The following is a 121,896-nucleotide window of genomic DNA, read 5'->3' on the forward strand; positions in this document are numbered from 1 at the left end:
AGAGGAGCCTGTCTTGCTGCAGTCCCTCGGGTCACAAAGAGTTGGATATGACTTAGCAACTGAACAACAACAACCGCTTTTACAGATGGTAAAAATGAGGCTCAGGGCACTTTTTAAATTCACAGACAATGTGCTTTCTGAGGTTAAGCAGCTGGTGGAACAGGGTTTTGATAGCAGGCAGACTTCAGAGCCAGAATGCTCAAACTCCAAGCTATACTTCATAGTGTACATTAATTTGTATAATAAAATCTCTCTGTAAAGCCCTTTTCTATAACCTAGATTGGGTCAGGCCATGGGCCAGATCATGTTTCCACAGTTAGGGCTCTGTAGTCGCACAGTCGGACACGACTGAAGCAACTTAGCAGCAGCAGCAGCCGCAGCAGTGCAAGTTTTGAAGATAGAAAGCAAAACCTATAAAGCAAAGCTTCATGCATCACTCCCTCTAAAAGCATCACATTTGTTTTTTCTGAATACCTTTGACCACCAGATTGCAGTCATGCACTCATAGCCCAGCATGGGTCCCAGTTTTCTGCGGCAGATAGGAGACCTGGTTATTATCATCATGGCTGCAAGCCCCTATCACCACTGGCCACTCTGAGAATTTACTCCTCCCTCCCTTGAGAAAACACAGGCAAAAAACACCCAGCCCTGTGGTTATAAATCCCATGAAAAGTGACACTTGCACCCCTAAGCCTAAAAGAATGGGTATAATGTGCCAAATATTTTGGCTCTAAATTGGAGCTTATTTTTATGGCCTCTGTGACCACGTGGCTCAAGTATGAGACAAAGGAAGGTCCATCACCTTTGTGTCACCAAAAAAAATAATAATAATAGGTGAGATTACGGCTGTACTTCCTCTACACAGGATATATTCATCCCAGAGTGTGCTGCTGAATCAGGACACGAGGAATGGAAAGGTGGCCGTCTGTCATCCACAGGGAGTCACCCTGTGGGGTAAAGTGACACACTAACATAGCAAAGGGAGAAATCGGAGAAAAGAGAGAGCAAGCAAGGAGATAGCTTGGCAAGCCTAATTCAAAATTCAAAAAGAGTGAAAATGTCTTTTTAGGTTAAACAGAGCAGGCTATTGTGTGATATTCACTCCTCAACTCATACCGACCTCCATTTACTAGTCCACAAGGAAGCACCCTCACCCCTCTCATGCTCTAACTTCCTTCGTTTATCTTGGTGCTCTTCTGGTCTGCTGACGAAGATAAAGCTTGCCAGGGGCCCAGGGGATAGAGGGGCTTCAGTGACATGCTGAGGAGCTGGTCCTCCTCCTGGAGCAGAGAGAAGGCGAGAGGGTCACGAGAGGTTCAAGGTGCCAGGAGGCTGGTCAAGCGCCTTTGCCAACAGCTCAGGTGTGAAGGGATAAAGTCACACCCAAGAAACAGGACAGGAATACAAAAGGGGGGGCTGTGGCGAGTCCTTTGAAAGAAACAGAAACTGAAGACTGGTTAGACACAGGATGAAGGGGAAGGTAGCGTCAAATGCGGCAGCAAGGTTCCAGTTGGTTCAGGGGAAGGAGCATGGGAGGTGGGGATTGTGGGCAGAATGCTCCCACTAAAACCAACAGAAGGGCTGACTGTAGAACTGGGATAAACTCATGGATAAAGAAGATGTGGTGGACTACTACTCGGTCATGAAAAAGAATGAGATAATGCCATCTGCAGCAACATGGAGGCAGCTAGAGATTATTATACTAAGTGAAGTCAGAGAGAGACAAATATCATATGATATCACTTATATGTGGAATCTCAGATATGACACAATCGAACCTATCTATGAAACAGAAGCAGATTCACAAACATAGAGGTTGCCAGGGGGAGGGGTTTGGGGACTGATGTGGTGGGAGGTTGGGGTCAGCAGATGCTAACTATCGTATATAGAATGGATAAACAACAAGGCCTTACTGTATAGCACAGGGAACTATATTTAGTATTCCATGATAAACCATAATGGAAAAGAATATTTTAAAAAAGAGTGTATATGGATGTATAACTGAATCGCTTTGCTGTACTGCAGAAATTAACTGCTGCTGCTGCTAAGTCGCTTCAGTCGTGTCTGACTGTGTAACCCCATAGACGGAAGCCCACCAGGCTCGCCCGTCCCTGGGATTCTCCAGGCAAGAACACTGGAGTGGGTTGCCATTTCCTTCTCCAATGCATGAAAGTGAAAAGTGAAAGTGAAGTCGCTCAGTCGTGTCCAACCCTCAGCGACCCCATGGACTGCAGCCTACCAGGCTCCTCTGTCCATGGGATTTTCCAGGCAAGAGTACTGGAGTGGGGTGCCACTGCCTTCTCCACAGAAATTAACACAACACTGTAAATCAACTATACTTCATTAAAGAAAACAGAACCGAGACAAACTCCCAGCGAATGTGGAGTGTCTGCAGATTCCTGGAGAACGTGCCCAGGGAGTCCTTAGCAACCACTCCCAGGGCCTAAGATCCTGGGCGGGGCAGGAGATAAGGTCGCAGGCCTTTTGAACCCTGAACACAGAGGAGTATAGAGCATGGTGGGAAAGATGTCTGCATAAAATCCCTTCTCCAAATCCTGTTCCTGCCGTTTCCCCAATCTGCCCCCCTCAGCCTCCCTGCTGTGAAAGCTCAGTGCCAGTTGCCTAGAGAATAAAGTCTCAGTTCTCCAGATGTATGGTTCTCTCCCTCTTTCTCTACCCACTGAACTACTCCAAGGCCAATTTCAGGTAGACATGTTCTGAGCAGTTGCCCTTCACTCTTCATTCTCTCTTCTTCACCTTTATCCATGTTGATTGAACCACTGTTTAGTGCCATTTAGCTTTAAATGGTGTTTGACAAAATGGGATAACAGAGATGAGAGGAGGCGGGACAAGAGAAGGAAGGGTATGAACCCCGAGTTGAAAGCATAACAAAATAAAATCCACTGACATTTAACTCTGTTCTTACCCACTTGATCTCCTAGGATTCCTATAACAACCCTGTAAGGAATGTAACTGGAGAAGGCAATGGGACCCCACTCCAGTACTCTTGCCTGGAAAATCCCATGGACGGAGGAGCCTAGTACACTGCAGTCCGTGGGGTCTCGAAGAGTCAGACACGACTGAGCGACTTCACTTTCACTTTTCACTTTCATGCATTGGAGAAGGAAATGGCAACCCACTCCAGTGTTCTTGCCTGGAGAATCCCAGGGATGGGGGAGCCTGGTGGGCTGCCGTATCTGGGGTCGCACAGAGTCGGACACGACTGAAGCAACTTAGCAGCAGCAGCAGCAGCAGGAAGGTGACACAGGCGTTCCTCATTAACCTCACATATAGATAAGAAAACTGAAGGGCAGTGAAGCTAAATGATTTGTCCAAAGCCTGCCACTGGGAACACCAAGTGTTGAACCCATTCATTCAGATGCTTATTCGCATATTTATGTATTTACTTCTTTACTCATTCATGTGCCAGGTACTGAGGCACTGTTCTAAGCACTGGCAAAGAGGGTGGAAAACACAGTGGTTGATTATACAAAGCCTTATTCTAGTTGGAGAGACAGAAAATAAATAAGTAATATGATGTTACTAAGTGACAGTACTATGAAAAAGCATTAAGGAGGGTAAGAGACACAGGGAGAGGTGGGGTCCTCTTTTAAATGGAGTGGTCAGAGGGACTTCCAGGGTCAGGGTCCAGTGGTTAAGAATCCACATTCCAGTGCAAGGGAGCACAGGTTGGATCCCTGGCTGGGGAACTAAGATCCCACATGCTATGCTGCCAAAACATTAATTTTTAAAAATATCTTTAATGAAGTAGTCAGAGATTCTATAGCCTGAGCCCTGGAGTACTGAGTACTCTCACCTCTGCTCCATACTGCAGACTCTTGTAGCTGAAGCAAGTCGATGGTCATGTAATGCTCTATAAGCCTCTCCTTTTGCAAATGTTGCCCAGGGCTTAGCATGTGCACATTTGAGTGCCAGAACCCCTCCAGCCCAAGATCCCCCCACCCCCTAGACATCCAGACTATAATGCAGTTCTCTTTAAAAGCCCGCAAAGTTGGACTGCCTTTTTTGGCTTCACATATAGACTATAACCTCCTTAGAAGCAAGAAGAACTTGCACATAGTTTATAATAAGTATATGCTGATTAATCAGTTGATTGATTGATAACATAAAAGCAATTGAAAGAAGTGGGAGACTGCTCCCCTTATTCAACAGTCATATAGTTGCCAGTCAATTCACTGGAGAGATTTTCAAATCGATAAGGTCTCTCCGAGAAAGCCCAGCCTCTCACCATTCCCTAAATCACAGGAGCTCCCCTCCTACACAAACCCATCAGGTGGCCAGGGTCAAACACTAAAAAACCAGATCAGTCCAGGTTACCAAACTAAGGTAGTGGGGTCAATTGGTGACATTTCTGCCAAGAGTGGAGGGTAGCAGAGGGGTGTGAAGAAGAGAACAGAGAAATGGAGACAGAGAATTAGTCCCAAATTATTGAAATCAATCCAACAAGCTATTGTGCGGGAAATGGACTTAGGTAAGTGACAAAGACAAAATGATTCAGGTACTTTGAGCTGCCTAATTTTCACAAACATAGCTCAGTCCTGTGTTTATTTTAAAACCTTTTTATTGACAGCACCATCGAACATCTTTTGCTTTTAAAGGTATGCACCTGTGCATATATCCCTGGGGGACTTCACATGCAATTAGCAATGAGTTATTGAAACTTTATATCTTAGAGTTTTAATAATTCCCCCAAATGTGACAATTATACTTCAGCAAAATCGCCTGTGAGGACAGAAGGAAGACTTCAAGCAACAAAACTCCACAATACTGTAACATAATTTAGACCTCTAGGAAGGAGTCATTCTCCCCTGAAAATCAACATTCTTTCCGGATTATTCCCATCAGAATTCAGAGCAGGTTCAGTGTCTTGGCTTCGTACCAAAAGGAGACCACTGATCCACCTAGCAATATGCAAGAAAGTTCCATGTAAACAAAAAAAGTCCAGAAAGAAATACCTGAAAAATTCCATTAAAAAATGACACATCTTCATTAGCTAAATTCCAGATTCCTAAGAACATTCAGATGACAGTGAAGACTAGAGGCTGATGCGAGTTTCATTTGAGCAGCCAGTTTCCAGATTCAACAACTTCATTTCTATTTTATTCCTGTGGCTAATCACATGCAAATACACTCAGAAGCACAAATAGGTGACAATTTATCAGCGACAGGGCTATACAATAGGCGTGCTTGCTCAGTCTTAAATAAAAACCCAAACTAGGTCATGTTTCATCATTGCTTTTAAACCAGTCTTTTTTCACAATCTTTAATTGCAAGAGTGTGAAGATACATTAAATCTGGGATAAGTCAGGAAATGTATTTTGTCCTCTTGGGGAAAAAATGGATATAATTTGGCAAAGGAGTAAATGAGTCATGAACAACAAAACAAATTTTTTTAACGCCTGAATTTGTCATTAGCCCTAAGATGAGCTGTTTGTCAGGGACCAATAATAAAAAATATCAGGTTTAAAATCAGTGGAAAATTAAGCACATTAACTCCAAGAATCAATCATGCTGATGTGCTCTTCTCATTTAGCAGTGAGTCCATCAAATTGAGGATAGTCAAAAGTTGAAGAGATCATCACAGAATAGTGAGAGCATTTCATTCACTGTTACATGGTCTGAACTGTACAATCAGGTTGGTAAAGGCTTTATTTTTGCCAACTTGTATTTTTCTTTAAATATCCAAATTCCTATGTAAAGATAACTGTATTTTTACAGTTTGGTCTCATCTTTTAAAATTATTTTTTTAAAGAGTAAATTCTGCAGAGTGATTATATTAAAAGGATTGTTGGACCCTGGAAGGTCTTTCACCCACAATATCCCTCAAGAACCCTTAGGTTAAGTCAAAGACTCAGAACTAGGGGCTATTCTGCTTCCTGGGGGACCTGTGACAGTGTCTGGGAACATTGTTGGTTGTCACAACTCGGTAGGGTGGGGTGCGGGGGAAGTTACTGATATCTAGTGGGTAGAGGTCAAGGGATGCTGCAAAAAGTCCTACAAGGCACCAGACAGCCCCACGCAACACAGAGTTATCCAGTTCAGAAGGTCAAGACTGGCACAGCTTAATAGGGACTTCCCTGGGAGGTCCAGTGGTTAAGACTCTGCATTCCCAATGCAGGGAGCACGGTTGGATCCCTGGTCCGAAAACTAAGATCCAGCATTAAAAAAAAAAAACAAACCTCTTACTACCTCAAAAGGCAGCTGCCTTATTATAATCCAAATCTACCTCAGTGATCTCTTTGACATTCAAAGTACCCCTTCCAACTGAACTTTTCAGTTCCTGATGTACCTCCACTAGAGACTGGCCACTCCGTTGCCAAAAAGAGAAGAAAGAAAGAAAACAAACAAAAAGTAGCTAAGTATGGAGAACATTCTAAATTCTTCCTCAATGTCTCCTTATTTTAGTGAACAAAAAATTAAAGGGATAATTTCTTTTTCTGTCAACAATGGATCCTGATAGCCCAATGAACATTCATAGTTGCCAAATACGAGAAAAAAATCAACCTCTATTTTCAAAAACATAGTTGAAATTTGGGAAATAAAAGCAGACATGGTATTTCCTATGACTGGTGCTGAAATAATGTGGAAAGGACTCTTTCCATAGAAATAGGAGGAAATGGTTAAGTGTTACCTCGTGTCCCCAGGTTAGTGGGCCTGATGGCTGGTTCTGATCTGACACCCAAAGGATTCCTTAGACGCTTAAAAAGTTATTTTCAGTTCCTAGGGACAAAGAGGGAATTTTTCTGGAACTAACCTAAACAAACAGCAAAGCTAAACTGGGTAGCAGGATTTTTCTAATCTCAGAAAAAAACAGTGTTGTTTAAATCCACTGTTCATCAGGCACCATGGCCAATATGCAAAGGGAAAAAGAAAACTCTTGCATTGCATTGGGAGAATTTAAATGTAGGCTAAAAGGGAGAGTAAAACCCAAGTGAAAATACCATAGAGCAAGCATCAGATGCCTGAGGCGGCAAATGCTAACACTTAACCCAATACAAAAATATTGCACTTAATTAGCTTGTTTGGACATTATTAAACACACCAAGCCAAACTATATTCCCTAATTTGGTATGTTCATAAGTGTCCATCAAGATAATTTCCTGAGGTTAGATTTAATTATGTTGGAATTAAGAGCCTTTTCCTTTGCAGACAAATACTTTAGAGATTAATTAAAGAATATTATTTGGATGTAAATGAATATGCATTCCTTTATCCAGCTGCACAAAAACGATAAAATGATATTTTCCTCTTTTTCATGAAGGCAGAAGGATACAAAATCAAATTAGACCTTCAAATCTGGAAGTGAAAGACAGATTTCTTCTTTGACTCCAATCAATATATTTCAACCAACATTTACACAAGAGAATTTGATCCGCATATTACTGTGGTGAGTTTCACAGACAGAGAATCCTCATTTTGTGTGAGGACATGCCATACTTTCAACATTAAAAATAAAAATGTCTTATATTTCTCTCGTTTTAGCTTTAAGTCTATATACGCTACGTGCATGTGTACATGCTGTGTCACTTCAATCGTGTCCAACTCATTGCAACCCTATCAACTGCAGCCTGCCAGGCTGCTCCATATAATACCATTAAGTATATATGCTGAATAAACTTCTGGGATAAAAACATATTTAGGCATTTTTATATGCATTTTTATATTTATGTAATTCATGACCAATTTAAACTCAGATAATGAATTTAACAGGAATAAAAAATTTCCTGTGCTACTGACCACAGTTGCTTCTTTACTTCAGCTTTAGAATTTAAAACTAAGACACAGCTTTTTAATGGTGTTTGTGCTGAAAAATGTGGGGGCCTTTTCTGGTCCCAACCCATAACTTCTTACGAGAACTGTGCAGATTCCAGACCATGCAGACTCAATGCTTACAGTCTAAGGGATGATCTTTCTCAGTCAATTTTGCAACCCTAGAATCAAAGATTCTAGTTGTCTAGTAAGGCACCTCCCATTTGCTTATACCTATTTTGAGACTGTTGTGATTAAAACATTGCTGCCTAAACAATTTGTTAAACACGTGACAGATGTTTCTCCAATACTAATATAGGTTCATTTTGCAAGCAAATCAGATTGTAATAAATGTATCTGAAGCTTGGTAATATGGGTCAGAGAAAGTAAGATGTAACCTCCGTGAAACACATTAAAGGCAGCAATTTAAGACATGCTTGTTTCTCCCTTGGACATACACTTCTTAATAAAATTATTAGTTGAAAACTATAATAAATATCTTTAAATATATCTAAGTAAAGGAAAGTCAATCTAGCTTATTTGGGGGAGCGAGAATGCATACTCAATGTCATACATTCTTCTATCCTGAGAAAGCTCATTTTCTCCTGGTAAATGCTACATAGATCAATGTGATCATATAAAAGAAAACACAAGGGAAATTTGGGTAAATAAGCAAATCATTAACAAGCAATAAATGATATCAGTCCCAACTGGACTGACTCTAAAAGACAGTATTTAAGTACTGTGTCATACTTAAAGAAGTAGAGATATTCCCATACTTCCAAGTGAAAAACACAAGCATCTTGTATTCTTAAACATTTGAAGCAACCTATAGTTGTAGTTTATTTTCTTGGGCTCCAAAATCACTGCAGGTGGTGGATAAAATTAAAAGATACTTGATCCTTGGAAGAAAAGCTATGACACACCTGGACAGCATATTAAAAGGCAGAGATATTACTGTGCTGACAAAGGTCCATCTAGTCAAAGCTATGGTTTTTCCAGTAGTCATGTATGGATGTGAGAGTTGGACCATGAAGAAAGCTGAGTGCCAAATAACTGATGCTTTTGAACTGTGGTGTTGGAGAAGACTCTTGAGAGTCCTTTGGACTGCAAGGAGATCAAACCAGTCAATCCTAAAAGAAATCAGTCCCGAATATTCATTGGAAGGACTGATGTGAAGCTGAAGCTCCAATACTTTGGCCACCTGATGCGAAGAACTGACTCATTGGAAAAGACCTTGATGTTGGGAAAGATTGAAGGCAGGAAGATTAGGGGATGACAGAGGATGAGATGGTTGGATGGCATCACTGACTCGATGGACATAAGTTTGAGCAGGCTCCGGGAGTTGGTGATGGACAGGGAGGCCTGGCGTGCTGCAGTCCATGGGGTCACAAAGAGTCGGACACAACTGAGAGACTTAACTCAACTGAACTGAATAGTTGTAGTTCACAGCAGAAAGTCTTTTTCTCACCACTTCCTGAAATGAAGAAATCATCAAAATGCATTTTCTTCCTGCCTTTCCACATCCTCAGTAAACTCAACATCCTCTAATGTTCTGAGAATATTTTCTATCTTACCAGGTATTCATTTTACATTCATTAAAAAATGAGTCAAAGAAAAAAAAAAAACTTCTGCCATGATAGGATTACCTAACTTTTCTCTTTTATGGTCACCCAGTGGAATGGAAAAGAATATAGCTGTTATGGTTCTTGAGTTTTTTTGACGTACTTGGCTATGAGCTCACCTGAGAGTCAGCTAGAAGTTCTAGTCAATTTAAAACAAAAAGCTACTTTGAATCCTGCGTCCACGATCAGAGTCCCAGCTTTCAATGTCCCTGATGTGTACACTAGCGCATTTGCTTCGGAAAATAAATGTTCAAACAAAACTGTTGAAGAGCAGCATGAAACACCCAGGATAATGTAAAGGAGTTCTCAGTCACATAACAATTAACAGACCAGTTCAACTAGCATCTCAAACCACCAGCTGCTTACGGAACACAGAGCGTGCTCACTGGTCAGTGCCTACAGCCCACAAAGTTCTTCCCACAAGCCAAGCGAGTGGTTCCAAAGTGCCTCGTCTATATAGTCTTACTGATGTGGGCACCAGATTAAAAATGTGTGCTGTTGACATAACGTGAGTCCTCCTGAGGTTTGCCAAGAGCTTGTCCGTGGTCAGTCAGACAACCTTCCAAAGATACTTCAATAGCCACTTCGGTGGTCTGTCGTCTACGGAGGACATCACCCTGGGACATGTCTAGAGGGGGACAGCCATTGTGCTCCGCACAGCCATTGACATGGGCCAGTGGCAGGGCCCCAGGGGGACAGCACAGCTTCTTGGCACAGCTCTTGGCGATGCAAGGGGAGCTGCAGAGCAGCTGCAAGTCCTTCTGCTCCAGGGGCTCCTTCAGGTCTGCCTTCTCAAACTGGATGGTCACACTGTGAATTCCGGCGTTGTGGAAGATTTCTCGAATTTTTCTGCTGGCATCCTGATCTCCCCCATCCTGCTGACACTTGATGTGCAGAGTGGCAATGATCTTCCCACTTATAAGCTCCCAGATGTGGACTTCATGGAGACTGCTAATTCCAGGCACAGCAGAGAGCTTACTCACTAGAATAAGGAAGAGAAAACAATAGCCAAGGTGAGGGCTGTAATTGGAACATGGAACCACCGTGGGACAGGTAGGGTCCCTGTATGCCTTCTCACCAGAATGATGTCATTATTAAGAATAAAGAAAGGAAAACAGCTGTACCTATACGAGCACATTTTCCCATAATCTTCTTCTTCCTCTCTGAGTTCCTCTAACATACAGGGTTAGCCCATAAAAGGCAATTGAAGAAAATAAGATTCACAACAGCCCTCCCAAAATGCCCAGGTTGTTGAGTGTACAAGGCATTAAGTGCTCTGATGGATTGGCATAGGAATATAAAATAGGATGCCTTTTTTTAAAGGGGATTTGGCAATATAGAACAAAAACTTTTAGCAGCAATTCTAATACTAGGAAATTAACCAAAAGGAAACAACCAAATATTTACATATGAGAATACTTTGGGCAATACTTTTTGTGTTAATGAAAAAAAATGGAAACAACAAGGAAACAGTCAATTATGTGACAGGTGATGACATAGCTGTGAAAAAGCAAACTGCATATTTAAGGCTATGAGGAAAGGTATATAAGGTATTTTTAAATGAAAAAGCCAATAGCTGGACTGTATATGTGGCATGATCTTTTCCCCTTTTTTTAATTAAATGGTGTATATACACATACAAAAATTCTTAGGCAGATAAAGTCTTGTTTCAGTGAATGACTGACACAAAAATACTGAGTGTTAATTTCTGGGTGGTAGGATTATGAGAGATTTCTATTTCCTTATTTAGGCTCTTCTGTATTTTTCATACTTTCTAGCATTTATAAACATGGTATTGAACAGTGAATCCAAGCAACCTATAGCCAGATAATCTGAATTCCAGTTTAGTCATTTACTACCTGCAGGACCTGCATGACCTTACCCAGTCCCTCTGTGCCTCAGTTTCCCTACCTGGAAATTAAGATAATCACAGTACCTCATAGGATTATTTTAAGATTAATATGAGTTAATACAAGCAAAGCATCTGGACAATATTACCTAGCATGTAATCAGTGCCATTAAAGTGTTGCTATTGTTATTACAGTCTAATTTTAATATTAATATCTGCTTTATATATATACATATGTATGTGTATGTGTGTGAAAGTCACTCAGTCATGTCCAACTCTTTGCAACCCCATAGACTATGTGGTCCATGGAACTCTGCAGGCCAGAATACTGGAGTGGGTAGCCTTTCCCTTCTCCAGGGATATATACATATATATAACTTTGTTAAAAGGCAATAAAAGGATATATATCACAAATTGCCATTGGGTTGGCCAAAAGTTCATTCAGGTTTTTCCAAGATGTTATGGAAGAACCCCAAAGAACTTTTTGGTCAACCCAGTATGTGTTTATTTTGCTCTCTCCATGAGGAAACAAGCCCCTGGAGAGAGCCTCCTTCACCTCTGTCCTCCCCAGCCTGCAGCACTGCACAAAGATTAGGTATGCAGAACAGTCACACTGTAAATCACGCCTCTGGAGGGAAAGCCTAGCCACGGCAATACAGTGTATTAAGACCCATCAAATCTAATTTCAGCTAGCTGTCATGAAATAAGGTCTTCCAATTTTCAGCCACATAGTGGGCCTAGGCTTTAGTTCATGTTCATGGTCTCACCGATGAAGTAATGATAGAAAAATAGCAAAGATTCATTAAAAAAAAAGTGTTTTCCTATAAAAAACATTCTTTCCATTTAAAAACACTAGAACTAAAGCTGTAAATTCAGTTTCTCACCAATATCTGGACAGCTCCCATTTAGACATTCTAGAAGGTCTCTAAAAATGTTACTCTCAGATGCACATAAACTGCAGTGAGAGCTTGCCCTTCTGTTTGAGCAGAGCAAAGAAACAGATTTCACTACTGAATGAGTGGATTGAAACATGGTCCATTTGCCTGTGTTTTAAGACACACGGTGACTTGCATGCCCACAAAAATCAATTAACTAGAAAGCAGGATATAGAATATGAAGGAATGACTCATATTTTCAGAATAGGGGGAATACAAATCAAGTCCTGGGCAGAGTGGCCTTATCTGAGTTAGAATAAATCCTTGACATGAAGTCAATAAATATCCCAGGAATATTAATAGGGACTGCCCAAGGAACACATTCTCAAAAACTCGCGGTAAAGTCAGAGAATGACGGGCTAAAAAGGACCTCTGGTTCTCGGAGCTGCGAGTCATCTTAGTAGCTGTAGTCGTCTACGAAACATAGAAGGATGTCTCAATTGCTTGGTGATTTAAAGTATTTCAAGATACATAAATCAAACACTGCTCTGAAATAATGCTGGCGCTTTGGCCTGAAGAACATTCAGTGGGCAGCGGTTTGAGATCTGAATGGCATGACTTACTCAGCTCTTCCATGTTGACACCTTTGGGGACCATCTGCAGCAGAATGGCAGCAGTCTCCTTGATGAGTGGGAAGGCAGATGATAAAATGATGATGACCATGACGACAGTCAGGCTGGGGTCAATGTAGCACTGCCAGTTACACGGGTCCTCGCGTTTCAGGGGAAGCACATAGAATATGATGGCCGTGATCACCACCACCACTGACCCCAGGGCATCCCCCATCACATGCAAAAGTACCCCTGTGGGGAAGAAAGAAAGACCAATCAAGCCCAGATCCAGGTCTGGGAGCCGCATGACACTCAGTGACTTGGCTTCCCAGCTCCATGAATACCTGTTGCTACTTTTTTTCTGTTCTGTTAGAACAGCAGGCTGGATTAGAAAGCAAAAACAATGACCATTGCATCACAGAAAAACAAAACCCCAGACCACCATCCCATGACCCAGAGAACCCGGAATAGCCTAAGAAGATTCTGAGCTGCAAACGCCTGCAGGAAGATGGACTGGGCTAGTTCAAACTGCCACATTCCCTTCCCGAAATATATTTGCCTACTTTTCACTTAGCCTGTGGTTACTTAAACTGCATTTGGTGTAAGAGATCCTCTGGAATGTTCCCACTAAAGAACTCTTTGTCTCAATAAAATAACATTTAAATTCTACAGATAATAGCAAAAATTGAGGTTGCCTTTACTTAAGGGAACCACTTTGAAAAGCTTTAATTATGATATAGAAAACATGTCATCCCAGCAAAGAAGATCTAAATGTCCAGTCATTTGTTGGACATAGACTAAATAAACTGTGCTTAGTCATTCAGTCCTATCTGACTCTTTGCGATCCCATGAACTATAGCCTGCCAGGCACCTCTGTCCATGGGAATTCTCCAGACAAGAATACCAGAGTAGGTTGCCATACTCTCCTCCAGAGGATCTTCCCAACCCAGGGATTGAGCCCAGGTCTCCCACATTGCAGGTGGATTCTTTACTGTCTGAGCCATCGAGGAAGCCCAGACTAAATTGGGATTTAGTGAATTAGGTGAAGATTTGTCAGAAGGATTATACAGTATAAACATAACATTTTTTGTTTTTGTGTCTTTTTTTTAACTTTCTGTACATCAGAATCTCTCTCTTCAAAGTATGGTTCGCAGCTCCAGTATCACCTAGAAGCTCGTGAGACATACAGAATCTCAGGCCCCACTTCCAATCTTTTGAGTCCAATTCTGCATTTTAATAAGATTCCCCAGGTGATTCAAATGCAGATAAAAATTTCAAAGCGCTTCTCTAGAAGAAAGCATATGAACTAAGAAAGATCTGCTCTGTCTCTCCAGGTATCCCAGATTCACTCAATAGAATTAATAATGATCTAAAATACTAACAAACTCACTCATGGCTGCGACTGAATCGTTCCACTTAGAAGAGGCTAACTCTTCCTCTTGGCAACTTCTGAGTAGCATCATGGTGTCAAATGGCATTTTGAAAACATACCAAATGTAAATTGTGGCAACTTCCCCCAACCAAAGAAGCACAAGAATAAAAGGAATCTCCACATCTCCTCCAGGCTGAGTATCTACTAGTGGCAATAGGATCCTGATTCAATAAATACATTAAACAGTCCGATTTTTAAATTCTGTGCCCACTCTGTCCACCCCACCCCCACAGGAGTGTCTTACTTCCCAGTCCTTGTCCTCAGCCACCAAGACAATCTCAAAATGTTCCCAAGAATTGGTCTCGAGAAGAAACTGAAGATCAAAGCTTTAACCTTCCCCAGGGCAGTACCAAACACTACCATAAAAATATGAAGACCAATTATTGCCTTTATGCACTCAACATCATTTTCACTGCCTGAGACTGTCCTTCTCTTTTTCACTCTTCATTTAGACTATAAGTAACATAAGGGTGAGGGTTGTACCCTAAATTTCCTTTGTTTATTTAGCACTGGAGGTATACCATCTAGACACTTAAAAAGTATTTTCTGGTTGATTAGTCAGAACTCCCACAATACAAAGTAACTTCTGCCTCTTAGTAAGAATAACTGTAATGACAGCCAAGATATATGCGCCAGACATTGTTGTATGTTACATGTATTGATATTTATACACTGAGTGCTTTTGAGGACTCTCTGAAGTGGTTAGTCTCTCCGTTTTACAAATGAGGAAACTGAAGCACAGAGTAGCTAAGTGACTTATCCAAGATCACACAGCTAAAACATGTTTGAGTGGGGAAATAAGTCTGCATAGTCTGACTAGAGAATCATTACATATCCTGCCCCATCTAAGTCCCAAATTCCAGTTTCAGGTTCTCCTTCTGAGAAGTCCCACTACTAGCTCCTAAGAAAAAAATGTTCAAACTTATTTTTCACATAATCCACAGTAAGGACCCTATTTTGCATCCTAGCCCAGGCATAAACGTACAGTGAAAGAAATATTTCTGGAAAAACCAAAAACCTGTCCTTATACAGGATTCATTACTATTTTTCTATTTCATTCAATTCTAGTTTATTTTCTAAATGATGATCATACTCTACTAAATTGATTTTATGACCCAAACTATCATGACCTGTTTGAAAAACTGCTTACAGCATCATGTCACTAAATTCCTGAGACTGGTCACTGCGGTGTGTTTTCTGGCCTCCCACGCAGAAATGGTCTTTATCTTCTGGGGACCACAGTCCACTGGCAGGATTCTGAGATAAGTAGGTCAGTAACTTCTAGAGGGAAGACTATTCCCTGTGATGGGAAATCTCAGGAAAGGGGTCTCAAGAGACGGTTCTCAAGCTTCAGGAAAGGGTTCTCAAGCCTCCAAAGAGGAGGCAGACTTCAAAAGGCAATGATGTCCCAGGCAGGGAAACAGCCGGAATGTGTTCCAAGCTCAGAACTGGAACGAGGCTGCAGATGAAGACTTGTGAGGCAACGTGAGAGACAGACCTGACGGTCTCTCTCTCTATGACTCACGGACCTTGTGAACATCAACCTCTTACAGCAGCAAGATTCTCACTGGTGAACTAGGGATGGTAATAACGTCAGCCTCTCTTCCCAAAGAGGCTAGCTCTGAAGAGGCCGTGAAACAACATCCGGAAACCCACTGAGAAGTAAGCGCACTGAACTGATGGGGAGGCAACTGGTTAAGGGAATCCTCCGTGCTGTTCCGACCAGCATGTATCTCTCGCAATAACACAGCGATGTTCACACTGCTATTATCTCCCTTACATAGATAAGGAAACTGAAACTCAAAGAGGATACTTTGCTTGCCCAAGGTCACCCAGCTAGTTAAAGGCAGAGACGGAACTCAAACCAGACCTCTCTGCTAAGCACATTCCTCACCCGCTCCACGAGTGACCTGGGCCCTGAAACCTGGGACCCTTTGTTGCAGTGCTTGCAACTGGACAAAGGCCTCCTCCAGCAACAAAATACAAAGAAACTATAAGGGACTAAAAATAGCTGGGTGTATGGGCAGTTGGGGCATATTATGAACAGTAAGGATTCCCTGGTGGCTCAGACGGTAAAGCGTCTGCCTGCAATGTGGGAGACCCGGGTCCGATCCCTGGGTCCGGAAGATCCCCTGGAGAAGGAAATGGCAACCTACTCCAGTACTCTTGCCTAGAAAATTCCATGGATGGAGGAGCCTGGTGGGCTACACTCCATGGGGTCTCAAAGAGTCAGACACGACTGAGCGACTTCACTCACTCAAGATACAAAAAGACCAAAAAGCCCAACTTCCACTTTTGAAGAGCCTGGAGCAAAAGCAGGGAACTGAGAATGCCCTCCACGCACACGTCACTACCAAAGGGGTGGGCAAACCACCTAAGTAAGCCAATTCTCCAACCCAATCCCGGCTGACCCCCACCTTCACCCCATATAGGGAAACAGCTAAACTGTTACCTGTTCTCACTCACCCGCAACCCCAAAAACGCAGGAGGGGTGGGTTCGATTCCTGGGTCCAGAAGATCCCCTGGAGGAGGAAATGGCAACCCACTCCAGTATTGTTGCCTGGAAAATTCCATGGACAGAGGGGCCTGGCAGACTATAGCTGTGGGGCCGCAAGAGTCAGACATGACTGAGCAACTAAACAACAGTAGATTATCGGAGTGCCTGCAGTTGCTGAGCACCCTTGACTTTCTTGTCTGGCCTCTAGTCAATTTTTATTGATTAAGGAGGCCAAGAACCCCAGTCGGTAACAGTGGGGAAGTCAGGGAGACTGTTAAAGGGTAAGGGTGAGGCAGTAAATGAGTGAACAGAAGGACAGAAATGTCTAGAAAGGAGCATTGGCACTAGAACAGCAAGTCCTTGAATGTCTGCAGTGTCAGGGCCTCATTCTGGATGCAATGAAGGTTTCAGAGCAGATTCTGCTGAGACCTCATCTGTGATTCAGAAAGATAGATCAGGCAGTAAGTACTGTCTGAGAGGCAAAGATTGCCACCAGGAGACACCCAGTCACCTGATTAGGTCACGGTGCTCACAGGTAGCTCTGCAAAAGCGAGGACCCTTAGCCCTGGCTTGCTGTCTTAAGATAAAAACAAAACCAAAACACTGGCATATAGCCTGGAAACTTGATATAAGTTAATGTGTGTCCCAGCATGTATCAGTGGTACTGAATTTATTGAATAACTGGAAACATAGTACCTTAGCACTGGGCATTATCAAGTGCTGAGGAAGGATGGGAGATCTTTCTTAATGGGTTAAAAAAAAAAACCCACAAGAATTAAAAAGAAACACCTCCTCAAGAGAGAGGGGATATATGTATACATAACAGCTGTTTCACGTTGTACAGCAGAAGTCAACACAACATTGTAAAGCAATTATACTCTAATTAAAAAGAAAATAAAAGAAATACTTCATCCCAGGAGATTTCTTTTCAAAAGATGTCAAGATTGTTATTCACCCATTTATATTTATACTGAAATAAAAAGGGTTAATTGTCTTTCTGATACCCTGTTGCAGTTTTTCTTAATGGATCATGTTTGAGCCTAACAAATAAAATCAACCACAACAAAGGGCACTTGTTTCTCTGATGAGAATTTTAAAGAAATGTGCTTCTGCTGTGCTTTGCAGCAGAAGATGGGGTGTGTTTTTTAGAAGGCATTTTTTATTCCATGGAAATAAGAAAATCAAGAAATGGCTTTTGCCATGCTATTCTCAGAAATCAAAACCAGAAAGTTACCTAAATGTCCATTAACCAAGAATGGATAACTACAAGGTGGAATATTCACACAGTGGAACATTATAATGAAAATGAATGATCTAGGACAACCTTCAACAATATGGATGAATCTCCTCAATGTAATGTTGAGTAGAAGAAGCTGGGCAAAAATTGTACCAACTATAAGATTCCATTCATATAAAGTACAAACGCAAGTACAATGAATCCATGCTGTTACAAGTCAGAATAGTGGTGACCTGGGAGGGTGGCTAGTGACTAGACAGGAGCATGCGGGGCGGGTGGAGGGGGGGAGCCCTGGGGTGATGGTATCTTCTATTTCTTGATCTGGGTGTTGTACATGGAAGTGTTCAGTTCACTAAAATCCACTGATTGCATATTTATGATATATGTACTTCTGAGTATGTATATTACACTTGAGTAAAATTTTTAAGTTAAAAAAAGAGAAATGGTTTTTGTTCACAAGACTTCACATCAGCTGTTTGTTCCCCTGAGTGTCTGGGAAGGACAGTCTTGCTTTCTAAAGCAGTGACTAAAATGTCAGAAATGTAACCATTCAGTGGACTGTGGACACTGGAGAAGCCAGCCATCCTGATGGAGTCCAGAGGCAGTGCAAGATGACAGAAAGAGCCAGAAACAGAAGCCCAAGATCCCAGCCCTGCCTCCACTGTTAGCTGGGGTGACTTAAGAAGTCACCAGAATCTCTGGTCCCTTTTGCTCATCTGTAAAGTGAAGGCCTTGGAGTCTAATTTCCCCAAGGCCTTTCCAGCTGTAACATGCTGTGGTCTTTCCCTGAATGAGGACACAGGATTCAAGGTAAGGCCAGCTTGCCCCTTGGCCTGAAATACAGACAGGCTCCTGTTAACATAGCCAGGCACTGAGCTCACCTGTCCCTGAAGCAGCTTAGGTTGGAACCCAGCAATTCCACTCACCACCTGAAGCACAATAGAATCCCGCTCTTCAGGTTGTTCTGAATGCTAAGTGACCTATTCATGAATGGTGCCTAAGAGCAAGCGTGCCCTCCATAAAAATGTTAGCTCCCAGATGTCTCAGACCTCCCAGACCTCCTTAAACAACAACCCCATGAAATGGGTACTACTGCTATCCTCATTTTAAAGATGAGGGGTTGGGAGGCTGAGACAGGTTCAAAAGTTGCCTCAAGTCATCTGGTTCTTAAGTGGCAGAGCCCAGACCCAAACCCAGGCAGCTTGAGCCCAACCCCAATCTTTTTGCCTCTGAATTCTTTACCTCTATGGGAGCTACCAGTGCATTTTGTCAGCCCCTGTGGACCGCAGGGCTCAGCTAGGTACGGCAAGGCACTTCACCACTGATGTTTTTCTACCCAGGAGTTCCAATAGCTGTGGAGCGAAAATGAGCAGGATCATCCAGTTTTCCCTTACATACGTTTCCCAAACGAGGTCACAATATCTACTGGGACCTACTCTTCATTCTTTGCTCCTTTCCACCTACCTGTTCTCTTTCTCAGTAACATAAGATGAGGATGAATAACCAGCAAGCTCACATATGTGGCATCTTAAAAAAGTTAAAAAACAAGCTCACAGATACAGAGAACAGATTGGTGGTTGACAGAGGTGGTGGCAGGGAGCGGTGGGTGCAAAATGGGTAGATGGAGTCAAAAGGTACAAGCTTATTATAAGATAAATAAGCCCTAGAGATGCAATGTACATCACGGTGATTATAATTCATAATACTGTAACCCATATTTGACAGTTGCTAAGAGAGTATATCTTAAAATTTCTCATCAAGAGAAAATAAAAACTTACTATGTATGACAATGGACATTAAGCATGCACTGCTATTAATCTGTTAATATTTATACAGTGGTGATCACTTCACAATATTATACAAAGATCGAATCATTATATTATATACCTGAAACTAATGTTATATGCCAACTATATCTCAATTAAAAAAGAATAAAAACAGAATGTGCTTTGAAATGGTAAAATGCTATGATGGTGAACTCCATTTTTAAAATTCACTAAATTATATATATATATATATATATATAAACTGAACCTTAAAAAAAAGGATAAATTAAAGGATTATGAGTTTTCATCATAGATTCTCTTTTCAAAAAGTGTCACCACCACACTATTTAGAAATTCCCCTATTGCAGTTAACTTTTTTTAAACAAATTCATTTAGAAATGTTTAGGAGCTCATGTGTTGCTGTTGTTCTTTTTTGCTTTTCTCTCTGGATTCATTCTGGATATCACTTTATAAAACAGATGTGAGATTCTCAGAACTGAAGATATCTTCTGTATTACTTGTTTTTCTTTGTAATATTTACCTCTAAGCCCCACTTCCACCTTCCTCAAATCAATTAAAGATAAAGGGCTGCATAATCTTTGTTCTGGCTTTCCTGGTAACTCACTATAAAGAAACTGCCTGTAATGCAGGAGACTCGGGTTTGATCCCTGGGTTGGGAAGATCTCCTGGAGAAGGGAATGGCAACCCACTCCAGTGTTCTTGCCTGGAGAATCCCATGGACAGAGGAGCCCGGTGGGCTATAATCCATGAGTTGCCAAGAGTCGAACACAATTGATCGACTAACACTTTGTCTTTCACTCTTTGCTGAAATTCTCCATCAGTTTGGGGATTGACCCTTCCTGAATCTCTCTGAAGAAAAACCTGTACTCAAGAAGTTGGAGAGGGGAAATACAGTATACCATGTTAGTGTCCAGTGAGAAAACTTTTGAAATCTCAGTGCTGACCTTCACCCTGAGTCTGTGACCTTGAGCTCATAGTAGGAGAGATGCTAGTGATGTGCCTTCCTTCTGTCTCCCCGAACCCCCACTTTGGACATGGAGGTGGAGATTCAAGTGAACCAACAGACAGACCCATCACAGGAGCATATTTCTGGCCAAAATAAGTGAAGCAATGAGGGTCACTGAGCAAGTTCACTTGGGGCATGACCTTGGATAGATCCCACCTACTCTCTTCCAAGCTTTATCAAAATGATACTCAATTCAAACAGGCTGCGCTTTATGTTCACAATATCCATGGGTGGGCAAAATGGAGCAGTAGCAAGCCAGAGATCTGGGGGGCCCTGGAGCAGGCAGCATGAGCATGAGCCTAAGTAGAACAAGGATAAATCATTAGCAACTCTGTCTCCCGAGAATCGAGAATCGATGCCACCATTAGGCAAGAGACTAAGGTCATAGTCTCTACATGTAACCGGCCAACTTTCTAACACACCTATGAAAAGGCAAACAAATGAAGAGTTCAGCGCAGTCCATATGTAACACTTAAAAGGATTTCAACTTAACCCCAAGTCATTCCTACCTCTGATATTCAGGGCTTCGGACTTTTTCTCCTTTTTCATCGTCTCTTCTGGCTCATTCTGGGTGTTCAAGGAATCACCTGCATTCAAAGAAGAAACCTCGTGTTGTGTATAAGTTCTACAAGCAAAAAGAACCAATGGACTCAAAACACAGTTTTGTTATTTTCAAATCCTACTACCTTCCCAGATTCCCGCCTCTCCAAACACGCAGTCCAATTTGGGCCTTGAAATGAGCCTTGTGATTTTAAAAAAAAAGGGGGAGGCGGACATGGGAACCCACCCTCATCCCCCCCAAACCTTTAACTCGCAAGAAGACTGAAGGATGCGCAAAGGGGGAGAGGGCAAACAAGGTGCACATAGCTACAATGGAGGGGGAGGGGTGCTATCTGTTGCCCAATAATAATAACTGATCTCCAAGGAAATCAATACTCTTATACAAGGAGACTCCTATACAAGAGGGAGGGGGAAAGAGGGGCCCAAGGATCCAGGAGGAAAAAGAGAAATTGTAGGAATATGTTCAGTTAGCGGCAGAGACCTAAAGCCGGCCTGCAGTGGAAATCGATTACTTTAAGCAGGCAGGTATAAAAGAGGGCGAGGAGGAAGGGACCGCGCGGGAGGAGGGAAGGGCAACGCGGGCCAGAGGATGCAACCGAAAGGCACCTGCTACGTTTGAGAACACGGTGGCCCCCTTCTCATCCTTCCTGTCCACCGAGGACGCGCGGAGGGTCACGGCCGAGTCGCGGCCGGGGGCGGGCAGGGCGCCGGCGTGCCAGCCACATTCGGCGCCTTGGGGATCCCCGAAAGCGCCGCGGCTGCCGACCCCGGCCGCGGGCTGCGGATGCTGCTGCTGCTGCAGTCGGCGGCGGCGGCCACAGCAGGCGAACCAGGCGGCGCAGTCCTGGAAGATGAGCAGCCCCACCACGTTGACCGCCAGCCCCAGGGCGCCCACGATGAGCACCAGTTCGGGGTCATCAATGCGCTCGGGCCGGGCCAAGCGCAGCACGGCCTCCACGAAGATGGTGAAGCAAAGCGCGGTGAGGAAGACTGCGTTGCTGAGCGCGCCCACCACCTCGGCGCGGGCGTAGCCGTAGGTGGCGCCCAGCCCCCCGCGGGGGCGCCGGGCGATGTAGCCGGCGCTCAGCCCCACGCACAGCGAGATCAGGTCCGAGAGCATGTTGAAGGAGTCGGACAGAAGCGCGATGGAGTTGCCCAGGTAGCCCGACACCAGCTCCGCCACGAAGAAGGCGACGGTGAGCACGAGCATGAAGAGCAGGCGGCACGTCTTGCCGGAGTAGCGGCCCATCCCGGCCCGGCCGGACGCCCCGCGCCGCCTCCGCCGCCACAGGTGGGGCGCGACGTCCTGCACTCCGCGGTGCCCCGGTCCCCGCCTCCCGGGCCGCCCTGCCGGCCGGCTCCCGGGGCTTCTTATAAGGCGGAGGCGGAGGCCGGCGGTCCCAGTCCTCGCACGTCCAGAGTCTAAAGGAGGGGCCGGGCGGGACCTTCCGCCGCCTCCCCGGCCGCTGCCCCTCCCTCGCTGCTCGGCCTCACTTGGCACGTGGCCACCGGCCAGTGTCTGTGCTCCTAAGAACGGAAGTGGACAGAGAGGGGGGCTGCCCAAAAGAGGGGGCGTGCCTGCACGGCACTCGTCACAGACACCCCCTAAGCAGCGGTGGGGTTCACCCGACGACCCGCTTCTGAAGTCCCTCGGGTCACCCGGGCCGTGACTGTTGACTCAGGGATAAGGACCTTGACTGCTGTGGGGTGTGTTCGCAGTGGTGGACGTGAGCACCTTCGCGTACGTGCCCAGACACCAATTCATTCCCCACTAACCCGGGAGCACTGACCTGTCCCCCACTGCCCTTCCCGTGCTTCCTGCCTTGCATTTCTGAAGTCTGAGCTGACTCGGGGCTCCCACTCCACTACCACGGTAGTAGAGCTATTTTATTCCACTCTTCTTGTTCACAGCCTTCTTAAAGGGCACGTTGTCGCTTCTGTCACCCCTTCATGGCCCAGCATCTTCCCTTGAGGATCTTGGCTCACAAGGCGGCCTTCCGGAGATAAGCCGCAGGCAGCCCTGGGGGAGAGGGCAGATTGGACTGTGCGTCCCGCCTCCCACCCAGCGCTCAGAAAGGCAGTTTCTTTGCAGTAGGTGCAGGTCCCTGGGCCACCAAAGAAGCCAGGGTCGGCCCCCTCTGTGTACTTGTCTCGTTCTCAGTTGAAGAGAGTATCTCTTCACCCCGGTGGGTCCCTCCCAACATGACCTGATACTCAAGAGTTCAGTGACTGACCTAATGAAGACTTATCCCAAATAGAGATCTTCTGTTGAGAACAGGCTGTAGTCCAAGTGAAGAAGCCCAGAAGAGGGTTTCTCAGGGAGAAACCAAGGATAGGCGTCCTGGAAAAAGGCTGTTTGCTCCTAGTCAGTTCAGGGAGTGGGGTGAGGGGAACCCTTGCAGGTTTCCTTTATTGGTTTGTTTCAGTGTTATACTTTTGTCTCATTCTGAAAAAGATCTGAGGGTGAAGTCAGATGATCGCTCTTCTCCCTCCCCCATTACCCAACTCCTGAACTTTAACCATTGATAAACACACACACAAACACACACACACACACACATGCGCACACACACATCTGGTTTGGGCTTGGAAATGAATAAAAATGTCTCACTCCAAAAAAGCCACAGAATCCATTCACGGAACATTCTAATCCTAATTCCCATTGTCTTAGCCTTGTAAATCATGATCTTGTCTTTTAATGGTCCCTGAGGGGCCTTAAAATGCATGCAAAAACCTCCTGAATCTGAGCATTCCACCTAATATCAGGTGAGCCTTGAAATTCTAAATTCGGGGAGACTATTATGCATTCCTTTCCCACTTCCAGGAAAATATCAGTACACTGAGAACTGAGGAAATTGATCTTTCAAAGTCTTCTCTAAAAATTAATATTAAAATGATCAAGAACGTAAAAGCAGTAAGGAGATACAGGCCAATGAAAGTTTTGAAGCTGAGTGGCCTCACACAAGTTCTTTAATTGTCCAGGCCAGTTTTAACTACTGTAAAGAGGGAATAATAACTGTATTCTCACAGGGTTATGAGGATTGAATGGGTTAGTAGGCATAAAGTGACCATAACAGTGATATTGTAACAGATTATAATAGCAAGCAGTCAATAAATGTTAGCTGCTGATTAAAAAAAAAAAAAAAAAGCAGACAGGAAGAAATAGAAGGTATGGAGTGAGGAAAAAGAAACCGGGCAAGAGGAGGGAAGAGTGAAGTAATTCAGAGGGCCACACTCAGTTCAGTTTCGTTTGGTTTCTCAGTCCTCTCCGACTCTTTGCGACCCCATGGACTGCAGTACACCAGGCTTCCCTGTCCATCACCAACTCCCAGAGCTTGCTCAAACGCCTGTCCATCAAGTCGGTGATGCCATCCAACCATCTTATCCTATGTTGTCCCCTTCTCCTCCTGCCTTCAATCTTGCCCAGCATCAGGGTCATTTTCAATGAGTCAGTTCTTCGCATCAGGTGGCCAAAGTATTGGCATTTCAGCTTCACCATCAATCCTTCCAATGAATGCTCAGGACTGATTTCTTTTAAGATTGACTGGTTTGATCTCCTTGCTGTCCAACGGACTCTCAAGAGTCTTGTCCAACACCACAATTCAAAAGCATTAATTCTTCGGTGCTCAGCTTTCTTTATAGTCCAACTGTCACATCCATACATGACTACTGGAAAAATCATAGCTTTGACTAGACGGACTTTTGTCAGCAAAGTAATGTCTCTGCTTTTTAATATGCTTTTTAATCTAGGTGTGTCATAGCTTTCCTTCCAAGCAAGCAAGTTTTTCTTCTGTCTTTTAATTTCATGGCTGCAGTCACCATTTGCAGTGATCTTGGAGCCCCCCAAAATAAAGCCTGTCACTGTTTCCATTGTTTCACCATATTTCCACATATTCCCCGTGAAGTGATGGAACCTGATACCATGATCTTAGTTTTTTGAATGTTGAGTTTTAAGCCAACTTTTTCACTCTCTTCTTTCACTTTCATCAAGAGGCTTTTAAGGTCTTCTTTGCTTTCTGCCATAAGGGTCATGTCATTTGCACATCTGAGGTTACTGATATTTTTCCCAACAATCTTGATTCCAGCTTGTGTTTCATCCAGCCCGCATTTCCCATGATGTATCCTCCAAGCCAAGCTTCAGCAATACATGAACCGTGAACTTGCAGATGTTCAAGCTGGTTTTAGAAAAGGCAAAGGAACCAGAGATCAAATTGCCAAAATCTGCTGGATCATGGAAAAAGCAAGAGAGTTCCAGAAAAATATCTATTCCTGCTTTATTGATTATGCCAAAGCCTTTGACTGTGTGGATCACAATAAACTGGAAAATTCTGAAAGAGATGGGAATACCAGACCACCTGACCTGCCTCTTGAGAAACCTATATGCAGGTCAGGAAGCAACAGTTAGAACCGGACATGGAACAACAGACTGATTCCAAATAGGAAAAGGAGTATGTCAAGGCTGTATATTGTCACCCTGCTTATTTAATTTATATGCAGAATACATCATAAGAAATTCTGGGCTGGAAGAAGCACAATCTGGAATCAAGATTGCTGGGAGAAATATCAATAACCTCAGATATGCAGATGACACCACCCTTATGGCAGAAAGTGAAGAGGAACTCAAAAGCCTCTTGAGGAAAGTGAAAGAGGAGAGTGAAAAAGTTGGCTTAAAGTTCAACATTCAGAAAACTAAGATCATAGCATCTGGTCCCATCATTTCATGGCAAATAGATGGGGAAACAGTGGAAACAGTGAGAGACTATATTTTGGGGGGCTGCAAAATCACTGCAGATGGTGACTGCAGCCATGAAATTAAAAGACGCTTACTCCTTGGAAGGAAAGTTATGACCAACCTAGAGAGCATATTCAAAAGCAGAGACATTACTTTGCCAACAAAGGTTTGTCTAGTCAAGGCTATGGTTTTTCCAGTAGTCATGTATGGATGTGAGAGTTGGACTGTGAAGAAAGCTGAGCACCGAAGAATTGATGCTTTTGAACTGTAGTGTTGGAGAAGACTCTTGAGAGTCCCTTGGACTGCAAGGAGATCCAACCAGTCCATTCTAAAGGATATCAGTCCTGGATGTTCTTTGGAAGGAATGATGCTAAAGCTGAAACTCCAATACTTTGGCCTCCAATGGGTCAACTCTCCTCATGCGAAGAGTTGACCCATTGGAAAAGACTCTGATGCTGGGAGGGAATGGGGTCAGGAGGAAAAGGGGACGACAGAGGATGAGATGGCTGGATGGCATCACTGACTCGATGGACATGAGTTTGTGTGAACTCCGGGAGTTGGTGATGGACAGGGAGGCCTGGTGTGCTGCAGTTCATGGGGTCGAAAAGAGTCGGACATGACTGAGTGACTGAACTGAACTGAACTCTGCATATAAGTTAAATAAGCAGGGTGACAATATACAGCCTTGATGTACTCCCTTCCCGATTTGGAACCAGTCTGTTGTTCCACGTCCAGTTCTAACTGCTGCTTCTTGACCTGCGTACAGATTTCTCAGGAGGCAGGTCAGGTGGTCTGGTATTCTCATCTCTTTAAGAACTTTCCACAGTTTGTTGTGATCCACATAGTCAAAGGCTTTGGCATAGTCAATAAAGCAGAAATAGATGTTTCTCTGGAACTCTCTTGCCTTTTAAATGATCCAGTGGATGTTGCCAATTTGATCTCTTATTCCTCTGCCTTTCCTAAATCTAGCTTGAACATCTGGAAGCTCACGGTTCACATACTATTGAAGCCTGGCTTGGAGAATTTTGAGCATATTCTCACATGAGAATATGAGCATATGAGAATTGAGAGTATATTTGCATAGGTATTAGTAATACAGCACATGTAACAGAATTACTAACTGAGGCAGACTCTAATTTGAGAAGAGTGATGCCCAAGTAGTGCAGACTATGAGTCCCCTGAGACATGTAATCTATGAGAGCAAGCCAAGCAGTCACCACAAAAGAAAGAGGCCTTTTGGAGATAACTTGACATTGCTAACACAGACCTCGCTGACTGCGCTTCTCTGCCATTCACAACTACAGGAAAAACCTTAGAGCAGAAGGACTATCTCACTTGTGCCTGTTGCCGAGTCATTCTCCTAACCGAAGGCAGATAAGAAGAATTATGTCATTGCCCCAGAGGGCAATCGATGGAACCTGAAAGCCAGCAACCAAGTAAGCATAGGTTGGAGCTGTAGTGCCCTGCCCAGGGCCTAGTTCCTGACTTGAAGAAAGGCTAAAGGCTAAGGGTATCAACCAAAAGCATTTAGGAAAATGTTTTGACTAAATAACCATAACTACATATATATACACATATGTATTTGTATATATACACATATAGTTGTGTGTACATGTATATAGTTGTGTTGTTGTTTAGTCACTAAGTCATGTACAACTCCTTGCAACCCCATGGACTGCAGCACTCCAGGATTCCCTGTTCACTAGCTCCTGGAGTTTGCTCAAACTCACTTACATTGAGTCAGTGATGCTATTCAACCATTTCATAGTTGTCTGCATGTATACATATATAAGAGGCTTCCCAGGTGAAGCTAGTGGTAAAGAACCTGCCTGCCAATGCAGGAGATGCCAGAGATGTAGGTTCAATCCGTGGGTCAGGAAGGTCGCCTGGAAGAAGGCACCAATTCACTCCAGTATTCTTGCCTGGAGAATTCCATGGACAGAGGAGCTTGGCGGGCTACAGTCCATGGGTCACAAAGAGTCAGACATGACTGAAGTGACTTAGCATGCATGCACTCACACATACATATACTAGTTGGTGTCTGTGTATATATACAAAAACATCTATATGTATATAGGTTATATATAATCTAAGTTAATTGCCAAAATTTTAGACTGTATCTTACAGTTATTATAAATTATGAGGTTTCAGTAGTTTTGTTCATTGAGTTCTGATTCTCTGCCCAACCCTGTGCTGAGCACTTTATAGTCATTATCTCACTTCATCTTTGGAGAAGGAAATGACAACCCACTCCGGTACTCTTGCCTGGAAAATCCCATGGATGGAGAAGCCTGTAGGCTACAGTCTATGGTAGGCTACAGTCTATGGAGTCGCAAAGAGTCGGACACAACTGAATAACTTCACTTTCACTTCTTCACTTCATTTTCATAAGAGCCCCATAAAATAAGTACAGGCAGACTTCAGAGATACTGCAGATTTGGTTCCAGACCACCTCAATGAAGTGAGTATCACATAAAGTGAATCACAGGAGCTTTGGGTTTCCCAGTGCATTTAAAAGTTATGTTTAAACTGTACTGTGGTCTGTAAAGTTTGCAATAGCATTATGTCTAAAAAAAATGTACATACTTTGATTAAAAATACTTTATTGCTTAAAAAAGTATAATCATCACCTGAGCCTTTACTGAGTCATGGTCGTAACGTAAAGATCATTGATCACAGATCACCAAAACAAATACAATAGTTATGAAAAAATTTGAAACACCTTGAGACTTTCCATAATGTGACACAAAGACAAAAAGTGAGCAAATGCCCTTGGAAAAATGGCACCAATAGACTTCCTTTAATGCAGGGTCGCTACAAACCTTTGATTTGTAAAATACACAGTATCTGTCTTCCAAGCACAATTAATCGAAGCACAATAAAATAAGGAATATTTTATGCAAACACATGTCTGCATTTACTTTGTAAGTCAGGAACATAAAGCCCTAAAGATTTTAAGATTTTTGTAACATCTTATGGTAAAACACAATAATTTATTAGCCAACCCAATAAATCGCCTAAAATCACACAATCTGTAAATGATAAAACAGAAATACTATCTAGGCATCAAACTCTTCAGTGTACTTTTACACTTTGCCCCCACATTATACTAATTTGATCATTCTTAACACTTCTTTTGTTCTAAACAAATGAAAGAACTTTTTTTAAAGTTCATCATCTACTGGTACAGGACTTGATGTGCTCAGATCAGATCAGTCACTCAGTTGTGTCCGACTCTTCGCGACCCCATGAACCCCAGCACCCCAGGCCTCCCTGTCCATCACCAACTCCCGGAGTTCACTCAGACTCATGTCCATCGAGTCAGTGATACCATCCAGCCATCTCATCCTCTGTCGTCCCCTTCTCCTCTTGCCCCCAATCCCTCCCAGCATCAGAGTCTTTTCCAATGAGTCAACTCTTCACATGAGGTGGCCAAAGTACTGGAGTTTCAGCTTTAGCATCATTCCTTCCAAAGAAATCCCAGGGCTGATATCCTTCAGAATGGACTGGTTGGATCTCCTTGCAGTCCAAGGGACTCTCAAGAGTCTTCTCCAACACCACAGTTCAAAAGCATCAATTCTTCAGCGCTCAGCCTTCTTCACAGTCCACCTCTCACATCCATACATGACCACTGGAAAAACCATAGCCTTGACTAGACGAACCTTTGTTGGCAAAGTAATGTCTCTGCTTTTGAATATGCTATCTAGGTTGGTCATAACTTTCCTTCCAAGGAGTAAGCGTCTTTTAATTTCATGGCTGCAGTCACCATCTGCAGTGATTTTGGAGCCCTGAAAAATAAAGTCTGACACTGTTTCCACTGTTTCCCCATCTATTTCCCATGAAGTGATGGGACCGGATGCCATGATCTTCATTTTCTGAATGTTGAGCTTTAAGCCAACTTTTCCACTTGATGTGCTACAATTCATAAAGTCTGATTATGACACCCGAAATTCTTTTACATTGGTGCCGGGAGCCAGCGTGAAGAACTCCGCCCATGGCAAAGGTCATGAGGAAGGAGGCTTGGCATACGCAAAACTGGGATCGAGCCTCAGGAGTCCCCCCTGGAAATTCTCGAGCATCTACCCCCAAAACCAGAGTCTGCCTACTTTACTGCTTTGTGCTCTCACCTACACCTCTGACTTTATGGGGGGCTGTCCCCTACCACCTCTCTCAGAGAAGGAGTTAACTTAGAGCTCCAGTTAATAAAGTTCCTGGGCGTGACAAGAGTGTTTTAGTTCACAAACTCCTTTGGAAGTTCTCTAGCCTGCCTGAACAGGTTCTTCCGGCCACATGTGATTGTTCACAGCCTCCCAACCATGAGAGGCATGAGATGTTCTAAACCTTCTAAATACAGATTCCTTTGAGCAGTTAGAAGATTATTAGTATAGTATAGTGGGTTGATTAGAAATTATATTGGTGAAGGGTTTTCATTTATTGGGCCAATGTTCGCCGCTAAGTTTCCATATCCCTTACCTACTGTGTTCCTGGGAGTGTATTGATTAATATAGTTGGTGTATATATAACATATTAATATATGTTGGTGAATGTAAGTAGTAGCTTTAATGTTTGTAACCTTGGACCCTTGAGTTAATTCTTTTCTTGTTATAGCCCACCACACCTTTGCCCTATAGGAATGCAACTTTATCTAATGCTTTCGGAGGGTGGCGCCTGACTTTAGAATAATCACCTTTAGAGAAAAATAAGTTTTCTGAAGAAAGGATCATAAAATGTTAATAGGCCTCCTGGCCAGAAGATGATGTAAATCACCTAAACTTTTGCATATGATAAGTTTGCAGGAAGAAAGCCTGGCTTTGATAAGGATCAAGGACTGCTGACCTTGCATGACTCTACCCCTTCCCCCATTATCCTCTATGCACAACTTAAGGTATAAAAACTACTTTGGAAAATAAAGTGCGGGCCTTGCTCACTGAAGCTTGGTCTCCCCATGTCATTCTTTCTCTCACCCTCTGGCTGAACTCCCATCTGGAGTGTGGAGGCTCGCCAAGCCTACTAATTTTGCCTGGGCTTCTAAGATCTGACCGGGGAGGCTTTAGTGTCTCCTCTCCTTCGGGAGAACGGGAGGACCCCTGAGGCCTACATAGGTGGCGTAAATTCCTTGTCTTGGAATTTTATTGGTTTTCCACATAAACCAAGTTATTCAGTCTCTTTTCTTCACTGAATTTCTTAGCTGAGCTATCCCTATTTAACCACTCTTTATATCTTTAATTCTATCATATCCTGATCGCCAACGCCGTCTCCCCTTCGAATTCCCTGGATCCACTGGGGCTGGACCTCAGTACCTTGGTGTTTAGCTCAGAAACTAAAAAGACTATTTTTTTTTAGAAATTTAAAAAGCAGCTGTTATTGTTTTCATTTTTCAGTTCTCCTTGACAAGAGAAGATGCTTCCTTCGGAGAAAAGAGCAGACATGTTGTCCAAGGCAGCAAATTCTTACTCAAAAGAAGAGGTGGCTCTTTTTCTGCACAGCACTGTCTTCAGACTGCAAATACATAATCAAAGGATGGCCCTTTCTCATCATCAGCCCAGCTCCAAACATGCTGAGCATATTACAAACATGACTTTTCAAAAGGAAATTGCTTCTCTAGGTAGCTGAGGAATCTTATGTACAAATCAGTTCTTCATTGATAAATTCATATAATACGTATATTTGTAACAGTTCGTAACTCAAAGGTATTTTTGTACGCAAAAGTATGTATTTCTCTTCCATGAAGATTTTTAGAATATATTAAAACTTAAAAGACACTTTAACTGAGGTGACTTTTTTTAAATAATAAAGGCATGAGACAAAAAAAGATAAAAATTAGGTAGTGGTCCACACCACTTTGGGCTGTTGATAGGGAGAAACTGTCAACATTTGCATTATAGCCCATGAGAAGGAGGCAGCTCTGATATGAATTTAGAGCTGTGCTATTAGCCTGTCCTGGAGAAGGAAATGGCAACCCACTCCAGTATTCTTGCCTGGAGAATGGACAGAGGTGTCTGGTGGGCTACAGTCCATGGGTTGTAGTTGGAAACGACTACACAATTGGACACACAAAAAGTTGGACATGACTCAGCGACTTAACACACACAAACACACACTGGCTCAAGAGTGAGCCAGGCAAGGATTTTGACCTTGGCAAATCAAAGCTGCTTATCACCTATGACTGTTATTATAGATGCAGGGATATTCTAATGGGCCTTCGCGAGCATGAGTTTTTAAGACTGTTTTTACTTATGCTTCAGTCTTATTGTGCAAAGAAAGTGGGAGAGAGAGAGTAGTTTGCTCTCAGAAACTGCAGGGAAATTGCACCAGAGGAAGAGAGAAAGATGCAAAAAAGAAAAGGAGATGCACATCTATCTAAATATACTTAGAGGGGATTAGATTAGATCAGACTGGGAACTGGGAACCAAAGATATCTTTCAGAGACAGGAAGGCAAGACACCGGATGGCTGATTGGCATCGAGGAATGCACCTCACCAGCCCCAGAGGGAACCAAAGGTGGGGAGCTATTCAAAGTCATCCTTAGAACGGACTTATGGTTGCCAAGGCTGAGGAGAGGGATAGATTGGGAGTTTGGGTTAGCAGATGCAAACTATTACATATGAGAAGGATAAATGACAAGGTCCTACTGGGTAGCAAAGGGAACTATATCCGATATCCTGTGACAAGCCATCGTGGAAAAGAATATGAAAAAGAATGTATGTATATGTATAACTAATCACTTTGCTGTACAGTAGAAATTAACACAATATTATAAATTAACTGTACTTCAATAAAATAAATTTTTAAAAAATTAAAAAATAGAAGTCTCGTGTTTTTTTTTTTTTAAAAAAGTCATCCTCTTAAAGCTGCTGTACCATCTGAAATAAAAGCAACTGGGGAATCCAGCAATTATCCTATATCTGTCCCATTGTCATGTGCTGGGGATGTGAAGAGCAAGCCCTTTCTTTGTTTCTTTAGTTCGCAGATCTTCAGATGGAGGAGAGGATACCTAAAAAGCCCCTGAGGAGCCTCACTTGCCCTCACCTTGAGTAAGAGCCTAAACGTGAAGTGGATGCCGCATGGGATGAGACGGTAAGGCTCTGGGGAGCAGTGAGTAATTTTGCGTATAGAACTGAGATGAGCTGTAGGTGGAGGGCAGACTATGCAGAGCATTTTTTTCCAAAGATGGCCACAACATTATCTCCCATTCAACATGTTTTCTCATAGGCAGACCTTGACGCTCCTTCCATTCAGAAGCAGGTCTGAGGGCTTGACACTCCTTCCATCTTCTCACTTGCTTGTATCCCATACAATCTGAGTCTGGGCCAGAAAAGGCATGGAGGCATCTACCTTGTTTGATGGGACACTCATGTTTGAAACCTGAGCCACCACAGACAATGTCTTGGGGCGATGCTCTGTGAGGAATCCAAGCCACACAGCGAGAGCCTGTGTCGGTGGTCCAGTAAGCAGTCCTTTCAGCCCAAGAGCCAGACATACGGTGATGCAGTCTCCGGTCATCACCTTGCCACCCTCAGCCTTAGAATCATCCCAGCTGAGGCCCCAGACAAGCTGTTCCCACTGTGTCCTTTCCCAGTTCCTGCCCAGAGAATCCTGAGTATAGTATCATCAGATGGTTGCTGTTTTACGCCACTGTTTGTAATGGTTTGTTACATAGTTAAGTAGAATGAGGAACCACCATGTAAAGATTGGCAGAGCTATACAAAATTCCTATACAATTTGGAGCTATTTGAGAGGAGAAAGTAGGAAGATTAGCATAAAATATTTAAGGTATTATTGGGCTTCCCTGGTGGCTCAGATGGTCAAGAATCTGCCTACAGGAGACCCAGGTTCAATCCCTGGGTTGGGAAGATCCCTGAGAGAAGGGAATGGCTACCGACTCCAGTATTCCTGCCTAGAGAACCCCATGGCCAGAGGAGCCTGGCGGGCTACAGTCCATGGGGTCTATTATTAGAAGCGATTCAAAGCAAAACGGTTATCATGGATGTGGGGGTTTGTCTGCTCCTGTGGGACCCATGGGGAACAGACAGAATTAGGACACCTATGACAGGAAAAAGGAGGATGAGGCACAGTGAAGGGGATCAAGGCAAGAACACAATAGTGCGAGGCCACACCCAACTTAGACTTTGGGCTCACTTGGAAAATGCTTTTCAAGTGAGATGGCCCAACTCAGAGAGGTGAGAGTTGAAGAGATTTGTTTGGAAAACAGCTGCTTTTGGCAGGCTCCTGAACACTGACTTCATTTCTCTCACTGTGATAAGGGGGAAAAAAACTACATTGGAAAAATAAATGCCTGACCCAGAAAACAAGGGCCAAATAAAAGGGGGAAAAGTCCAACAAAAACACCAGCCTTATGTGGAGTAGAGAAAGAAAAGGAGCAACTTTAAGAACTTGATTAAACCATGAAACCATGAACAGTTCAACTGAGCCTTTTGAGAGAAGAGCAGGAAGAGAGACGGGAAAACCCTGGAGGCCCCTTCAACACTTCAGAACAGAAGACAGAAGATCAGCCAAGGGCTGTGGGAAGGCAGACAGTCACTGGAGGGTCAGAAAGCAGGAACAGGGGCAACAGGGTGAGCTTGCAACATCCAGACAGCTTCAGCTAAGAAATCTACGGCCCTCAAGCAGAAGCCCACATGGGCTCGAGGAAGAAGCTTCCTTAGGAAGCAAGAGTCACAGGCCTCAGCAGCTCTGGAGACGGAGGTGGTGGCAGCAACCCCTGAGACATAGGACTGAGAGCACAGACAGAGCAGGAATAGGAGCTCGAGACGGAAACGGAATCCAGGGGGTTGCTTGCTTGCATTCTCCATTCCTTCCTTCCCCCTCTTTCTCCCTCCCTCTCTCTTTCTCTCTCTCTCTCACACAACCTGGAGCCTCAGAAGTCTTTAAAGCCTACTCTACAAGTAGGCAGGAATATTTTAAACATTGCTTCCTGGAAAAGGATGCAATGTGTTTTACAGATACAAAAATCTTGGTAGCATAATTAACCTCTTGTTGTGAGGTCTGCTGGCAGAGCCAGGTCTGCTGGCACATGCTGACCCACCTCTGAGAGAAGCAGAAACGGAGAGGACTCCATCTGTCAGTCGCCCCTCTCCTGACACTGTTGAGTCTCTGCTCTGATCCTTGTAAGTGGTAATGAGGGCCTGCCTTATATTAAGTGCTGAGTTCTGGGAACTGAAATTTACCTATATTAAGTGCTCTAGCTCTGGGTTAATACTATGTGCTTCTGTCAAGCTTTTTGAACTCTTTATTTTTTATTATTTTTTAAATTTTTTATTATTATTATTTTTTACTTTACAATATTGTATTGATTTTGCCATACATCAACATGCATCTGCTACGGGTGTACACATATTCCCCATCCTGAACCCCCTCCCACCTCCCTCCCCATACTCTCTCTCTGGGTCATCCCAGTGCACCAGCCCCAAGCTTCCTGTATCCTGCATCAAACCTGGACTGGCTATTCATTTCTTATATGATATTGTACATGTTTTAATGCCATTCTCCCAAATCATCCTCCCCCTCCTTCTCCCACAGAGTCCAAAAGACTGTTCTATATATCTGTGTCTCTTTTGCTGTCTCGCATACAGGGTTGTGTTACCATCTTTCTAAATTCCATATATATGCGTTAGTATACTGTATTGGTGTTTTTCTTTCTGGCTTACTTCACTCTGTATAATAGGCTCCAGTTTCATCCATCTTATTAGAACTGATTCAAATGTATTCTTTTTAATGGCCGAGTAATACTCCATTGTGTATATAAAAAGTGTGGCAGGACATTATTGACTTTGAGGCCAAACAATGAAGTGAAAGCCAAAATCCAGAAAGGAGAGTTGAAGCCAGAACCTGACTTAAGGATGTCTGCCCACCAAAGACAAAGGATCTCGCCTTGGATTTTAACAGCCGTGTGACAGGGTATGATGCAAGAGACAAAACTGAGATGCAGGCATGGAGAGATCAGAGATCCCCTCATAAAGCTCAATCCTTTGGTAAAAGGTTGAATCAAAACAAACAATAAAATAAACACACAAAAACTCACTGCCTCGAAGGAGACAGCAGAAAACTTGCATGTTTCACTCTTGGTTTTAGGTAGAGAGAAAAATATCCCCTGTGGAAAGTTGGAACTATACTCTGGCCTTCATGTGGGAATGTAGTCTAAATTCTCACTATAATTATCATCCTCAAGCAAAGAATTTTTTAACTGCTCACCAGTTTCTAATGGCTTCAGGGACCCAGTGAAAAGAAAAGTAAATCTTCTGCGGGAAAATGTATTTACAATCTTCCTCAAAAAATTCCCTCAAAGAAAATTCCACTGATCATGAGTTCACAATAAAACATCATGAAACTCACAAAACATGAAGAAGCAAACCATCTTGAGAGAGGCAGCAAAACTAATAAACAGCAGAATCGAGCATTCAAAAATTGCTGATTTTAAGAATATAAGATGCAGAAAATAAACTGAGCATATTTAATATATGGGAATAAGGGAAGGTACGAAAAGTAAAAATAAAGATCAAGGCACTGTAAATGAAGAATACATTACTTGAGATTAAAAACTCAATAGAAGGCAGCCCTATTCCTCCCAGCCAGAGAGTTATCTTGATGCTATCGTTTCACGTCACTCTGCAGTCTCTAATGAGCAATTCTTAACATTTGTGGGGCCTCAGTGTTCATTTAACTAATACACTTACTGAACTAATATACTTACTGTTCTAATCCATTTTAGTCATTGAGGAGATGGGTTTCGAAATTACCAAACACTGGACCCAAGGATTATACCCAAAGGAAAAAGTGGTTATTGTAGGAGGTGCAGGCCTTGAGAATACCAGCATCAGTACTCTCCTGATAACTCTCTATCTAGCCCATCAAGGGAAGCCCCCAGTGAAGGGCACATAAAATTGGAGAGTACTGGGGGGAGATGATTCCTCTGGTCTTACGTTTCCTTGAGGAGACTAACATATTGGCTCTGACTGACCCCTTCATTCCCTCTCCATGGGAGAAGCCACTCCTAGGGTAAGAAGGTCTCCTTTTATTGGTGGGTTTAGTGAAAGTCACTCAGTCATGTCCAACTCTTTGTGACCCCATGAACTATACAGTCCATGGAATACTCCAGGTCAGAATACTGGAGAGGGTAGCCTTTCCCTTATCCAGGGGATCTTCCCAACCCAGGGATCAAACCCAGGTCTCCCACATCGCAGGCAGATTCTTTACCAGCTGAGCCACCAGGGAAGCATTGGTGGGTTTAGCGGAAGGAACAGAAGCCTGGCTCAGCCCCTCCCAGGGTTTATCCTTTGAACAATATGCCCCTCGGAGTGTCCATCCTCTCTGCTCCTGGGCCCACCTCTATGCCTCCCACTGTTGAGCTGGGCCCTGAAGAAGATGATGGGTATATTTACTGCTGAGATAAGTATTAGGAAGCTATTGGGACATCAAAGGTCCACCTTCCAATTCAGCCTTTATCAAAAACAATTTTTATTGCCATCTGACTATCTTTGCTCCCTTAGCTCTCAGTTAGTTCTAGGCTCATGAGTGGACATTATTTATTGGTCCCATAAAGTCCCAACAATGTCATCAATCAACTGGTCAGGAGCTGTAGAGCTGGTTGCCAGCTCCTCTCTTTTCTCTCCTGTAAAATCTCAAGGTGGTTTCTTCAAGTTAAGAATTAGACAGAAAACAGGTGGTCTGTCCAGATAGTTCCGTCTTCAACCTGATTTCTTGGCTGCTCTTCTATCTGAGGAGTCAACCACTAGTTCTCATTGGCCTGAGTCAGGACTATCATTTTTTTTCTATTGTCTATTGGGCTGATACATTTCTTGAGTTGTCACAGCAGACAAAGAACAAGAGCCCAGATATACTTCATCAAAAATTACTTCATTCAAAATTCTCTGGAGACAACTTCTCAGATGTAGACAATAAATATCAGGACACAGACTGTGGAGTCTTCTTCTAAGACAAAGGAGTCTCTAGATACCATTGCCTCTTATAAAAAATGATGACAAGACTAGTATTTGTCATAATCATCAGAGGCAGCTATACACAATGTGATTTATATAAATCACAGTGACTATCGTCTCCACGAAAGAGCAAGAAGAAGGCAAAAGGTAATAAATATATTCTTTATATTCTGTAAGCATCCAACCAAAAGAAAAAAAAATAATAAGCTTACTTTTACTCCACTTTGTTGGGAAAGTAAACCTCTCAGTAAGGAAAATGGGACTATATAGACAGAACTGCAGGAAAATGTTTAAAAGGCAAATCATCCTGAGTTTTTTATACACACACACACACACACACGTAGATGGGTTTCCCAGGTGGCGCTAGTGATAAAGAACCTGCCTGCCAATGCAGGAGATGTAAGAGATGCTGGTTGGATCCCTGGGTTGGGAATATTCCCTGGAGAAAGGCATGGCAACCCACTCCAGTATTCCTGCCTGGAGAATCCCACGGACAAAGGAGCCTAGTGAGCTACAGTCCATGGGGTTTCAAAGAGTCAGACACAGCTGAGCACATAGCACATGGAATGGCCAGAAATGGTGATGGATCTATATGGATCATAAGTATGGATAACAGCAATCCATTGTGGGTGTTGGCCCAGGATGAGTTTGGCTGCCAGTTTATGGATGTGGAGCAGGCAAGGACTTGTCCACCAAGGAACTAACTGCTGCTAAGTCACTTCAGTCGTGTCCAACTCTGTGTGACCCCATAGACGGCAGCCTACCAGGCTCCCATTACTGGGATTCTCAAGGCAAGAACACTGGAGTGGGTTGCCATTTCCTTCTCCAATGCATGAAAGTGAAAAGTGAAAGTGAAGTCACTCAGTCGTGTCCAACCCTCAGCGACCCCATGGACTGCAGCCTACCAGGCTCCTCCATCCGTGGGATTTTCCAGGCAAGAGTACTGGAGTCGGGTGCCATTGCCTAATATGACCTTTATTCTTGTCTCTTTAGCCCTTGGACACTCACTATCAACCACCGCCACCAAGTGCCATGTTGAGGAATTTACACAGAATATACTTTCTTCACGATGTCCTGACGAGATAAATAATTACCCACTTCACAGAAGAAGAAACTGAGGTTTAGTAAGTTGAAGTAACTTTCTGGAGGTCATTCAGCTACTGGAATTAGGATTCTACCTATGGAGTATTGATTTATACTTTTGTTTTGGCACCAAGTCCTAACCACTGGACCACTAGGGCATTCCCTGATTCATACTTTTTGACATGCCATTTTGTGATTATTTCCAAATAACTTTTCACTGTTCGTTATTTTTTTTTCTTTCTTTGGTCAAAAAGAGTAGGTTTATAACTAAAGCCCTAGATTTAGCCTTGTAATTCTCTGTCCACAACCATTCACTCGCTGCATGGTTGTGGTCCTGACTCTCAGTTTTTGTTTCCTTATCTGAAAAAAACAAATACCAAGTATTCCTTCTTGCTAATTATTTCACAAAACATATAATTCTCCAAATGTATGTGATACACTGCTGGGGTTATCCTCCCACACTTTGACAGCACCTGACGACTCACAGATGTCAAGAAAGACCTCGGTTTTCATTAAGATTTACCTGAGGGGTCAGAGTGGCCTCTGCATATTGAAAGAACATGGCTGAGAATAAGGAACGGGTCTCTTTATCTTCTGGGTTTTTTTTCTTCAGTTGAATTTGATTTCATGAACGTGAAACAGCATGAAGTTTTCAGTCTTCCTTTAATTTTTCTTACTCATTCCCTGTAACTGACCCAGAACCCCATCCCTGGGCAGCAAGAGAGGTGAGAGGCTAAGCAAGCTGACCTGAGTGTACAGAGAGAAACCTAAGGTAATCTGTGAAGCACTAGTGGAGATGCTGTGATCTGTGACAGGTGTGTGTACACTGAGTGCTCCTGCGGAAGTGAATTGTTCAAAATGCTTGGAAAACAATTATGTCCGATATATACAAACAGCAAAGTAACAGCTTCTGGGAATTAAGCATCACGGTTCGTAAAATCATTTAATAATTATTGTTCATTCCAATCCTGCCTCCAAAGTACAAACAGAACCCAGGGAACCGATACCTGGAAAATCTTCTTTCTCTTTCCAGTCTGAAAAGCCACCTTCCCTTGTGCAGTTTCTGATCCCTGACTTATTCTGTGGTACTTGCTGCTGGGAGGGAGGTAGCCAGTTCCTCCCGGCCCCTCCTAAACCCTCAGAGCCCTGCCTACACAAGCTCTTAAAGGAAAACAAACCCTATTTGCTTTCAGTATCTACAGGACTGTCTGTGTGAAATGTTCCCATTAGGCTGTAGCATTCAGACTTAATGAGAAGCTTGGGAAAGCCCCCAGTCAGCAGCCTGTTCTAGGCTGTCACTGCCCCTAGCAGGTTGGTTGAGGAAATATGCCAGAAAGGTGATGAGAGAGAGTGGCAAAGAGAGGAAGAGACAGGGAAAGAACACAGTTTGGAAATCAAAACAAAATTTAAGTAAATTCACAGGGAAGGCATTTGGTTAAAAAATGTTTAATAATAAATACATATTTCAGACCTAAATGTGCCATTCATAAACTGTGTAAATGGCAAGCCTATCCTAGACAGAGCTGCACAAAATTACTTTTGGTTTAAAATAAAAGCCAGTGAGAAGTGAGTGTTAGTCATTCAGTCATGCACAGCTCTTTGCAACCCCATGGACTGTAGCCCGCCCGGCTCTTCTGTCCATGGAATTCTCCAGGCAAGAATACTGGACTGGGTAGACATTCCCTTCTCCAGGGGATCGTCCCAACCCAGGGATCTAACCCTCGTCTCCTGCACTGTAGGCAGATTCTTTACCCTCTGAGGCACCAATGTAAGGCAAAGTATTGCTCAAACACAAATCAAGGGAAAGAGAGTTCTGTCTGTTAAATTTTAAAGAAAACTCAAACATGAAAAATAATTGGAAAAAAAAGTGCACACATAAAAGATAAGGTGAAAGTCAAGGAAAATCTAATAAAGTAAACAAGCTGTAGGAAAAACTGCAAGCAAAGCAAATTTCATTCCTAAGTCTAGAGAAAGAAGGTAGGGGTGCCCTGTATTTCCTAGGATCTGAACTGACTTGTTTTCACTCCTCTTCCCTTTCTTCAAACACGTTTATAACTCTCTTCCTCCTAATAATCTCACAAATATAGCCATCCAAATTTGAACCTTAAACCTGTTTGTTTTTTTTCTTTTGTGCTTGCAATTTTTCCTTTTTCCTTTTCCTTTTTCTTTAGCTACAAATATCTGTCCACCATCATTTTTTCCTGTTGGGGATGGACTCCCACTGACTAGATACTGGTATAAGGCTTCCACAATCCCAGTCTCAGCTTAGTGTTCCAGACATTCTTTACTCCCAGGTGATTTTTAAAATTTCTAACTCCCTCTGTCCAATTCTTCAATGTATCTTACTCCATGAATCCCATAGAGGTTTTCAAGTCTTAACAATATATACATTCTGTTTTGTTCACATTTAGAATAAATTAGTGGTCTTCTTTTTACCTATAATCTCAGACATAAAATATAACTGGTATCAAACAGATAAAACAAGTAAAAGATCCACAGAACTGGAAGAGACTAAAGGCTTGCTAAGTAAAAAATTCTCTTTGGTCACACATTGCACCAAAAAAAAGTGATGGATTATTTGATTCTGATCACTCAACCAGTAGATACAATAGTTCTTTAGTTTATAGGACTTTAAAACCCTTCAAGTTAGAATTTAGTATATAGAAAATCTTATTCCTAAATTTGAGTTGAATCTTTTGAAATCAAGAATCATTTTTTCTTCATATTTTATACCAGGAGGTCCTGGTATAAATCAATATGTATGGATTAATCACATTTTTTCTTAGACTAAGAGACAATTGGGTTAATGTCAGTTTATGAGATTTATTTAAGCCAAATATTGACTCTAAGTTTATTTAACTAATTTGAAGGATATTAAAATATATGTTTTAGGGAAAGTGATAAATATGTAACTCAAAACATAAATGCTAAGACACTAAGTAGCTATCCTAAAATCACTAGGAGGATTTAAACACTCTAAAATTTCTAAAAAGAATTCAGCAATACCAAAAGCTACCAAAGTAATAATTCCAACATAGAACATGGACCTTAAAGCATTAGCTACATGTGTGCATAGTACCTAAAATAATAAATATAGAATACGAATCTTAAAGCATCATTTATAGTATGTATAGTACCTATCATTATAATTATTTAAAGACTACTATACAGCATCAAACATTTCAAAAGGAGATAGATACTCTAGAATTAAGACAGTAGAAATCCATATGGTCAGGGTCAAATATTTGTCTTTAAGCCTCTTCTTATCTGAATATGAACATAAACATTAGAAATCACTGCTTCCCAAACAAGAGCTGAACTAAGATCTACTTGATAATAATTCAGTTTATAAAAATAGAACAACAGTTATCTACCAGTTTTCATGTTGGTCAAGAAGTCAAACTCTTTGCCTACATTGCTTTTACTATATGCAGGTAAATATCATATGTCAAAAGTAAAGAAAAAATTAGAATTAAAAACACAAGGTAAGTTTAGCAATGCCAATACTAACCATTGATTTGATCAGCTTCCTTGCCTTATACTTAGCAATAAATATTGTTTTCTTCTATCAAATATGTGAATTTTATGATATTGAACCTCCAGTATATGATGACTGATGTAAACAAGGTATATGATCTCAAGTTAACTATTATATTTTACAAAAGATGAGGCCCTAACTGATTCATTAAATAAAATAAAGATACAGACTCTAGTTTCTTGTCTGTTCCCTTTTATACCTAACACATACTATAGGTGTTTTCAAGATGCATCTTCTACTAATAGGAAAATTTAGGCAGAGATAGAATATAGGACTGCTCCCAGCTGGGAAAATTTACAATGGCAGGAGAGACAGGAGGAATACAATAAAAATGCAAAGTCTTACTCTGAGGTCCCCTATTGAGTTACATGACCCTCTGACTAATGAGAGAAAACTTTTCAGCATCAAATAAGAAAAATCTTGAAATTTCTTAAAATCCAGATAAGCAATCAGAATTCAATGATACTGGATGATCACATAATTCAGATTTGCATTGTGATTTCTGTAAAAGAACAATAACTAGTCTATACCAAGAGCCTATTAAATGCTAAGCACTTAGAAGCCCATTGAGTCCTTATTGACTCTAGATTACAGGTGGGCCCACAGCCAGGGGAAGTAATTTGACAGCTGCCCTGTAGGAGAACCATGATTTGGACCTGGTCTGTTCACTCTATAGGACTTCTTAAAAAGCACTGAAAATTGCTCTTCTGCAAAAAGCTTTTAACATATATTTTTAAAATTCCTTTTGTGGCACTAAAGAAACATGGTTCTATCTAACAACTAATCTTTTGGAATCCACGTTTTTAAATGTATTGTTCTCTTCTGAGATTTAATTTGATCCTTTGACAGATAATCCAATGAGTTTGGTACCCACTCCTAAGTTCCTCCTAAAGATTTACATATAAATAGCTTTCCTTTTTCTCAAACAAGACAGATGTATACAATAAATAGATACAAATATTCCGATTCAGAAATAGAGCTAAGTTTACTAGATCATCTTTATTTTTTCTTTCTGCATTTTACATCACATTCCTTGAATATATTCTTAAGAGGCTATCCACCTAACCGATGGTTTTTGAGCCTTTGCTCCAAGTGAGCTGGTAATGGAGCCTAGTAGTTTTCGAACAATTCGGGGGAAAGAAAATTAAAATATTATTTTAAAACTCAAACACAGTCATGTCACATCTGGATAGACAAAAGGGAGTCACTAAATAAAGGAGACAGCTTTGCATGGTACATCCACTTTCTGGCAAAGGACTCCCTCTATGGCCACGGTTTATCACTCTACCTGTCTGCACATTTTTCATCCCCAGTTACTAAAAAAGACCCCTACGTGGTCAGCTGCCACCCAGCTCATAAGGAACTTTGGACTGGAAGTGACGCTTTGGAGAAAGACCTTTAGTAAAGTTTGGGGAACGAAAGACTGATGGAATGGAGTCTCACTCCACAACACCCCCAGAGGCCCCCAAGATAGCACCTGGCAGGACTCTGACCAAACTACAACATCTGAGGAGGCGTTTACCTGCTTCAGCGTCTCCCTGGGGCCCCCGCGCCGCACAGTAACAGCAGTCCAAGAAGATGGCATAGTTGAGAATATTGAAGAATAGCCCGATGACTCCAGCACTGAGAACCAGCAGCGGCCTCTCTGTCTTCTGCGGATCAATATACCTTTTGACAGCTTCTACCAGGATGCTGAACATCAGGGCCACAGCGAAAACGGAGTTGCCAAATGCACCCACGACATCTGCCCGGAGAAAGCCAAATGTGCTTTTCCGGTGCTGCTGTATGCTGCTGGCCCTGACGCCAAAAAGACCGATGATCATGGAGACTAAGTGGGAGAGGACCGCAAAAGCATCGGAGGTCAGCGAGAGGGAGTTGCCTATGTGGGAGATCACTAGCTCCATCACGAAAAGGAGCATGCTCACAATGCACATGAGGATTAAACGGAAACTTCTCCCTGAGTATCGCCCCATGGCGCTCTGCTGTCCCTCTCCTTTTCCTGGGAAGGCTGAGCTCTTAGGGGAGCAGATGTAGAGATCACAGCTCTTGGATAGCTCTCCCCTACAGCCTTTCAGCGCCTGTCATATTTGAAAATCACTTTTTACAGGCTGCTATAAAGCCATAAAACAGTTTAAAGGGCAATTAAGCAAGAGATGTCACGTGAGCAGGGACTTATGGAAATAGAAGACACGAACTTCCAGATAGGAACTGGAGGGGCTTCTTTTGCTCATTTGTGTGTATCATTACAAAAGTCAAGAGCCTCTGTGTCTGAATTATGCACAAACTCATGTATGGCTATGGCCTTTCTAGATTCCACACTCCGTGTTTGCAATAATCGTTGTGACATTTTACATAAACAATCATATCTTGTCAACCTGGTGTGTGAGTGGCTTTTAATTCTGTATACTACATGGAACAGGGAATATTCTAGGGGTCAGTAATCCAGAGATTAGAGCTACAGTAAGTGAAAGCCAAAAAACAGCTAGGGTGATTTTTTTCTTCTGCCTTGCGCACTGATCTGGAATAAACAAGCACCCCACTTCCAAACCCTTCCCATAAATAAGACAAAAAAAAAAAAAAAACATTCTTCATGTTTAGGAAAGATATAATACCTTTAAAGGAGCTAAAGACATAATCCCAGTTAGTTTTAGGAAGAAAGTCAAATTACAGTGTCTTGATTTAACTGATGTAAGAAGATATTTTTGCTTTTAATATTATCTTCTGTCATGTATAAGCCTTAAAGGTTTACCAGTTCCCAAATATCTAAAACAACAGTAGCTGCTATTGCTTTGAGTAGACTGCCTACAGTCAATCCTTTAAAGAAATACAGATTGAAATGACTATACCCAATCCTAACTGCATTTGAAGTCTGACTGTGATGGTTAGTTTTATGCATCAATTTGACTGGGTTTGCAGGTGCCCAGACATTTGGTCAGACATTACTGTGAGTGTTTCCATGAAGGTGTTTTTGGGTGGGACTAACAGTTGAATCAGTAGACTAAGTAAAACAGGCAACCCACTCCAGTATCCTTGCCTGGAAAATCTCATGGACAGAGGAGCCTGGTGGAGTGCAGTCCATGGGGTCGCAAAGAGTCGAGCACAACTGAGCGACTAACACATAACACACATACATCCTTAGTGGGGGCCTCATCCAATCAGTTGAAGGCCTGAACAGAACAAACTGGCTGACTCTCCTGCAAGTAAGGGAAGATTCCTCTGACTGCCTGCCTTCAAACTGGGACACTGGCTTTTTTCCAGCTTTCAGGGTCAGACTGAAAGCTTGGCTCTTCCTGGGTCTAGAGCCTGTGGGCCTTTAGACTAAAACTACACCATAGGTCTCTGCTTGCCATTTTGACATTGGGACTTTCTCAGCCTTCATAATGGCAGGAACCAATTCCTTTTAATAAGTCTCTATTTATATACATATCCTACTGGTTCTACTTATCTGAAGAACTTAAGACTAATACACTGATTTTGACTAAAACATGACTACTTAGATGTAGCCCTAATAATTTCCTTGGCATCTCACAGTTCAGTTCAGTTCAGTCGCTCAGTCGTGTCCAACTCTTTGCGACCCCATGAATTGCAGCACGCCAGGCCCCCCTGGCCATCACCAACTCCCGGAGTTCACACAAACTCATGTCCATCAAGTCGGTGACTCCATCCAGCCATCTCATCCTCTGTTATCCCCTTCTCCTCCTGCCCCCAATCCCTCCAGCATCAGAGTCTTTTCCAATGAGTCAACTCTTCGCATGAGGTGGCCAAAGTACTGGAGTTTCAGCTTTAGCATCAGTCCTTCTAATGAACACCCAGGACTGATCTCCTTTAGAATGGACTGGTTGGATCTCCTTGCAGTCCAAGGGACTCTCAAGAGTCTTCTCCAACACCACAGCTCAAAAGCATCAATTCTTCGGCACTCAGCTTTCTTCACAGTCCAACTCTCACATCCATACATGACCACTGGAAAAACCATAGCCTTGACTAGACGGATCTTTGTTGGCAAAGTAATGCCTCTGCTTTTGAATATGCTATCTAGGTTGGTCATAATTTTCCTTCCTAATTAAAAGTAAGCGTCTTTTAATTTCATGGCTGCAATCACCATCTGCAGTGATTTTGCATAAATCGTTGCCAATTCAGTTGCTATTCTAACAGTGAGACTTCTAGACAACCAGACTGTGATAATTACCGCAGTCAAGGTGACATGAAGGTTTTTGGCCCAAAACAATGACGCTGCAAAGTGAGATGAACGTAAAACAAAGGTGACAGCTCTAGGAACAGTGTGGGAGCAAGAGGTGGAAGTGTTGTCACCTGGTGTATCTATTAGACCTCCAAGGTGAAACGCTAAGTTGAGAATTGGATAAGGGAGCCTGGAGTTCAGAGGAGAAGGGGATAGGCTGGGAATACGTGAACTTGAGAGTTGACAATCCATGGATTTAGAAGTCAAAAGATGCCCAGAGATAACCAAGGATGTGAGAGAAAATACAAAATGAAGATACAAGTAGATAAGAGAGAAGGACCAGAAAGATGAAAGGGAAGCCAGGAGAGTACAGTAGTATTCAAGAAAGAATGTGTTTCAAAGAGGAGAGAACTAGCTGGGTCAAATATTGAGAGGACAAGAAGCACTGAGGACTGGAAATGATGACTGGATTTAACCTTATGGAGGCCCTGGTGACCTTAGCGAGAGGGCAAACTGAAGTGAAACAGTGACAGATTTTACTTTCTTGGGCTCCAAAATCACTGCAGATGGTGACTGCAGCCATGGAATTAAAAGATGCTCCTTGAAAGAAAAGCTATGACAAACCTGGACAGTGCATTAAAATGGAGAGACATCACTTTGCCAACAAAGCTCTGTCTAGTCAAAGCCATGGTTTTTCCAGTAGTCATGTACAGATATGAGAGTTGGACCATAAAGAAGGCTGAGCACCAAAGAATTGATGCTTTTGAACTGTGGTGCTGGAGAAGACTCTTGAGAGCCCCTTGGACTACAAGATCAAACCAGTCAATCCTAAAGGAAATCAACCCAGAATTAGAAGGACTGATGCTGAAGCTCAAGCTCCAATACTTTGGCCACCTGATGCAAAAAGCAGACTCATTGGAAAAGACGCTGATGCTGGGAAAGATTAAAAGGAGAGGGGCAGCACAGGCTGAGATGGTTAGACAGCATCACTGAACTCAACGGACATGAATTTGAGCCAACTCTCTGAGCGATGGAGAAGGATAGGGGAACCTGGCACGCTGCAGTCCATGGGGTCGCAAAGAGGTGCTGACTGAACAACATGAATTGGGTTCAAGAGAACAGAGAGAAGAAATTGGAGATGGCAAGTACAGATAATCCTTTCAAGGAGTTTTATTGCAAAGCAAAAGGAATATGGAGACAGGAAAGGGTATTTTTAGGCTGGGGAAGGTAACAGCACATTTTTAAGCTGATGGAAAGATCCTGTAGAGAAAGAAGATGTGATGATACACGGAGAGAGCTGCTGAAGTGTCACCATCAAGGCGGCCAGAGTTGAAGAGTTTTAGTGCACACGTGGAGGGGGTGCCCTCTGCTATGAGAAGAATGTTAATCCACCTAAACAGACATTTCTCTAAAGACATACAGATGGCCAACAGGCACATGAAAAGATGCTCAATATTGCCAATTATTACATAAATGCAAATCAAAACTACAATGAGATACCACCTCATACTAGCTTATGGTATGGCCATCATTTTAAGATCTACAAATAATAAATGCTGAAGGGGGTGTGACTATTGGTGGGAATATAAACTGGTACAACCACTATGGAACAGAGTGGAGGTTCCTCAAAAAGCTAAAAATAGAATTGCCATATGATCTAGCAATCCCATTCCTGGGCATCTATCTGGACAAAACTGTAATTCAAAAAGATACATACACCCCCATGTTCACGGCAGCATTATTTACTATAGCAAAGACACAGAACATCCTAAATGACCACTGACAGATGAATGGATATGCAAGATGTGGTACATATTATATATACCATTGAATATTAGCCATAAAAAGGATGAAATGCCATTTGCACCAACATAGATGGATGTAGAGATTATCATATTAAGTAAGTCAGAAAGAGAAAAACAGATACCATGTATCACTTATATGTAGAATATAAGAAAATGATACAAATGAACTTATTTACAAAACAGAAACAGACTCACACAGAGAACAGACTTGTGGTTGCCAAGGGGCAGAGAGAGTAGGGGAAGGAAGGATTGGGAGTTTGGGATTAGCAGATGTAAACACATATAGGATGCATAAAAACAAAGTCCTACAGGATAGCACTGTATGGGCTACCCTGGTAGCTCAGTTGGTAAAGAATCTGCCTGCAATGCAGGAGACCCTGGCTCGATTCCTGGGTTGGGAGATCCCCTGGAGAAGGGATAGGCTACCCACTCCAATATTCTTGGGCTTCCCTGGTGGCTCACAGTAAAGAATCTGCCTGCAATGTGGGAGACCTAGGCTTGATCCCTGGGTTGGGAAGATCCCCTGGAGGACGGCATGACAACCCACTCCAGTATCCCCGCCATGGAGAATCCCCATTGACTGAGGAGCCTGGCAGGCTACAGTCCATGGGGTCACCAAGAGTCAGACATGACTGAGTGACTAAGCACAGCACCGTATAGCACAGGGAACTATATTCCATATCCTGTGATAACATAATGGAAAAGAATATGAAGAAATATATATAAGTGTCACTTTGCTATTGACATATAGCAGAAATTAATGCAATGTGTGTTAGTTACTCAGTAGTATCCAACTCTTTGTGATCCCATGGACTGTAGCCCACTAGGCTCCTCTGTCCATAGAATTCTCCAGGAAGAATACTGAAGTGGGTTGCCATTTCATTCTCCAACATAATATTATAAATCAACTATATTTTAATAAAACAAATGATAAATTTTTTAAAAAGACGATAGTTCATCTGAAATAGCAGAGAAGGTGGAAATGTGGACACTTGAGTGGGAAAGATACGGTGGGGGTTCTTGTGAGTCTCTTCATATTGTCTCTATCTTCTTAGTGAAATAGACATCAACCTGATCAACCAAAAGTCAGAAAGGGGAAGTACTGAGAATCCGAGGGGAGAAAAGCTCTGGAATAATTGTTCAGAAGAGTGAGAAAATGAATGCTGGAAGGAAATATAGTACAGGTACGTATTTGTGTGCCTGCAAGTGCATGCTCAGGCGCATCCAGCTCTTTGCGACCCCAGGGACTATAGCTCGCCAGGCTCCTCTGTCCATGAAAATTTCCAGGCAAGAATACTGGAGTGGATTGCCATTTCCTACTCCAGGGGATCTTCCTGACCCAGGGATCGAAACTGCATCTCCCCTGTCTCCTGAATTGGCAGGCGGATTCTTTACCACTGTGCCACCTGAGAAGCCAATTACATATTTAGTACATGTAAAGTAATGTCAGTGTTAACATTGTCACCAGTCTGTGGAACCCCAAGCGCCTCACTCATTCAACAGGTGTTTCTTAATCACAAAATTTGGTTTTGGTGACCGTATTACGTGAGACTTTGTTGTTGTTGCTCAGTTGCTAAGTCATGTCCAACTCTTTGCAACCCCATGGGCTGCAGCATGCCAGGTTTCCTGATCCTTCGTTATATCCTGGAGTTTGCTCAAACCCATGTCCATTGAGTCGGTGATGCCATCTATGCATCTCATTCTCTGTCATCCTCTCCTCCTGCCCTCCATCTCTCCCAGCATCAGGGTCTTTTCCAAAGAGTTGGCTCTTCGCTTCAGGTGGCCAAAGTATTAGAGCTTCAGCTTCAGCATCAGTCTTTCCAATGAATATTCAGGGTTGATTTCCTTTACGATTGACTGGTTTGATCTCCTTGCTGACCAAAGGATCTCAAAGAGTCTTCTTCAGCACCGCAACTTGAAAGCATCCATTCTTTGGTGCTCAGCCTTCTTTATGGTCCAACTCTCATATCTGTACATGACTACTGAAAAAATCATAGCTTTAACTATACAGACCTTTGTCAGCAAAGTGATGTCTCTGCATTTTAATACACTGTCTAGGTTTGTCGTGGCTTTTCTTTCAAGGAGCATCTTTCCATCTGCAGCGATTTTGGAACCCAAGAATAAAATAAAATCTGTCACTGTTTCCACTTGTTCCCCATCTATTTCCCATGAAGTGATGGGACCAGATGCCATGATCTCAGTTTTTTGAATGTTGAATTTTAGGTTGGTTTTCTCACTCTCTTTTTTCACCCTCATTAAGAGGCTGTTCAGTTCCTCTTTACTTTCTGCCAATAGAGCTGTATCATCTGAGACTTATTTAATAGAATCTTTTCATATCATTTCAGTACGATTGATGTTCCAAGCTCTTCAATTTTTCAGTCAGGTTGAATGAAGCCACCAGTTTAACATCACCCCCTGAGCCCCAGACATGTGTTTGTGCCTGTTATTCTAACCCTGATGGTTTGGCAGAACGGGATGGATCGCACTCTCCAGCTGCTGTCATCTCAATGGCAGGGTTGTTACAGGGTTACTTTGGCAAGGGTCACCTCACGACGTGTCAGTGTCACCGTCACTAGGCAGTGGCCGCCCACGCTCAGTCCATCTCCTTGTCCACTTGATAGCCTGATTTTCCATCTAAAATAGAATAGTTTTGAGAAGAGGAAGCCAAGAAGAGGAAAAAACGTTTAACTCTCTACTGTCTGCTCTAACACTTTGTACATTGCAGGCACTCAATTCATTAAAGAAATAAATGGCTAGCACTTTGCAGATGCAGTGAAAGTGACAAAGGGCCAAAGATATGTTTGAAAATAACAGGGCCGGGGCAGCTGCCTCCGCAGATCCCTGATGCTCCCAGAGCCACTGAGCACCACAGTTATGTGTTTCGGTTGTTTAGCAGCTGAGTCGAGTCTGACTCTTTGGCAACTCCATGGACTGCAGACCTCCAGACTCCTCTGTCCACAGAATTTCCCAGGCAAGAATACTGGAGTGAGTTGCCATTTCCTTCTTCAGGGGATCTTCCCAACACAGAGATCAAACCTACATCTCCTGCATTGACAACCAGATTCTTTACCACTGAGCCACCAGACCCTTCAGTGCAGGGAGACAAAGATTTTTTCTTTTATTTACAGGGCAACAATGGAGAAACAGACATAGAGAATAGACTTATGGACATGGGGAGAGGGGAGAAGGGTGAGATGTATGGAAAGAGTAACATGGAAACTTACATTACCATATGTAAAATAGATAGCCAACGGGAATTTGCTGTATGGCTCAGGAAACTCAAATAGGGGCTCTGTTATCAAACTAGGAGGGGTGGGATGGGGAGGGAGACGGGAGGGAGGTTCAAAAGGGAGGGGATATATGTATAGCTATGGCTGACTCATGTTGAGGTTTGACAGAAAACAGCAAAATTCTGTAAAGCAATTATCCTTCAATAAAAAATAAATAAATGTTTTTGCTTTCCACACACTAAAAGACAATGACTGCAACTTAAATACAAAAGAACTCTACAGTTAAATCCACAGCTTTATACATTTATCTCACTCACGTATCAGTGAAAAATCACCAACTATCAAAAAAATAGGAAAAGTTATATAGTTATATAACAGATGACTAATATTTATAACGAAAACCAGCTATAATTAGGGTGGTATATCCAGACTCTCAAATCATAATGCCTCTTTGCTTGCCTTATGGAATGTTCCACTGCTGCTGACCTCGCCACTAGCAGCCAAATGAGTTGCCGTTATTGTCCAATTTTCATGAAGGCTTCATGTGATTTACTGACATAATTAGGAACTATTCTAAACACACCATCATGGATGAACTAGAGTTTACTAATACGGGATCTACACCAGAAATCACAGCAAGCGGTGCCTGCAGTAAATATACCTTGACCTCTTTCTTTTTGAAAACCATGTATATCAGGCACACAATCACTTTCCTGTCAGTCATGTATCCGGCTAGTGACTGCAGCCTCCAAGTAGAAAATAGTGATAGTTTCTAAAAGGATAGTGTTTGTAGTCAGGTTGATACCTTCTTGAAAAAGCACCACTGTGCTTAAGATATTTGGAAGAGTTTTGATATTTTAGCTGAACCTCAATTTAAGAAAACAGCCAGTTTAGCACACATAGATTTGGGGTTAAGGATTCCTTTCCTAACATAACTGCTTTCTGGAGAGTTCCTTTAAGTAGTGAGCATTTCTTTAAAACAGCAAAGGTCAAGCTCTTCTGTGATTGGTTTTGCGGATCTGAAGCCTCAGACAATAGCATGGGATCTGTCTGTCTGTGTGTCAGAGATGGCCACTGCCTCCAAAACAGCCAGGGGCCACAGAACAAAATGTGGTTAGTCTTTCAACTACTTTTCAGGCTTTTGTCAGGGACTGGCAAAAACATAAAAAACACCTTGTCCTTCAAAGCAAGGGTCTCCAACCTCCCAGATCTAATGCTTGATGACTGAGGTGGAGCTGATGTAATAACAAAAAGTGCACAATAAATAGAATGCTCTTGAATCATCCTGAAACCACCCCCCATTCCCCAATCCATGGAAGAATTGTCTTCCACCAGGTCCCTGGTGCCAAAAAGGTCGAGGACTGCTGCTTTAAAGCATTTATTAATTTGCAGACAAAAAACAAACTCCTAGGCACCAAGGTAATTACTGTTAACTAGAGCTATATATCCCAGGAGCAACTTCCAAGTGACCTTGCATCAGTGTCATAACTAACACTAGCTATTATTATGCGCTCAGTGTTGTTCTGAGTACTTTATGAGGTAGAGTAACTATGATACAGATATTAGACTTCTCTCCTTCAGCTGAAGGAATAGAAAGTTTACACAGCTACTAAGAGTAGAAAAGCAAGATAAAACATCCTGAACTGCCATATATCAATAATAATTCTGAGTACACAAGTATGGCTCAGACACCTATCTCATTAAGCTAGGCATCTGAAAGCATGTTCTATGCAATCTGCTTTCCTATGATAATTTCTTACCACTTCAGGAGAGTTTTGCTGTGTTCTCATGCACAGCAGATACTTTGAAAGGCTTTGCATATGTTTTTCTTTCTGCCTAGATTGTCCTTCCTCTTCTGTTAATTAAAATTCTACTCACCCTTCAAAGCACAGCTCAAATTTCAAGTCCTTTTTTGGAAACTTTTCCCTTTATATTTATCACCACCAAGTGGGATAACATATTAGATGGAGCAGGGCTCTGAAATGAGATAAACCAAGTAGACAAGAAATGGGGAAGGAAAGGCATTGCAGGCAAAGGGCCAGAAGTGAGAAATAGCGTGTGGTTTATAGGGAATCCCAAATGGTTAGGTTGCAAAGGACTCTACTAGACTGATTAAAAAGGAGACTAGACAGGTAGGCTGAACGGAAAGAGACTACATTTTATTATCCTGTTAGCAATGGTGAGCTACGAGAGGATTTTAAGGGGGAAAAAAAGTCTCAACATAACTGTACTTTAGGAAAAAGGAAAAAAACACCTGTGGGAATGTGCAATAGTCTGGCCTGGAGACAAAACTGGAGGCAGCAGAGTGATCAGTGTAACAGGGAACAGGTGAAAAGGTGACCTTGATGCTGAAAGGAGGGACCCAAGAGACATCAGAGGTAACAGGAATAGGTTTCACAGCCAACTAAGTGTGGCTGATGAGGTGCTGGAGAAGCCAACCAGGACGACTCTCGGGGTTCTAGTTTAAGTGACTAAGTCCATTTTCGTAATGCTAATCTTTCAGGCAGGAAATACTGTATGTAGGAGGAACAGGTCTGGGAGTAGAGTGAAATGAGGTTTTTGAGACAGGTTGACCTGAAATGTTGATCCAACACTCAAGAAAACCCAACATGCAGTTGGGATGGAGGGCTAAAGCTCAGTCTGGGAGAGAAAACCGTTGGGAGTCATCATCCTATTAATGCTACTTGAAACCACAGGATGAGATGAGGCTGATTAAAGAACAGGAGAGTAACCAGGGACTTCCCTGGCAATCCAGTGGTTAAGACTCCGCCTTCCAAAGCAGGGGATACAGGACAGATCCCTGGTAAGGGAGCGAAGATCCCACATGCCTCTCAGCCAAAAAACCAAAACACAAAACAGAAACAATATTTTAACAAGTTCAGTAGAGACTAAAAATGGTCCACAAGTTCAGTAAAGACTAAAAATGTTACATTAAAAAAAAAATAATTCTTAAAAGAATAAGAGGGCCAAGTATGGACACAGCACACCGATGTCTTACCAAGCAGGCCAAGGAAAGGAAGCCAGTGGAAGACACATGACTAAGAAAAACACGGACTTTCCTGGTGGCACAGTGGATAGGAATCTGCCTGCCAATGCAGGGGACACGGATGGGTTCTATCCCTGGTTTGGGAATGTCCCATATGCTGCAGGGCAACTAAGTCAGGGCACCACAACTTCTGAGCCAGTTGCTCTACAGCCCATGAGACACTACTACTGAGCCTGTGTGATGCAACTACTGAAACCTGCACACCATAGAGCCACGCACAACTACTAAAGCCCAGGCTGCACAAGAATAGCCCCCGCAACAAGCAGCCTGAGCAATGCAACAAAGGACAGCCTCCGCTCACTGCAACGAAAGCCTGAGCGCAGCAACGAAGACCCAGCACAACCAAAGAATAATAAAATACATTTTTAAAAGAAAAGAAAGAAGAGCCAAAAGCAAAAAGGCAAATTGTGAGAGTGATTTTAGTGGGGGGAAAAAAAAGAGCAACGTTTTCTAGCAGCAGAGCTAAAGCAGTGAGATGTGGTAAGACAAGGAACTAAGAAGTCAGCTTGGGCAGAAGTGGCAGTGTGACCTCTGTGAGAACAGAAGTGTGCGGGGTGGGGAGGGGGGTGGGCAGGCGCAGAAGCAGGGTGAGTGAGTAAAAGCACAAAGTTGGAAGTAGAGGTGAGGAGGGCTTACCACTCTAGTAAATCATGAGTGGTGTTTTAAAGACCCCACAGTAATCAGGAAGAAATTTCAACAGATTTCAAGAGAAATCTCTTTTGGGACATCTGTGGTTGTATTTTACTTTTTAAACAGAAAGCTTAAGGGCAATTTTAATATTCCAAGGAGTTACGAAAAGGAAGCACTCCAACACGGAAGAAATGGGAAATTGGTGGTGCAAGGTCTGAAACAAGAGGGCTACATGGAGCAGAACGGTTAGAATAACTGTGGCATAGTATTAAAGTATTTCAGAAACAAATGAATACATGAAACAGTATTAGTTCATGATATTTATTACTGGGGCTGGTTACAGAAAAGTTTTTTTTCCACTGTTGATTTAGGCATAAGAATAGGTATTTGTCTCATGTGACTTCCTTTTAGAACTTCTATTTTTAAAAAAATCATAAAACTGTCTCTATCTGGGAAGATTAGTATCAGTTCTTTTTTTAAAAAGTGAGGAGGGTCGAAGCTGGGGTTTTGTTGTATGCCTCAGTAACTACGACCGAACAAGGTGTAGTACTTGGCAGGGTTCTTTCCACACACGCACTTGGCTCCCGGCGGCAGCTCGCAGAGTGGTTTGAAAGGGATGCACAGGCTTTTAGCTCCCATTGAAGGAGCACCGGGCTCAAGATCTTGATCCCTGAATCAAAAACAAATAAAAAATCCATTCATTTATACCATGCATTTCTATTCTTTTTCATTGCAATACCTCATAGGTTTTATCTGTTAAACATAATTATCTTACCTGGCAGTGGTCTTTTTGATCCAATCTTCACAGTCAATTTCCCCACAGAATGGAATCTGAGCAATCTAACAAGAAAAAAAATGTTCAGTATTTACAACTCCTTCCATTCTATAAAAGGAACATTTGAGTTTTGCATTAAACCTGCAAGCAAAAAGGACAGGCCTCCCAGCCCTTTTCAGGCCATGACACCTTGCAAACCTGCTAAGAACTTTGCTCAGAGATGCCCGAGATAGGAAAGCAATATTTTCCACTATCCCAAACCCACACTTTATGTAACATCGGCCCATAACAAAGACATCTTTGTAATACACTTAAATGACCAAATAAACTGGCTGCAACATAGTGCTGAAGAGAAGGAACAAAAAGTGAATTTCAAATCATCCTCATTTCAAATCTGCACTGCCGCCTGCTCTACCTGGCTCCAAGGTTATCAGGAGGATGGAGAAGACAAATAGTAAACTGATTTTCAGTGAAACAAAGTGTGAGTTGCTCAGTCCTGTGTAACTCTTTGTGACCCCATGGATTGCAGCCCACCAGGCTCCTCTGTCTATGGGATTCTCCAGGCAAGAATACTGGAGTGGGTAGCCATTTTCTCCAGGGGATCTTCCTGACCCAGGGATGGAAACCAGGTCTTCTGCATTGCAGGCAGATTCTTTACTGCCTGAGCCACCAAGGAAGTTCATATAATTAAGTATATAATTTTAATTTTATATACAAACAATATAAAATTAATTATTGGATATATAATTAATGTAAAATCTAAATGTAGAAACTGCAATGAAAACAGAAGAAAAAACAAACCTACAGACATAAGAGCTGAACTAACAAAGTTAATTCCCTGTATTGAAACTTACTAAATCATTAGCATTTATACAAACAAAAAGCATGAAAAAACGGAACATTCTTAAAAGTATTATTTAAAATTTATTCTAGAAGACAGAGTAGGGGGAAAACCTTAATCAGTCTCTAATTATGCTATGATATAAATACTAACCCAATTACAAAAACTGCAATAAATTGAAATTTAGTTTCTTAGAAATTTTATTTTTGTTAATGTACAACACAAAGCTATATTTTTTTATAATATTAACAAATTTTACAGTAGTCTTATTTCTTTGCACTAAGAAAAAAAATCACTAAGACTTGGAAAGGTATTTCTAAAAAAATTTTTTTTAATTTAAAATGGTAAAGCATGTAAACAAATTCAACCAAAGTTGTTATTAGATGTATTTGGACTCATAAATGATACTTTTGTGAAAAACAAAAACCAAAAGATTCAATTCTTTTTAGCCTCAAAGCTTTTGATAAGATCTGAAATTTCTTATTATTTATGCACATAATTCATTAATGTGAAAGGAGAATACACATTTTTAGGTGATTTATTCAGCCATAGAAAGGTTTTTACCTTTTTATCTTTCATTTTTTCTACATCTATATTTTAAAAAGACAAAATCTTTTGCAATATATAGTTTCTTGAACTCTTCAGCAGAAATGTTACTGATGAGAAATAGTAATGTAATAATAGAAATAATGATCAACAAATTAAAGATATATTTATGTCAACAGTAACAAGTATATGTTACATATAAATGACATCTATTTTTCATTCAATGAAGACCACCTCCTTGGAAAAATTTACTAAAATCAAGTCCTACAAATCAGATATATAAAAAAAAATTTTTTTCATTTATACCAACAAGGAAGGGTAGAAAATCAAACTCTCACTTACATTCAAGTTCCAAAGATCCCTTCCTCCTTCTCCCCTCCCAGTAAATCCAATTTTATTTACCATAGCTTCAAAGCTTGCTTGACAGTCAGTCAACATAGCTAAGCTGACCAACAAGAGGTGAGATGGGAGATGAAACTGACTACTGAATACAAGAAACAACAGTTGTTTTGGTCTCTCTGTGATCTTTGGACATACAACCAAAATACTGTATTCTGGTTCAGGACAGATGTTGAAATGTCTCCAACAGCTTATCTAATATTAGAATATGATTCCACTAATATCTGCTGAGATTCATTTCTTTGAAAGCAATGGATTAACTGATAAGTTACTCTATTGATTTATTAACTCTTATGCAATGTCTTTAATAGACTTTACTGTAAGAATGACTACCATATTTCTATAATAAAGGAAATCATAAAATTCAATACTTTATGGAACAAAAAAATTATGAAAATGTAAATAAATCACAGTGGAAGAAAAAATGTACACAGTGTCCATTCTCAGGCAAAAAGGCTAGAAGAAATAGAAATCTGAAATATGTTTGAAGTCAAGTGACAAACGATGGAAATCAGAAAGGTGGAAGATTACTAAGGCACAAAACCAAGAATAATAGAAGGCTAAATACTATAGAATTATAGATCAGAAGGGGATTTTGATACTATTTTGTACTTATTTTTCAGATTAGTAAACTGACAGACATATTAAGAGGTCAATGATCACAACCAACTAAAATCTTGTCTTATACACTCAGGATGAATTTTTTAAAAAGATACAGAGAAAAAGTACATTAAGCTGAATCAGAAGAGAGACCCTAATTAGTATTAATTCTAATACTAGGCCTGCTGTTGTATGGCTTGGGGTAATTCATTTAGACTCTGGCCTGTGGCTTTCTCATTTATAATCTGGGGACACAGAACAGGCTGTATAAGTAAACATGTATACCAGAATACTAAAGTTCATAAGTGATTCATTCCAGTAATTAATAATTTTACAAACTGAAACCTCTTCTTTATGAAAATTAAGTTTTGGCTGGGAACATGTGCATATACAGAGCACACAAAACTGATAAAACCTTAAAGAGCCATTAGGAAAACCCGTGCAGTTTTATGGAATCCAGTAGTACCCACTCATTCTCAAAAACAGGCTTAGAAATGAGTGATATTTTTCACTCATTATTCAGAAAGATCAATCAATTAAGATCTGGGTAAGTACAAACAGTGAGAGATCAGAAACAGGCATTCCTTATTTTAGGAATCTGCCCATTAGATTTCTAAAACTAAAACAATGTTTACTTTAGGAACTTAAGCTGAGAAAACAAAATGAAATTTTTCAATAATGAAAATATTAGGGATCATACAGAATGAAACTCATTCAGTGAGCCTAATGAACATGAGAGAAAGCTGTTATAAAATCAGTTCACAGTGTTATCCAAAAATAACAAAATATTTTACTGCTGTAGCAAAGTCAATGGAAACCAGAGGCTGAATAATATATAAACCTTTTATGTGACAGGCTTTGGAAAAGGGATTAATATGATACATAAATTTAATGGTCTTAAAATACCACTCACTGAAATACGTTTATATTAAAAGATTTTCAGAATTCTCTTACCTTCCCAGAATCAAGCTCCTTCTGGAAGTCCTCCATTGTATTAGCCACAACCATATGAGTCTTAAGGTCTTCAGAAGCCCTATCAAGTAATTAGAATACATATTTTTTCTTACTAATAAACTAAAGCACATGTTAGTTCAGTTGTGTCCCACTCTCTGCAACCCCATGGATGGCAGCCTGCCAGGCTCCTCTGGCCATGGGATTTTCCAGGCAAGAATACTGGAGTGGGTTGCCATTTCCTCCTCCAGGGGATCTTCCCGACCCAGGGATCAAACCCGCATCTCCTGCGTTTCCTGCACTGTCAGGCAGATTCTTTACCACTGAGCCACAGGCTACCCAGAATTAGAAGTGAATACATATTTTTTCTTACTAATATGACAGTTTTTTTAATTGGCATAATTTAATGAAAGAATAACAACTTAGAATTGAGACGAATTCAACATGAACCTCAACTTTGTCTCCAGCAGTGACAGTCAGTGAACTTCATCACTAGCTATTAGTTAGCTCATCACTGCATTACTGGAAACATTAAAAAATTTGCCAAGCACATGCAGATAACAATTACTTTTGTCATAGTCATTAAATATCTACTGATCAATATTCTAACTCCTGGCTTTACCACTTATTACCTACCAGAGTCTAGGTAATTATTTAAACTTCTCTGGTCTTAGTTTTCCCTTATACAAAATTGGAAAAATACTCATCTAACCACCATATCAAATTGTTGTGAGAATCAAACACAAAGGCATGAAAATGTTTAAAAAAGGAAAAACACATAAATATATATTATTCAAGCTATTTTCACATACTCTGTAAGTCTTCTGTAAGAACCTCAGCTTCCAGAAATGAAATAAATATTATTCTCTTCCACACTCACAGTCACACATCACACGAGGAGCACTCACGGGTGGGGACCAATGAAGAGAAGGCATATGTTTCTTTTCTGAACCTCAGGGCTAGACTGTGGGAACCCTGACCATGACTATTCACTGTCCACCAAATCTGTTTCCCTTTCTTCTGACTTTTTTGCAGTGAGGTGGGTGGGCCCAAGTGACTAAGTTACAGCCAATGAGATACAGAAAGGAATATGCCACTTCCAAGGCTGAAGCCTTAAGGAAGGAAAAAAAATATACTATTAATGTAAGCAACTTACATTAATAAATTTACTGAATTAAAATGTCAATACACAGATGTAAAGAACAGACTTTTGGACTCTGTGGGAGAAGGTGAGGGTGCGATGATTTGAGAGAATAGCACTGAAACATGTATATTATCATATGTGAAACAGATCACCAGTCCAGGTTTGATGCATGAGACAGGGTGCTCAGGGGTGGTGCACTGGGATGACTCTGAGGGATGGGATGAGGAGGGAGGTGGAGGGGGTTCAGGATGGGGGACACATGTACACCCGTGGCAGATTCATGTGAATGTATGGTAAAACCCACCACAATATTATAAAGTAATTAGCCTCTAATTAAAAATTTTTAAAATGTCAATAAAAAAGTCCTGTTTTTTTAGCCATTAAAGCAGTGTCTTTTCCAACCAGGGATGTACATCTGGATCACACAGAGCATGTTAACAATACAGATGAGCAGAATCTATCTTAATAAACTATGAATAAGAGTCTCCAGGTATAAGGTCCAAGTATTTTTCTGTTCCCAAAGCTCCCAGGTGACTCTGAAGAGAATCTCTGGAGAAGAATCATTGCACTGAGAGCACTATTCAGGTGACAGCAACGAGGACAGGCAGCTTTCTAATCTTGTGTCTCTGACAGTATCTCCTGTTCTGAGTTCAGATGAACTTCACATGAATTATGCATTTGTTGGCCAAATAAATCCATGAAAGTCAACCTCAAGAGACGTTATTATCATTCGCATTTTAAGGCAAGCCAGCCAACAAAAGCAAGTTCACTTGCCTACCATCACATAAAAGCACCAAAGCCAAGGACAAAACTGATTCACTCCTTATGTGCAAGATTTACTGAAGATGAACATGAATCGGACACAGGTATTAGAGGGTAAACGAGGAAGGTGCAGGCAAGGCCCCCCACCCCAAACTGAGCCTCTATCCCCGGTGGCCACAGGTCTTCCTCTCTGCTTCAGGTGGACAGGAAAGAAAATAAGGTGCCACACACAGGCCCCTCATCTTCTAGTGCCTCTGCCTTGAGATCTGTGATTCTAAAAGTCCCCTCTCCAGAGGTCAGGGCAGCCTCAAGCCTTCCCATCACCCAACCCCTTCAGGAGGTTCTTAGCCTTGGTGACATATTATCACCACCAGAGGGCGATTACTACTCAAGGTGCCAGGCCCTCTGCTGCTGCTCCTAAGTCACTTCAGTTGTGTCCAACTCTGTGCAACCCCACAGACAGCAACCCACCAGGCTCCCTCATCCCTGGGATTCTCCAGGCAAGAATACTGGAGTGGGTTGCCATTTCCTTCTCCAATGGAGGAAAGTGAAACGTGAAAGTGAAGTTGCTCAGTCGTGTCCGACTCTTAGCGACCCCATGAATTGCAGCCTACCAGGCTCCAGTTTTTCACTGCTTTTTTGTTTTCTAGCGAGAGTACTGGAGTGGGGTGCCATTGCCTTCTCCGCCAGGCCCCCTAGGCCAATTAAATTAACACCTCTCGGGGAGGGTCCCAGGCACAGGTAGTTTGAAAAGCTCCCCAGGTGCTGCTAATGTGTACCCAACAACTGAGAATCAGTGCTTCTGCACCTCAAATCTGATGTATCATAAAAGCTTGGACCTAAAATGAACCCAAATCAGTCAAAGGGACAGACAGTCCATCACTCCAAACCCAACAGAGAGCAGAAAGCATATAGAAAATAACCACAATATGAGTCAAAAAACCAGAGAAAGGCCAATTAAGAACCATGGGAGTTCGGAGGGAAAGATGACTCCCCATGGGGGCAATCACGGATTCCTTGGCAGAGATCTCAAAGGCTGAGCACAATGAGAAGACGGGAGGCACAAGCAGCTCTAAGGGACTGACCGGGTGAAGAGGTTGATGTGAATGTCTTCCAAAATAGCATGAAGCTTCGTCTCAGCCTCATTTTCAGCAATTGTCAGCTTTTCTCCAGTGTCTCGTCTGACAGCTACAAACTGACAGTTCTTCATATCACGTGGCCCAACTTCAAGTCTAATCGGGACTCCCTAGAAAACAAAAAAGCAGTGAAAAATGACACATGCACATCTCCAATTGAATAAACAGACTGATGTCATGGCTTTACCTACTATAAATCAAAAATATCCGAAACACAAAGACAGATGCAAACCACTTTAAAGAGAAGGTAATATTCCTGATATACTTCAAAAACCTATTCCAATGAGAAGGCATAAACCTAAGGATGAAGCTACTGCCCAAGTGGCTCTGAGCTGGGAAAGAGTTTAATAGGGAAACAGGAAGACAGCTGTCCAGCTCAGTGCTCCTAACTTCTCTCACATAACAGCACACATGGAAAATCACACTTGCATGGCACACGGGGGTAAACACAGTGGGCTCCTTGGCACATCCTGGACTCATTCATGGCACATGGTGTGCTTTGGTGGGAAGGCCCTGGCTCTGGCTGCTCTACCTTGAGCATCAGAATTACTGAAGGACTTGTCAAAGCACATACTGCTGGGCTCCGCCACCTGAGTTTCTGATCTCGGTAGGTCCAGGGATGTGGCCCGAGAATTTGTAATCCTATCAAGTTCTAAGATGATAAAGAATCCACCTGCAATGTGGGAGACGTGGGTTCTATCCCTGGGTTGGGAAGATCCCCTGGAGAAGGGAACTGGCTACCCACTCCAGTATTCTTGCCTGGAGAATTCCATGGACAGAGGAACCTGGCGGGCTACAATCCATGGGAGCACAAAGAGTCGGACATGCCTGAGTGACTTCTCCCTTCACTTTCACCAAGTTCTCCCGTGATGCTGAGCTGCTGGTCCTGGGACTAAAGAACCACTCCCCAGGAGCCCAGGGTTTTTACAAAGGAGCTTAAGGAGCATATGCAAGTTTAAGCCTTGTGGATGTTCAATCCTTGTGAATCCACATAATGACTTTGCTCTGAGTGGATTAAGGCTTAAGAGAGAGCCCACTTTTAGGGGCTAGAAACTTCCTAACAAATAAAACTTTAACACATTTTCCTTTTTTGAGTGAATGATCCTCTATAATTGTTTTGAATTTAAATTAGGAGCCTGTCTACACAGTTCAGCTGATCAGTCGTTCCCCAAACCAAAGCCAAACGAAAAAATGTAAATTTTACTCTAGAAAAAAAAGATTTACCCCCTAGAGAAGACTTACTTTATAAAATAACAATTCTCTGGAACAAAATACTGTATACTTTCACATTATTTTATTGTTTCCCTTTATTCATCCAATGTATACATTGGATGAATGTATACATGCATGGACCGCAGCCTTGTCTAACTCAGTGAAACTAGGCCATGCCGTGTGGGGCCACCCAAGACGGACGGGTCATAGGGGAGAGGTCTCACAGAATGCGGTCCACTGGAGAAGGGAATGGCAAACCACTTCAGTATTCTTGACTTGAGAACCCCATGAACAGCTGGCTTAAAGCTCAACATTCAGAAAACTAAGATTATGGCATCTGATTCCATCACCTCATGGCAAATAGATGGGCAAACAATGGAAACAGTGAGAGACTTTATTTTGGGGGGCTCCAAAATCACTGCAGATGGTGACTGCAGCCATGAAATTAAAAGACGCTTACTCCTTGGAAGGAAAGTTATGACCAACCTAGACAGCATATTAAAAAGCAGAGACATTACTTTGCCGACAAAGGTCTGTCTAGTCAAGGCTATGGTTTTTCCAGTGGTCATGTATGGATGTGAGAGTTGGACTATAAAGAAAGTCCAGCACCGAAGAATTAATGCTTTTGAAGTGTGGTGTTGGAGAAGACTCTTGAGAGTCCCTTGGACTGCAAGAAGATCCAACCAGTCCATCCTAAAGGAGATCAGTCCTGGGTGTTCACTGGAGGGTCTGATGTTGAAGCTGAAACTCCAATACTTTGGCCACCTGATGTGAAGAGCTAACTCATTTGAAAAGACCCTGATGCTGGGAAACATTGAGGGCAGGAGGAGAAGGGGACGACAGAGGATGAGATGGTTGGATGGCATCACCGACTCAATGGATATGAGTTTGGGTGGACTCTGGGAGTTGGTGTTGGACAGGGAGGCCTGGCATGCTGCAGCTCATAGGGTTGCAAAGAGTCAGACACGATTGAGAGACTGAACTGAACTGAACTGATACATGCGTTAAGAAACAGTGTTAAGTGCAATGATATTTTAAAAGATGAATAAGAAAGAGATCCTGTCCTGAAGAAGCTTCATGTTTTGCAGGGTAATTAAGGTATGCATACAAATAATAAAAATCAGTGCAGAAAATCAAAAAATCAAAAGTGGGAGACTACCCTCAGCAGGAAGAGAGAAGAAAAGTTACTGGAGAAGGCAAAAATTAATGAGTAATCATCAAAACAGAAGAACGTTCTATAAAATAACTGACCTATATTTACAAAAATGTAAATACTATGGATGACAACGAAAGGCTGAGGAACTACTCCTGATTAAAAGAAACTAAAAAGACATGACAATAAAAATGCACTAGGACTCCATCCTATCCTGGGCAAGGGAGGGCTGGGACAGACCAGAGGAAGGCAAAGGAGAGGCCCACAGGCGTGGAGGACTATTTTTTACCTTTCAGTCCAGTTAGTAGCAAGGGATAAGTTTCTTTTTGGTACCTTGGGCAAGTACAAATGGGTTTAGAGAAGGTATTACTGAAATCACACACTTGCTATTTCCAAGTAAGTAAAAAAGACTGCAATTAAAGGGAAATTTACACAACTTTAAAGTCTTTATTAAAGGTAGGAGAGTATGTAAAGGAAAAAGTATATCACAAAAGGAAAGCAGCATCAATGTAACTACTATCCTTCAGCAGAGATTTATCTGAGGGGCCATTTAAGACAAATAAAGAGATAAAGATGAGCAACTTTGGGAACCCAACATGCATTAATACTGAATAATCCCAGTATGGCTAAGACTGCATATTTGAAAGCTTGAACCTGCAACTTCACTACCTCTTCCCATCCACTGCCTGTAATATGAGTTTATAAATTCTTGACTCCTAACTGCTAGTTCTAACAAGATTTCCTGTTTCATCATTAAGAAAAAGTTAAATCTCAGAAGTCTGAAAAATGGAATAAAGAACACAGATCACCTATTAATGACTGTGCAATAAAAGTTAAATCAAAAACATTAAACCAGAATTTAGACTAGACTTGAATATACAAAGTAAGAATGAACACACCACTGTTAAACTGTGGTGTGAAATTACTCTGATTAGCTGCACCAATGACAGCTATTAACAGTTGATGTCCATGCACCATGATTCTGATAGTCTTACTATTGAAATAACTTATTTTATGAATCCTTGATATAAACGTTTTAGTAACAACCATAGGGGGTTTATTAACCATAAACAAGGTCTTCAAGATCATTTTTATTCAAACAATAAAATTCCAAATTGGGAGAGTGGGAGTAAAATATGCAACGGAAGACTTTACCTTGAGTTCCCAGTGATTGAATTTCCAACCTGGTGAGTAATTATCTCGCAAATCAACTCGAACTCGAATATTGACACTGAGTAACCGCCTTTGATAATCACTGCATTTTGCAAGTAGAGCATCTCTGTCTTCTTCAGAAAGTGCATTTGTGATGCCACAGGGAATAACCACCACCTAGAATCCAGCGTGATATTACAAATTTGTACAAAGCAGCATCATACAAAAGTAATGAATTCACAATCACCACCTAGCACTCACAAATCAAAACCTCCTAGTGGCCATAAATCTTCACAGCAGTCAACTTCTGTGGTCTACACAGAATATCTAGCAATGAGCTGCATATTGTTTGTCCATGATGAATGCATTTTTGTTTCTCATTTAACCTATTATAAATCATTTCAAAAAATAATTTCTAGAAGTTTTATAAAGTAGGTAGAAAATTTTAAAGGGTAGAAAACAGTAACATGAATAATACACATAGTTACACAACACTGAAATCTAGACTGTATTCTGTGTTGTTTCCATATCAGCAAAACCTACCTGAATGACATCCAGAAAAGCACACTTTTAAATTTTCTTCACTAAATATGGCTTGAATTTTATAAAAGAAATGATGACCAGGAATACTTTGCTTACCTGAACACAGGCGACACGGGGCGGTAACACTAAGCCCACGTTGTCCCCATGAACCATGGTCATCACACCAATAGTTCGAGTTGTCAGGCCCCACGAGTTCTGATAGGCAAACTGCTTCTCTCCTGCTGTCTTTGGATCTTCAAAAACGATTTCAAACATTTTAGAGAAATTCTGTCCTAAATGATGTGATGTTGCTCCCTAAAATAGAGAAACACATCTTTTAACAACCCATTTTGCCTTTGAAAATAACTACTGTTAAGACCACACACCTTAGCATGGCACTAGATCTGCTTTATCTTCCCTTTTTACGTTAAATGAGTTTTTAAAGCATAACTGATACAAAAAAGACTAAGATTAGTTAAAAAAAAATTCTATCAGAATTAATACAGAAGACAACTATTATACCTCTTCTGCTGTAAGGCAGACCCTTTCATAGGCGTAACTTTAATTACAAAGGTTTAAAAAAATATATCCATGCTCTGGTAATTCAGAATACAAGCTTGACTTAACTGACATCGGAGATTCGGGGGGAATGGGACAGATTGGCCTGAAATTATAACACAACCTAGAAGCATGTGATATTTATATATTTTTTTAAGAGTCTACTTCTCTGATGGCAGAAGAAACTTCTCAGATTGGCCATGGCTATGCTTTCAGTCCCCTAGGAATCCTCTGTGGCAGACTGATACCTGGATAGCTCTTCCACTGGCAGATATAAATGCTTCCACTGTAGTGGTGTAATCTCCTCCTGCAAATTTCTCCTTTTCAGTCTTTCTTCCCTTTACAACAGGAATTGCCAGGAGTTCTTCATATACCCGAGCATATAAGTCAAGTATCTGCAAAACCTGTAACATGTTAAATGTAAAAGTGTTCAAATTTATGCTGTATTTATTGGTTATAGATCTATAAAAACTGTACTATTTAAAACTAACTGTGGTGGGGAAAGCACTTCAAACAACAAAAATCTTTTTTCTTGGAAAGGTTAAAGCAGCCAGTGTAAATTCATTAAGAGAGACAAAGCAGAACTCAAAGAAATGGAACATTTTTCTAAATTAATTTTTATTGGAGTATAATTGCTTTACAATGTTGCATTAGCTTCTATTGTACAGTAAAGAGAATCAGCTGTACTATTTCCTCTTTTTCCTTCCCATTTAGATCACCACAGAGCACTGAATAAGGTCCCCTGAGGTATACAGTAGGTTCTCATTAGTTATCTGTTTTAGAATAATTTTTAATATACATAAATTTAGAATATAAGAGAAAAATGAATGCTTATAAAAGATACACAGTAACCTGGGTGAAGACATCCTGAAGAATAATTAATTTCACCCATGATATTATAATAATTTCTTCTATACATTGAAGTCCAAAACTATTTTCATCTGAAAATTTAAAGCAGTACGTTTATTAATAAAATTTCAATATGCAGTTCCTTAAGTTCATGCTCAGGCAGTAAAGAACCTGCGTGCAATGCAGAAGATCCAGGTTCAGTCCCTGGATCAGGAAGATTCCTCTGGAGAAGGGAATGGCAGGCAACCCACTCCCATATTCTTGCCACGAGAATAACATGGACAGAGGAGCCTGGTGAGCCACAGTCCATGGGGTTGCATAGAGTCAGACATGACTGAGCAACTAACATTAACATATTTGAATTAACCTGCTTTTAACGTTAAGAGGTGATATGTAAATTTTAAGGAACAAAACAATTTATACCAGAAAGCTGTCTTATAATGTCATTTCGAGTCAGACCAAACTTCAACTTATTTACTGAATGATTACTACCATGTAGATAGCACTGCATTACTCACAGCTTGGGGAGGGGGTGGAATGCATAGTCTGGACAAAGAATCAGAACAGAATTAACATGGAACACAACTTTTATACCTCTTCTGCTGCCTCTTCAAACGTAGCAAAGGCACTGTGCCCTTCCTGCCAGAGGAATTCACGGGTACGTAAGAAAGGCTGAGGGTGCTTGAACTCCCAGCGCTGGAAGAGACAAGAACACGGTCTGCTCGTTAGAGCTTTTCAATTTTTAGTGACAACTTTATGTGGTAAGCAATCAGAAATCCTAACTGTGATCCAAAATATCAGTATTTCAAAAATGCTTTCATATTCCCAATCCTTTGAATCTAAAAGTAAGAAAAAACATGTGTTGTGTGTGTTTTTTTTAATGGCTAAGAAGAAGAATGAAGAACTGTAAGATGGGAGTGACCTACCACCACGTTGCACCACTGGTTGAGCTTCACGGGCAGGTCCCTGTGGGACTGCACCCACTTCGCATATGCAGGATACATTACTGAAAAGACACAGGGAAGCATGGGCAGTCAGTCGTTCCCCTTGCAGGCTGTACCATAAACCAGCAACATAATAGGAACTAAAGCGCTGTGTCTGTGCAGGTGAGTGAGCGGTACTGTAGTTCAGAAAATGGATTAGTCAAGGAAAAACTTGACCGTATTTTATGTTCTTCACAATGAGATTTACATTTGACAACTTCTCAGTGTTTTGTTTCTAAAGACACTAAGTGAACATCTTACAGTATATACTATGTTCTATATTAAGTTGTTTGCATTCATTACACTGTTCAATCCTCACATTCAACCCATGAAATAAATATCATCTCAATACTGAAAATGTGGAAGTTGAGCTTAGAGAAGTTAAATAACCTGCTAAATGCAGCAGCTACCAAACTTTACATTAAATCTATCTGCTGTGTCTACCCAGAGTCTGAAAGCTCTTGCCATGAACTGATAATTTAAGTGAAGACACTTGTCTTATCATAGCCTATTCAGGATTATCTACAATTAATAAAACAAAAAGAAAACTTTGCCAATCTGCCTTGTGAAAAAAAAAAGCTGGTGTCATAATTTTAATAATGCATCATTATTAAGAGTATCACTGAAAGTATCAAATAAAGAGCAAACAATCTCTAGCTCTAAAGATAGATAACCACTTTGGAAGACACTAACAAGCCCAAAGGCTCGAACTTTCCAAGCGGTATTCCCATTTATTATGTGTAGTTTTAGGAAAACCATTTATCCCATCAGAGAACTTGTTTTTCTTTAACCTGCAAAGTGGAGATAACAGTAGCTGTCTCTACTTTCCTAACTACACCATTGTGAGAATAATACAAGGTGTAAATGAAATCACTTATTACCCTATAAAAACTCTATATAAACGTAACCTGAAAATGACTAATTTCAAGTCAATAGGGCATAAAACACTAGTGTTTGCAATTTTATAATCAATTCCAAGAATAAAACTCCATGGGAAGTTCTGAAAAATTATAGCATGAAATGAAAGATGATACAAGTGTTTTTTAAAAAAAAATTTTATCTGGATGACAAAGAGCTCCACAAAGCATACTGTCAGAGAACAAAATTCTATGCCACTCAGATCTGCACTCATCTTTATCAACATTCATTAAACTTTGTATCATCAACAGGAATTACAAATATCACAAAATAAAAGGTGAAACTCAACTCTGGAAGCTGTCTCTAATGTTCAATGAGCTTTTCTCCTGCGTTCCAACGCCCACCCTCACCTGTTTCACTGGTAGGACGAATGGCAATTGGTTCTGCCAACTCTGTTTTGCCAGATCTTGTCACCCAAGCAACCTAGCAACATAAAATCATTTTTCATACATTTTTAAAACAGCACTTTAGAGAAAGAACACAGATGTAGGCAAATTTTATTTCAAGTTTTGCTATATCAATTAAGCAAGTTAAAATAACCACTACTGTTCACCATGAGAAAAAGTATTTACTGTCTTCATAATTTTTATAATATAAAATCATAATGTTATAATTTATAATTTACACTGTATTTATAATTTTTACTAAAAGGTAAAAGCCAGTTAATTAATGTAACAAAAAGAATCATGATTTACACTGATGAAAGAAATATAATTTTTTTAAATGGCTTTACATTTCTCTAAGTTGACTGCTGTAACCTGTCTTTTAAATTACTATTCAAGTGTGAACTGAAAATATACTTCTGACTTTATAAGAGAAAACTGCAAAAATAGATAAAGCAGGCTAATTTACCTCAGGAGCAAAGTCAGCAATATGAGTCTTCTCTTTCTCTAATGCACCTTGAGACACAAACATGGGGAAATAGCAGTTTTCAACACCGAGTTTCTTGATCTCAGCATCAAAAAAGTCCTTGATGGATTCCCAAATGGAATATGCCCAGGGACGAAGGATATAGCAGCCACTTACATCATAGTATTCAATCATTTCTGACTTTGTGATGACCTTTTTAAAAGAAAAATACATTCTATGAAGCCTAAATTGAACCAAAATTACAGTGTAAGTGCCGCGAGTATGACAGTCAAGCTTTAAGTCTGGAGGCTTTCCTTGCTGGTAAATCCTCTTAATGTGCATGTAAGATGGATCTTTCTAGATCCTTCTAAGAAACAAGAGTGCTCTAAGGTCATAAGACTTGCATTCTAACTTGCTTCCGCTGTTTTACTGTTTTGTTACTTTGGACTAAGACTTTCACCTCACCAAAAAACAAAACAAAAATAAAATCATGACTATCTCATAGATCTACTTCTCGGTTCAATACTTTCTGTGGGCATGCTTTGAAAACTGACACGCTACATGACTATACTATGGATTACTAAAGGCATTATACATTATTACTCTGTATCTGGATTTTAGAATCTAATTGTAAGTAGCCTTTGAGAAATTTAAAAGAAATCAACTGAGCCCATACTCACTTGAGAATACCAATCTGCAAGACTATCTTCTTTTCTGGCCTCAAGACCCAACCTGTAGATATAAAAAATAAAATATAAATCTCTTCATCCAGCAACTGCTTTGAGGCTCAATAGAAATAAACCCCGAAACTTCAAAATGGCTTGTTTTTCTTCAATATGAGTTATTTCTCTGTTTGTATCTCTTCTGTATTCATCCCTATATTTTTATCCTAGAAAGTAGTTAAGTCATTTCTTAAAGGGTAGTGTGATACTGTCCACAAAAATCAGGAAAGCTAAGCCTAACCAAAAGCTATGATTTTAATGCAGACGTTCCTTTTACAAAGTTCTTTATAAGTTACCTTGTAAGTTCTTTATAAATTACTACTAATTTGTAGTAAAGACAGAATTTATTCTCACTAAAAAATAAAAAGAAGTTTCTGCCAATCTCAATCCAGATAAATTAGAGTAACATCAGTGTCTCACTGTAAGCACCTGTAAATAGTAAAAAACAATGGGTATATGTATATACATATGTCAATACATAAATGTGTATATGTGTGTGTGCATATATATCCTTACATGTTCTAAAGTTTTTAACTTCAGTCAATAAAAGTCACAGAAATAGATGCTTCCAAAATAAATTAGGTCTACAATAAAAAACTATTCTAGGCAATAATCTTTTTATTGAAACACTGACAATTATTCAGCAAACTGCAGTCTTAAAAATTCACACAGAAAGTCTACCCAATAGTTATGTCTTATAAAAGGTCCATCTTTTTAGTTTATTGGCTTACTGGCTTAAAAGCTGAATGTATTTACATTTGAATTGTCCATTTCTCACTTTGACACATCTCAGCAAAATGTCTACGTGAAGTCTGGCCCTTTCACAAGCAGTCAGAAGGTAAAAGGTAAAATGTTCTGTTCTCACCTCTACTATTCTATAATTCTAATCACCCAGTCGATGCGCAAGAAAAGTCACAGTTGTATTCTCTGGTTTAAGGAGACCTTCTGTGTATGCCATGAGAGATGAGAGGCAAGATTTGAAATTCAGCTAAAAAAATCTTAACACCAAAGTATCTCTAAGTAGTAGCTGCTAACATCAGCTTAGCTTAAGTTTCGCTTCGAGAAAACCTCACATAGAGTTCACACTAATTTTGGGATGGGGATAATGGAGAAATCTTATTGTTCACATGGATTGGAAATATCGTAACACTGTCTATTCCACAGCGGGTGTCATCTTTAAACCACGTTTGTTTCATATTTAACCAACCATTTAAAAAACCTATTTCAAATGAAGTTCTCATTTAGTCCTCACAAAAGATTTTCATTTGAAAAATCTGCTAAAGTACAAAACAATATGTATAGTTAGGTTAACAATTGTGTTAAAGGGAGGAAAAAGAGAAAAAAATAACATTTTTGCTGTTCAGTCACTAAGTTGCGGATAGCCAACTCTGCAATTCCGTAGATCACAGTATACCGACTGGGCTTCCCTGTCCTCCACTGTCTCCCGGAGCTTGCTCAAACTCATATTCATTGAGTCAGTGACATTACCCAACCATCTCATCTGTCGCCCTTCTCCTTTTGCCTTCAATCTTTCCCAGTATCAGGGTCTTTTCCCAAAATACATACATATATATGTATTTGTTTTTACTTGTGTAAGCAAATGAAAATCTCTTGATGGATAGAGAAGAACAGTAACAGTGGTGACCAGTTCATTACGGTGGTAGGAGGAACTGGGAAAATGGGAAACAAGCATAGGAGTGAGACTTCACTGAACTTTTTATATTCTAAGATTCTTCAACCAAGCAAATGAATGTGTTACCATTTAGGTAACATATTCTTAGGCCCTTGAGACAGTGGAGGACAGAAAATGAACAGAAGCTATCTGCTGACATTATACATTTAGCATTCTCCAATTTAATGTGATAGTCAAACTAACCAAAAAGAAGTTTTTTTTCAATAATTAAAAGTTGAATTCATCTAAAACTTTGTTTCACTTCAACTGAAGTTTCCGTTTTATTACCTGGTCTGCTTCTTAGGCCCTTGTCCTTCCCCTGCTCCATTTGGTGACAGCCCACTTCCTTGGGTTTTAAAGGAATCTTTCTTTTGGCTGTCATTTTGCTTCTGAGGCTTATTCTGCTTTTCAGATTTATTTTCTTTTTCTTTCTTTTTCTTATCTTTCTCCTCAGCCCCAGTGGCAGAGACAGGCTTATACTCTACTCCCGTCAGAGACTTGTACTGTGCTTTCAGCTGAAGGAGTTCTTGTACGGCTGTATCTACTTGATCCTTTAACAGAAGAGGAAAAAGAGAAGACAGCATTTAATTCCAATCACTACCTAAGCACCGATGTCCAGTGTTTTACAAGCAGATCTGAAAACACAAAGGCAGAGGGGTACGGGCTAGCAGTCAGTATATGTTAAATATACTAACTATTGAAATGAATAAGAGAACACGGTAAGTAGAGACAGAACTGGAAAAGTTACTAAAAAATTGTACTATAATTGCTCTGTTTAAAGAACAGTCACTAACCACATGCAGCTACTTAAATTTAAATTAAATAAAACTTAAAATTCAATTCCTCAGTCACAACAGCCCCATTTCAACTGCTCAACGGTTCCAGAGGCTAGTGACTACGGTACTGGACAGAACAGTTAGAAGACATTTCTATCATTTCAGAAAGTTCTACTGGAAAGCACTAGATATAACATGTATTCTGCAATTTAATATGAGTCTTTACAGGACAGAAGTTGAACATTTCACAATTATAAAAATGACAGTAATCAAGCTTCTATATTACTGGTTAAACTTCAAAACCTGTAATGATTGTTTTCCACTCATGTGAATTTGTACCAAAAAATCCTCCTCCTATGGTATAATATGACAAGCGTAAACTACCCCAAAAGTTCAAAGTAAAAGCTGCCATTTGAGACTGACAGAGCTTTAGGGGCATGAGTCACACAAAGAGTACGCATCAAGGGTCTCCACTATGCCAGGCACTGATAGACACAGGCCTCTATTCTTACAGCCAAGAGAGACAATAATTAAAATATAGTGTGTTTAAGTTGTGGATGTGACGGGTGATGAAAGTAAAGTCCAATACTCCATTGGAACCTGGAATATTAGGTCCATAAACCAAGGCAAATCGGAAGTGGTCAAACAGGAGATGGGAAGAGTGAACACTGACATTTTAGGAATCAGTGAACTAAAATGGACTGGAATGGGTGAATTTAACTCAGATGACAATTATATCTACTACTGTGGGCAAGAATCCTTTAGAAGAAATGGAGTAGCCATCATGATCAACAAAAGAGTCCAAAATGCAGTACTTGGATGCAATCTCAAAAACGACAGAAGGATCTCTGTTCATTTCCAAGGTAAATCATTCAATATCAAAGAAATCCAAGTCTATGAGACGACTAGTAAAGAAGCTGAGGTTGAACAGTTCTACAAAGACCTACAAGACCTTCTAGAACTAACACCCCAAAAAGATGTCCTCTTCATTATAGGGGACTGGAATGCAAAAGTAGGAAGTCAAGAGCTACCCGGAATAACAGGCAAATTTGTCCTTGGAACAAAATGAAGCAGGTCAAGGGCTAACAGACTTTTGCCAAGAGAATGCGCTGGTCATAGCAAACACCCTCTTCCAACAACACAAGAGAAGACTCTATACATGGACATCACCAGATGGTTAATACCGAAATCAGACTGATTATATTCTGTGCAGCCAAAGATGAAGAGACTCTATACAGTCAGCAAAAGGAAGACCAGGAACTGACTGTGGCTCAGATCATGAACTCCTTATAGCCAAATTCAGACTTAAACTGAAGAAAGGAGGGAAAACCACTACATCATTCAGGTATGACCTAAATCAAATCCCTTAAGATTATACAGTGGAAGTGAGAAATAGATTCAAGGGATTAGATCTGAGAGAGTGCCTGAAGACTATGGACGGAGTTTCGCAACACTGTACAGGAGGCAGTGATCAAGACCATCCCCAAGAAAAAGAAATGCCAAAAGGCAAAATGGTTGTCTGAGGAGGCCTTACAAATAGCTGAGAAAAGAAGAGAAGCTAAAGACAAAGGAGAAAAGGAAAGACATAAGCATCTGAATGCAGAGTTCCAAAGAAAAGCAAGGAGAGATAAGAAATGCTTCCTCAGCGATCAATGCAAAGAAAAAGAGGAAAACAACAGAATGGGAATGACTAGCGATCTCTTGAGGAAAATCAGAGATACCAAGGGGACATTTCATCCAAAGATGAGCACAATAAAGGACAAAACTGGTATGGACCTAACAGAAGCAGAAGATATTAAGTAGAGGTGGCAAGAATACACAGAAGAACTATACAAAAAAGATCTTCATAACCCAGATAACCACGATGCTGTGATCACTTACCTAGAGCCAGACATCCTGGAATGCAAAGTCAAGTGGACCTTAGGAAGCATCATTTTGAACAAAGCTAGTGGAGGTGATGGAATTCCAGTTGAGCTATTTCAAATCCTGAAAGATGATGCTGTGGAAGTGCTGCATTCAATATGCCAGCAAATTTGGAAAACTCAGCAGTGGCCACGGGACTGGAAGAGGTCAGTTTTCATTCCAATCCCCAAAAAAATAATGCCAAAGAATGCTCAAACTACTGCACAACTGCACTCATCTCACACGCTAGCAAAGTAATGCTCAAAATTCTCCAAGCCAGGCTTCAACAGTATGTGAACCATGAACTTCCAGATGTTCAAGATGGATTTCGAAAAGGCAGAGGAATCAGAGATCAAATTGCCAACAACCGTTGGATCATCAAGAAAGCAAGAGAGTTCCAGAAAAACATCTACTTTTTCTACTTTTACTTTATTGACTATGACAAAGCCTTTGACTGTGTGTATCATAACAAACTATGGAAAATTCTTCAAGAGATGGGAATACCAAACCACCTCACCTGCCTCCTGAGAAATCTGTATACAGGTCAGGAAGCAACAGTTAGAACTGGACATGGAACAACAGACTGGTACCAAATTGGGAAACGAGTACATCAAGGCTGGATACTGTCACCCTGCTTTTTGAACTTTTATGCACAGTACATCATGAGAAACGCTGGAGTGGAAGAAGCATAAGCTGGAATCAAGATTGCCGGGAGAAATATCAATAACCTCAGATATGCAGATGACACCACCCTTATCGAAGAAAGTGAAGAACTAAAGAGCCTCTTGATGAAAGTGAAAGAGGAGAGTGGGAAAGTGGGCTTAAAGCTCAACATTCAGAAAACTAAGATCATGGCATCCGGTCCCATCACTTCATAGGAAACAGATGGGGAAACAGTGAGAGACTTAATCTTTTCAGGCTCTAAAATCATTGCAAATGGTGACTGTAGCCGTGAAATTAAAAGACGCTTGCTCCTTGGAAGAAAAGCTATGACCAACCTAGACGGCATTTTAAAAAGAAGAGACATTACTTTGTCAACAAAGGTCCGTTTAGTCAAGGCTATGGTTTTTCCTGTGGTCACGTATGGATGTGAGAGTTGGACTATAAAGAAAACTGAGCACTGAAGAATTGATCCTTTTGAACTGTGGTGTTGGAGAAGACTCTTGAGAGTCCCTTGGACTACAAGGAGATCCAACCAGTCCATCCTAAAGGAGATCAGTCCTGGGTATTCATTGGAAGGACTGATGTTGAAGCTGAAACTCCAATACTTTGGCAACCTGATGCGAAGAGCTGACTCATTTGAAAAGACCCTGATGCTGGGAAAGATTGAAGGCAAAGAGGAGAAGGGGACAACAGAGGATGAGATGGTTGGATGGCACCACCGACTCAATGGACATGAATTTGGGTAAACTCCAGGAGTTGGTGATGGACAAGGAGGCCTGGCGTGCTGCAGTCCATGGGGTCTTAAAGAGTCAGACACAACTGAGCAACTGAACTGAACCTAGACAGCATATTAAAAAGCAGAGACAGTACTTTACCAACAAAGGTCCATCTAGTCAAAGCTACGGTTTTTCCAGTAGTATGTATGGATGTGAGAGTTGGATTATAAAGCAAGCTGAGTGCCAAAGAATGCTTTTGAACTATGGTGTTGGAGAAGACTCTTGCTAGTCCCTTGGACTAAAATTCCATTCCTTTGGCCACCTGATGCAAAGAACCAACTCATTGGAAAAGACCCTGATGCTGGGAAAGATTGAAGGTGGGAAAAGAAGGGGACAACAGAGGATGAGACGGTTGGATGGCTTCACCGATGCAATGGACAGAGTTTGAGTAGGCTCTGAGAGTTAGTGATGGACAGGGACGCCTGCCATGCTGCAGTCAGTGGGGTCGCAAAGAGTCGGACACAACTGAGTGACTGAACCAAACTGAAGTGTTTTGTCAGAGAACAGCAGAGTTCCATGAGCATGTCCAGTCAACCCTAGTTGGTGGGAAAAGGATCAACAAACGATTCCCTAAAAGGCAAGATAAAAGAGTTGAGAACTGACATTAAGAGTAGAGGTTAACCAGGTTTTTTGGGCAGAAAGCGTTCCAAAGAAAGCAGCCTGTAGTGTACAAAACAAAAACACACAAACGTAATAATACCACACCAACCTTAGAAGCTTTTTCAGCTTTAAGTTTTCGAACTACTTCTCCTTGAGAAGCTACTTTGTCAAAAAGTAGTTTGGCTTCTGGTGTTTCTGGACCACTAGGCTCAGAGCTTCTGGGTGGACTTGAATCTGAACTTTGAGATGATGGGGGCTGACCAGGAACATACTCCTTCCCAGTTTTTTCTTTATACTGAGCTTTTAGGGACAGTAAGCATTCTACAGCTTCATTTACTTTAGCCTATGAGAAAAAGGGCAAAAAAGACAAATATTTAATGCTTTCTGAAATTTCTGAAAATTTCAATTAATGTTAAAAATCATTAATTACTGCCAAAATATCCCTGTAAATAATCACCATGAAGAAATGCAAGCACAAAGGAGTCAAATAATCAGCCTAAAGTAACACATCAAAGCTAAAGAAAAGTTAAAAATATAAGTATCATAAACCTATATACAAATCATAAAAATAAGCATAAATGTACATACACATATACTACTGTAACGTTTAACTTCATATACGTAAACAGACAAAGTAGAGAACATCCAAGCAAACTGTCAGCTTCCAAGTCCTGGGACTGTAAATAGTGGAGTCAGAATTTACAAAATCAGAATTTGCCTGTACAAATTCTTATTTCCTTCAGCCCATTAAACAGACACAAAATATACCACTAGAAAAAACCCACACTATGAGCTCACCTAAAGAATAACTACATCACTCTTAAAAATTTACAATGAAATGAGAGTGTATGTTGAGGTTTTAGATATTCACTTCATACACATATCAACCTCTGATACTTCAACTTAATTATGATGAAGAAGAATGAAACACTCAACCAAAATGAAGATTCTTGTGACTTCAGCAGAGGACATCAATGCAAGCCAAGCTGGACACTGCACCTGAATAGAGACACCATCTAACCACAGACTATACTACATACTTATACTGTATACTCTACCACTGGAAAGCCGAAGAATCAAAACAGAAAAAGTGCCTCCCAATTAGCTTATGCAAGTTTTACTGCTAAATTCTAACAATGCTCCAAATAGCTAAGAAGAACCCAAGAGAAACAGAAAGAATGCTAAGATGGGGTCAAAGAGACACAGGAAGAACCCATATATCTTCAAAGAATTTGCATCAGCAAAATATCAAATGACATTTCCTTGTCCAGCTATTTATGATACAATTTTCCTGCCTGTTAGAGTGCCGCAGCAGGTATCACAGAAGAGGGTAAAAGGAGAAACTGCAAAGAGCTGGTTGTCTGTATTTCTGACCTGTCTCTTGTTTATACCATCTTTAGAACTGAAAGTGTTTTCAAAGCAAAATCTATCTGTCTAAGAAAAAAGACAGAGAGTTAATCAGACATATCAGAATTGAGAAAAAAAGAATCTTTCATCAGCTAAATGAAAAAACATAGAGAAAAAGTTAAGGGACTTCCCTGCAACTATTTCTACAAAAAGACGCCTATCTGAAAGAAGTTCATTTTATACTATAAGCAGGTGTTGATGACAGTTTGAAGTCAGATGGCACACATTTCACAAAGGAAAAAACCCTTGTGTGGCAAAGGAGAAAATTAGTATGGGCAAACCACTTCATTACTGAATGAAATATTCTAAAAGACCAAATTATATATACCTCTCCAATTAGGAAATGGAATATTCTAGATATCTAAATAATCTACTCAGATTATTTTTCAAAACTGGGAGAAATCATACTACTTGCTATGCAGTCTTTTCTGATGATTTAGAAGGTAACCAAAGATTCTTGACAGAAAGAGAGTTAGAAGCATAAAACAAGTCACCATCATTTTATGGCCTATTTACTCTGTACCAGATAATGATGCTAAGCGCTTTTAATGGACCATCTTAGTTAATTTTCTAAACAATCCTCATCCATTTAAAAAAAAAGTAAAAGTTTGGAAAGATTAGGGACCATACCCAAAGTTACACAGTAAGTGGTAGAGTGAGAATTTTAATCTAGGGTTTACTCTAGACACAGGGATCCCCAAACTCCAGAATCTAACGCCTGATAATTTGAGGTCGAACTGATGTAATAATAATAAAGTGCACAATAAACGTAATGTGCTGGAATCATCTTGAAACCATCCCCCCACCCCCCAGTCCATGGAAAAACTGTCTTCCATGAACAGTTCCTGGTGCTAAAAAGGTTGGGGACTGCTGTTCTAGAGTCTTGATCCTAAGCACTATAGTATGCCATCACATTACAGAAAATATGAGACAGTGATCTAAATTTAAAAGGTAATTTTAATCCTGCTAAAAAGCAAGAGAGTTCCCGAAAAACATCTATTTCTGCTTTATTGACTAGGCCAAAGCCTTTGACTGTGTGGATCACAATAAACTGTGGAAAATTCTTCAAGAGATGGGAATACCAAACCACCTGACCTGCCTCTTGAGAAATTTGTATGCAGGTCAGGAAGCAACAGTTAGAACTGGACATAGAACAACAGACTGGTTCCAAATAGGAAAAGGAGTACATCAAAGCTGTATACTGTCACCCTACTTATTTAACTTCTATGCAGAGTACATCATGAGAAACACTGGGCTGGAAAAAACACAAGCTGGAATCAAGATTGCCAGGAGAAATATCAATAACCTCAGATATGCAGATGACACCACCCTTATCGCAGAAAAGTGAAGAGGAACTAAAGAGCATCTTGATGACAGTGAAAGAGGAGAGTGGAAAAGTTGGCTTAAAGCTCAACATTCAGAAAACTAAGATCATGGCATCTGGTCCCATCACTTCATGGGAAATAGATGGGGAAACAGTGGAAACAGTGAGAGACTATATTTTGGGGGGCTGCAAAATCACTGCAGATGGTGACTGCAGCCATGAAATTAAAAGACACTTACTCCTTGGAAGGAAAGTTATGACCAACCTAGACAGCATATTAAAAAGCAGAGACATTACTTTGCCAACAAAGGTCCATCTAATCAAGGCTTTGTTTTTCCAGTGGTCATGTATGGATGTGAGAGTTGGACTATAAAGAAAGCTGGGCACCGAAGAATTGATGCTTTTGAACTGTGGTGTTGGAGAAGACTCTTGAGAGTCCCTTGGACTGCAAGGAGATCCAACCAGTCCATCCTAAAGGAGATCAGCCCTGGGTGTTCATTGGAAGGACTGATGCTGAAGCTGAAACTCTAGTACTTTGGCCACCTGATGCCAAGAGTTGACTCATGAAAAGACCCTGATGCTGGGAAAGATTGAGAGCAGGAGGAGAAGGGGATGACAGAGGATGAGATGGTTGGATGGCATCATCGACTCAATGGACATGAGTTTGGGTGGACTCCAGGAGTTGGTGATGGACAGAGAGGCCTGGCGTGTGCTGCAGTTCATAGGGTCACAAAGAGTCGGACACGACTGAGCAAATGAATTGAACTGAACTGAATCCTGCTAATGCATCACAAAAACTGCTTTTTTAAAAGAGATCTGTGATTGTTACTTGAATATGTCTCACAGAATGAGAAAAAAATAATTTCTTTTAATATTTTAATTTTCTGCATTAAAAGACATTTACAAAGCAGAATTGGATGATACTACTCAGTACATGACTATACAACAGCATAATGTAATAAGCACTTGTTAACAGATCTTAAGTCTTTAATGGACAAAGACTGTTCTAAACTTACTTAATGTGCCAACAGACAAAAAAAGTTTTCAATAAATAGTTGCTGAGGCAAATAAATAAGAAAGAAAACAGCCTACCGAAAAACCTTCAGTAAAGGTTTAAGATGGGAATTTGAGGAAGTAAAAACAACCCTGAGAGTAGGGTATTAAAATATAACTGAAAATGGACAAAGTGGATGAGAACACAGCTGGTTGGAACACATGAGAAGTACACAAACTATTTTTGCAGCAACCACTTGATGGAAACATTTCCCCATGGGAAAAGTGGGGAACTTTAATAAAAAGTTAACCAATTTTAAAACAGTAAGAACAGCAACAACAAAAATTAGCAAGAATAGAACCTTTCAAAATGGCCTTAGCACCTCAATGATCAGTGGGAAAAAAGGTTTTAAAAATACTTTTTAAATACAAGGTACTATGAATCAAAATGCTACAACTCCAGAAGTAAAAAGTGACCATCACCCACACCACATGCTGCTGCTGCTGCTGCTAAGTCGCTTCAGTCGTGTCCGACTCTCTGCAACCCCAGAGACGGCAGCCCACCAAGGCTCCACCGTCCCTGGGATTCTCCAGGCAAGAACACTGGAGTGGGTTGCCATTTACTTTTCCAATGCATGAAAGTGAAAAGTGAAAGTGACGTCGCTCAGTCGTGTCCGACTCTTAGCGACCCCATGGACTGCAGCCTACCAGGTTCCTCCGTCCATGGGATTTTCCAGGCCAGAGTACTGGAGTGGGGTGCCACTGCCTTCTCCGATCACCCGCATCACATAGGCGAGGTTTAACAAGACCAGACAATTATGAATTATTTTTAAGAATTTTTTTATGTGGACCATTTTTTAGGTCTTTACTGAATCTGTTACAATTTGCTTGTTCTTTATGCTCTGTTTTTTGACCCTGAGCATGTGAAATCTTAGCTTTCTGACCAGGGATCAAACCCACACAGCCTGCACTAGCAGGTGAAGCCTTCTAACCACGGGACTGCCACAGAAGTCCTGTGAATTATTATTTATATTTAATGCAGTAGTCATCTGATTTTGCTGCCATTTATTACTCCAATTTTACAAATCCTCAACTATAAATGTTCTGAAAACTCTTCTAAGGGATAGGTCAGAGAACTTTTGCAATAAAGGGCATGGGCCAGACAATAAATATTTTAGGCTTTGCAAGTCTGCTGCAACTATTCAACTCTGGAATTACAGCACAAAAACAGCCATAGACAAAATATGTAAACTAGTAAGTGTGGTTGTGTTCCAATGACATTTCGCTCACAAAACACAGGTGTAGGTCAGCTTGGCAAGCCCTGTCCTCCAGTGTCACAAGTATTCCATAAAAACTTTGATTTACCAGTTCCTGACTCCCATTTCAAAAACTACTGGGTTGGCCAGAAGATTTGTTCAAATTGTTCCATGAGGTATTATTTCATGTTCAAAACGTTTCACTCAGATTTCAGACCAGAGAAATCTGTTCAAAATCAAAACTTTATTTTTTGGACCTGCGGCTTTAAAACTTTTAAAAGTTAATACGTAAAATCTGAAAAGTTAAGGTCACTATGAAAGTAACTCAGCAGTCAGAGCTATGAAATCTTGGGTGTATTCTGAATTTCACCTCACACGCTATCTGCCCAATCCACCACTTTAACACAGAAGCCTACTGGGCAGGAGGAAGAGCAAAGAGGAGCAGAAGGTGGACTGGAAGGGGAGCTGAGGATGAACGTGAAGGTTTTTATTCTTTGCCTGCATTATGCTAATATTCTGCCTTCATGCCTAAAGGTTCTTACACAGAATCACCAATCTGATCGTGAAGCAGAAAAGGGGGTGGGAGAAACAAAGAAAGAAACTCTCGTGGAAACCTGTAACTATAAAACCTCAGCTGCAGCCGACCACTTTCCTTACTTGAGTGGTAACATGACATGGTTAAAAAACTACTTCTGTGGGAAATGGATGCTTAAGAGGCTTAGACAAATCACGAATGTAAAACCAGCATAGGCTTGCTTAATGAATAGTAACAAACTAGTGAAACCATGACCCCCACCCTCCACTGGTGCTTAGAATGCCTCTAACTGCTGAAACTCCAATACTTTGGCCACCTCATGTGAAGAGTTGACTCACTGGAAAAGACCCTGATGCTGAGAGGGATTGGGGACAGGAGGAGAAGGGGACGACAGAGGATGAGATGGCTGGATGGCATCACCAACCTCGATGGACATGAGTTTGGGTGAACTCTGGGAGTTGGTAATGGACAGGGAGGCCTGGCGTGCTGTGATTCATGGGGTCGCAAAGAGTCGGACACGACTGAGCGACTGAACTGAACTGGAAGTAACTTGGAATCTAGGCTTCGCAAACTTCACAAAGTTACTTTTATGTTCACTGCAGGAAGCAGTTTCTCATTGGCTACTAAAACCAACAAATAAAAAAAAGGAGTATTATTTGAATATTATTGGACAAGGTTGTTGTGAGGATTAAATGCAAAAATAGCATCAGTGCAGAGTGCGCCTTGCCAGATGGAGTCTCTACAATATTTCCATTCCTAGTAATTGAATTGGTTCTCTAGGAAAAACAGCAATTTACTACTTTCAGCATTTAGAGAAAAAAATATATACAAGTAACATTTTGAAACAGGGTACACTGTAGGCATTCAATATGCAAACTACAGTGAAGTAAGATGCAGTACCACACTTACCATTATCAAAATATATGTAGTCAAAGTACCTCCCCAATTTCCAAAGAAATTAGGTGCTTTTTTGACCCACAGGTTGGCTTTTCATAACAGTGCTGTTCAATGGATATAGTCCATTAACCCAACAAGATGGGAGACATAGTTGGTTCTACTCTAAGTACTCAGTTGGCCAAAAAGTTCATTCGGATGGTATGGACCACCTCGAATGAACTTTTTGGCCAACCCAATATACTTGCTGCTGTTGTTACTACCCCACATACAAGCAACTAACTAAAAATCAGCCCAGGATATCAATGTATTCTACTAAGAATGAAGGAGTTTAAAGATCAAAGTCCTTCCCCTCAAATTACATCTAGAAAGGGGACCATGCTTAGTAAATGAGATATACAAAGAGTACAAAATGCTCCTAACCTCACCACAAGACAGGAAATAGAAAGGATTTATATCCCCAACAATACATCTATCAGCCTTCACTCCTTGAAGCAAAGCTGTTTTAGAGCATCACAGCTCTGCAGAGCTTCAACAGGCTAATTAAAAACTTTCTCATACTTCACAGTGAGAGAGACAGGAAAATATCAACAATAACTGTTGGAGCAAAGCCCCAGGATCTCCCCAAAGCATTTTCTCTCCTCACCAGAAGGCAAAGGTCTACAGACAAGACTCTTAGGGTACAAGGTCTCCAGTCAGAGGCAGAAAAACTCGTTAATGAGGTGAGGAATTTACAACCGCAAATCACTCATTCTCCAACCCAAGCCCAGGACACTGATGAGACAACAGATCCCCAGGAGCATTTTAGAACAAATCTCCAGTTACGTAAGTCAGGACCAGTGGTTCATCACATCTCTCCATGTTCATGCCACAACCCAGATTCTACAATTTTTGGTAGCTTATCCAGTTACAGTACTATTAACTTGATATTTTATATCTCGTTACTTTCTGAGTATAGAAACTACATATGCTGATTATTAAACATGATTTTTCTATCACAGATGCCATTCCTTTTGTCTCTTATTTTGAGCAAGCAATCCTGTTCCAAAATCAGTGCTACCACCCACTTGGCTAAATGTTTTGCCTAAAGATATTATTGAAATGAAATGAAATGTATTGCTGTTGTTTAGTCACTCAGTGGTGTCCAATTCTTTTCCAAGTCCTGACTGTAGCCTGCCAGGCTCCTTTGTCCATGGGGTTTCCCAGGCAAGAATACTGGAATGGGTTGCAATTTTCTTCTCCAGGGGATCTTCCTGACCCAGGGATCGAATTCATGTCTCCTGCATCAGCAGGTGGATTCTTGACTACTAAGCCACCAGGGAAGCCCAGTGAAATGTATACTTCAGTCAAAATGTGGTATCACTTGAGGACTCCCCTAAAAAAAATCTGAAATAGTCACCAACAGACAATTCTTTATTCCCTGCATGCACCCTGAACTTTTGCTTGTGCTATCTTCTATATCCAGTCCCAGGACAGCAGCATCAATATCACCTGGACAACTTTTTACAAATGCATAACCTCTGCACACTCTGGACTTATTGGAGCTGACACTCAAGAGGTGGAGCCCAGCAACCTGTGTTTGAGCAAGCTCTCCAATAATTCTGATGCACAATAAAGCTTGAGAACCACAGACCTAGATTTAAGAGTACCTCCTCTGAAAGTCATTCATCTTAAAGGGCTTCTTCTACTTCAGGACTGGTTTCAATATTCTGTTTCTTCCTTCCCTGCCACTTACAGCCACAAACACTTCTGAGAGCAATTTACATATACCACCCAGGATTACAGTCTGTGTAAGATTCTTCTTCAGCCCCGCTCCCCCTCTAGACGGTCAGCTGTGTCTCATCAATATTTCCAGAGCCTGGCACAAGCATGCATCAGTCAACGTTGACTGTTACATCAAAGTACTGAATCAGACAGTCTATAGACAATACATCTTATGAGAAAATGGGACTGGCCAGATTGCTGGACCTCATAAGATTACCGACAATGTGTCTAAACTCCTTCCAGGATACTGACCTTAGGGGCTTTCTCGGCTTTCAGTTTACGAACCACTTCTCCTTGTGCAGCAACTTCATCATACAGAGATTTACTTTCCACAATATTTGATGATGATTTAGAAGAAATATTCTGTCCTACTGCAGCGGGAGGATTTCCAGGCTTATATTCCTGGCCAGTTTTCTCCTTATATTCAGCCTTCAAAGCCAAAAGCTGTTTTACAGCTGCATCTATATCTTCCTTTGTGGCTTTCTTGGCTTTTAATTCACGAACCACGTCCCCTTGGGCAGCAACTCTGTTGTAAAGGACCAAGGAATCCTCAGACGTGGCACAAGTACTCAAAGAAGGAGCCGATCTTGTCTTGAGAGGTGTAGATGCCTACAGATGCAGAAAACCAAAAATAAAATTATTAATTTGTATTAAATATCTTTACACAAAATTTTATCAAACTATTTTATAATATTTTAAGCTAAACACAAAATTTTAAAATGCTAATCTCTTTAAACTGTTTAGGGAATTCCCTGGTGGTCTAATGGTTAGGACTCTGTGCTTCCACTACAGGGGACCTGAATTCAATCTCTGATCACAGTACTTAGATCCTGCAAGCAACATGATGCGGTCAAAAAACTTTTTTTCTTAAAGTTCAAATGAACAATCTCATTCCTTAAAAAAACAAACAAAAAAAATTATCCTAACAAAAAACAACAGGAATAAACAAAAGTAGAGGTACACAGATATTCACGAAGTGTTTTTTATCATAGTAAAAACCTGAACCTAAATCTTTACCATTAGGAGACTAAAGAAATGAGAAAGTGAAAGTGAAAGTCACTCAGTCACGTATGACTCTTTGCGACCCCGTGGACTACACAGTCCATGAATTCTCCAGGCCAGAATACTGGAGTGGGTAGCCACTCCCTTCTCCAGGGGATCTTCCGAACCCAGGGATCAAACCCAAGTCTCTCGCATTGTAGGCGGATTCTTTACCAGCTGAGCCACAAGGGAAGCCTGAGAATACTGGAGTGGGTAGCCCATCCCTTCTCCAGCAGATCTTCCCAACCCAGGAATCAAACCAGGGTCTCCTGCATTGCAGGCGGATTCTTTACCAACTGAAGTATCAGGGAAGCCCAAGAAATTATAACTCACCTACCAAATCTGAGAATAAACCACTGCTAGTACCAACATCGGAGAAGGCAATGGCATCCCACTCCAGTACTCTTGCCTGGAAAATCCCATGGACGGAAAGGCCTGGTGGGCTGCAGTCCATGGGGTCACTAAGAGTCGGACACGACTGAGCGACGTCACTTTCACTTTTCACTTTCATGCATTGGAGAAGGAAATGGCAACCCACTCCAGTGTTCTTGCCTGGAGAATCCCAGGGACGGGGGAGCCTGGTGGGCTGCCGTCTATGGGGTCACACAGAGTCGGACACGACTGAAGCAACTTAGCAGTAGCAGCAGCAGTACCAACATACTAGCAGTGCAACCCTGAATTAGTTATTAACACTTAAGGCTTTTACTTTTTTAAAAGGTTAACATTTATAATTTGCATACTTTTCTATATTTATATTATATATATATTAACGACTTTATTTAAAAGCAAAGAAAAAGAAATAAAGTCTAAATCCTAGGATCACTGATTAGACACATATCCATAGAAGTCAATTACTTGCCTCATTCTTTGTTGTTTCCACTTTGGTCTTTTCCTTTGACCCAGATGTTGGCATTTCCTTCGTATGTCCATCAGGAATGTATATCAGAATGCATGGGGCCTCTATGCAGCTATATGGACTAAAAAGAAAATGAAGGAACAAAAAAGTTTATCTGAACAGCAAGTGAATTCCTGGATTAATTCAATGGCACTGTTAATGCTTTTCAAAGTATAAGTCCCTTCTCTTATTCACATCCGAGTTTCTTCAGAGTAGTTTAAAAACAAACATATAAATAAAAATTGACACTGCTAATCATAAACTTTCAATTTATGAACTTTCATGGATATAAACCTGCTAAATAAGTCCAGGACAAAGGTATATCTACTCTGGCCACCAGAAATGGCGTTAGTGGATATTCATGTCTCACTCTTGATTTAAAGGAAATGCATACACATACCACAACTAATCTGCTTATAAGCAGAAGAATTTCTATAAAACATTTATTTTATTAGAATTTCTCAATTCTAAAGGGTACAGTAATTAGCAGAATCCACCACCCCTAAGACTATCCACACGCAAAAAAAAAAAATTTCAAATTTTATAGTAAAGGCCACAGAGTAAAAATAAGAGAATTTGGTAACAATAGAATCCTATATATCTCTTCAGTATATTTTAATTGGCCTTGCTGCTGCTGCTAAGTCGCTTCAGTCATGTCCAACTCTGTGTGACCCCATAGACAGCAGCCCGCCAGGCTCCCCTGTCCCTGGGATTCTCCAGGCAAGAACACTGGAGTGGGTTGCCATTTCCTTCTCCAATGCATGAAAGTGAAAAGTGAATGTGAAGTCGCTCAGTTGTGTCTGACTCTTAGTGACGCCATGGACTGTAGCCTACTAGGCTCCTCTGTCCATGGGATTCTCCAGGCAAGAATACTGGAGTGGGCTGCCATTAATATGGCCTTACCAAGATATAATTCACATACCAAAAAAATCCACTGTTTGAAAATATACAATTCAATGGCTACATATGTGCAACCATCACTACTATCTAATTTTAAAACATTTACATCACCCTAAAAAGAAACTTTGTACTCTTTATCACTTTCCAGTCTCCCATTCCTCTGGGCCCTGTTGCACTATTTATATTTTACAATATACCTAATCAAAATACACAATAAAGAAAAGGTAGTTAAGTTATAATTTAATCCAAAGATAACACTGAAATTTTTTCTTTTTACTTGGACCACATGAAGATGTACTATAAGATGGTTTAGTTTTAGAAGTAAAAGTTGTTAATATTATGCTATTTCAATGTTAACACTTGTTATAATAAAGTCTAAAAAAATACAGAGTAACAAATGAAACAGGAACAGGGAATAATGTCAGGTACATAATTTTAGTGGCACTTCATCTTCTGAAATATTATTTACTCTAAGAACTTAAAGCATTTTCATTTAAATGTCTGGTTACATTATTTACCTAACGGGTTCATAAGGTTGATCACATATGAAGAAGCCTCTTCTCTGGAGTTGTATTATGTCTCCTTTTTTCAAATCCTTAAGGCAGGGATCCCCCAGCATTAGTTCTTCATGCTGTAAAGATGATATTAGGCCAAAATACACTGTCTTAAAATTATCAGAGCACTGGGCTTTTTCCTGGTGGTACAGTGGATAAGAACCTGCCTGCCAATGCAGCAGACACAAGAGCAATTCTTGGTCCAGAAGATTACACATGCGCTGGAGCAACTAAGCCCATGTACCACAGCTACTGAGTCTAGCGCCTGGGAGCCGCAACTACTGAGGCCACGTCCCACAACTACTGAAGCCTGCGTGCCCCAGGGCCATGCTCCACAAGAGAAGCCACCGCAACGAGAAGCCCACGTACCGCGACTACAGAGCAGCCCCACTCACACGCACTGCAACTAGAGAAAAGCCCTCAGAGCAATGAAGACCAAGGACAGCCAAGAGTAAATAAATAACATTTTTTGTTTTTAATTCTAAAGAAAATATAACACAGAGGGAGATGAAATAGGGTTTCTTTTAGGAGGCTACCTTACTGTTTTTGTTGACATACTGCTTAAAGTCCTCATCTTTTCCCAGCACGGGCTTCGTGATCAAGTGCTCGTAAGTGACACAGATTGCTGGGACAGGAAGAGCATGTTCGGTCTCTGCAAGCCAAGTGATCTTAGTGGTTTTCTTGTAGTCTTTGTTCTCTAAATTCAATTTTGCATCGAGAGATACAATTTTGCCTTCTGCACTTCTAAAAATAAGATTGAAAAGTAGTTTAAGAAAATAAACCTTCACTGTCAAAAGTGCATTATTTTGTTCTCTGCCTATAGTAAATACGGAATTTTCTTTGGAAAAATTTCAATCACTTTCTGAGTTTCTGGTAGGTACCAGACACAAACTAGTTAAGAGATGAATAAAATATAACCCCTGCTATCAAGATAGTAGTATGTGCCAAACCCACATACATCTAATAAAGAACATGAACATGTTTAGGAATCTTAAAGTCACATGAAGTAAGCATTAAAAAAGCCAAAATACTGTTTTCAAAACATTTAGCAATGACTTGAAATATATGTAATGACGGGACAACTGAGATTTCAGTCTACTAAATTAATCTTAACATACTATGTCCCACTGTAACAACTGGCAAGCTAAATAAATTTAAAGTAGATTTTAGGATAAAGAATGCTATAATACAAATTCTGTCCCAAGGATCTCTCCCATCATGCAATTGTATACTGAGAATTAAATAATAAAAGGGGGGCCCTAAATAGTAGAACTATTTTTTATATCTACATGTAGTCATTTTCAGGCTTCCCTGGCGGCTCAGATGGTAAAGAATCTGCCTGCAATTCAGGAGACCTGGGTTTGATCCCTGGGTTGGTAAGACTCCCTGGAGGAGGGCATAATAAGCCACTTCAGTATTCTTGCCTGGGGAATCCCCATGGACAGAGAAGCCTGGAGGGCTACAGTCTACGGAGTTGCAAAGAACTGGACACGACTGAGTGACTAAGCACGGAAGTCATTTCCAACATCACAAGCAAAAGATACCCTGATACTCTATAAATATACTGAAACATATATGGGGAAAAAAATTTAATGTGTCCAAAATTTGCAGCATCTATGCATGGGGAGATTTAATAGCCAGCATCATGAATGGGTCTGAATTAGGTAATTTTCAATAAATCAATAAACATCACAGACTTCTCTCCCATATTTATCTGAAAACAAACAAAAAGTTCTTACTTGTGTATTTTAGTAATGTTGATGTTGCCCCAGTTTATAAATGTAACCATCTCACCCTCTGACAATGTCTCTGCATCAGCCCCTTCGATGAAAACCTTAGAACTATACCACACAGGCTTCAAGCCAACATCAGGATTCTGATTGATAAAAAAAAAGAGAGAGCGTGTTGGTTGAAACATTCAACTACTGAACTCAATATGCAAATTTATATTCATTCATTTTATTTCTTCACACAAACAGAAGTCCTCTGTATCAATCTGATTCCCAGTTAAATGACCCTGGGGCAGATGCCTGCACAATAATGTAATCGAGTCAGATGAGGTGGTCTGCCCCAAGATTACTTCCAGCCTAAAACACTCATTCTTTGTTTTTAGGGCTGAAGCAGTACTTTTCTGTGTCCCTCCAACCAGAATCTGCTCAGCTAGACTCAAAATCTCACTGCTTTTGCAGCAAAGGGGAAAATAAAAGTCATTTCTCATCAGTGGCTGTACAACACTATAGGAACAGATGTCATCCTAGCAGGAAACAATAGACGTTTCATGTTTTAGAGACAAATTTTAAGGACAGCAGTATACATGTAAGAAAGATACACTTTCTGCCATTTCAGTATGTATTATATGAAGAAAAGAGACATGCAGAATAAAAAGAATGCTACATTGGTTAAATTTCAGATTCTTGTTTGAGCAAAATCAAGAAGTATAAGAAAATCCTTCGAATAAATCTTAAATAACCAGTATTTAATAACTGTTCATTGAATGAACCAATGTCCTTGAGGAAAATCAGTATGCTGCAACAACTTATGCTATGCTGGGCTCAGAACAGAATACAGACAGGCTAAATATAGAACATTTTGTGAGGAAAATGATAATGAAAATTCCACAGGTCAAACTGGGTGGTACAGTCATCAGTGCTTCCTAATCAATTACTTAACTATTACCTATTCTTTATTATTACGTATTCTTTAACTATTAACTAAGCTATCTGACTATAACTACCATTTTAACAAATAAGCACCCTTAAAAGCTTTATTATCACTGTTTCGATTTTAAAACATTAAGTTGGCTTCACATTTAAGCTAACTGTAGTGGGCGATATGACATATCAGGAACCACCATTCACCTGGTTGAACCAATCAGATTAAAAAAAAGGCAAAGGTAAAGCCAAATCAATCACACAGAGAGACACACATTCCCCAAATCTTATTAGGCGTATCACTAAACAAAGTCTTCAAAATTAAAAGAAGCTAATGTCATACAGAGAAAGGCAATCACAAAGCCACAACTCAGAACATTTATAGCTCTTCATGAAGCATATCCCCTGGAGAAGGAAATGGCAACCCACTCCAGTATGCTCGCCTGGGAAATCCCATGGACAGAGGAGCCTGGGGGCCACAGTCCACGAGATCCCAAAGAGCTGGACACAATTGAGCGACTAAACAGCAACAATGAAGTACATTCTCTTGTATGTGAGTTAGTCTCTGAGCATAGCATAGTTATAGGTAGATTAGTACACGACTGAGTTAGTCCACGGATATAAGCTTCATTATATAACAAGGATATTTATAGACAACTCACAAAACTGGAAAAAAAGTATCTATTTTTGCTTCAAGATTATCAACCTAGCAGTCATGACCATGTGAGACAACAACCATGGCTCATCTAAGACAAACTGTCTGCTACTTGTATTTAAGATTTATAGTCACAATTTAGACAAATAGGTATCATTTTCACTTCACTGATGTTTTCAAAATCAAAGCCAATGGCTGTGTGACAGACTCTGGACACAGCTCTGATTCAATACTACTAGGTCAAATGTTTTGGCTTAAAGGCAAAGGCAACAGTGAGCAACCCAGTTAATAAAAAATGTATCTCAGCTTTCACACAGAGATAAGAGCAGGGATTACGTAAAATCTCCAGGAAGAAATAAATTCTTATTATACACTAATGTGCTATTTCTACAAAATAAAAAATAGGCACCAACTGAGTGTAACAGTTCTGCATGATGTGCTATGGACAGTATTAATACTACTACTAGAATAAACTTCCTCAGTAAGAAATCCACAAAATCATTTACTTTTCACTTAGTGTCAAATTCTCAAATAGCCCATACAGTCCAACATCAAGAAAACAAAAACGCCAATTTAAAAATGGACAGAAGAAGCAAACAGATGTTGTGCCAAAGAGAAAATGCAAACGGCCAACAGGTATATGAAAAGATGCTCAATATCACTAATCATCAGGGAAATACAAATTAAAACCACAATGAGACATCACCTCACACCTTTGAGAATGGCGATCATCAAAAAGAACACAAACAGCAAATGTTGGCGACTATGTGGAAAAAAGAGAACCTTTGCACACTGCTGATGGGAATGTAAATTGGTACGGCCACTGTGGAAAACAGTATGGAGGGTTCTCAAAAACTAAACATAGAACTACCATATGACTCAGCAATTCCACTCCTGGGTATATCCCAAAAAACCCAAAACACTAACTCAAAAAGATACATGAACCCCAATGTGCACAGCAGCATCACTTACAATTGCAGAATAATGGAAGCAACCTAAATGCCCATCAACAGATACATGGTTAAGAAAATGTGGTGTGTATACACACACACACACACAGGAATACTATTCAGTCATAAAAAAAAGAAGATTTTGTCATCTGCAGCAACATGGATGGACATGAGGGGCATCACCTCAGCAAAGTCAGTCAGATAAAAACAAAGTAAAGTAAAGTGATACACTGTGCGATATTACTTCTATGGGGAATCTAAAAAACAGAACAAACTAGTGAATATAACAACAACAACAACAACAACAACAACAAAGCAGACTCACAGACACAGACAGCAAACTAGTGGTTACCAGTGGAGAACAGGCAGGGGCAGGATGATACAGGGGTGAGGGAGTGAGAGATACAAACTAACAGGCGTAGGAGAGGCTCAGGGATGCACAACAGGGGAATACAGCCATCCTGCAGTAACTGTAAACAAAAAGTGTTAGTCACTCAGTCGTGTCCGACTCTTTGCGACCCTATGGACTGTAGCCCACCAGGCTCCTCTGTCCATGGGGATTCTCCAGGCAAGAATGCTGGAGTGGGTAGCCATTCCCTCCTCCAGGGGATCATCCCAACCCAAAGATCGAACTCAGGTCTCCTGCCTTGCAGGCAGATTTTTTTACCATCTGAGACACCAAGGAAGCCCATAAACAGAAAGCAACCTTTAAAAATTGTATAAAAAATTTGAAGAAAACTTAAAAATTAGTGTGAAATCCTGACAAATGATGCTGGATAGAAATTATCCCCAAGTCACGCTACTGCCACCTCAGCACACTTTCCCCATGATTATCCTGCGCCCTTTTTAACAGATAGGACATCACTGGTGAAACTGGACGGAGACCTTCGGGTGTTTGGCAACTTCCTTCATCTCCTCCTGGGCCTCGGGGATGTTCACTGGGACCACCTCTTTCTTCAGTAATGCAACGTATCGTGGAGCCACTGGGTCAATAACCTGCAACAAAGGCATCCTTGTGTTAAAACAAGTCACAAATTTTTTAAAAACTTCATCAATAAAATAAGTAATAGCACAGGACTACTAACTGGTATTCTTTGTTACTGCATTTACTAATTTTTGGTTTACCTGCTAACTGTTATCTAATGTTTAAGCAGTCAAGTAGGGAAAAAAACAATAATCATAAGCAAAGACTACCTGAAGAATTTAGAGTTCCTCTCCAAGAAAAACTACTGACAAGTGAAAAGAAACCAATAGTTAAAGCATAATATGAGAAGAAATATTTTGAAAATAATTTTTTAACTCTGGTATTTGAAAGCAAAATTATCCTGTGGGGTGATATAGCAATCCTACAGATAAATGTGATACTCCATTTTGTATTGTTAGAGAAGACTGTTGTGAAGGAATAGAGATATTTTCTATAAGCAGTGTTAGGCAACACACCACCATCAAAAGCAAATAGCATTAGGTCACTATAATAAGGCAATTTTATAGATTAAAAGTAAACGCGGTATTTCTCCTGGTCTGCATGCTATATATACACACACACACACACATATATATAGGGACCACTGTGTTTCCAGTACCTAGCAAGGGCCTGGAACTTACACGAAATGGATACGTATTCCCAGGTGAAATGAATGAATGGTGGTAACCATTACATTCTAATTTCCTCTACCACCAAAACAGGAGCAGCATCCCCTTCTGGATCTGGTGTATTTTTCTCACTTCTCTATTCAATTTAAAACTATCCATGATGACCAATCACAACAGCAGTTATTTAGAGAAAGCATTTGCAGGAAAAATGTAGACAGAAGCACATGACAAGTCAAATAGATAACTAAAGTAGTAACAGTCACTTTTTTCCCATTAGAAGGATGCAGGAAATAGTGGTATGGCTAATTAAACCTGGTTCTGTTTGTTTGGGTTTATATTGGGTTTTTTGTTGTTGCTATTGTTTGGCTGGTATTGTGCTATTGTTGATTGCTTTGAGAGCATTTTTCTGCTTCTCTGTAAAACTCTGATATACTTAGAGAAGAAACCATGTGCAGAGGGTCAGAAAGAAAAGTCTGAAAAGCCATCTAACTTCACCTTGATTGCTACTCCTTACCTGCTTATATTAACATTTCATGCCAGTACTAAATCAGCATCAGCCTCCTCCTAAACTGTTTCATTGTGTCCTTCCCTGAGGTTTTAAAGTCATCCTTGTTAGTTAAGGGGTTCCTTCCTGCAGCGTCTACTGAGTTAAAATGATCACAGATTTAATTTGTGACTACTCAGTTTAGTTACTTACGCCAGTAAGATACAATTTCTCCTTTTAAAGATGTTAAATCTAGCTGACCCAACCTGAGAAACTTACTTCAGTTCAGTGCAGTTCAGTTCCCTCAAACTGACAAAGAGAGCAGAAGACAGTTTCTCACACTTGAATAACAATGATCACTTAGGGCACCGGCTGGCACAGAATTTTTTAAATTTTATTTATTTATTTACTGGCTGTGCCAGGTCTTCGTTGCCGCACGGGCTTTCTCTCTGCTTGCAGCAAGCGGGGGCTGCTCTCTAGCTGTGGGCATGGGCTTCTCACTGTAGTGGCTTCTCTTCTTGCTGGCACAGGCTCCGGGGCGTGCAGGCTTCAGTGGTTGCGGATCTCAGCCTCTAGAGCAAGGCCTCAATAGTTGTGGCGCAGGAGCTTGGCTGCTCCACACGTGTGGGATCTTCCCAGACCAGGGATCAAACCCGTGTTTCCTGCGTCAGCAGGCAGATTCTTTACCACTGAGCAACCAAGGAAGCCTGTTGGCACAGATTTTTAGGCCACTTAACCCTGAAGGACTATGATTCTAATGATCTGAAGTAAAGTCTAGAAATTTGTTTTTAAACAAGCATTCCACAGGATGATTAGGATCAGACAAGTTTGAGAATTCTTGACTAGAAGATTTTAAAGTTTTGGGAGTTCCCTGGCAGTCCAGTGGAGTCTGGAGTCTATGCTCCCAATGCAGGGCATACAGGTTCCATCCCTGGGTGGGAGACTAAGATCCTGTATGTCACATAGCATGGCCAAAAATAAAAAAAATTTAAGTTTTTTTCAGTCTAAAATTGTACACAATTCTCAAAATCTTTGGATCAGTGGTTTCAAATTACTCCAAAGAGTCCAGAGTCTCTTCCTCTGAAGGTGAGGGTTCTGCACTAAGACCAGGGTATTAAGAAAAGGTGTAATATTAGGTATCAAGGCTCGAGTCTTCCCCTGGTCAGCTCCAAAACCCTGGCAGTCAGGCCTTCACACTTCTGGCAGCTTAAAGAAATTCTTCTGGAAAAACTGCCTAGTCTAAGAGATAAGATAGAAAGTTACTGAATGGAGGCTTTTCAACTAATTGGCCCCACCAGACTACCTTACAGAGGGGTACAGCTGACAAGCCTAGTCTTCTTTAACCCTCTCTCAGTCAATGTGTTAAAGATGAGCAGATAACCAAGGCTCACCAGCCAGGTATCTGAGAAATGCCTTTATTATCAAAGAAAAACCAAAATAAACAACCTGGAGGAAAGAGATGTTACATGGGGGAAAAAATGCCATTTGATAATATTACAACCATGAAATAGAACAGGAAGTTATTCTGAAAATTCAGAGCACAAAAGAGAAATCTTGGAAATAAGAGAGCATGAATGAAAAGCTCAATAGAAGCTGATAAGACAGGGCTGAGTACATCTACCAGAAAGGAGAGCCAAAAGATGAGATGGAAAATAAGAGAGAAAAGAAACTAGAGAAATAGTCCAAGAGGCCCAACATGTGCTCAAGAAACATTTCAGAAAGAAGACAGACAAAACAGTAGAGGAAAAAAAAAAACAGACTTCAAGAAAATTTCCCAGAACTGAAGGAATGAGTTTTCAGTCTGGAAGCCACATGTTCTTCCAATGCATAGGAATGAAAACAGACCCAGCCCAAGGCACATCACTGTGAAATTTCAAAGTGAAGAAGCTGTTCCTGTACACCGTCTCAACAATCTTCATCCCATGCTCCCCTTCCCAGGGAGCTACAGAGGATACAGTACAGCAAAGCAAAAAGGCAAGAAAAAGAAAAGGAAGACCCATGAACCAGATGACCCAGCTCAGAACAAAAGCACAGGGAATTTCCAGGATGAGGAGGAAGAATGACCTGTGAAGACGGCAGGGCTTCAGAAGTTAGCAATTCTCTCATCTGGATCAGATGTGCGCAGCCCCAAAGGCCCTGGCAGAGAAGTCTCCAGGGTGAAAAAATACCTGAGGCGTGTGAACATTCTGGTAGAAAATTTAGACAGCTTGTGGAGAGTCCAAGACAGAATGAGAAAATGAAATAAATGAGGGAAACAAAATGAAACAATTAGCCACAAGAAAGCCCACAAGTTATGAGAAAAAGCAGACCACCTAAATTTTCATCTTCCATTGTGATGATGCCTAAAACAAACAAACAAAAATCAAGAAGTAGCAACACACACATCATTTAGAGATACAGTCAACTAATACCAAAAAAATTGTCTGAAAGAGCTGAATGTGATTTATCTAAGGAAAGAAAATGGAAGGAAAGATAGGGGAATATGGTGTTCACTTAACAGACCCTACAGAATTATTGGCCTGTAGTGAAATGTATTTCTCATATTTGAACCCAAGTGTACATGGGTTATTAATGTAACAAATACCAATGTTAACTTTGCCTGTTAATTTCGAGTGTATTTATTAGTAACTGCAGCAACAAAGAGAACCAATTAATAATTCCCTTATGTATCCAAAAACTGACTAAACACAAAAGACTAAAGAAAATAAATTCAAGACACATGCGAGACAAGCATCTATTTTTTGAAGCAAGGCATCAGCACAATCAAGCAGCAATACAAATAAAAAAAAAAAAAGAATTTACAGAACACAATCACAGAAACCATAGTTTAAAACATGGCACTTTAATGATTTGCCTTATTATAGTGTCTAAGCATCTGCTTCCAATTAACAAGGTCAATATGCAGTATTCCTCATTTGACTTTTATTCAAGACAGTTTTTTTCTTAAAGCTAGATTCAATAATACACAGGAATTATAATTAACAAACCTTTGATATTATTCAACGAAACATGTATCTTTAAGACTATGTCCTCTAAGTACACAAGGGAACAGGTGAATGGAGTTAGCCAAGTCTTCCCTTTGCCACTAAGAAAACTAGAGGACACGTTTTTTTAAACTAGGAATAATGCATTTTCAGTGGGTTTGTATAAGCAAGTCCCTTATATAAATGTGATTGTGCTTCAAAGCTATATAACATCTCAAGTTATAACATGTAATATGCTAAAAGCTATGTGCTAAATAAGTAAGGCAAATAAAAGCATTAAGTAATACCTTCTTACAGAGAGCTCGCAGCTTGAAAGCAGAAAAATGAAATGCAAAGTGTTCAAAAAAGATTCAAGGAAAAAGCTATTACCATTCCCTAATACTCCCAAGTTTGTTTGTTTTGATCATTGTTACTTGTTTGGTATAGTTTATAAGCTTAATGCACGTTACATGTTTAAAAAAGTAAAACATTCCATTTTCCTGAAAATCTGCAAAATTACAATATTCTATACAAAGTTTTCACTACTATGAGCACACTAATGAATTCTACACGTATTCTATTATTTAGCAGTTAGACAAGAGAAAAGAGGACCAAAAGTCAAAACATGTACCTTTTTGTTAAATGCCCAAATTTTGTCCCATTCCATGTTCACAACTGAACGTGAAGAACCCTAGAAAAACAATTTAAAAAATGGCTTGAAGGGCAAGAAGTATTAACTAGAATATTTTACGTTAAGCAAGCTAGAAAATAAACCCAATCAATAATTACAAGTTTACTTCCACTGGAATATAAAACTTAAGTGTGTACAAGCCAATCTGGTTACCCTGAACAGTTAAGCGTCAACAGTCATACACTTCACTGGGTAGAAACACCACAGCTGCCCCTGTCCAACCCTAGCAGAGGAGTTTAGGACGTCCTCAACTTTCCACTATTATTGGTGTTTATTTTTTTCAAAAACACTCTGCTTTTGCATTCTAAGGAACAAGCAAGGAACAGAAAGAACAGGAATAAAGACCAAAAGGATATTAAATCCTTTTAAAAATCCAAACAGAGAAGCTGGAAAAGAAACCATAACTCACCTGAGCAGCAATAAACTGTTTTAGTCCTTCGACTGTCATCCCTCTTCTCAGCACACCACGAACTGTAGGAAACCGTGGGTCATCCCTGGGAAATAGGGAAGTTTTAAGAGCCTAGGAGATGTTTTTAACATGTAGGTGCAGAGAGTATAAAATACCTTTCTGAATATTATATTCAGTTTGTTAAATATCTGAACTAAGAGCTGGTTACAATAATTAGGCAGAACACTAATTACTAGTCAATTATTACTAAGTAAAATAAATGTACTACTGCAAATAGTAAAAGCACATTTGAAAAAGGACACATAGGTGACATCTTCAAATACAGAAAACCCAAGCATTACAACATTCTCATTTGCTTTTCATTTAACATTCAAGTCTCTATTCTACATATGACCGTGAGACACAGATAAGAGATGGTTATTCTGGCATTCATGTCCAAATGCACTTTATAAAGTCTTCTGGGTTGTAAAAAACATATATGTTGGTTAATTAATATTCTGTAGAGATGTGCAATTTTCAGTAGGTTTGCAATAACACCCTTTGAATGGGGCCCAAGGTAAACTTGCCCTTTATCAAATTCTGCTCCAGAGTAATTATCTAAAATTACACATTATTCAATATATACTTAATATGTGTCACTATTACATGATGCTAATAAAAATACACACATTCTAGTTAATTCAGGTTAAAAAAATATTCTTAGGCTTGTAAGTATGGTGACTCAACTGAACAGATTTCATTCAGAGATTTTTCAAACTTTGTCTAGTCCCAAACATGGGCACTCCATGTTTGCAGCATTAAAACAAAAGGGAATACCTGAGAAACTGGATAAAAGAAAGACAAGGACCAGAAACCCAACAGGCATACCCTTTCAACCCCTCCTATTCATCCTCCCCAAACCTCCAAGCAGTTTAAAATTAGTGACACACCATGTCCTTACTGCCTCCCAATTCTAGATAACAGCAAACATACCATCCATCTACTAGTCCTTCATTGACAAACCACGTGAGTTTTCTTTTGGACAGCACTGTGTTGTTGAGATTCAGCCGACTGTATTCCCAAATAAATGGTTTTCTTATGCCTAAAGCTTCAATAATCCAGTAAAACTGCTCATCTCTGTCATGGTATTCTGTTGTTCTCAGGGCGTGTGTAACACCTTCAATGCTGTCAACTATGGGGCAGGCAAAATCATACGTCGGATAAACACTAGAAAAAGAGTATTTCTGAAAATCAGTAAAGAATTTTACCCTTTTCATCTTAGACATTATAAGCACCAATACTAAAACATAATCCTTTACAAAATCAGAGTTTCTTAAAACAACAGGTGTTATGAGTCATAATACTCAAAGTACATCAAAACTTTTTATCAGACTTTGAGGACAATGAATCAGTTACTCAACATTCAAACAAACAAACAAACAATAAGACTAATTTGCAATTTATAAAACAACTGGATATTGGTGTAGTGAATTCTATAATCATATTTCTGTAATAGCCAATGTATACCATGGAAGGAAAGTAATAATAATTTTGAGGAAATTGAGTTTTTCAGTATCTTAAATTCCACACAAGTAAATCTCTAGGTTTAATACCTTCACAATTAAATGCATTCAAGAACAGTGTTTTTCCTTCTCTGACAAAGTAAAAGAGAAGAAAATTAGTAGATAATTCCCCTTAAGATGGAACAGTTGTAAAAACAATTTCTGTCTTAAAAAATGTACACAAAACATCCATTTTCATTTGAATTTTTTAAGGTGTATCTCACTGCATTATACCTTCTAATTTTTAAGATACAATTTTATTAAGATGCTACTACACTGTGGCTTGAGATTATTTGATACTAAAAATGAACATCCAAATACACTTTTCCAAATGTAGTCAGAGCATTTGTTTAGTAAAACAAGGAGTAAATACCCTGTTAAAAATGAAGGACATATAAACACACACACACACCCATATAAACATGAAGCGTTTATCTACATACACATTTGCACCCCCAAGTTTAAAGAAAGTCACATTAGCAAACCAGGTAATCATTTATAGTCACCAATCTCTTCAAGAGTTACAATTCACTATTTGTAAGCAGTAGGCTTCTTCAAAGCATAAGAAAATATATTCTATGGTTATTATATAAATTAATAGCAGAGTGAGGGGCATTTAAAGGAAAAAAAAAATCTGTTAACCTGAAAACCCACATAGAAAATCAACCGAAAGTAGAAAAAACACATGATATTTTTTATAATGTTCATATTTCTTTAAATTTTCAATTCTATCACATTTAAGAATCAACTTACTCCTAGCAGAATCAAAGTTTATAACAGGAAAAGAAGTGTCTTCATCTAAAAATACACACCATGGTATACCTAATCAATACATAAAAAGCAACTTTTGGCAGATTCAAGAAACTTTATAGATGGAAACCATCCTAAAAATAACCTAGTATAACCTTAACTGACAGGTGAGTAACATCCCAAGAGGCTGGGCTACCTGCTTTACTGGTCATTTAATCCATGAAGAACAAAGATCCAGATCTCTTGACTACTCTGCAGTAACTCCCACCCCGTGTTTACAGAGAGCCTCAAAGCAAAAGCACAGGAAGCTACTGAGCGTAATGAAAGCAATACACCTACTTGTATTTATTTCCAGTTCTCGGGTGGGGCTGAATCTTGCAGCGATAAAGTGTCGGGTCCCTCATGCACCCATTGTTACTACTCATGTCAATTTTTGCTCGTAAACAACAGGACTGACCAAACTGGCTTCCTTTTTTCATTTCTTCCCACATTTGCAGATTCTTCTCCACAGCTATAAAATGAATTATACTACAGTTTACCTAATCAGCATTGCTAATCTGGTTGAAAACAAATTATTTTAACAGTCTTCTAATTTGATACAAAATTTTCCATTCTGATTTTATATTATAAGCACACTCCACTAGTTGAAAAGTACTTAATAGTTCCAGTATCTGATACCAAGTGAAAATGTATTTGTTTGTTTTTAATAAAGAAGTCCCACAAAACATTTGAATATGCTCTATTTTAGAAGTCAATATATTCCACTAATATAGTACTAGTGAAGGGTAAGAGTGGATGTCTGAGGCCTGAAGGTTTCTCTTATCCAGTTTTCCCACGTTCCCATCATGGCACAACTGGCCAGGCCTCCTCAAATTGAACACTGGGTGTCTGAAGCAGAAGCATTCTGTTCCTTTGCCACCTCATGCCCAGAGGACACGCTGGTCTGACCCAGCCCAGGTGTTGGTGCTGCAGCCCATGTCCATCCAAAGAAAACAATTTGGGCCAAGAGCCTGAGCTAGTGGGCTCCCCAAAAGCACCTTTGGCCATTCCACTGGAAAACAGGCTGCTCTTAGATTCGGAAAAAAAAAAATGAGAGATGACAGAAAACAGAGAGTGACAGAAGTTTATCCCAGGGGTGGAAAAAAAATCTCTATATATCCCCACTGACTATATAAGTCTTATCTATATTAGGACTCATATGCCTCGTATGAGTAAGAAAGAACTGTTAAACAGTGATTCTTCTGCAGAAACTACTGAAGATACAAGGGACACACTATCAACTCTCAAAGAATCAAGTTAGGTCTAAAGTCCAGTTGCTAATTATTTTTGAAAAGGTAAAGAAACTGTAAAATGGGGAGGTGAGAGAGAAAGACAGACTGCCGTAACAATTTGAATTTACTACTATTCTTCCTAAATGTGACACTCAAGATGTTCTGCAACATAATTACAGAATAAAAATAACCAGACTCAGAAGCTCAGGGATAAGTAATATCAAAGACATACTTTTTTTGTCAAGTGGTATTTCAGGCACAGGGTAGCATGAGTCTTACATAGAATCTTCACACTTACAGGCTGCCAGGAAGATTTGGGTATGGCTAACATTACTATCAAACATTCTAACTAGAAAGGCTAAATATTTAAATTGAGAGAATCACAAAAAGTTGCAGAAGAAATCATTCACATGAGCTGAACAGCAATGCAAAAGACTACAAAAAAAAAAAGACTACAGGTAACAAGTGAGACGCTGAGACCACACACACTTCACATGCACTTGTGATGCTGATAAGTAATAATGTAAAGATGGCAGAGAAAGGGAAAAGATTTCTAAGAGATGAATTAATGTATGAAACACATTCCCAAATGTGTTTCAAACCAACATCTTTCAATAGAAAAAGAAATTTTCTACTGAAGCAGAATACAAGAAGAATATCAATTAAAATACAGAACACTAAATGTGCCTTACAGTTTTCTCTATGTTTGGATTCTATCCTCTGCTCACGCTCCGCTTTCATCTGCTCAGCAGGAGTATCATCGACATAAGCCTTCCCTTCCTGAATTAGCTTCTCTGCATATTTCATTATAGTTTCAAAATGATCCGAGGTGTAAGTAAATTGATCTGGTTTGATATGCAACATTGCAACATCCTCCAATATAACCTGCAGTAAGAATTCAAAATAATCATCAGTTTATCTTTTGTTATTTTCTTGTGTATTTTCAATCCTTGATACTGCATTTGAACAAACGTAATAATACACCATTAGTCTTACAGAGCCTTAAAATGGTTGTGGAAGTTGTATGATATTAGACCAGAAAAGAAAAAGGAAAAAAAAAAAGAGAGAGAGGGAGAGAGAAATTTTATACTAGCCTCCAAGTTTTCAGCTGAGAAAGCTGATCGCATGGTGCTTTCCATTTATTCTGGAAAAGCTGATTATTATTGGCAATGCTGACAATTATTCGTCCTCTCTTTGAATATAAATAAATTTAGTGCTTCTAAATAGATGATATAAGAGGCTAGGAAACCACCACATTTTCCAATACCTACTTAGTGTTCGCTTCATTTATAAAATTATATAACAAAAAGGAAATCTGACTCTAGGAACCAATTCATTTAAGAAACTGATACTTATAAGAAAATGTAGCACTTAAATAAACTTTATAATAGTTGAAGAGAAAAAAAGATAAATTGAAGTTTTTTCATATGGGAACTGAGTAATTCTTGGTTTAAGTCTCAGACAAATATATATTTTAATAGAAGAACAAAAGAAAAAGTTATGAGAACAAGATTTATTTTCACACCATGAAGGTATCAGGTCACCCTCTAATTTTAATTAACTTTACCAACAAAGGGTCATCGCTACACCTTTAATTACCTTCTCAAAATCCTCCTTTTCTTTTTCAGGATTTGTGTCATCGAATCTCATGATCAGTTTCCCTTTAAAGTTGACCTGGTAGTGCTGGTTCAGGAGAGCGGCTTTCGCGTGCCCAATGTGCAAGTAACTGCAGCAGAAACAGTCACAAGGAGACTCGGTAACAGGCTTCAACGACATTCGTAAACTTCACCTTCTCCAGGAGAGGAGAACTAAACAAAAACCCTTCTACTTGGTACTCCAGTCTTACGTTAGTTGCTAACAAGAAATACTGTAACAGAAAATCTGACCCTGAGGAACAAAAAAAAAAACTACAACATTTAGTAAATTACTGTAAGAAACAACTTCATATGTAAAAAAATCACAAAGGAGCAAGTTATTTACAAACATTAAACCTTAAAGCTAATCTCCATTTTCCTTTTTTACTGAGGAATGAAAGGTAATTTAGTTACGGGAAAACTCCTTATGCTACCCAGCAGTATGTCTCTTTAATAAGACCCAATGCGATTGAAAACTGGACACCCGCTCTCCACACAGAAGACAGAGGCTCCTCTGAGATGCCACTGCTGCTGTGATAATTAAATAAAAGAGCATATGAGAATTAGGAAGCCTCAGGAAAGCCACTTTACTTTTCTAGGCTTCTGTTTTCTCAGAACCCAAAACAAAAAGATTTTAACTAAATGATCTTGAAGGTTTCATCCAGTATCAAAATTCCACAGGTCGCAATCTATGAAGACACTATTCTATTCTATGGGCAGTTGACCATTACACAGAATAAAACGAATTAGAGGCATGGTTAATCATATCACATATCAACCTCCTCCTCTATCAGTGAAGTGGGCAATAGCAACATTCTATACCACTACTGTTGGAAATGGACTTTTCATCAGTAACAGCAGCCGCAACTGCACCATTCCAAGTCACCTGATCTCACGCACACCTCTGATCTCAAGAAAGGAGGGAAAAGTACAACCCCTTGAATGTCTTTATAGCATTTCTAAAATCAATCATTTTTAAAGATACTCATGCAGCATTCTAGATCAATGATTCAATGTTGAAGGGTGTATATGCACAGGTTAATGCAGACAAGGACAAGGCAGTGCATTTAGGATTTTTCAAAACTTTCTGCATAAAACAAAGCACCCAAAGTGGCAGCCCAGATAAGACCCTAGAAGAGAAAAAGGACATTAGGAAAAACTAATGAAATACAACAAAGTATGGAGTCTAGGTTAACAATATATCAAAACTGGTTCATTAATTTTGACAAAGGTAATGAAAGATATTAACATTAGAGAAAACTGAGTACAGGTACAAGGGAACTTTTTTTAACTATTTCTGTAATATTTCTATAAATCTAAAACTATTCCCAAATTTAAAGTTTATTAAAAGCAAAACAAAGGAACGTGAGTTCTGAAAATGAAACAGAAATACTTTGTGCAGTTTTCACTGAAAGTGTTACACCCCATAACATGTTATGAAGAGAAAAAAAAAGACTAATAATCAGTAACTACTGACAGTTAATGTGCTTTACATTCAATCTTAAGAGAAGTAATGAAATCAAACTATTTTCTTAAAGATATTATTTCTGAATCTGAAATGTGTGCAATTCTAACCTGCAAAAAAGCAAACAGGACTATGAAGTATTCATAAGACAACTCACTGGCTCAAAAGACAACCTGAGAGCTAAAGAAAATAAGCTCCACGCTGCATTTAGTGAGTACTGATGCTATATTGGGTTTTTCCCACACATAACAGACACAGGCATATAATTTTAGTCATATGGACGCTAGAGTCAGACAGCGTAGGTTTGGATTTAGCAAGCTGCTAAAATGTTGTATGAATCAGTTTCTTAAACCATTTGTAAAACTGGAGATAACAACAGTGCCTTCCTCACAGGGCTGATACGATTAAATAAGTTACTACGTGTAAAGTGTTTGCTAAGTATCTGCACATAACAGGTGTGTTATGTGTGTTAGTTAGGAATACAAATAAAAGGCAAAATTCAAGCCTTCTGGCCTTTCATGAATGACATAGGAAAAAAAAAAGATTAAAAAACTAATTAAAGACAATCTGTTTTGCAGTATAAGGGGATATAATCAAGATATTGAATGTTTCTAAACCTGAATACTGACTTATATTCCAAACCCCTAAACTGTATTCAGCCAAGAACATGGACTCTAAAGCTGATGTAATTCAGAATAAACGTATTTTATACAGTAAATAATAAAATGCAGAGCTCACAATTCCAAGAAGTGACAGTGACAGAAAATATTAAAAAATTCAAAAGGTACAAATGTTCAAATAGCGTAACTATGGCTAAAAAACTAACTTTTATCAAACCACTCAAGTCACCACCCAATGGGACAACCATGACCCCTCACACCAAGAACACAAGGGCAGGATACTGGATGGTAGGGACCCAGGACGTCTGAGGGAATTAAACAATGTAAAATAAGGACTATTTATGACTGACTCCACTGGTCAGTCATTTAATGATCCAGTCTGTGTATTTTCCAGAACCATTATTTGCCTTTCATCTCCTTCTGACTTATCCTTTATTCACCTCCTAAATCAGCAAAGAGAAACTGTGGAATTGTAAAACTGGTTTTGCTATTAATGACATGTATGAAATAGTTTGGGAAGAACTATAGTAAGAACAGCTAAAATAGAACTGTTTCCTTATGTGCCACTTCCTTTTGTCTGCATACTGCATTTAGCACAGATGGGTAAGAATTAGGTTATAGAATGCAAAATCTCAAATTAAACAAAATGTGGGGGAAAAAACCCCATCTGATTTACAAAATACGGCACAATGCTTTCTCAGTGGCTAAGTTTCTGAGGCTGACTGCTTTGAGCGTGTGCTGCTGTGTGCGCTCAGTCACTCAGTGGTGTCCGACTCTTTGCAACCCTTTGGACTGTAGTCCACCAGGCTCCTCTGTCCACAGGGCTTTCCAGGCAAGAATACTGGAGTGGGTTGTCATTTCCTTCTCCAGGGGATCTTTCTGACCCAGGGACCAAACCCAAGTTTCCTGTATCTCCTGCACTGCAGGCAGATTCTTCACCAGCTGAGCCACTGGAGATTCCCAACTGCTTTAATAAAAGGCATTTTATTATATTAGCACCACTGGCAATGTTCTTTCACAAAGCTTGTCCAGCATGATTCACAGAAGCACACACGTGCCAAGGCAGACATCCTTCAGCCTTAGGGGGTGCTGGGCAAGGACTCAGGCAGACCCACACTAGTGGCTCCAGCCAGAACAGCCCTTTGCTCTAACCAGCTAGTCATATATTATTATTTTCTATGACTGCCAAGAGTGAAAAGGGTTTTGCCTACTAACAGTAGAAAGAAATGAGTAAGACTGGGCTTTTCAGGATTCCACCTGCTTTATTTGGGAAAAAAATAACTTAAATCTACCATAATTTCTGATAACTGAAAGGAATGCTGAGAGTACAAATACAAACCCTTATTAAAGGACACCCCCCCAAAATCTCAAAATGTAAATAAAACTTCTCTATTAATGGATATTTTTCTACTTACAATTAAAATTCTGCCTGGAATGAAATTAAAATGCTATCTCTCCTACTGATTTAATAAGCTAAAACTACAAATTTTTAGAAATTAAGTATCAATAATTTAACAACCATTAAGATATTTAGAATTTTAACTTCCAAAATTAAAATCTTACTAATTTTCTTCTATATATTAACCTACTGATTTATAAAATATTTGGTAATTGTCTTAAAGTTTTTCTACTAAATGAATCCAATTGTAAGTTATATTTGCTTACCCACTAGCCTCTGGAGGAAATCTGACTGTAACCTTCCCCATCTCAGCACCTGGAAGCTCAACAAATTTCCCAACATCTTGCTTTTTCTCAGGAACCTGAAAAGCAAAACAACAACAAAAATAGTTACATGGTTAAATGTTTAAGAATAAATTCACCAAATAAATACTCAGTACCCACTATGCACCAAGTATGCTTATGAGGAAAAATTGACTAGATTATTGTCCCTGCACTTGAAGACTCAAAATCAGCTGAAGTCAACCAACAGCCTTTAAAGTCATCAGGAAAATGCTAAAAGGAGGCATGAACCAAACTGGACCTAAAAAAAATAAGTGGAAGTGTATCAGACGGACAGTGTACAGGGGAAGTCATTCTAAGGGAAGGAGTAACAAATAGCACAGGTAAGACTCAAAGGCGGGGAGAGCTGTGCAATGTTAGGAACGCATGTTGGGTGGGTAGGCAAGACACTAGAGAGTCGACCAAGTCCAAACATGAAGGTCCTTATAATGCTGACTTTTATGTTTTAGGCAATGGGGAATCCTCAGAGGTATGGAACTACTTATCTGTATTTTCTAAAATGATACCTGAGACAGTGCAAAGGCTCAACTAGAAAAAAGAGACCAAAGAAAGAAGTTCAGTGATGAGCCTGTGGTCTTAAAACACACAGGGGGTAATGAGGTGTCAACAAAAATCGACAGCAGTGGAGACAGAAAATCAATCTCTAGATACGAGAAGTAATAACAGAACTTGTTGACTAATTAGAGGTGGACAGTGGTGAAAGCAGAGTGAGGATTTTTAGCAGAACTGAGATGACTCTAGTGTCTTTATACAAGCAAGTAGTAGTTTTCAAATTTTATAGCATCAGAAAACCTTGAAAAATTAACTGGACTGCACATGCGTAGTGTGTAAAATAGATCAAACCAGAGCAACTCTAGCTGGATAAGAGGACTTTTTTCTACTGTTCTCTATGTTACATCTTCCTACAAAATAAACAAAAAGGCTCTACAGAAGCCCAGGACTCAATGGTCACGATGGTTCAAACACCAGAGAACAGAAGATCTGGGAGGAAGAAAAGATGGTAGAGCTATAAAATATTGAGATTTTAGTAACATGGACTTTGGATTTCTTAAGGGACACACACTGGATGATCACAATCTTCTAGAAATATAATTATGAAGATTAAGGCTTAATATAGTCAAGCAGGTGAAGACAAGGCAAGATTCAACAACAGCAGATTCTTCCAAGAAGATCCTTTTTAATTGATGAGGGGGAAAAATTATGAACATAATTTTCTTCTCAGATTTAGGATCTCAGTCAGACAAGATGTCAGCATAAAAAAAAAAGTTTTAAAGGCTTACCACTTTTGCTTTGGTTGCTGAAACATTCCACTTGGTACCTACTGACTGGAAGGCCTGCTGGGCTTCAAGAAAGCCAAACCAGCGTTTTACATGAACTGGAGCTTTGTTCTGTCCCAACTGTTCCTGCCACGCAGCATTTCCTATTAGTAAACATAATTTTAAAAGCACTCAATATATCAGAAAAATCAAAAGCAAAGCTCCAGTCATGGTTAATTTAAGTAAATGAGATGGCTTAAAGCTATGCTTCTATAATGAAATTTTAAAAATCTGGGTATACATGGCAATGATTTCTAATACTTGGCATATTTTAAGAATTCACAAAAATTAATTTTAAATATTTTTTCATTTTAATCCACTAAGGTTGAATCCTAAATCCTGCCTTCACCACCGCCACACATACACTAGGGCAATGTTACATTCCATAATTCAGAAAAGCTTGAAGTGTATCAACTACAGAAAAAAAATAAAAATCAAGATCAAGAAGTAGCTCTTTTCTTCAGATGTAATATCAAAAATGGTACTGAAGGAGTTTATGCAACTCTTTAGCATCACAAAGCTACCTCCATAAGATACTACCTTCCATTTATGAATATTAATTCAAAAATCAAAGTAGATAAAAATGTCATAAACCTATAGATGAAAAGTTGTAACTAGAATAGTCCTTCATTTTATGTTGGTTGTTATTACAACAGTTTAATTTAAAGAAAAGTTTAAGCCACCAAAAAGTACAGAGAGGGAGTTACCCAGCAGTCTGCATATTCACTGCCAAGGGCACAGGTTCAATATCCCTGGTTCGGGAACTGAGATCCCACAAGTCACATGGCACAGTCAAAAAAAAACTTAAGAGAATATTGGAAAAAAAAATCCTCATATAACCCAAATTTGAAAAGTATAAGTGAAAGTGAAGTCGCTCAGTCGTTTCTGACTCTTTAAAGAACGGTAAAACATTCTAGCATATTTGCTGCATCTGCAGGTTTTTTTTTTTCTTTTAAATAAACTAACAAAATTCAAGCCCTCTTTCTCTCAATCAATCCCATATTCTGATCTGTTGCAAACTACTCATAGAGGATGGAAAAGGTGATCTCTCAGAGAGACAATTCCAGCTGACCCCCCTCACCCACATACTGAGCAACCAGAGACAAAGCAACTGGAGTCAAGCCATGGCTGAGGCAGGAGAGATGCCGACACAGACGATGAGGAACAAGGACAGTTCCAAAGGCAAGAGAGGAGCTGCGGGCAGCAAGACAGGACCAGCCTCCACGGACAGCAGAGGATGAGGAATTCTTGCAACTAGCTAGGAAGAAAGTGGCCAGGGAGGTCACTCTTTCATCAGAAAATCCACAGTGACTGCCACCAGGTAGACAGATGTTCACATACACAGAAATATGTGTACTCCTGACCCAGCAAAACACTAAATAATTTAAACAGAAATTCTTCAAGAATTACTGATACCTTTTAGGGTGGCCCAAACACATAAATCTGCTAAGCTCAAGGAGTTTCCAACTAAGTATGTTCTCAGAGACAGACAGTGATTGAGCTCGTTGACTGCAGAAGTAAACAAATCACAAGAAGACAGTTTTGTGGCACTGAACTCCAACCAGTGATCAATCTGTGGAAAGAAATGCATCCCAGAGTTAGACTTAAACAAACAAGCAAACAAACAACTTCAGTGAGGGCCGTGCCTATCTCATCTCAATCAAAGAAGTCACCATTACATGGGATTGACTTTGACTGTCTGGAGGCATCTACACTGGCACTCAAACACATACTGTGCTATCTTCCTATGTTTTCTCTTTTTCCCCCAGGAGTGTGAAGAGGCACTTCAGGGAAGAAAAAGGAAAATATGAAAACTGGAAGCAGGAAGGAATAACAAGCCTGACCGAGCCCAACAAATGGTACCCAGCCAAACATATTTATCCACTTGCAGAATTTAAAAGCAAATACTTGGAAATTATTCTTTGTATTTTGAATTTTATAAGCTTCAGGAGAGTTAGAGCTGAAAGCAAACAGGAAAAAAAAGGCATCTCAAGTGCCATATTGAAAGATAATCTACTATTGCTATAGTTAATAAGGCATATACTTAAAAAGGAAAATGTGTATGACCCTGGGCCCATGTAACTTTTCAAGGCCTGCTGCCCCATTTGTAAAGTAAGAAAGCTACATAAGATAACCTATGCAGTCACATCCAGCTATGAAATTCTAGGACTCTAGGAAGAGGAAGACAGAACTAAATGACCCAAAAGGACAGCTGGTATGGGTGTGAAAGTAGAAACTTAGGAGCAAAGACTTTCTTTCTGAAAATAAAGTCAAATGAGAATTCCTAACTTGGTCTATGATTAATATTCTGTTACTATCCTATACCCTTAAATACAGTAATAGTCCAAAAAAGTGAAAGCCTAAACCAAACCAAACAAAAACACACCCAAGAAAACGTTCCTTCCTTACCTCAGTATGTTCCAACAAGTTAGAGCCATAGAGCCCTGCTGCAGTGGCAATTCTAGCCAAGTAGCGAAGTATGGAGTTTATGTCCGTGAACACCACATTTCTGAAATATAAACATGAGATAAAATATCACTGTGGCTCTAGTAAATCAGTAAGTCATGAGACATGTGGAAAATGTAAAAACAGAAATCTTATATATAGCAAGTATTTTCTACTATAATGAAAAAAATAGATTCAGTTGGTTCTAAATTCTATCAAACACTAATTTGTTTTGAGATGTTCAGCTAAATCCTATAATTCACTTCAGTGACCTCACTATCTATATGGTGTTTGGTTGGTTTTTTTCCATTAATCATTTATTCTGTTTTTGGTTACACTGGGTCTTTGCTGCTGTGAGTGGACTTTCTCTAGCTGCGGTGAGTGGGGACTACTCTTGGTTGTGGGGTAGTCTTCTCAATGTGGCGGCGTCTCATGCTGTAGAGCGCAGGTTCCAGGCATGCAGGCTTCAGCAGCTGTCACATTCAGGCTCAGCAGCTGTGGCGCACGGGCTTAGTTGCTCCTCAGCATGTGGATCTTCCCAGACCAGAGACTGAGCCGAGTCTCCTGCATTTGCAGGCAGATTCTTGTCCATTGTACCACCAGGGAAGTCCTCTATATGATGTTTGATCCTTCTCACTATTAGTTTCTACATGTCTATTCAGTGGTGAAAATATAAAAATATAATTGGGATATCAGGAATAAAGTGATTTAAAATAAATAAAGGCAATGAAGCCAAGGATATGCTGTCATAAAGAAGCTGCTGCTGCTGCTGCTAAGTCGCTTCAGTCGTGTCCGACTCTGTGCGACCCCAGAGACGGCAGCCCACCAGGCTCCCCCGTCCCTGGGATTCTCCAGGCAAGAACACTGGAGTGGGTTGCCATTTCCTTCTCCAATGCATGAAGGTGAAAAGTGAAAGTGAAGTCGCTCAGTCATGTCGGACTCTTCACGACCCCATGGACTGCAGCCCACCAGGCTCCTCCATCCATGGGATTTTCCAGGCAAGAGTACTGGAGTGGGGTGCCATTGCCTTCTTCCAGGTAAACATGGCAGATCAAACCTCACCAAAACTGTTGCATAAAATGTTTTAAAAAGACACAGAAACAAACCCATAAGGAAAAAGAGACGAGGGAGAAGAGACAACAGCAATAAAATTTCAGAAGCTAGAAAGCAGATGGAGTTAACAGGCCTGAAAACACTGAATCTTAACTGGACAATGGACAAAGCTGAAAACCAATCCAATCTAAACTTCAGGATCCTCAAAAGACTTCCAAATCAATAAAACCATGGACTAAAATGAGGAGGCTTAGTTAAAAGTCTACTTAAAACTTAGCCAGAAATACAGATACCTCCAATCCCTATTCTCTACAGCTGGGCTACTCCTCTTACCCACTCCTGGCAAAAACTTGTGCTTTATTCTCTAAAGACGAAAACAGAGGGTCTCTCAAATTGGTGGCAAGCTGGGTGACAGAGATAACAAGAGAATACACGAATAAACATACACTGGATGCTGAGATTCTCAGCCTTCTTCCCACCCTCAGCTTCCAAAATATGCTGGCCCCAGCCCGTCCTCACCTTCCAAACAGACACTGGAAGTCTTCTCTGGACAATCTAATCTAACCAGGAGGAAAAGAACCAAGGATACTAACACCAGAAGTTCCGTCAAATGAACAGTTGTTTGGTCAAATTACCCAGAGTGAAGCTCACAAATGACAAGCCCACCCTGGAGTTCAGAACCTGGGAGTCTGAAACTCCCAGTCAGAATCTTAGAAAACCATCAAGAGTTACCAAATATTTAAAGAAAGCCTGTAACTCAAAAGATAGCGATCAAATAAACACATAGATGTAAAGCCAACAAATCAAGGAAAAGAAAAGTTTAAAAGTGAATACATAAATTTCCTCTGAGCAATGAAAAAACATGATTATGTTTGTAATCATAAAACAAGAAAAGGATACTTTACCTAGATAGTAAGTAACAGAACTCTCATATACGAAAAATACAACCGCAAAAAGGAAAACACAATAGAAAAATGGGATAATAAAGTTGAAGACCTCTCCAGAAAGTGAAAAAAAACGAGGGGAAAAAAATGGAAAATGAAGGTGATCCTTGAAGAAAATAAGGACTAACCCAACATACACATAAAGAACAGAAAATAGAAAGTTATCAAAGAAAAAATTTTCTAATCCCCAAAAGAGGATTTCTAAGTTTCCATATTAGAAGAGGGAGCAGCCAAGCACCCAGTGGAACAGATGAAAAATGGACTCACACCAAAGCGTATTATCATGAAATTTCTGAATACTGGATCCTAAGAGAAGATGCCCACAATCTTCCTGAAGTCCCACAGAAAACACAGGGATCAGAAAGGTTTCAGATGAGAACAAAGCAACCAACCACTCCACGGAAAAGTAAAAATTGTACACAAAAAGCAATCATGATATGTGGCTCAGCAGTGACTCCAACTTACAGGAACCTCATAGTATAAACACTATGAAGTGATCCAATCAAAGTTCTGATGCAACTACAATGGGAGGAAGGAGGTCGGGGAGGAGGAGGAGGGTGTGTTTGAGTGAATGTTTTCTGTATGCCGCCCCTTCTCCGATACAAGTCTTTCTGTCAGTTTATTACAGACCATTTAAACCATTTCCATATCTGCACCCTGCTTGAGAATACCCTTGAAGCCTGCTTTCAACCTGGTTCAAGTTCCATGATCTGGCAAAGATTCCTTAAAAGAATCGGAAACTTGGTTGTGTCTATGCCTCAGTTTTGCTAAACAAGAGAATTATTTCCCTTCCTTTTCTTTTCAATTTTTTTCAGTGAGTTCCAAAAGAAAGAGGTAAATCCAAAGGCATGCCATCTTCCATATACCTGAGATGCAAATAATCCATCTTAATGAAGAATATACAATATTTAAAAAAAAAAGAATATACAGTATACCTTCATTATAGAAAAAATTGAAAACACAGAGAAGTAAAAAGGAAAAAACACCCCACAACTCAAAAACTCAGAAATACTATTAAAGGTGTTGTATACTTTTCAGTTTTTTTCTTTGGAGATATGTACTTTCACATTTATTTCTTGCTTTTTTATTAACATTAGATTTGAACATATCCACATTAGAAATTCTTCATAAGTCTTTTTTCACAGGTGTCTAATACTCTATGCTGTGGAATGACCATATTTATTTCCCCTTATTATTAATTTTATTAAACTTCCAATTTTCCACCAGAATCACAAAAGAATTAAAACACATGTACATATACCTTTCTGTACATTTCCAGTTTCTTTTAGACAGATTATACATGTGATCAGATACTTTGCTGACAAATATAAGTCTCTGGATATTAATTTTTTTTAACATTTATTTAATTGGAGAATAATTGTTTTTACAATGCTGTGCTGGTTGGATATAATTCTTTTCGAATAAGAAAGAAAAGTATATTTCTTTTTAGGGATATTCTACCAGTCAGCAAGTAAAACAAGCATACAACATTTAACTCTAAATATTTAAAAGAAGCTGCTGAGTACCGAAAGCAAAGACACACTTACTCAGATACATGCAGAATATTCTCTTTCCCTTCTTCAACAGAAATGCTGACGTTGTCTTTCACATGTTCCACTGCCAACAAAGCTCCTAAAAATAATGAGATGAAAAGACTTCTCTCTTTATAAACAATGCAGTATTTAAAACCTGAATCATAAAGCAATAAGGATGAGTCAACAAAACAATGTTAAGTACTGTGAGGAGTAAAATTTTTTTCCCAGTAGTCTGCAGATGCAAAGTATGGCCTTCTGGTCTTAGAGAAGTAACAAACCAGCAATCATTCCCTGGCATAATCCAACTGCTTTTGAAAATGCTCAGTGTCCAGCTGGGGACACAGAAATGAACCTTTCCCTCCCTCAGGAGAAAAGAATTAATTAGAATAGTACCTTGTATAAAAGCTATGGTTGAAAGCATTAGAGGTTACTATGTGGCAGGGACTGTGCTACATGCCTTACCTTCATTAACATTTTTAATCTTTGGAGTAACCTTAAGTGGTAGGCACCTTTATCTCTGTTTTATAGACAAGGAAACTGAGGTGTGGAGGGGTTAAATAACTAGCTCAAAGCCCTTGAGTAAATATGTAGCTGTCAGGCTTTGAATGCAGGTCTAACACAGGCCAGAACTCAAATTTAAGAACAGTGTCATCTGTCTCTCAGCATATCATAAAGTTTACTGAATATTCATTAATCCTTTGTCCTTAATTTATTGAAGACAGACAACTAGCACCCAGATACTGGATTCTAAATACCATGTCCACTGGGGACAGGGCTGTGCTAGAGAAGGTATAAAACAAACCTGGAAAATTTCAGTGTGCTGGAAACCAAGAAGTACTCAAAGGATGCTAAGAGATATGCCAAAAGGACCCACTGGCCAGCTCGCAGGGGCCCCCACTGGCAAAGAGGGCCAATCTAACCACTAAAGTAAATAATCTAAGTTTTAGAGTATCCACAGCAAAGAATCCTACACAGCAGATTTTTAATATGAACCATTACAAGCAACAAGATAGATGAATCTCAAAAAACTATCCTATGCACAAAATAATTTAACATGACCCAACGTATATGAACTCTAGAGAAGGGAATGACACCCGATTCCAGTATTCTTGCCTGGAGAATCCCATGGACAGAGGAGCCTGGCAGGCTATAGTCCATGGGGTCGCAGAGTCGGAGACAACTGAGCGACTAGCACACACACAATGTATATGAAGTTCTATGAGGAAATTTTCTGAAGTGAGGGAAATATTTTACTTCATAACTGTGGTGGTTACACATTATACATATCTGTCAATCAATTTATAACCTAAAACTGGTGAACTTTAGGCATGTTCACCAAAAAAAAAAAAAAAAAAAAGAACTCAATAAAACTAATTTTGAAAGTAAAACTGCCTAATTTTAAGAACAGAAAATGATGCAAAGCAAGCCAATTGTACAAAGATAATTTGAGACAGCCAGGGGAAACTGAAAAAGAACTGAATGTTACATAATAAAAAGAAATTATTTTTTAAAAAATTGCTAATGTGAAAAAAAAACTGAAAATGAAAAATAACACAGAGTATAACCTATTGAGTATATTTTCCTATAATTTTTTTTAAATGATAAAAAGATATCTGACATGCACACACAAAATTCCAAGTAATACGTGAAGGAGTGGCAGAATGGAAGGTCACCATCCGGCATCATCTCATTAATAATCAAGTTGGGCAGGAAGCACTAGTGGACGCTGAACCAGTGTGTGAAGGCCTGATGCAGAGTGGAATGTTTACACGGCCCCAGAGCATCTCCCTACAAAAAGCTTGTTAACGGCACAAGGGAAAACTCTACAGTGAGGAAAGCTGTCAGAAACCACCTTAAGTACTCAAGATTAGATCATCAGTAATGGGAAAAAACTCAGGCACTAATCAATGGGCTGCAGTGAAGAACAACAAATCATTTCTGTGCTACTTCTGCCAAAGACGCGGAGCCTCAATCTAGTCATGAGAAGCCACGAGAAACAACCTTGACATTCTTCAAATAAGTGTAATCTCCACAGAGGTCAAATCTATGAAAGCAAGACTAGAAAACCATTCCAGATTGAAAGAAACTGGGCAGACGTGACAAGCAGGCACACAGGATGACCCTAGATTCTGATCCTTGAGCTACAGAGGCAACACAGGAACAATCAGTGTAGGAATCTGAATGGGATCTGTGCATTAGATGAGAGAATTGTATCGATGAGTATTTCCTGATTTTTATGGTCTTGTGAGGTCCTATAGAGTTTTCTTACTTGAGAGAGATGTACTTTGGTGTATTCTGGGGTGTTGAAGCATTATTATCTGCAGTATGTTCTCCAAAGGCATTGGAGGAAAAAAAGGTTCCTTGTTCTAGTCTTGTACTTTTTTAAGTCTAAAATTATATTAACATTAAAAAAAAATGGTACATGCATATAAAATAGAGAAATTCTCACAAAGCAATGTTTTTCTAAATGTTTCATCTAATGCTACTGATTAAAGACAAAATGTACTCGAATTAAACAACCGGGAACAATAAAAACAAAAAAAAAAGAGGACGAGAAGCAAATAGAACTATAATTGGTCTATAATTCATAAGGACAACAAAAATCTTTAAGACTCTCCTTCCAGAATACTGAAGATATGGTTCTCAAATTCATAATTTACTAAGGAAACAGGTCTATCATCTTCATGGTGCTTTTCTAAGTGACATGAGTTAAAACTAGCTATTTATTAAAAATCTACAGTGTGTCAGGAACTTAACCTACAGTTTTCATTGATTCTGGCCATCAACCGTATGTAGAAGTTATTATTCCTTGTTTCTTAAACAAGGAAGCTGTGAAGATGCCAAACAAGGAACTTGCCAAGGTTCCACAGCTAGTAAATGGCAGGCAGGATGGGCCCAGATCTCCAGGAACCAAGTGTCTTTGCTCTTAACCATGAGGTCACATTGTCTAGTGCTTTTCAACTGCAGAATCAAACCCATTTCTTTTATTAGAGTATATTGATTTTTGTGTAAGGCTAGCCCATAATTACTGGAACCAATATGCTAAAACACCATTTTAAAAATATTTTAAACAGCATTCAATTGTGCCTTTTGTTCCAAAAGGCTCAAAACACCCTGTAACGAGAATGTACTGAGTAATTTCATCAGCCCGATGCGGCCAACTATATCTGGGCCTTTCAAATATTAGAAAAGTACTTGCGTGTCTATATTAAGAATAAGACCTCAATAAACGGATCAAATTATTCTGTGTAATTTCTCAATGCAATTAAAAAAAAGAAATAGCTGAAAGTCTAAGCTATCTATCCACAGTAACCTTGGCCATGTTAAATAAATAATTCCAAATCGAATTTAAGGTGTATCAGGAAGATGGCAAGTCCCACCTTTGCTCTGACATTTACTACATCCATCGGATGTGTAGTAAAGCAACCCCATCACTCCGCAGTGTACTTGAGTGTTCCAGCAATTACCTTGCCACGTTTAATTAATATAAGCGTAACCACGGTTAAAATTTTAAATGCTTCTATGATCATCTTCCTCGTTTCCTTTGAACCCAATGAAACGTGAAGAAAACTTGAGTCAAGGGAATTGACAGGCTTTTCTGAGGACGAAGGAAGGGAGGTAAATAAAGATAAGTGGAGTTGGAGGAAAGCGCTAAAACAGAGGGAACGAAGTACTGGGATTTTAAGTTTTAAAAATGTTATTTCTACGTCCTGCTCTTGGTCTCCAGGGGACATCATTGTTAAAAGGGAGAGAAGAGTAAGCTAGAAGTCATCTTTCTGGGGGAGAAGGTCCGAAGCTGAGCCCCATGTCGCCTTGCCCGGGCTCACACCGCGCCCACCTCCACGCCCAGAAAGGTCTTCAGGAGCAAATCCACCTGCAAGGGACCGAGGAAGAGGGGCGCGGAGCCCACCGCGTGTACATTTCCGGAGAGAGAGGCAGGCCTAACCTCCCAGACCAGGACTGCCACTGCGCCAAGCCGGGGCGCGGCGACCTTCCCCTCCCCGCTCCCTCCCCCGGCTGATGCAACCCACACAGGTCTGTGGCCGCGGCCCCTTACCTAGCGGAGGGTCTCCCGAATTCACAGTCAGACAGAGCGTCGCCATCTGCACCGGTCCGCCGGTCTACCTATCAGCGCGCCTGCCCGGCCGCCTGAAACACAACCGACTGGCCGAAAGCGAGAAGCTGCAACGTGGTGTGCGCCGGCTTGACGCTGCCGCAACCCTCGCCCCTCCCCCGCGCCGCGGCCGGCGTCTTGCCGCACAGCGCAATGCGTCATCACCGCGCGCCCCTCCCTCCAGCAGTGGGCGCTGGGGGCCTTCTAGGGTCAGGAGTGCCAACGTGGCCAACGTGCTCCAAGCCGGTGACCGAGGAGAGACACTGAAGCGGACGACGTTTTACGACACTTCGTAAAGTGAGAAGTGAGAAAGTGAAGTCGCTCCGTAGTGTCTGACTCGTTGCTACTCTGTGGACTGTAGCCCGCCAGACTACCCCCGTCCATGGATTTTCCAGGCAAGAATACTGGAGCGGATTGTCATTTTCTTCTCCAGGGGATCTTCCTGACCTAGGGATCGAACTCAGATCTCCTGCATTGCGGGCAGACTCTCCACCGTCTGAGTCGGAATCCCAAAGTGAAAAAAGTAAGTGGTGAGATGGTTTCTGCAGTGTGATGGGTGGTCACCAGAAGCCAGAATTGAAACAAACGGGCTCGTATAGTTGAGGCAGGAGGTAGCTGCGCCCCCCCGCCCCACCCCCTCCTCCACAGACACTCCAAGATATCAATAGCAGGATGATTGAAAGAGGAGGTTGGGCCCTGATCAGATAAAAGCCCAGAGACCACGTATTTATCATGTTCAAAATCGGGGAGACCTTCCCCTATAGCCCCTTGGAGGTTAGAAGGGGAGTGATGTCAAGCTACCCATAGGCCTCTTCACTGGAATCCATCTTGGCTGAGAGATGCACTTGGACACGTCGGAAGATCCTGAGTTAAACCGAACACAGGCTCAGGACCAGACAAATGGAAATGATTAGCCAAAGGAAACCCGGAAGAAATGCCCCACGTGAATGGTTCAAACTACCAAGCGGGTGCAACTCTCTGAGTACTGTATGCTTTTCCTGCTAATAAACGTGTTCTTTGTTTCATTACTTTCTGTCTTCATGGGAATTTATTTCTGCAGAGCTGAAGGGCCAGGACCTTCTCACTGACCATTAGTCTAGGGGCTAGGATTCAGTACTCCCACCGCGGAGACCCGACCTCAATCTCTGGTGGGGAAACGAAGCCCACTTCAAGCCGCTGCAGGTCAAAGCCACCCAAGATCATATTTGGTGCTGAAACCCAGGAATTCAAGGTAAACCTTGGGCTTCACCCAGCTGCAGCTTGAGGCCACTGACTTTCGCTTCTGCTTTCTTTTTCTCACTCTCCATTTCACTTTCAAGACCTACAGGGCATAATTTCTGTCTGCTCAACATTGAGGATGGCAGAGGGGTCCCCCAGGCCGTGCAGATTCAAATAACACTTGGGTGACAGTTGACTCTGGGACATGGTGGAAACGTGATTGCCAAACCTGCAGGAGCTCAAGGGGTCTTTCTCACCCACTCTCCCTCTGTTGTTCTCCAGTGTGGAACCTTCCACTACGCTTTTCCTTCCCACCTTACTTGCACAACAGGGTCTCTCTCTCACTTCGTGTCTCCACAACCTTTTAGGGAAGGATTTCCTG

The 121,896-nt window shown here is 40.4% G+C and overlaps 2 protein-coding genes across 5 annotated transcripts; both read right to left on the reverse strand.

The window, feature by feature from the left end:
• Nucleotides 1-4,564: 4,564 nt before the first annotated feature.
• Nucleotides 4,565-44,533, reverse strand: SLC30A10 (solute carrier family 30 member 10). Of its 3 annotated transcripts, none has more exons than XM_061382224.1 (4): nucleotides 44,083-44,533; nucleotides 21,199-21,276; nucleotides 12,743-12,982; nucleotides 4,565-10,377 (listed from the first exon to the last, which is right to left on the reverse strand). In XM_061382224.1, exons 1-4 carry the CDS (start codon nucleotides 44,531-44,533, stop codon nucleotides 9,878-9,880), a joined length of 1,269 nt encoding a protein of 422 aa, XP_061238208.1. In that variant the 3' UTR covers nucleotides 4,565-9,877. The 3 variants fall into 3 exon arrangements, with proteins under 3 accessions (XP_061238208.1, XP_061238206.1, XP_061238207.1); XM_061382222.1 differs by lacking the exon at nucleotides 44,083-44,533 and adding an exon at nucleotides 21,857-23,217; XM_061382223.1 differs by lacking the exon at nucleotides 44,083-44,533 and adding an exon at nucleotides 21,857-21,920 and having other exon boundaries at nucleotides 21,199-21,314.
• An 11,222-nt stretch (nucleotides 44,534-55,755) lies between these two features.
• EPRS1 (glutamyl-prolyl-tRNA synthetase 1) lies at nucleotides 55,756-120,329 on the reverse strand. 2 transcript variants are annotated; one of them, XM_061382225.1, is made up of 33 exons: nucleotides 120,240-120,329; nucleotides 116,195-116,279; nucleotides 112,615-112,714; nucleotides 111,622-111,778; nucleotides 110,170-110,309; nucleotides 108,815-108,909; nucleotides 105,030-105,156; nucleotides 104,123-104,315; nucleotides 102,499-102,670; nucleotides 100,841-101,074; nucleotides 99,869-99,953; nucleotides 99,400-99,459; nucleotides 99,077-99,097; nucleotides 94,614-94,724; nucleotides 91,212-91,348; nucleotides 90,009-90,216; nucleotides 89,437-89,549; nucleotides 87,983-88,100; nucleotides 86,335-86,691; nucleotides 78,019-78,252; nucleotides 73,481-73,743; nucleotides 71,479-71,530; nucleotides 70,802-71,011; nucleotides 70,300-70,372; nucleotides 68,975-69,054; nucleotides 68,643-68,744; nucleotides 67,448-67,603; nucleotides 66,759-66,956; nucleotides 66,123-66,296; nucleotides 62,552-62,712; nucleotides 59,564-59,642; nucleotides 56,224-56,288; nucleotides 55,756-56,118 (listed from the first exon to the last, which is right to left on the reverse strand). In XM_061382225.1, exons 1-33 carry the CDS (start codon nucleotides 120,283-120,285, stop codon nucleotides 55,968-55,970), a joined length of 4,557 nt encoding a protein of 1,518 aa, XP_061238209.1. In that variant the 5' UTR covers nucleotides 120,286-120,329; the 3' UTR covers nucleotides 55,756-55,967. The 2 variants fall into 2 exon arrangements, with proteins under 2 accessions (XP_061238209.1, XP_061238210.1); XM_061382226.1 differs by lacking the exon at nucleotides 99,077-99,097.
• Nucleotides 120,330-121,896: the final 1,567 nt, after the last annotated feature.

Source organism: Bos javanicus, chromosome 16 (genome assembly GCF_032452875.1).
Source record: "Bos javanicus breed banteng chromosome 16, ARS-OSU_banteng_1.0, whole genome shotgun sequence".
NCBI classification, from domain to species: Eukaryota; Metazoa; Chordata; class Mammalia; order Artiodactyla; family Bovidae; genus Bos; species Bos javanicus.

Excerpts from the sequence above, each read along its gene's own strand:
- SLC30A10 (XM_061382222.1), bottom strand. The coding sequence starts at position 22,499 with ATGGGCCGCTACTCCGGCAAGACGTGCCGCCTGCTCTTCATGCTCGTG. Across the intron at positions 21,277-21,856 it reads CGTGTTCTCAAACGTAGCAG|GTGATTCCTTGAACACCCAG; the intron begins GTGCCTTTCGGT and ends CTTTGAATGCAG. Across the intron at positions 12,983-21,198 it reads CGAAGCCCTGAATATCAGAG|GGGTACTTTTGCATGTGATG; the intron begins GTAGGAATGACT and ends TCTTCCCCACAG.
- EPRS1 (XM_061382225.1), bottom strand. The coding sequence starts at position 120,285 with ATGGCGACGCTCTGTCTGACTGTGAATTCGGGAGACCCTCCGCTAG. Across the intron at positions 102,671-104,122 it reads ATCCAAACATAGAGAAAACT|CTGTGGAGAAGAATCTGCAA; the intron begins GTAAGGCACATT and ends TTCATTTTATAG. Across the intron at positions 101,075-102,498 it reads AGAACTGGAAATAAATACAA|TGTTTATCCGACGTATGATT; the intron begins GTAGGTGTATTG and ends CTCTTTTTCTAG.